This window comes from Sphaeramia orbicularis, chromosome 24 (assembly GCF_902148855.1).
Source record: "Sphaeramia orbicularis chromosome 24, fSphaOr1.1, whole genome shotgun sequence".
Lineage (NCBI taxonomy): Eukaryota > Metazoa > Chordata > Actinopteri > Kurtiformes > Apogonidae > Sphaeramia > Sphaeramia orbicularis.
In genome coordinates, this window is record NC_043979.1 from 9,822,784 (window position 1) to 9,966,962 (window position 144,179).

Here is a 144,179-nt window from a genome sequence, read left to right on the forward strand (position 1 = left end):
ACTTTTGACTGTAAACTGCAGATCATTCTATCTGCCAGGGGAGTTTACTTGAGTTTCCATCGTGCATCGTTCCTGCGTATGTGCAGTATTGAAACACACACAAACACACACACACACACACACACACACACACACATGCAAGCGCACGCACGCACACACACACACACACACACACACACACACACACACACACACACACACACAAATCAGAACTAATCAGCTTATGCAAATAAAGTCAGTATTTAGTTCAACCTCCATTTGGATTCAATAAATCCTAAACTTTCTTTGCACACCTTTAGAAAGTCCAAGAGGTTGTCATAGTCTTTATTCTTCTCTGTCCAGAGGATCCCATACAGGTTCTAAAAAATTCAAATTTTCTTCTGAAATGCTGTTTATATATTTCTATATCTTCCAGTTGTACATATATTATTACCACGATTGAGAAGTGCACTTGTGGTCATGCATTTCTGTTTCTGAAAAGACTTCTCCATCCTCAGACTAAAAGTCAAATCTATTTCAACCCTGGCATCAATATAAAAAAATAAATAAATAAATAAAAAAAAAAGATTATGAAGTGAATATGTGCTGAAAGGTCCAAAACAGGACATCATAGAGGGTTAACATGCTGCTACCATTTCAGGTTTCAACAAAGACACTACTGAATGTGTGGCTCAGTGTTTTTCTCAGATTTATTTGTTTAGTCTGATTTTATACAAGGGCCATTATCTGTGCTGTTTTTCTTTATAGGAGGTTTTGCTGAGTATCTAGTTATCATCTCTTCATCTCTTATGTGTTTCAATCACATACAATTCTCTTTGAATACGTACCTTTGAATGCTGTATAAAAGATATAATTTGCTTTGGGGTTTATTTATTTTCCAACATATATACCGACCATATCTACCAGGAGGTAGTGTAGACACCCTTACAATTTATTGTCTGCTTGTGTTTATTATGTTCAGTTTTCGTATTACATTTGTAACTCACTCCATCCTTCCCTCATAGTGGTCTGTGTTTAGGAGTTATCTTGCTGCCACCAGCTTGAATAGAAACAAGCATTGCATTGTTAATAAATTCTATTTTCTCAAGGTTTGTACACAATCATTACTGATTATCCACATCTTTCTGAAACTTTATGCTTGTTAGTCCTCATTTACGTAAATGTGACATCACTGTGTGTGAAGATTTGACTCATTCAGTACAGAGATAGATAAAATGGATGGTGTTTGTTTGTCAGTGTATGAGTATATAAACTACTCCACCTAAGACAGGCACAGATGATCAATATGCTTCAGACTAGTGATCAATCCCACCAGTACAGCCTGACCTCTAACCTGCTCATTAAATGAGAAATTAAGAGTTAATGTCTTCAGCCCTGCCGAGATGGAAAAGGTCAGTGGGTCAATTCTTACAAAGTGTACTCCTATAGTATGTTTCAAGACTGTAGAATCCTTTTTTTTTTTATAAATAAATAAATAAATAGATAAATAAATAAATAAATAAATAACAGTACTAAATCACACCTGCTGAGGATGACAGTAGATGAATGCTGCATCTGTGTATTTAGGGCTGCAGATATGAAAAAAAAAAAGAAAAGAAAGCTAGAGTGGTAGCACTTGTGGTTAAGTGGGTTCTCCAACCTGCTGCTCTGATGTCTGGGATTCAGTGTTTCAGCTGAGCTGCAGCTGCATCGTGGTCAAGTCATCCATAAACACTCACACACGCACAGCAGGAAAGTACACCGGTTTCCTTCAGATTAAAGTTACATTGTTTTTTTTTTTTTTTGTTTTTTTTAATAAGTGCATTTTCTTCATAGAGTGACATGTTAGGCCCAAGATGATCTGGCGACATGTCCAGGGTGTGCCCTCTGCTTTTACCTGCTGGTAGCCAGGATTGGCCCTTCCATCCCTGTGACTAATGGATGGATGGATGGGTAGACAGACAGGCAGACAGACGGATAGTCGGACAGATGGATGAATGGAGAGATGGATGAATGGACAGATGGATGGATGGATAGACTTACTATACTGTCTGCAATGTACAGGTTACAACTGTGGCATACAATGTATTCCCTGTGACTACTGATAAACAGGAAATGCCAATTATTAAAAAACAATTTTCATCAATTCATTGATTGATTGAAGTATTAGAATCTAAAACAGAAAGGTTAGTGTCCCAACATAGCATATCCTGTATTTTGCATGAGTGGATGAAATTATGAGTGGCAGTTTTTGACCAGTGTCAGTTATTGTGAAATTTGTGTTTGATAGGTTGATGCTATGGGGTTGTTTTTCCGTACACTCCAACCTGTGATAAAACCCGCTGAGGGTGTTTTATTTTGAAAGGTGCGTCCGGAAGGCGCCGGGGCTGCATATATAACAGCCGGAGAGAAACTGCCGGAGCCGCGCTGAGGCTGTTGCTCCTCACCGGTAGAGGACGAATACGAGTCTCCGGACAACTTCACACAGACACACGGGAACATTACACCACAGTACATATATATGTATATATATGTAGAATTTTTTTTAAAAAGACATTCCGCTCTTTTAAAAGCATTCAGTGAGTGATTTCCTCCAGGTTTAAGGACTCTTTTCTGCCGATGGAATTTGTGGGAATTAAACAGTTTGAGGAATGGCAGCAGACTGATGATTAAAAGGTAAGCAAGACCAACAGACACTTTACATTTCACCTACAACTTCTACATTTAATCATTTATTTCTTATTCTTAAAACAAGAAAGGACATATTAAATATTCCCCTTCCCCACAGCTTTGACTGTATTCCTTACTTTTCAGATTAAAACATTCTAACAAACATAGCCCTTAAGATAAATAATCATGTATTGTTAGGTTAATTAAAAAAAAAAAAAAAAAAAAATATATATATAGATATATAATATAGATATTATATATATATATATATATATATATATAATTATATATATATATATAATGGAAAACAACTTTCGTAGGCTATACATTACAGTGAGTGTCAAACGTAAGAAACAAACGGTTTCATGGTTGGTTTGGCACAAAAATGTACCAAAAAATGTCATAAATTGTCATATATTTGCATTTTTGCTAACTCTTCCATCATCCAAACAATGGTGAATGAAATGCCTATCTATTCAATATTTTACATCATTTTGTTCTCATTGCATCTTTTACATCGTTTTTGCCTTATGTCTTTTAAAAAATTTCCATTTGTGATTATATTTTTTTCACCTTGTTACCTCCGCCAAGGAGGTTATGTTTTTGCCAGGGTTTGTTTGTCTGTCTGTTTGTTTGTCTATCCGTTAGTGTGCAACATAACTCAAAAAGTTATGAACAGATTTTGATGAAATTTTCAGGGTTTGTTGGAAATGGGATAAGGAAGAAATGATTAACTTTTGGGGGTGATCCGGAAGAAATCCTGGATTCTGGATCACTTTGAAATTTTCGTTAACATTGTGGTAAATGGGGCCAAAATTTTCGTTTCCCAATATCTCGCTTAATTATTGACCAAAACTCATGAAATTTAACTCAGGAATTGACAATGGGGTCCTCTATCACATTTCAAAGGCTGATCCGGATCTGATCCAGAAGGCGGATTTTATTTTAAAAAATAAATGTAGGATTTGTATCACCGATTATGTGGGGGAATTTTTGCGCTTGGCGGAGGTCTGCGCTCTCCGAGTGCATTTCTAGTTTTGTTTTTTCTTTCTGTTGATTTTGCCATGTTTAGTCACTAACTTAAAAAAGAAAATATCTTCCTCATGTCATGTATGTTACAGCTATGCATTTTACTTTGCAACCCATTTTATGTCCCAGCCATGAAATTTGGAAAGCGCACTATTACATTGTATAGCTACAGGACAGGCCAAAGAAAAAAACACAGACCTATATGGAAGAGACATTTTCCGCAGTTAAATAAAATGTCGAAAAACAAAGTCATGTGATGTAAATAATTCCTTTTAGTCCGTAGCTGTGTTGTTTCCACCCGGGTTATGTATAGGCCTATGACTGCATGATATCTGCAAATGAGTGTGAAAGTTGTGAAAACATTAGCATTATCCCAAACCCTTACCTGAAATCCAACAAAGGACTTTTCTTTTTCTCTAAACCTAAAATTTTTATAGGCCATTTGTTGCCAAACAAACAGCCCAGCCATATAGTTAATTGCTGTGCAGGGCTCTCTTGGAGCCAAGTAAAAAGTGATGAGTCAAAGAAAAAACACCTAGTCTTAAATAGAAAGTACTTAAAACACTGTACAAGAATAATAAAAGCAAAATTGAAAAATATAATATAATAAATTATGAAATACTGTACTGAGGTGTGAAAACTATACAGACGGATCTAGTAACATACATTTATTGAAAAACAAAACTGTTTCACTGATGAAAATATACACGTTGTAAACATTATCAGTAGTAAGTAAAAATTACAGGGGGATATTGCACTTGTCCAGAAATATAGCGAATATTGCATTGCAAAATAAGAAAAGAAAATAAAAAAAAATAAACAAATGTGATGTCTTATTTCCTGTTACCTTAAAATATTTATTGCAATCTTAGCCCATGCAATCATGAAAGTTTTCCATTTCTAGGTCCGTATTTTCGTTAATAACCAAGCAATAGACTCTAAGGAAAATAATATTAACCATATTAATCACAATAGGAATTTCAGGAAATTAAATGTACGACGATAATATTTTTAATGTAATATTATCAAAGATTACTCTACTGTAATGCCACATTATTCAGTCCCAATAATTATTATTATTTACCCACATGTTGTCACCTGCTTCCCCTGAACTATCAGCATCTGTTATATACAGTATACTCATGTTTAATTGGGTTCTCCAAAAAAAAAAAAAAAAAAGAAAGAAAAGAAAAAGAACATTTTTACATCACCAAACCTTTTTTTTTCAGTCAAGGAACAGCATCTACACTAATATGGATTTACCAGACTGAGGGTATTGTGAAAACTAAGAATGCGTCAATAGCAATATACTATTAATAATAATAAAAATATATGACTTTGTATCAACCACAGTCAGTAACACTGGGGCAGAAAACAGAAGAGAACAAAACTCTCAGCTGAACTGAGTTTATTGCTTTGATCAGAATCTGACACTGGCAGCTTCATTGAGATATTACCCACTGCTAATGTTGCATAAATAAGAGTTAATGTCCATGCTACGACATCATGGTGACATGATTTTCTTATTTGTAGGAGTGGTTTTAGCATTGTATTAAAAGGAATTGCATTGCATTTTCTCCTGTTGTGGTGTGTCTTGAGGTGTGACAGATTTATGAGATGAGAGAGTGTTGCTGCTAAACCAGGAATGTGAAATAATGTTCCTAGACTTAAACACTGAGGTACAATTAGATTCATAATTGTTCTAAAGACCTATTTGCAGGGAACTAGTACTTCTAATGCACCTCAGGTAATTTGTTATAATTGTAAAGGTTGTGTGATTTTAATCCTATGCAAACTGGCCATGCCTATAATTTGTGAAGCAAAGACCCCATTTGTACAAACACAAAGGTTCTGTGTTAATACTAGTACCATACAGGTCAACAACTCTATATTATGGTGTGATGTGTATGGTTTTTTGTTTACTCTTTGGATTTATTCTACCCATGCTCTGGTCAAGGTCCAAAGAGTCTGTGTCGTGATGATAAATAAAAGTTTTATAGGTGTTTTTCTGGAGAAATGCAGGAGACTCATGTTGCATTACAGCGTTGACATTCTCTGAAAGAGCAAACTTAAAACCTGGATGGATAATAATTATGGCACTTACAGTAACTGGCATTCCTCTGTCTTTCTGCAGTTATTTGTAAGTAATGATCCAGGACCTAAGAACCAGTGAATTTCAGTGAAAAACTTATACTGCTTATCCACATATGTGGATGTGATGTGGGGGGGTTGATTCATTTCTGAATCACTGAAGGTCCACAGGTTATACAAGTCTTGTGTGAATGGGGCTTAAGCTGGGCTGGGTTTAGGGCTTAGGTTTTAGGGCTGTGAATCACAGACCATCACAATATCCCCATAACCATAGTATTTTCAGCTTTACATCTTAAGTCACACTTTATGTCCTTTTCCTCATCCTTATCTGGTTACATCTTTTGCATTATTTGCATTTTGTAATGCCTGTTTGTCATTTTCATTTTGTTTACATGTACACCCAAGATGTTGGTTATGAGATGTATCCCAAATCATGTTTGGATTATGGCATTTACATGACGTACTTAAATCAGGATACACATATCCCTGTATACATGATAAATTCTTTTATCCACTGTACTCATTATTGTTGCTGTTTGTGCAGGCATGTGCGATTTTATAGCAAAAATATTTGTTTAAGATGAATTCTCGTATTCTATCTAAGGGAAATTTTTGTATTATACACAAACACACACACACGCTTAACTGTAGTATGTACAGCATTTTATATATATATATATATATATATATATATATATATATATATATATATATATATATATATACAGGGCGGGGAAGCAAAATTTACACTGAACATTTAGTTGTTTTTTCTCAGCAGACACTACATCAATTGTTTTGAAACCAAACAGATATTGATGTCATAATCATACCTAACACTATTATCCATACCTTTTCAGAAATTTTTGCCCATATGAGTAATCAGGAAAGCAAACGTCAAAGAGTGTGTGATTTGCTGAATGCACTCGTCACACCAAAGGAGATTTCAAAAATAGTTGGAGTGTCCATAAAGACTGTTTATAATGTAAAGAAGAGAATGACTATGAGCAAAACTATTACGAGAAAGTCTGGAAGATACTATTAAAGAAGAATGGGAGAAGTTGTCACCCGAATATTTGAGGAACACTTGCGCAAGTTTCAGGAAGCGTGTGAAGGTAGTTATTGAGTAAGAAGGAGGACACATAGAATAAAAACATTTTCTATTATGTAAATTTTCTTGTGGGAAATAAATTGTCAAGACTTTCAATAAACTAACTGGTCATACACTGTCTTTCAATCCCTGCCTCAAAATATTGTAAATTTTGCTTCCCCACCCTGTGTGTGTGTATATATATATATATATATATATATATATATATATGTAATATACGTATGTATATATAAAAGGCATTCAGTGAGTGATTTCCTCCAGGTTTAAGGACTGATGGAAGTAACGTATATTATATATATATAATATACATATATATAATATATATATATATATATATATATATATATATATATATATATATAAAACCCTCCACATCAGTGCTTATATAGCTGGTTCAGCAGCCCAGTCACAACAATGGACAGCGCTGTTTATGTGTGTGTGTGTGTGTGTGTGTCTGTGTGTGTGTGTGCATGTGGTGTTGTGCAGTGCTAGAACCCGTCCTGTTCGGTCTCCCTTGCGTGCACAAGAGCGAGAGAGGGAGTGTGGGGCCATAAAGTGGGGGGCCATATGTCTCAAATATTAATTTTTTTCTTCTGTTACTCCAAAAATGTTGATGCGAGCAGAACAGATTCATTCTCTGAGTATTGGTTGTGCCAATGCCGCATCCTCGCTACAACAAACTGCTGCCAGTTTTGAGCGAAGCTGTGCCAGTTAAAACCTGCCTTTTCAGACACGCTAAATATAGACGCAAAATCAGCTACTGAAATCAGTATCAGGTTTGGTAATCGCATTGCACGCGCTAAATGAATATTTGCATGTACTCCTCCCAATAATTTTGCACGTTCTGGTGAACGCCCATATTGCATATTCATCAAGGCAAACATGGTAAATGGGTTGTGTGAGCTATTTTACCCATTTGAGAGGCGCAACTCTCAGTGCATCCTGTTAAACTTCAACATGTTTTTGCGTGCGTAGTCAAGTTTGTGCACGTTTTTACACACGCAAACCTTTAGTAAATCAGGCCCTTGGTGTGTCTGATGCTGCGCAACTGAGATACTGTTGCTGCTGCCATGTTGGTGTTTCTGTTATATCATTAAGCACCTGCACAGTAACCCACCACTGTCAGTAACTGGGATAAGGTATTTGCATGATAGAGATGTGGACATTACTCGATTTTAAGATGCATTGTGATACAAACTGCTGTATCAATACATCAAATCAGTAATGAAGAGTTTGCAACATACCTAAAAAGTACACCGTACAAACACTCATAATTGATTTTTAAGCTTGACAATAAAGTTGTAAAGTTACATTGTTACTTTGCCTTTTTGCACTGAATTGTGGGGTTAGCTTGTTTTATTATGAGTGAAGTGAAACATTCTTACATTTTACTATTGAAGTATTTAGAATTTTTCACCAGCACAGCAACAGACAGACACAGTGTCTTTGTTACCACGGGGATGATGATAAATGGATTATATTGTGTCAGTGTTGTCTTGTCACTTCACAGTGTTTGGGAAGTATTTTTCTCCATGTGAGCTGGATGTTAAGCTGCAGCAAAAATCCAAGTGGAATCAAAGTAACAATTGTCACATACTCCACAAAAACAGAGAAATTGGTTTTCTTTAGGTGACAAGAACAAGAACAATGCTAGGTTTAGCCTGGACATTTCCTCCGCTTTTCTGCATTAACCACGCCCAGTTCAAGTTTCTGACTAATTACACAATTGTTGTTGGATACTAGGGCTGCAACAATTGGTCAGCTAAGTTGATGGCAAAATTAGTTGACGACTAATTTAGTAGTTGACAGGTCATTAGTGACATCATCGTCGTCATCGTATGTAACCCACAGCATGTAATCCAATGTCAAACAATGTTACTGTTTGTCAGTTACTGACTGTCTGTAACGTGTGTGTAGGGCTATGAAGGATAGGTGAGTGGATGAGAAAAGTATGTAGGTGGAGCCAGTGAGCCGGTGTGTGTGAGAGAGGTGAGAGCAAAAATAAAGAGAGAGCAGATGAGTGAGACAGAGCCAGCAAATAAGTTTCCCATTACTATTTCTCCTTCTGTTATATCGGCGAGGTTACAGCCGACAGTAACCAATACTGGCAATACTGTTCTTCTAATAAAGCGACCAGCGTGGAATAAACCCTCGTCTGTCCTTCAGATGCTTCAGTATTTTATTATTGCTATGAATATAATAACAGCCATTATTTATTTATTAATATTTGGGCAGTTCGTAATCTGAATAATAATCTATTGGTCGACTAGTTGTCACAGTAGTCGATGACTAGTCGACTATTGAAATAGTCATTAGTTGCAGCCCTATTGGACAACAGATGAGACGTTATTCTTTTGTCACAGCCTTGGGAGAGACAACAAATTCCTCTGTTTTTTGGAGTATGCAATAACTTTGAAAACAGATCAGTTTCTGTCACTGTAATAAACACACAGACCACCCATTGGCTTCATAACTTATTGCTATTAACATTTAGACTCATACCACTAGTTGAGTTAATTTCTACAAATAGCTGTGGCTCCCCTGGTTTCAGAGGCTGCTGGTTCTGGGGTCGGTTTGGGTTTGTGCTTTAAAACAATCACTGTAATGCTAGTCATTACAGTGATTATTTTCCAAAATGGTTCCTAAACATTTGTCAAGGTTTCATTAAATGACACAGCCCCAAAAATACACTAATGTACAGATAAATAAATGTTATTCTGATAACTAATGTAGTTCTGTAGTGGCATTAAGCAGAATAAACATTCTGCAAACATCAAACACAGCAACACAGACACAATGAGAAACTGAACTGATGATATTGTCATTGGCACCCTAATGAAGCTGTAGTGTTCAACTGTGTTCACTTTGACCATATTTGCATCACATATCAGCTCCATACTTACTGTAGTGAGAGGGTATCTGAAATATGCTACTGATATCTATCAATGTGTCAAGTACATTTTAATCCTGGCCTTGTGAGGCTTTAACAGTTCTGTTCATGGCTCAAAGATCAGTTTAATGTATGTGATATATATGATATAAGTCATCAAATTTCCCTTCAAGTGATGGGTCAATCAATATTCAATTAGCAGTCAATACTTTAATGAACTTTAATATGCATTCTTGTTCTTCATTTTCTGGTTGAACTATTTTAGGACTGAAAATTTTCTTAATGAAATTTTTCCTTGACTGCTCAACAGTTGATACTTTCTGACAAAATACTCCTCATCTTTGTCTAATCTATCATGAATTATATCAAATTATCATCATCCCCAGAGAAAAATTCTCTCTGCTGACATAGATTTACAGAATTTCCTCTTTATCAAGGTGTTAAGAGACTTGTCATCCACATTTGTCTGGACCTCTGAGGTCATTCTTCCACTGTGAAGTGAGATTGTTCTGATTAGAAAGCACAGGCATTTGTCCAACAGGACATATAGGAACTTCACACTAAAAAAATAAATGCAGTTCAATGTGTTGTGTGTCTCCAGTCACATGGGTCTAGAATAAGTCCCAGCATTCCTCAGTAAAAGGTGAAAAATTTTAGATTCAATAAGCACTAAAACTGTATGCCCAAAGCTTCCTAAGGCTGAATAATTAGTGTGGGCTAGTACAGAGAAAAATGTCACTGCAGTGTTGTCTCTTATCCTGGCTTCATGTGCTATGACAGTTATGGTAAATACTAGTTACAAACTCAGAAATTGCACATGAATGCCCCCTCTCATATTTCCACTGGACAACTGAGAAAAAATGTTGATACATGAGCTGTTGAGATGAAAATGTCCTTTGAACTGTTCAACATGGCAGAGAGCAATGAAGGATTCATCGCAGCAGATGAATTAACACATCTAAAACTGTTTTAGCGATGTAGCAGGTCATGATAAATTGTGTGTCCGCCATTTTTCATTTCACTATAACAAGAAAAGCACTTGAACACAGCACACCCGTAATTTTGAAGTCACAAGTAGAAAGGATCACCTTCCTGATTGTGCTATCAGGAAGGTGCAGGGAGCACTGAACCCAGATCCAAGGGCAGTTGCATAGCATTGCCATTTAATGTAACACTTGCAGCAATATACACATGATATACATACACATTCGCAAAACACAACACAATCCAAACAAGAAGCTCTTAAATAGGCAAATATTGAAAACATTCTAACAATCTGATACCAGTGTGTCATGAATACCTTCATAAAACAAAAGACCAATGCGACAAACTCTGCAGTGCTAAGCTAACACTAAGCAGATTCAATGGTACAAGTATTATTTCTCTGCCATTAAAATTCACTGAATGAGCCAAAAATGAAGGTCATTTTGTGAAGTGATCATTACAAATTTTGTTCTACCTTTTCTGTTTTCTGATCGTCACTTGGTTTTATGTGAATGAAGCTTTTGCTGTCAGCTAATACATTGTTTTATGTTACATTTAAATTAAATCAGTTACAAATAAATGGTCCGGGACTTAACAGATCAAGAATGATACACTTTCTCACAGTGCATTCAAATGTCTCTAATGTGGTCTTTAACTATTGTCATTTAGCAATTTATTAGTGTGATCATTGAACCAGTAAATACACACAAGTAAGTAACTGTCAAATAACTGAAATTTTTAATGACTTTAGCTTTCATTTAGCAACAATGTAATATGGAGGATAGCTTATGTCACTCCTTATCCACTGTAAACCAGGAGTGTCAAAGTCATTTTAGTTCAGGGGGCACATACAGCCCAATACAATCTGAGAGAGAGAGAGAGAGAGAGAGAGAGGAGAGAGAGAGAGAGAGAGAGAGAGAGAGAGAGAGAGAGAGAGAGAGAGAGAGAGAGAGAGAGAGAGAGAGAGGAGAGAGAGAGAGAGAGAGAGAGGAGAGAGAGAGAGAGAGAGAGAGAGAGGAGAGAGTAGAGAGAGAGAGAGAGAGGAGAGAGAGAGAGAGAGAGGAGAGAGAGGAGAGAGAGAGAGAGAGAGAGAGAGAGAGTGATATGTATACAGTCATGAAAAAAATTATGAGACCACCCCGTGTTTTCTTCAATTTCTTGGTCATTTTAATACCTGGTACAACTAAAGGTACATTTGTTTGGACAAATATAATAAGAACAAAAATAGCTCATAAGAGTTTAATTTAAGAGCTAATATCTAGCCATTTTCTATGTTTTCTTGATAATAACCAAAATTACTTAAGATCTTACATCAGCGTTTTTCAACCTTGGGGTCAGGACCCCACGTGGGGTTGCCTGGAATTCAAATGGGGTCGCCTGAAATTTCTAGTAATTGATAACAAAAGACAAAAAAAAAACATTGCCTGAAATTTCTAGTAATTGATAAAAAAAAGACAAAAAAACCCAACAAAAACTTACTAAAGTGGCAAGGTTTCACTGTAAAAGGATCATTATTACAATGCAAGCTTTGGTGCTGCTGGTGGATATACATCCCAGGTGAGCCTCTAGATAAGACCCTCTTTCCTCCTCATTTCAGTTTAACCCCTTGAACACTGGTTTCAGATGTTTGTGGTGCAAGATTATATCAGTTTAAGAAAGAACAGACTGTACCACACAATTTAAAAAGGGGATTAGGAGCAGTTAATGCAGTGTTTTTTAACCTTAGGGTTGGGACCCCACAGAGGGTTGCCTGGAATTCAAATGGGATTGCCTGAAATTTCTAGTAATTGATAAAAAAAATAAATAAATAAATAAAACTTACTAATAAAAATGTACATTATATAGCCTAAATGTCATGTAAAATTAATGTTTATTTGCAACATATTATAGTAAACTATAACATGATCAAAAACAAATTAATTTTAGCAAAAAAAAAAAAAAAGTCTCTGTTTTGAATGTCTGGGTTCGCCAGAAATTTGTGATGTTAAAATGGGGTCACGAGCCTAAAAAGGTTGGGAACCACTGTCTTACATCAATAGTGGATGTAAGATCCTTCCCTCTTCCTGGGGAGGACCCCTGGAAGAGTCGCTGATGTCCTGCATCAGCTAATCGGGATCCTAATAAATAAAAAAATAAATAGCTATGGCATTGTACTGCCAAAAACATTGCTTTTAGGTATTTCATGTTTTCTTTTCTGTCTGTTTTAGTCACATGATACACACAGGAGTTAGTACTTGATTGCATAAACATTGTTTCTGATTACTTTTGATGGTCTAATAATTTTTTCCACAATTGTAGACACCTAACTGGGAACTGATGGAGAGCCTTACTCGTAACTGGATCTGAGGTCCAAGGGGCTGTTCCCAGCTGTGAGCCCCCCTAATGCAATTGTAGGGGAAACACTTTAAACTGCATTCTTATCAGTTCTTTTTTTAAGGCTAGGGTTAATTTTACAGTTAAAATTGTGAGCAGAATTATTTATTTTCTCATTTGTAGCTTAGGCGTACATAATGAATATATAATTAATATTCTTTATTAGGAATGTTCAAAAGCATTATTTTAACCAAGTGATCGTCATAGACTGTTCTTTTATGCTAGTGGTAATAATAATAATGGATTGAATTTCTATAGCACTTTTCAAGGCACCCAATGCTTTACATTATTGATCTCATACACTCACGCATTGGTGGTGGTAAATTAAATGTGTAGCCACTGCTCCCCTGGGGCAGGCTGACGGAAGTTGCTGCCAGTCCTTCATACACTTCATACGCTTTCATACACCAGTGTGAGTGACACTAGTAGTATGGGAAATATAAGTATTTACTGCATAAGAAAACAGTCTTTCATCCATCATTTTTAGATAGAAAACTGAATACAGGACTGTCTTCTCTGATCATTCCATATTAAATTAATGATCGGACCTATAGTGAAACAAACATAGTCACCACTGGTTTATTTATTTTTTCGAGGTGGCTATTGACACAGTACTGTGGTACAAAATATCAGTTTGCCTGTTACCACAGAGCCAATCAGCTCACTTGTTATATAAAAAGTACCAAGGCAGTCATATAGCAAATAGGTGAACCTATGTCACAGCAGACATTTAGCCCACTCGGTAACTTATCGGACTGTAATGCAGAAGTCTTAGGTTCAATACCCAGTTGGAGTAGCATTCTGTTTTTTTTTTTTTTCTAAAGATTTTCAAATGAGGCAGGGGGTAAATCCGACATTGATATAAATCAGCCACTGGCAGAATTCCACAGGACCATAGCACTCAATACACTGATATGACACTGAACTGAAATCACACAGCACACTGGTGCATCTAACATGTAGCTCCACCCACCTTCTCCAGCCTCCAGAGCAAAGAACACCATAAAACAACATATAGAGTATTTAGAACAATAATTCCTATTCTATACTATATACTATCACTAATTTGCCATTTCTTCCATCAATTGCCACAGTACTATGGTAGCAAAATGTGCAAAAGAATGCACTGAAGTAAACGTCATATATGATCACTATGCTGTGGCAACAAGAGGCTAATAAGTTCATGTAATAGTATCCCTAATTGGCTCTAGTACAAAGTGTAACATTTGATTGATCTGTGGCAATAGACAAACTAATATTTTGTGCCACAGTACTGTGGCAGTAGCTTAGAACCCGGCCCACTCTACAGGCCTGGTTCAGATCAAACAGAGTGTGTTTACTGCATCAATTCACAAGTTAAACCTCGTAAAGCTTGTATGACTGTCACAATGTGAACAATGAACAGTTTTAAAGTTTACTCCACCATACACAATCCATGTGTTTACAAACAGAGCTGGTAGGTCACTCGGGCATTTTTGGAAATTTTTCACAACGTGCACTGTGGGAAGCGGAGCTCCACGCACCTGCTTTTGCTTAGTCGACATGTCTGTTGTTGCTTCTACTGTGGGTGCATGGATCTCCACTTCTCACAGTGCATGTCATGACAAATTTCCGAAAATGCCTGAGTTAGTTCTGTAGTATGACTTTTGTCACCAATTTTTCATCAAATCTGTAAAGGCCGAGTCATAGCCTAAGTATCACAAATCCGTAAGTCTTTCCATGATTACGCACCTGAATCTCTTCCCTCATGGTGAACAATTTTGAAGTACTCAGGAAATATTGATACTGACGCAAGGAACAAATGATGGGTGGGGGGTGGGGGGGGGGGGGGGGGGGGGGCTGATCTGCCTTGGTGTAGGTCTGTGCTCTTCAAGTGCTTTTCTAGTTTTTTCCTCTTTTTTTTTCCTTACTCAGTTTAGTATCCCTATCCACTATTAATACTTGTACTTGCAGTAGTAGTATTAACAGTTATGGACATTTGTTCTGGTTAATGGTAATTATAATAACACCAGCTGATCTACTTTTTGACAGTTCAAGTTCATTTTGCTGTGCATCACTTGCATCCATGTGCCCCCCCCCCCCCCGCCCCTTCTCCCCCAGTCTCTCTCTTTCACTCTTTTTCTCTTCCTTTACCCTCTCTCTTTAACCCCAACTGGTCAAGGCAGATGGCTATCCTCCAGGAGTTGGGGTCTGTTTGAGGTTTCTGCCTGTTAAAAGGAAATTTTTCCTCGCCACTCTCACCAGTCACAAGTGTTTGCTCCTGGAGGATTCTGTTGGGTTTCTGTAAATTGGCTTATGAGTCTGGTTTTGACCGGCTCTGTATAGAAAGTGTCATGAGATAACTTATGTTATGATTTGGTGCTATATAAATAAGATTTGATTGATTGATTGATTGATTGAAGGAAATTCGGTCTCTGCATTACTCATTCTTATGTACAATTTGTACCTAGCATGAGCAATTAGCACAACTAATAGCATACATCAGGCCACTGAGGGCACTTGGAGACCAGCTCCAGATCTTCATCAGAGCCGTGGTTGGTCAGCAGCACAGACAGGAGAATGAACCCATATGGCCATGTTTTTAATGGCAGCGGAAACTGGAGGGCCGGGAGGACACCTGTGCAGTTTGCACATGTTGAACATATATACTTTCAGTTTGTATGTAGAAATTTAGTATGTGGATTACTTTTATATATAAGAATCAAAGCTAATATGTAATACTCCATACTCAAGCAATGCATATGTCTCATGAATTTACTTTGATTTGTTTTTTATGGTCATTATTTTTCTGCTCCTCTATGTCCTGTATATTAATGATAAATGTAGTCTCTCTGTTGAGTTGTCTGCTGTTATGGTGGGTGAAGCTCTAAGCGCAAACCTCCCAGACAGTTAACATATCAAATGCAGTACATATGGTAAACTCTTTGATGTAGGGGCTTTTTGCATTCCAAGTCACATCTGTATATGAAATGCTTCGCCTTTAGATGTTTGATGGAATGGTTATGGCAGCGCTGTATGTGTGTATGTGTTTGGCCTGTTCTATGTTGTGCATTAGACTGACATTAAAAACTGATGGTTTTCACATCATCATAAATTAAACAAAACATTGTGAGCTTTCCTTATCTTATGTTTAGCTCTTTCAGCTGGCAAATAGTGAATTTACTGTGTGGTTAGGTTAATTGAATGCCACACTACTCCTCTATATCCATTGATTTTTTTCTGTACACTGGAGGCTTATGTGGAAATACCCTGTGAATAACAGTCAGAGTTATGATAAATTAGTTTAGTTGCATTCAGTCCATGTGATGGCATTGTTGTGCTTGTATATATTGTTTTTCAAGTAAAGATATAGCAGATTGATTATTTAATGGCTGAATTTATGATGCACCAGAAACTTTGATGAATGAACATTTCAGAGTAGAAACATTTCAGAGTAGGAATTAGTTTGGATAATTCAAGACCCTTTGATACAGCCCTAACCACGACTCTTTTCAAAGCAGTAGCTCTACTGTAGAGTCCATAAACATGTCAGAGTCTGTAAAGGCAGTTATTGTTGTCTGGAATCTCTATTTACGTGTTCTCAGAAAATTGCATCTTTTCTTAGAGTACTTTGTCCCACAGTATACGTTTGGAAAATTATTTCTTCTGTCATGGTGACAAATGGGTGCTTTGCTACAAGCCATTCCCCAGTGAATCATGTACTTTTAACAAAAGTCAAAAGCGACATGCTGTTCAACGTGACTGCTGAAATATGGTCAAGGCATCTTCAGGTTTATGATTAATCTATTCTGACATGCAGCAGAGCCTGTAAACTATGCACTGCTGCAGGAAATGGTAAAAAAAAATCTACACCACTGCATAATGCAAATTATCACTTGACTCTAGTCAAGTTTGAATCTATTTTCAGTCATCATTATAATCCGGAACTTTATTGCTTTGGCTTTTATGATTGCTGTTAGAAACAGCATTCTCAGTGTCAGTTACTAGCCAGTGGACATACAGTAGAGAAGTGCCTGCCAGCTAAAGACATGGATTTTTTCTCAAAGAGGAGAAAAAAAAAACACCCAAAACTTAAGTTTCAAATGGTGATCTATCTATCTATCTATCTATCTATCTTAGATGTGTGTAAATGTGTGTAAATCTATTATACATACATGCATACATATATTTATATATATATATATATATGTATATATATATATATATATATATATATATATATATATATATATTTTTTTTTTTTTTTATTCATTCATTTTCTGAACTCGTCAGTTCATCGCAGGGCTGACACATAGAGACAAACAATCACTCTCACATTCACGTCTATGGACAATTTAGATTAACCAATTAACCTATCATGTCTGGATGGTGGGAGGAATTGGGATATATATATATATATATATATATATATATATATATATATATATATATATATATATATATATATATATATATATATATATATTAGGCCTGTAATACACAAATTTTCGGTTTCAGTACGTTTTCGGTTTTCAAAGCCACAGTTCGGTTTTTTCGGTTCGGTACGGAAAGAAAGAAAACCCCTCAAAATGTCTATTAATGCATTTATGAATTTTTCAACATTTTTCCCCCAATTTTTTGAGACAATAGAATATAGAAAAACAGGAATAATATAATTCTGCTGCTACAAATCAAATAGAAAATAAAATAAATTATTAATATTACTAAATGTATTTTAAACATTAGCATTGCACTTTTCCCTGAAAGGTAGTTTCGAACAAACAAGAAAAATCTAATCACAGTTCTGTCAGTTCACATTCTGCATAAAAATAACAAAAAAATTCCACATGAAGTGCAAAATTAACCAGAGGGTAAACTGGTATTCTGTTTAAACAAACTGAAGAGAAACTTTGACAACACAATGAACCAAATTATTTATTTTAGGACAGAGAACAAACTGTTTAGGACACTGTGTATTTTTGTGTGCCTGTGTGCATGGGGGATTTTTTTTTTTTTTTTTTTGTCGGAGCCGGGGGGTGCGGGTGGGGTGGGGGGGCGTGCAGTTATATACCTGGGGGTGCGGTCCATAACTAATGTAATGAATGCTGTCGTGAAACGAAAGTGAAACTTTACATACTTTCAACGTTCTATTTATTCCTCTATTATACAGCGTGCGTGATAGACAAACAGAAAAACAGACAGACAGACAGACAGACAGAGCTAGTGTCAGTGTTTTAGAAATACCGTAGCTCATAGAGGCCAAACAACGTCCGTCTCATCTCCGTCTCTTTCCTCGTTGTTGTCTTTCACCTGAACCTGAACTAATCCAAACTGGACTGTAATGATGGTGGAGGGTCTTCAGTCTCTTCCTTCCAGGTTCACATCATGTTTGTTTTTTTTTTAACCTCATATCAACTTCTATTTCATATTTCGGGTCAATGTGTGCTCCTTTATTAAGTCCGTGTGAAACTTGCGCGGATTTAAAGTTCCGCATCGAACGACGTGTTTCATTCCTTTTTTTTTTTCTCATCATACTGTGCTGTTTCAGTACAGCTGTGTACCGAACCGAACAGGTGTGTACCGAAACGCTTCGGTTCGGTACGTGTACCGTTACAGGCCTAATATATATATATATATATATATATATATATATATATATATATATATATATATATATATAGTGGCAAGGGAAAATGAGAAAACCAGCCAGTTGCTAGCGAGCCAACCTTATTCTCTTCCACCACCAGAACAAAATGGAAAACCCCATACAACACTCCCTGTGAGGGCTAAGACCCGCCCCACAAGCCACAACTTCCTCTGGGTGAGAGAACCTCTATATCCTGTACACCACACAGCCCCCCCCCCCCGAACACCCAGAAGGGAACACAACCTGCAAATCAGTCTCTCAACGGGGGCCTAAGTGGTCTCCCATAGCGACTGCGCCGAACCACCGTCGAGTCAGTGTGAGGAACCTGCAAATCAAGGTGCTCATTAGAACAGTGGGCAGGATCATCATTGTCCAGTACAGGAGGAGGAAAAGCTGGAGGCCTGGAAAGCAGACGGCCGCAACGAGGAACCTGGCCCAGCAACACAGGTTCGCCCACCACAGCATAGGCCGGCTTCAGGCAATCAACAGACACAAACTCCCTGCACCCACCCATATCCAAAACAAAACCCTTGGTATCCCGTTCAAGCACACGGAACGGACCATCGTAAGGAGGCTGGAGGGGCGAGTGGTGGGCGTCGTGACGTACAAAAACAAAACGAGTAGATAGGAGAGCTGTAGGCATGAAAGACCCTGGGAAACAGTGGTGCACAGGGCCTGGGGCTAAAGCGCCACCGGACGAAAAGGGGTCTACCGAAAAACGGGGACTCGGTGCGGCCAACTCCAGCAAAAACTCACCCGGGACACGGAGCGACTGACCAAACACCAGTTCCGCGGGGATCCTCCTTGGGAGCCGAGCGCAACCCAAGCAGGACCCACGGCAAACGATCCACCCAACTGTCACCCACGAGCGTAGCGCACAAAGCTGCTTTGAGCGAATGATGGAAACGTTCACACAACCCGTTAGCCTGAGGATGGTAAGCTGTAGTACGATGCACCTGTACCCCCAAGGAACGTGCCATCCCAGACCAGAGCTCTGAAATAAACTGAGGGCCCCTGTCAGAAGTAACGTCTGACGGAACACCAAAACGGGCCACCCAAGCAGAGAAAAAGGCACCAACCACATCGGTGGACGCAGTGGATGACAGGGGAACCACCTTGGGCCACCTGGTGGTCCGATCCACCATAGTGAGCAGATGAGTGAAACCCTTCGAAGGCGGCAGGGCCCCAACCAGATCCACGTCCACATGGTCAAAACGCCTGGCAGGAATCGGAAAAGGTTCAAGAGGGGCTTTGGTATGCTGGTGCACCTTGGCACGCTGGCAAGCAACACAAGCTGCTGCCCCCCCCTTAACATCCTTACGAAAACCGGGCCACACAAAACGGGAACCAACCAGCTTAACCGACACGCACACACCCGGATGTGAAAGTGAGTGAATTGAGTCAAAAACGCATCGCCGCCAACCTGCCGGAACCACGGGGCGAGGCTGTCCTGTGGACATGTCACACAGGAGTGAGCGACCTCCCTCTTGCAACACAACCTTCTCCAACTTTAAACCTGTACCGCCGGAGCGAAGAGCAAGGATATTCAGATCAGCAGGCTGCTTGGCGGCCATAGCTGAAAAATCCGTCCCGAGGAGCACGGGGCAAACCAGCACGCGTGAAAGACAATCCGCAACAGAATTGGACTTGCCGGTGACATGACGTATGTCAATAGTGAACTCAGAAATGGCCGCCAGGTGACGCTGCTGACGTGCTGACCAGGGTTCAGATACTTTAGACATGGCAAACGTCAGCGGCTTATGGTCCACATAAGCCGTAAAAGAACAACCCTCCAGCAAAAAACGGAAAATGCCATGTAGCCAAAAACAGGGCCAACAACTCCACCGGTCAAAAACGCTGTATTTACGTTCACAGTCCGCAACTTGCGGCTAAAAAATGCGAGAGGCTGCCATGCGTCTGCCACCCGCTGCTCCACAACAGCCCCCACAGCTAAATCAGAAGCATGGGTCGTGAGGGTGATAGGAGCATCAGGGTCAGGATGAGCCAGGAGAGCTGCATTAGCTAAGGCAGACTTAGCTCCTTCAAAAGCAACAGTCCGGTCTGGAGTCCAGACAACAGTGTCAGCAGCCTTCTTGGAACGCAAGGCATCATAAAGCGGCTGCAGGAGATGGGCGGCATGGGGAATGAACCTATTGTTAGAAGTTCACCATGCCCAAAAACTCCTGCAATGACTTGACCACAACCGGGCGGGGGAAAATCCGCCACAGCCTGAACCTTAGCAGGCAACGGAACAGCGCCACATGCCGAAATGCGATGACCTAAAAAATCGATCACCGGCAACCCAAACTGGCATTTGACTGGGTTGACAATCAGGCCATGAGCATCCAAGCGCCGGAAAACCTCCCTGAGGTGCGCGAGGTGCTCTTCGGGGGACGAGCTGGCCACCAAAATGTCGTCAAGATAGATGAACACGAACTCAAGGCCGCGCAACACCGAGTCCATAAGTCTCTGAAAAGTCTGGGCTGCCCCCTTGAGGCCAAAGGGCATACGGAACTCAAAAAGCCCGAAAGGGATGATCACCGCCGTCTTAGGCACATCCTCTGCCCGCACTGGAACCTGATGATACCCACGCACCAGGTCCACATTAGAGAAGACAGAGGCCGCGGACAACCGAACGGAGAAATCCTGAATGTGAGGAATAGGATAACAGTCTGGTGTCGTCACGTCGTTTAGACGGCGGAAGTCACCGCACGGGCGCCAAGACCCGTCTGCTTTAGGCACCATGTGGAGGGGCGATGCCCAGGGGCTGTTAGAGCGCCTCACGATCCCCACCCTCTCCATGGTAGCAAACTCTTCCTTAGCGCAAGCTAGTTTTCCCACATCAAGACGATGCACTCGCGCAAAAACTGGCGGACCACTAGTGGGGATAAAATGTTCCATCCCATGTTTAGTGACTGTGGAGGAAAAGGCAGGAGTAGTCAAGGACGGGATTTCAGCCAGCAGACATTGAAAAATATCTCCAGACGCCGAAAAATTCCCGTGCGTCACTGGCCCAACACCCCCAGCCTCACATGGTACAGTGACGAAAGTTACAGCATCAATAAGCCTGCGGTTAGCAACATCAATGAACAAACTGTGAGCACACAAAAAATCAGCACCAATGATCGGAACAGTCACAGAGGAAATGACAAAGTCCCACTCAAACTCACGTCGGTGGAAACAAACAGTTGTCCATTTTGTGCCAAAAGTCTCAATAGGTGAACCATTAGCCGCACTTAGCAGTGGGCCACCCCCACGGTCCGACATCCCTGGACCGGTGGGGTGCACCAAACTCTTCTGAGAGCCAGAGTCAACCAAAAACGCTTGTCCCGACAGGGAGTCTTTAATAAAGAGCAGCTCACCTCGTCCGTCCGGCGCCCACTGGCAGCCACTGCATTTCCAGACACCTCAAACGTGCATGGGGGGACACAGCGCTTAGCTTTGTTGCCAAATCTCCGGTGGTAGAAACACAGGGGGCTCCCACGACGACGAGTTCCCGCGCCGACTGGAGACACCACCGCCGGGTCCTCCGCCGTCCTCTGCTGGGGCTCCGCCGCAGTACTCAGCACCATGAAACGTCTGGTAGCCAACAGGATCGGTCAGCTTCTTCCGACAAGCACGGTAATTGCCAGCCATCAGACAAGGAGAGTTAGCCAAAGCCGCTCGAACTTACGGCCGGGAGCTGACGCAGAGAAAATGTGCGGAAAAGGAACCGCCGTCATACTGAACCAAAGAGAGATAGCATATCGTTCCATAAGGTCCACGGCCGTACCGTCCCCCAAACCAGGCAGGCTGAGGATTTATCCGCTCTCTCGGCGGAGGACAGCTGAACCTCCCGCCAGCAGAAGCTGCTTCAGAGTGGCGTACATCCCGCTCTGAGGGGGGGTTACACAGCAGCGGCATAACCCTGCGGGTGGACTGCTGGTCCAGGGCCGCGACCACCAATAGTACGGGAGACATCCGCGTCTACATCCCGTAGATGGAAAAGGGCTTCGATGTGTTTGGAACCACGACGCCGGGTTGCTGTACCAGAATTCTGGAAGCTTGATGGCAAGTCGGGCGGCGGCGGAGAATGAAGCCGGCTATGGGAGCTGGATGAGGAAGAGGAGGCCTGAATCCGCGGCCGAAGTCGAAGAGGAAACACTCTCTTCTGCTGGATCAGACATGCCCGAATCGGGGTCACCAATGTGGCGAGGGAAAATGAGAAACCAGCACGTTGCTAGCGAGCCAACTTTATTCATCTCCGCCACCAGAACAAATGGAAAACCCATACAACACTCCCTGTGAGGGCTAAGACCTGCCCCACAAGCCACAACTTCCTCTGGGTGAGAGAACCTTCTATATCCTGTACACCACAATGTGTATATTATATATAATATATATATACATATATATATATATATATATTATATGTGTGTGTGTGTGGTGTGTGTGTACACACACACACAGGGTGGGAAGCAAAATTTACAATATTTTGAGGCAGGGATTGAAGACAGGGTATGACCAATTAGTTTATTGAAAGTCATGAGAATTTATTTGCCACAAGAAAATTGACATAATAGAAATGTTTTTATTCTATGTGTCCTCCTCTTTCTCAATAACTGCCTTCACACGCTTCCTGAAACTTGCGCAAGTGTTCCTCAAATATTCGGGTGACAACTTCTCCCATTCTTCTTTAATAGTATCTTCCAGACTTTCTCGTAATAGTTTTGCTCATAGTCATTCTCTTCTTTACATTATAAACAGTTTTTTATGGACACTCCAACTATTTTTGAAATCTCCTTTGGTGTGACGAGTGCATTCAGCAAATCACACACTCTTTGACGTTTGCTTTCCTGATTACTCATATGGGCAAAAGTTTCTGAAAAGGTATGGATAATAGTGTTAGGTATGATTATGACATCAATATATGTTTGGTTTCAAAACATACAAACTGCTGAGAAAAAGCAACTAATGTTCATTGTAAATTTTGCTTCCCCACCCTGTATATATATATATATATATATATATATATATATATATATATATATATTATATATATATATATATATATATATATATATATGTATATATATACATGCACATACATACATACATACATATGGTGTCCCAGAAAAATGTATACACACTTTAAATAATTGTAAAGTAGTTGTTTATTAAAATTCATTTAATTTTCAAAATGTAATAGAATTTACAAACATCATTTTATTGTTTTGTCACTGTCTGTTCTCAAACTGACATCCGTTCTGGTCCAGACACTGCTGACAACACAAAGCAATGGAATCGCACACATGTAGGTAACTAAGACAGCTGTTAGCTTAGAAATAGATTTGGAAAAGAAAAAAAAGGCTGATTAACAACATGACATCTGATCTTGTTTCTCAGGTTTTTACCCCTCAGCCAAGGGGTATTGTAATCATTTTGTTATCTGTCCATCTATCCATTCAACGACATAATCACATTAATTGAAGAATTCATTGAGATATGTGCACCAAATTTATACTGTGGATGCATCTTGGCATGGTGCAGAAGCATATTAAAAATAGGTCACCTTGACCTACTTTTTCAAGGTCAAATGGCCTTGTGCACTATCTGAGTACTTTCACATCTAAATATGTAAGTAATAAGTTTTACACATAGACAATCTAATCTATAATAAAGGGCAGTAACTTTCAACAGAATCTTACACTATATTTGGCTGAGGGGTATTAAAAGTGCACAGCACGTTATGTTTAAAACTAGAGAGCAGCCAGAAATCATGTTGAGAAAGGTAAATTTACCTTGTTATATTGTTGCACAGGGTGAATTGTGTACAGGAATATCATTTTTACCATAACTAATGCCTTCAACATCTGTGTTTTCATGTGTGAAATGCTTTATTAATTCAATCATATTTCACCCCCAGCCATGTTTACCAAGAGTCCCTTTATGCAAAGAAACAGCCTAACATACGTCTTGCCATTAAACTCAATAATGGCATGTATTCCATCATACTTTTGTTAAAAGCCTAAACTAGGCTGGAAGGTAAATCTGAACTAGTTAAAAGAGTAAAAAACTGCAAAACTTGAGAGCTTCATGTAAGTATGTCGGTGAATAAATGTTTAAAAACTAATGAATGCTGTATGGCAGAAATGTGGGGTCTCAGTAGGTTCTGGATGCATAGAGGTTTCATAGCTTATGTTTTAATCTTGATCAGTAAACCCCAAATGTTACGAAGAAAGACTGGGTGGAGACGTTCCTATCCTCTGATTAACTTCCATGTTTGTACAGAAACAAGTAATCAAGAAAAGGCTGTCTTTATTGATTAAATCAACCCATGAAGACCCAAACATCCCCCGCCAACCAAAAGCATCTACTGATCTAAAATATTTAATAAGTCCTGACTCACTAATCCTGTCAATACATGTAAATAATTGGTGTAAAATACAGTTTGTCATGTTTTCATGGTCATCAGACATGACCCTTTTGGAAACACTGTCATCTTCTACAACATTGATTCATCAGTAACAACCCTTGTAGGTTGACAATTGACAGTGGTTGTTGACAATTGTTTTTATGTGAAGTTAATGATATTTTTTTTTGAAAAAGCCATTTTTTCCTCATTTGTTTCTGATTTGATCTAATGTACTATGAATTTGTACTATGAACACTTCTATGAATATACTCTGAGATTTTAGATAGATATACTGTATTGATCCCAATCTAGGGAATTGTAGTGAACATCTTATGGACATCTCCATGATCAGTAAATTAAATAAAGGAAAATATGCTATTTTTACTGAAAAATGGTGATAAATCACTTGGGGAAAACAAACAAAATCATTTGGAAGTCGACAAATAATGTTGTGGGTCTTTAAGGGTCAAAGACTTGCAGATCAAGAAGTGCCAGCCTGTGCATCTACTACAAAATGCAGAGCATATCTTCAGTCAAGCATCGCCTCACTTTAAAGTGTAAATGTTGACTGTAAAGTCTTCTGACATAATTTTGCTATTTCCAGACAGAGGCAATTTTCTTTCTAAGATGAAAAAAAACATTTGTTCTCTATTACTAAAACACTGCCATGCAACACGTGTCAAAAATGATAAAATACAATACTTACAAAACACAATTATTTTACGCAGTACATTTACTGATAACAAAACAATGTTACAAATACAAACATTTCCTGTTTTGACCTAGAACACAGAGTGATTTAGCTTAACAGAGCTGAGGACTAGAAAATCATCTTCTGTTGCCAAATGATAATTTTCTCCTGTTAGTTTTGTCAACACTATTCAAACAGGGTTTTGGAAAAACAAAGTTTTGTAAGCATCTGTGCACATACATTCATAAATATAATGTAGTTCAAAGTGGCTTAGAATAAACCAGACATGTGACAACATCAATAGTTCCACTGAGAGAAATCTGTGGGAAGTAAATGAGCTGGACTAAGAAACCAAGAAAAAACGTAAAATGCAGCCAATAGTACTAACGTCACATCTTTGAAGTAGATAGATGTCATTATTGATGTTTCCTTTGTAATGTTAAAAATAGAAGATGTTCAAAGTCATGCCTTGCAGCGTTAGTTAAATCATCCATTCAACCTTTGTATGCATACTAAAGGGGTGGGCAGATGAATACTGAATACTAAGCTGCAAGGCTGTAATGTTCTGGTTGGGCATTTGTCTCAATCCTATTAAAGTTGTCTTCATTCTGCATCACTGAGCCTGCTTGCATCATGACCGCCTGTCGCCTGTCAATACTCTTTCATTTTAGGGCAGCCAGTTCACTTATACTTGTAATACTGCTAATACCATTTTTTTTTTCTGTTTTTCCAATTGTATGGCTTACAGTGAAAAACTATGTGGTTTTACATAGATTTGCTGTATTTCTTCAAATAAATAAAGGGGGATTTAGTTAAAAGCTAATTGAGTACCCTTAGATTTGTGGTATTAGTGATACGTTTTAATGCTTACATTGAATTAGCATTTTTTCAATGCCATGTGATCTACCTGCACTACTTTCAACCCTTTTCTAAATGCATTGGCCATACTATCAGTGGAAAAGACACTTGTCAGGGACATGTGTGACTTTAATAATAGTTATAGAAAAATGTGCATGTTTGAAGCAAAGACGGATGAAATTTACATATAAAAAATACATGACTGAAAACACATGCTATGTCTTTTTATTTGAATTTAAATTTATATTTTAAAATAGTGATGCAAGTACTTTGGTGAATCCTAGTGGTGATTTGGGGTTACAGTCAGGGTGCGATTTGTTAAAAAAAAACAAAAAACAAAAAACTACTAAAATACTTTCAACGTCCAACTCCCAGGTTCTGTTCCTCTATTATACAGTGGATCTTAGATGAAATTTTCCCAACTTCTAACCTGTATCCACTAGGGATGCACCGATGCCACTTTTTTCCAGACCGAGTACAAGTACAAGTACTTACATTTGAGTACTTGCCGATACCGAGTACCGATACAAGTACTTAATAATCCCATTCCACTTCTTAGTTCCTTTTGTAAATGTGCTCCATTGTTGTTGTCATTAGTCTGACTGTAACAAAGTGCTGCTACTGACATTTAATGTGTTGGAATGAGCATGTCTCAATTAATCCACCAGGGGGCACCACTCTTCATTAACCATACTGGACAAATACCACAAAGAAAAGTAAAGAATTTTGAGAAGAAGAAAGTCAGTAATAACAAACATGGAGACAACAGAGGTAACACTAATGTGGATACTAATGTTGCAGTGTTTTTGCTGGTAAGGTTTAAAAGCAAAGCTTCAGGAGGTAGGGAAAAGTTAAATGAGTGATAGGTTTCATTTTCACTTCGGCTGGCAGTGGTCTGCATGGCTCCTTACCCCCATAGTATTATAAGTAGGACGGAAACCGACCCAGCCCTGGGTAGTTGTCATAAATATGTCAGTAGTTCTTCACTAACTCACACAGTTGCTCTTTGAACAGATCCTCTATCTCCACGGTTCCCGGTGTTATTCTCCATCTGGATACGCATCGGCGAGCACCTGGAAAACAAATGGAATGTACACAGAGGGTGGACAGAATGCTCCATCTCTATGGGGGGGTATTTCAGGAAAATTTTCAAATTCAACTTTAGCCCTGATTTTCTGGTGCAACAAGATGTTCTAAGCACTCCTGTGTAATTTTTTTGGAGATTTTCATCCAACCCCCCCCACCCCGAAATTACTTTTTCAACCCTGAAACATGGGTTTTGGCAACTTTCAAACCTTCTTCACTTTGATAAAGTACAATGTGTCAATCGCTCATGTTGGGCCCTTAAATGTTTTTTTGTGAGACATGTCATGTCTTAAGAGTGTTTTGCACTACAAAAAGTGTCGTGTCAAGGTCAAATTATAGGTCAAAGGTCACCCAAATGGTCAAAAAATGCATATTTGATGGAATGAAGCATGTTATGTGGGTTCTTCCAAATGTTGGGCACAGGTTCTCTCCTCATAACACATCTATTGACCACAAACAACTTCCATTCAGTAAGACACATTCAACACAATTATTTACTCAATGTATTATCCATATAGACATGTCAAAAATATCAACGGTAGTTTTCACATGACTTTGCAATTTACATGTATATGTCCTGTTATGGGTGACACAGTGGTGCAGTGGATTGCACTGGTGCCTCACAGACAGAAGGTCCTGGGTTCCATTCCAACACCAGTCCATGGGGGTGGGACCTGTCTGTGTGGAGTTTGCATGTTCTCCCCGTGTCTGCGTGGGTTCTCCCTGGTACTCTGGCTCCTCCCACCATCCAACACATGCACTGATAGGTTAATGGGTTAATCTAAATTGCCCATTGGTGTGAATGTGAGAGTGATTGTTTGTCTGTATATGTTCAGCCCTGCGATGAACTGGCGAAATGTCCAGGGTGAACCCAGCCTTCACCCATAAGTAGCTGTGATAGGCTCCGCCCCTGTGACCCTAGTGAGGATAAAGCGGGGTCAGAAAATGAATGAATGACTGAATGAAGTGTTAGTGATTACCGCCAAAATGTGTGCTAGTGTTTCCCGCCACACTAATGGTGACAAATTCAAATGGAATGTACATGTTGCAATATTTAGTCTCTAATGTGGCTTTGAAAGGACCAAAGGCCTTGAGGGATCCCACCAGGAAACCAGAGGGAAGAGAACTGAGGACAGATTTGATAAAATGTCAGAATGGTATGAATTTTTGAAATAACTAGGCATTTTGGTGACCTTTAACCTCCAACATGACCTTGACATTAGATTTTTCATAGTACAAAGTATTCTTACGATACAATATAGCACTTACAAGATCATTAAATAGCCCATCATGAACATATTTATACATTACACTGGACAAAAGAGTGGAGAAGCTGTGAAAGTTGCGATTTTCAGAGTTAAAAAAGTCATTTTCGGGGTGTGGGGGGGGCGTTTTGGATGAAAATTTCAAAAAAATTACACAGGAGTGCTTAGAACATCTTGTTGCATCAGAAAATCAGGGCTAATGTGGTATTTGATATTAAGCCCCCCCCCTAATCTGTATCCATCTGTGTCTTTAACGTTACTTGCAGTCAGCTTTACGTTTATCACCATCATTTATTTTGAAAAATCTCCACACTCTTCACACATTATTCCACCGCCGTATACCTGCTGCACTTAACTGTCAATGTCACACGGCTGTAAGTGGCATCGGTGCGGTTGTATCGGATTAGTTTTACGAGTATGAGTACAAGTACACACACTTCACTTGAGTATCGGAGCCAATGCCCAATACTGGTATTGGAATTGGTGCATCCCTAGTATCCACTGGACTCCCTCCATTGCTCTATGGCCCCCCTGCAAATGCTGGACCCAGTGAATTTATCATGTTTACCCCCCCCCCAGTGCACTGGGAGCTGACGGAGAGCCTTTCTTGGGACTGGATCCAAGGTGCCTTTAAGTCAAATGAGCTGTTGTGCGCACAGCCGGATCCTTAGCATGGCATGGTTTTGAGTTCTGTAAACGAATCTGGTTCCATTTATGGATCTTGGAACTGGTTTCGAGAACAGAACCAACTTCACTCTGCCGGATAATAATAAGTAGTGTTATTTAAAGCTATATCATATGATGTGGCATTTTTATACTTTTCTTTTGTCATCTTAAAATGCCCCTAATAAGCATGTGTCAAACTAAAATGTAAAAGAAATCCACCAGGTTTTGAAACTCAAAAATGTTTAATTCTCATATTGGCCATATTTCTGATAAAATTCTGACCAATCATTTTATTCGGTCCGAATGAAATAGTTGTCCGAACCTGACTGAGCCTCCTGTCAATCATCCATTACGGCCGTCCAGCATCCAATCCATTATCGCCGTCTTCGCATCCGATATTTGTCCCTCTGAATCTGACGCTTCACTCACGCTGCTTCTCCTGTTACTGACCACAGTCTCCTGTCCAGGGATGTGGTTGGATAGAACTCAAATGCGCATGTGGAAGGGAGAAAACGGATTTATTAACAGACACAACAACTAAGGAGAACAAACAGGAGTCCAATGAATGAAGAATGGAGTTAAAAGTCTGGAAGTCTGTTGTACTGGACTAAACAGACAGGTCTGCACAAAGGTCAGCTTTTATAGCCGTGGGACTCATACACGTACATGTACTTGGTGTCACACAATGTAGGATGATGTAGAATGATAAATGTAGAATAGAATAGAATAGAATAGAATAGCCTTTATTGTCATTGCACAAAAGTTACAATGAAATTGCTGTGGGGCTACTCTGCACCACATGATAATAAAAAAGATACAGGACAATAATAGTATATATATATATTTATTTATATATAATATATATATATATATATATATATATATATATATATGTATATATATATATATATATATATATATATATATATATATATATAAATAAATAACAGTGTGATTAAAAACGGTAGAGACTAAAAAATTAAAAAATACAGTGTGCAAAGTTAAGTGCAGTGTGCAGGATTGTACAGGTGCTGAAGTTGTCTTAGACTGTGTGTGAAGGTGTATGTATGAGTCCGTAGGTGTTGGTGGTGTGAATAGTCCAGGGGAAGAAGCTGTTTGTCAGCCTGCTGGTGTGGGACTTCATCGATCTATAGCGTCTCCCAGAGGGCAACAGGTGGAACAGTGGGTATGCGGGGTGTGTGGGGTCTCCTGTGATGGCCTTTATTTTCCTCAAACAGCAGTATGTGGACAGGTGTTCCAGGGTGGGCAGAGGGCAGCCGATGATCTTTTGAGCAGTTGTAATATCCCTCTGCACCACCTTCTTGTCCTCTGCTGTGGAGCCTGCATACCACACACCCAAGCAGTATGTAAGTACACTCTCCACCGACGAGCGATAGAAGGCCAGCAGCAGCTTCTGGTCCAGGTTGTTTTTCCTGAGGACGTGCAGGAAGTGAAGCCGCTGCTGAGCCTTCTTCACCAGGGCCTTGGTGTTGGGGGTCCAGGAGTAGTCGGCTGAGACGTGTACGCCCAAGAACTTGAAGGCGGAGACAGTTTCCACCTGTATTCCATTAATGAGGAGGGGGGTGTGGGCCTGTCTGTGCTTCCTGAAGTCCAGTATGAGTTCTTTAGTCTTTTGGACATTCAGGCTCAGGTTATTGTCCGCGCACCAAGATGACAGCCTTTCCACCTCATCCCTGTACGCCATCTCGTCCCCATTGCGGATGAGTCCCACCACGGTGGTATTATCTGCATATTTAATAATGCTGTTTGTGGGGTGGGTTGGAGAGCAGTCATGAGTGTACAGGGCATACAGTAGGGGGCTCAGGACACAGCCTTGGGGTGAACCTGTGCTAAGTGTGAGTGTGGAGGAGTGGGAGGGGCCCAGTTTGACAGATTGTGGGCGATTTGACAGGAAGTGTTTAAAATCCTGGAGCAGGTGGGCGGGGGGATCTGTAGTTGGAGCAATTTATTGTATAGAATGTCTAGAATGATTGTATTGAACACTGAACTGTAGTCCACGAAGAGCATCCTCACATAGCTCTCCTTGTTCTCCAGGTGGTTCAGCGCGGTATGAAGTGTGAGGGAGATGGCATCCTCCGTGGACCGGTTTGCCCTGGTGGGGGTCGAAAGAGGGGGGAGGCAGTCTCTGATGTGCTGTGAGACTGAAAGCTCCAGGCACTTCATGATTACAGACGTCAGGGTAATGGGTCTGTAATCGCTGGGGCCGTGTATGATGGGTTTTTTGGGGATGGGGATGATGGTGGGGGCCTTCAGGCAGGTAGGGACAGTGGCGTGTGTCAGGGACAGGTTGAAGAGTTTTGTGAGGATACCTGACAGTTGGGCTGCACAAGCTTTGACCACTGCTCCTGGGATGCTGTCTGGTCCAGCAGCTTTTCTGGATTTCACCGCCCTAAGGTTCTTCCTCACCTCATGCTCCTGGAGGGAAAGAGGTGGGGTGCTGGAATCAGGGGGAGGCGGTGACTGTGGGTGTATGTGTGCCGGTGGTCTCAAACCTGGCAAAGAAGCTGTTTAGCTCCTCTGCCAGATTGCTGCTGTCGCTGGAGGAAGAGGAATAGGGGGAAGGGGCTCGGCCACTGTAGTTGATGAGGGCCTGGATGCTCCTCCACATCTGTCGTGGGTTGTTGTCCTGTAGATAACCCTCCACCTTCCTCTTGTAAGTGTCCTTGGCCTGTCTAATACCCCTCCTGAGGTCAGCTCTGGCAGTGTTATAGAGAGCTCTGTCCCCCATCCTAAAGGCTGAGTTTCGAGCTCTGATCAGACTCTGGATTGCACTTGTCATCCAGGGCTTGCTGTTTGGAAAGACCCGGATGTGTTTTTCCTCCCTCCTTCTGCACAGCACTTGATGTAGAGGAGGACAGGCTCTGATGATCCTCAAAAATGCTCCATTCAGTGCAGGAAAAGCAGTCCTGCAACTGGGCGAGAGCACTTCAGGCCAAGCTTTGATGGTATGGCAGGCTGCTTTAGTTTGCCTCCGCAGGGGGGTGTAGGCTGGGAAGAGGAACAGGGGGAGGTGATCTGATTGTCCGAGATGGGGGAGAGGGGACGCTCTGAAGGCATGCTTGATGTTTGTGTAGATGTGGTCAACTGTGTTTTCCCCCCTTGTTGCACATTTGACGTGCTGGTGGAATTTAGGGAGAACAGACTTGAGGCATGCTTTGTTAAAGTACCCGGCGATGATGTGAACCCCGTCCGGATGAGCTTTCTGCTGTTTTGCTATCATCAGCTGGAGCTGGCCAAGTGCCGCGCTAACGTTAGCATTCGGATGGATGTAAACAGCGGTCACGATAGCTACCATTAGCTCCCGTGGCAGGTAAAAGGGTCGGCATCGGACGGACATAGCTTCTAGGTCCAGTGAGCAATAGGTGTCGATTACACTACTGTTTGAGCACCAGTCATTCAGCACATAAACATAGAGTCCCCCACCCCTGGTCTTACCGAGGCTTCGGTCTGGTCATGGCGGTGAATGTGTGGCCAGCTAGCTCCACTGTAGCATTCGGGATTAGCGGGTGTAGCCAGGATTCGCTAACAATCAGCAGACAACACTCACGTATTAGGCGGTTGTATGCGATCTGTGACTGCAGCTCATCCATCTTATTATGAGGGATCTGGCGTTGACGAGGAGGATAGATGGTAACGGAGGTCTGTGTGCTTGTTTCCATAGCCGGGCTAGCAGGCCCGCACAGCATCCACGTTTCTGCTTCCTCTCCCTTTGCCGCCCCCGCCGCCTCCAGTACCCGCCAACAATCCATATGGCACCCGGTGGTCTCGTTATCTCTGGAGGGATGTTTTGTGTCTGTGAGAAGGCACTTGTAATGTCCACTTTGGCTTTATGTCAAATGTGTAACAGTTCTTGGCAGGTGTAATTGTCACAGGGTTGTGTCAAAAAGAGACATAGGAGACAAGAAAAACACAAAAAGGTGCAAAGTAGCAGAGAGCCTCAAGCCACTGCGTCCATACGCGCCGCCATCTTGAGACTACAAAAAAAAAAAAAAAAGAACTATGAACTATGAAACCTCAAATGTCCACAGAAAATTCGCAGAGGCCGCGCGTTCACAGTGCGCGCACCCATCACCTGAGCACTTCATCAGCTGAAGACACTGACCCAGTGCAGCACAGACCAGACCCTTAAATACTGGGCCTACTGATGAAACAGGAGCCACGGCAGGTGGATGATGTATCTGATTACTGAGGGAGGGGTCCGCGGACACGCCGAAGTGGACCGGACCTCCACCTCCACCTCTGCTTACACCACGTGCATCAGGTAAGAGGAGGGAGCGTCAGAGCTCAACGACGCTAAGGGATTTACATGCAGTTCTATCAGGCCGCCCTCCGGGTTGGATTTCGACGTGGAAGGGGTACTCCCTGCGTCAAATACTGCAGCTGCGGGGCTCTGACCATGCGTCGATTTCTGACGACTTGGGAAGTGGGCGGGGCTTTGGAGGGAGGCGGGTTGTTCATGTTCAAACTTTTACGAAGTGCTGTGAGAAATACCACATCGGTAGGTATAGCTTTAAAGTGAAATAGAGACATTATGGTGATTCTTTGCATTCATTCCATTGCAGTGAATGAGGTGATGTCTGTCCATCACCACCAATATTGCCTCCTGTCTGGACCAGGTCTGGACATGTCTCTCATCTAACCACGCCCCCACATCAAAAAGAGGCCAGAATGTTTTGTAACCACAGAAACATTTTGTAAACGCAGAAAGCGTTTTGTAACAGCAAAAAAACGGGTTTGTAGGAGCAAAGTCAGTTTTGTAGGTGCATTTTTAAAAAGAAATATATATTTTTGGTATACAAGACTTCATGTGCAGTTACAGTACTTCACATACGTGTACAATGTTATCTGGCCTCATCTTGATGCTATAAGCATGTCTTAAGGGAGTGATATTTTGCTTTTTTTCAAATGGAATTATGCATTATACCCTGTGATCTACATAAACTGTAAATGCTATGCTTGGGTCTGAATTCTTTATTAATTAAACTCCACAGGTCCATCTTCAACCCTATTTCTGAGTAATGACACCAGAAAAGTCATTGAGAGCAATGGCACCACATGAGCCACTTCACATCCCACCCCCTCCGGGTCATTGGCTGTGCTGCTCTGTCCCATTCAACCAACAACTGAACATTTTAGATAATTGCCTAGAAGTTTGGACATATTATGAGTATGGACTACAACCACTGCTGCTGACAAACAATTATGGTGTACTTGGAGAAATGTTCATTGGAAGTCATGACCTTATATGTCCAAATGTCATGACGTAACTAGTTATAGACATAACAAACTAGGCAGGAATTGAAATGGGTTGTAGAAATCCACTCAATTTTTGCCAAAATGAATATAAAGATAGCTTTGCATCACCTGGAGGGTTCAAATTCAAACTTTTTGAACTATTAGGGTCCCCAAATACACAAATAGATGTACCAAAGACAAATAAAAGTGGATTTAGCAAAAGATGACCCCTTTGAATTTGATACACTGCTTTATGGGGACTCAAGAATGAACTGTAGAAATTGTAGTTTGTTTCAACCTCATGTCGGTGTATTCATATCAATGCAATATCTTAGGAATGCCTTAAGAGCATTTCAACAAATTTGATTTAGAGTTTTACAAGAACTCAAGGATTAATTGATTAGAATTTGGTGGCCAAAGCTCAAGTTTGTTGTCATGTTGTCACAAACACAGTTTTGGCTATAATTTTACACAACTAGAATCTTACTTCCATTGACTAACATTCAGGGGAGTGGGGCCACTGATCTGTACTGCATCTAGACACCAGGAGCTGGCACTTTAGGTGATTTTACATCCATCTTAATGGACAGTTTATAGTGGTAACTTACAACCTCTAATAAAAGAAAGTTGCTACAGTATGGAAAATGCAAATTTAGAGAAAGCACAATTGTGTTTTGTTGTAGACAGCATGAACAGAATGTATTTCATATTTTATGTGATTGAGATTCATTTCATTTGTAAATATACATTCTTTTACAAAAACTAGAACTTCTGTTACTTGCATAACTACCAATAACTAGTACAACTACCCATAATGGCTAAGACTACTACTCCAAGTACTAACAGTAGATATAGTGTTACTGCAGCTGTTAACAGATGTTGGTAAATGATTGGAAGTCTCTGCATGAAACTAGACCAAGGGGATGTAGTATAGATTGATGACACATTTGGTATGAAAAGAGGTTATAAAAATGCGCAAAACAAAGAGAAGTCTATCTATGTGCATGTCTTTACTTCAGCAGCTGGGCTGCAGCATCAGCTGATAGTGGACCACCATTTTTATTATGCACTAGGAGTTTCAACAATATTTCGTCATCTCATATATTGTCATGTGTGTAGAGATAACACTGAACGCAGTGTCATGTCTTTGCTCGCTTCATTTTGTTCTCTCTGGGAGATGTTAGATTGCTTTGAGATGATATTCTGATTGTACTGTAATCTTTTACCAAGGTAAGGTTTTATTTGACGTAACAGTAAATCTGAGGGACTTTGTTTTTGGCAGTTTTACATGTTCTTTTGTTGTTCAGAGAAATATCAGAGAAGTTGCATTGTAGGGTTTTTATGGTAAATGATACAACTTAAATGTAGCTTTGAAACAAAACACATTCTATAAAAAACCCAATTGTATTCATTCATTATTCTTCTGTTCATCCCAGTGAATATTTGTCTGTCTGTTTTTATAATGTCAATGACTGGTGATGCTATTGTGGTGAAAGAGTCATTATGAAACCATCAGTTAGGCACAGCACATGAACAAGATCCATATCCCAGGCTTTATACCTAAGCAGCTATCCACTGGTGCATGAAGCTTGAAAGTGCTGAGTGAAAAACAACATAGAAAATGCATGATTCTTTAGGTGTTTGATCTTGCTTAAGTTCAAAGGGTAATGTGAATGCCAATATTGATATGGCATATTGTGAGTCATTTTGGTTGTTTACTTGTCATTTAGACTCAATAATAAATGTTGTGGTGGTCCATCTTTACATTTTTAATCTGTTAAAAGTATTTTAGGGCCAATAGAAGTCTTCAATGTCTGTTATGTCTGGCTTCAACTGACAGGTTACACTGATAATGTACTGAGCTGCAATGACATATTTTCTTACAGATTGTGAGTAATCATATTTTACCATATGATCTATTTTTCAGAGGTAACATACTGATCATGTCATTAAACAAAAGCGCTGTCCAAACTCTTCACTCACCCTTAATTTTGAAATGCACTGGTACAGTGAAACACTAACTGTAAATCTGCACTGAAATGACACCTCACACCTTCAACACATTCATCATGTACTTATGTGCACTGAACACATGAACTGACCACAGAGAAATACAACACATAAGACGTTTGTTTTTATGATTTGATCTTTTTTTTTTTTTTTTTTACCTTGCTGATGCAGTCTTAGAGAATGATTCACAAAGTGCTGCCTCAGTGGGTGTAAAAGCTATGGTGTATTAGTGTTTAGGATCTTAAAGGGGTCATTTGCTAAACCCACTTTTATTAGTCTGTGGTACATTTATTTGTGTATTTGGACCCTAATAGTTAAAAAAGTTTGAATTTGAACCCTCCAGGGGCTGCAAAGCTGTCTTTACATACATTTTGGCAAAAATCTAGCGGATTTCTACAACCCGTTTTTAATTCCTTCTTAATTTGTTGTGACTTGACGAACATTTCTCCAAGTACGCCATAATTGTTTGTCAGCAGCAGCGGTTGTAGTCCATACTGAAAATATGTCCAAACTTCGAGCCGATTACCTAAAATGTTCAGTTGCTGGTTGTATCAATGAACACAAGTGGCTGAACGGGACAGAGAAGCATGGTGAATAACCTAGAGGGGGTGGGGTGTGAAGTGGCTCATTTGCATTTAAAGGGCCAGTGCTCATAACGATCTTTCTCATGTCATTTCTCAGAAATAGGATGGAACATGGGCCTGTGGAGTTGAATTAATGAAGAATTCAGACCCAAGCATAGCATTTACAGTTTATTTAGACCACAGGGAAAGGTTTTAAAATGTTTTAAAAAAGAGGCTTTAAAAAATGTACAGAAAGTTATGTGAACTCTATTTATTACTGTAAAGTTACTACTTTCTTAAAGCCCAATGAAAGAAAAAGCCACACACTCCAGTATTTTATTGCATGACATGACATGCATTCACTGTGGCATCATTTTGATGTCCTTATGCTATTTTACAACAAATGTTGCAGCATTATTTCCATCCACTTTCATTCATTTTTCTGGTATTAACCTATAAAGACCCCAACATCCACTGGCAACCCAAACTACCGAGCCATGTAAAATGTTTAATACCTGTTGATCCATTAATTCTATCAATACAAGTAAATAATTGGTGTAAAATGCAGTTTGTTTTCTCTTCATGGTCACCACCACTGTTCGGACCTGGTCATCTGTATTATAAAAGCCAAGTGACCTCTGTGTCTGTTTTTGTGTGTGTATATGTGTCCAGGGATTCACACAAAATCTGGAAAAGAGCTGACTACTGCAGTTTGGCATACTTATATATTTATTTTTGGGAGACGTTAGTAATTTTGGAATACAATAGCCTTACAACCACGTTGCTATACCCAGAACGCTTTGGCGTTGACTGCTGGACAAATGCGGTGCAGCACTCACAAATACACAACAGCATAAAAACTACCACATCTAGAACCTGTGGATCCCCATGGGTCAGCGTGCTTTGAGTTCATTATACTCAGGTTCATCTGATCTCATTTTATGTACACATAACATTGCTAAATGTAGACCTGACCAACTGAACTAAGCCCAGATTATAACACTGCCCCCATAAGCTTGGACTTTAGGCACAAGGCATGATGGGTAATCACTTCATCCACCTTATTCAATTTCAATTCAATTCAATTCAACTTTATTTGTATAGCCCAATATCACAACAAGGTTATCTCAAAGGGCTTTACAGAGTCAGTTAGAGTAAACAACAGTCAAATGAACAGCAAGAAAATGAGTAGTGTCCAGGGCATCCCCCGTCCTTAGACCCTCCTTCTCGGCAAGGAAAAACTCAAAACCCAGTGGGAAAAGGGAGAAACCTCGGGGAGAACCACAGTGAAGGAGAGATCCACTCCCATGGACGGACAGGCTATAGATGCACCAGGACTGATGGACGTCCATTTGCAGATGTAGTTCTAGTCTACAAGGATGCAGTAGGGTGGACACATGGGGGGTCCATCCCGCTGGATGAGACAGGCAGGGGCGAGGAGGCCCATCCACAGTGGTGAGGCCGAGGACGTCCATCCAGACAGGTGGGGAGGGGGTCAGGACACAGGACAGGGCAGGACACAGATGGGTCAGCGCAGATCCTGCCATCATTGGCTCCCAAGTGGTTACAACTGAAAAAGTAGCCACTCCCCCGGAGGGGAGTGGGGAAGGGGACATCGGGTGAATAGCACTGCACAAACTAAGTTGGCTAAATATTAAAAATATAAGTGCAGACCAGAATGGTACGTAGAACCAGAAACAGGAGATAGGACTCAGTGCCTGTACTTCCCCCAGCATTCTTGCTCCTAGGGCAGCTTAGACTGAACTGTGGGTTTAGTCTGGTTTGAACTAGCCTGACCATAAGCTTTTTCAAATAGGAATGTTTTTAGCCTGACCTTAAATGTAGAGACTGTGTCGGCCTCTTTAATGTTAACTGGAAGCTGATTCCATAAAACAGGAGCTTGGTAACTAAAGGCTCTAGCTCCTACTGTACTTTTACAGACCCTGGGAACTACCAGTAGACCTGCATTCTGAGAACGAAGGGTTCTGTTGGGATGGTACGGCACCAGAGCGTCTCTGAGATAAGAGGGGCCCATACCATTAATGGTCTTGTATGTGAGGAGGAGGATTTTGAATCTAATTCTAAACTCAATTGGAAGCCAGTGAAGGGCTTGGAGCACAGGGGTGATGTGTTCTCTTCTATTTGTTCCTGTTAGTAGTCTCGCTGCCGCGTTCTGAACCAGTTGATAACTTTTTAGAGAGCTTTTAGGACATGCTACGAGAAGGGAGTTGCAGTGATCTAATCTAGATGTAACAAACGCATGAACTAATTTTTCTGCATCATTTTTAGAAAGAATATTTCTAATTTTGGCTATGTTGCGCAGGTGGAAGAAGGCGGTTCTGCAGGCTTGGTTAATATGTGGTTTAAATGATAGATCTGGGTCAAATAGAACTCCTAGGTTTCTAACTGTGGTGCTAGAGGCTACACTCACATTGTCCAGAGTGACTATCTGGTCAGATAGGGAGTCTCTTGCATTTTTAGGGCCTATTATAATGACCTCTGTTTTTTCAGGGTTAAGTAAAAGATAATTATCACATCCTGATGCACCCATCATTCTGGAACAGGGTCACTTTGGACTCATCAGACCACATGACATTTTTCTAACACAGTCCAATCTTAATGCTCTCTATCAAACTGATAGTTGTTTAAGAAATGCAAAATAATTATCCAGTGGAAGCATTTGAACTATTTGCTTTGTTAAATCTAGGTAGTGACTTTATTTGGCCAAGCAGTTTATACTAAAAAGTGGGAGGCTTACGCATGCTGGTGAAGGCCAATGTAATTTGAAGCCAAAGTACAATAGAAATAGTATTGCATATATACACTAATTGCAGCTTTATATGAGTTTTCTTGACCTTACGTGATTTTCTTTTTGAATAATCTCCCACGTTTTTGCCATTAACTCAAAATCTGGAGTCTCATGAGCTTTTGTCTTGTTATTTCTGGGCAACCGTGTCCTCACGCTGACCTCATCTCAAGTCAGCAAAAGCAAAAAAATGTGCAATTGATTTCCCGTCTCCGGCATAGTGACATGAGCAAATCTCTCAACCAACACCTTTGACATGAGTTTCTGATTATCAGCTTGAGAAACATCATAATATATGCTCCTTATATGTGTAATGTGTGAAATCTGTGGATTTGGCTTTGTGAATTATTCTACGCTTGCATGTGTTGACATTTCATACACACATTAGATCTAAAGAGGTACATTTCTTCAGCTATATGTCCTATTAACTGATAAATATTTGCGTGTGAGCGAGAGCTATTTTCGCTTTTAGGAAGCAGCCTCATTGTCTCACCCTTTTCCTCCACTTCTCAGGACAATCCCGCTGACAGCAGTGATGGAAAACGAGACGTGGCTGCATTCCGCATATGTACCCCATTACCTCCTCCACGGTGACCCTTTCGCCTCAAAACTCTCCAAAGAGGCTGATTTTGTTGCGGCCTTTTACGTCTTTATAATAGGTGAGTTTTGTTTTTTTTTTTAATCCTGAGAAATGCTTTTCTCTTTGTGTGTTCAGATAAAGTAATAAAATGGGCAAATATTACAAAAATATTCAGTCCTATACCCTGGCCATGCTATTTCTAAATTTCTCCATACACTTGAGAGCGCTAACAAGACAAATGTTGAGACAGACTATTGTTTGTGGTGGACATTAAACTGCAGATGCTTTGGACTATCATGAAACACTGTACACATCTAAACATCCTCTGTGTTCCATGCACACAAGAATTAAATGTTGCATGAATGTGGATGAGAATTTAGCTAAATATTTAAAATATATACATATATTAGTGTGGAGAGAAGATTAATTTAGTGTAGAAGGAAATGTTATGTTTGGTAGCGGTGGAAAAGTTATTGTACAAATAAAAGGAGACTCCTAAGATGTACAGCGGAAAGTGAGTAATGCTGTGTGTATAGACCATTGAGAAGAATGCAATGTTTACTCACTGAATAGAAATAATGTCAAGAAATGCTTTTTGAGACAGAAAATAGCAATGAAACAATGCTAAACTAGAAGCACTCGGAGAGCGCAGACCTCCGCCAAGGCTGATCAGTGGCCCCCCCCGTGGGCCCCCCCACACCAAGGAGGTTATGTTTTTGCCAGGGTTTGTTTGTCTGTCTGTCTGTCCGTCCGTTAGTGTGCAACATAACTCAAAAAGTTATGGACAGATTTTGATGAAATTTTGTGGTCTGCGCCCCCCCCGTGGGCCCCCCCCACCCCCGATCACCACCAAAATTTAATCATTTCTTCCTTATCCCATTTCCAACAAACCCTGAAAATTTCATCAAAATCTGTCCATAACTTTTTGAGTTATGTCGCACACTAACGGACAGACAAACAGACAAACAAACCCTGGCAAAAACATAACCTCCTTGGCGGAGGTAACAAACACTTTTCAACTGAAATGAAGAAATGTTGAAGGAAGGCTCGGAACAAATGTACAATATGTTATGGAGACCATTGGTTCAGCGCTTTTCATGGTCATCAGTTATGGCCCATTGAGACATTAAGAGGCTTCATAGTGAATGTGGAAACACTGTCATCTTTTATAACATTGATTCACCAGTAAAACCCATGTAGTTTGATCAGTGACAGTGGATGGAAACACTTGGTTCAGTTAATGATATATTTTATTGAAAACGTCACTTTTTCCCTCAGTTTTCTCTGTTTTTGATACAATAACCCTTAATTTTAATCTAAGTTTTTAACAACATCTATATGATCAGTATATTAAATATCGGAAAATGCTTGATTTTTACTGAAAAGATGCAAAAGACAGAGGATTTTTTTTATAATAAATGGTGTAAATTTTCTTAGGAAATGTTAAATATAGGGTAAAAAAGTCGCACTGGGTCTAAATGGGTTAAACACAAAAATATATTTTAAAACAACTGAGACCCATACTATTAGCTTACATTTGTCTAGGATGCAGATTTTGAATTATTTTCTCAGTATGGATAAATATGGTTAAATTTAGCACATGCAAAATCTACTGTCTTGAGATATATATATATAGGTAATGGCGATATATGTATCTTCACAACTAAATATGTGATATTCACAGGTGCTTGTGTGCTTATATTAAGTTTATGTTGGTGTTTTATGCTGGGAGACATTTGCTGATGTTAGCTACTTCCATTTCTATGCTAATGAGAAAGTCTTATGAAAGTAAATTAGAACTAGAATCAAGCCCTTTGGTGGCCATTTTTTTTTAAAGCAATGACATATCTAACATAAATATTAATTAAAATATAAAAAATAAAGCACAAATAATAAATATAAGTATGAATTAAATTAAAATGTCAAAATAAAATGCATAAATAATAAATAATTAACTCATGAATCAATAAAAATAAAGAAATATGAATAAAAAATAAATGTCATAATTTGAATGTATTCATTGAATGCAGTGAGATGGTCACCACTCCAAAGACTTTTTTTCCCCCACACATTTCGCATTTTTATAACATAATGAAGTTAGAAAAGAATAAAATTGACTGCAATTCTAAAGGAACTGGGCTAATTTTCAGGTGTTTAAAAAGGTTGCTGGTGTTGCTGCAGTATTGTACATTTTTACAACACAGACTGCACTTTGCCGTAGTTCTATCCATAGGTGAAAAGTACACCCACACCACACTCCTCTTTCTCTCAGCCATGCTCTCCTTTCAGACAAGTGCACCTGTAGACTGAACTGTTGCCAGCAGGCTAAAAACAGCTAACTGGAATCACTGCACATCTAGTCACATGACATGAATGGACTAGTTCAATTTTATGCTGCCGGGGGGTGATGTCAGTACAAAACCTTGAAGTAAGTTAACCTATGAGATTCAGACGTGACACAGGGGCTTTTATTTCACATTTATAATTAATATCGATACTTTATTAGTGTAATCGATCCTCAAATGAGTATTGTGTGAGTATCAATATATTGATACTGCAGAACCAATATGCCCACCACTAGTAATCACTTGAGAAGGCTGTATGTATGACAAATGTAGGGTAAAAATTTTTCAGGATTCTGTTATTTCTGCATCGTGCAGCCCAAGCCCACACACATGCAAACTGAAGAACCCTTTGTTAACAAGAACTGATTATTCCCATGGAACAGGTGCAAGCAACAGAGGTGCATCACAGTTTTGGGTTTTTCTCTACTTTCATAGTCACCAACATAGTCACCAGTTTCAGAGGTCACCAACCCTGGTCCTTGATATCTACTATCCTGCATGTTTTACATGTATCCCTCTTCCAACACACCTGATTCAAATGATAAGCCTTTCATCAAGCTCTGCAGAAGCCTGATAACGGTTGTCAGGTGTGCAGGAAGAGAGAAACATCTAAAACATGCAGGATAGTAGCTCTCGAGGACCAGAGTTGGTGGCCCCTGGTCTATACACTTCACTACTGTCAAACAACTTACATTGAGTGAAAAGTGAAGTGAAAGCTGACATCAGGTGTAGCAGCAGAGCTTCATCTCCACCACAGAGAATTTCACCTCTGCTTTGTGCACACCAGGGGCTTCATGTATAAAGTATGTGCACGCGCAAAAACCTGGCGTACGCCCTTTTCCACGCTCACGTTCAGATGTATAAAGAGAGAAATGACCATGGAAATGTGCGGTGCTCCATGCCAAGTCCACAGCTGGCATACGCACATTTCTTGTGCTTTTGAACCATTGGTGACACTTAGAGGTGACACTGGGAAACTGTTAATAATGTGAAAAAGGTCATTCCTCCAATTAATATGCACATTGGAGACACACAGATGAACAATGAACACACCGGTACGTCATCCTACTGCCACAGCAGCACATCCACCACCAGAACCAGACCAACCCTGGACCCATCAATGCCAATCCTGCCTGGGAGGACATTAAGCAACAACCATATAAAGAGACAAGGACACAAAATTAATTTGCTGATAAATCCATTTAATGTAGTGTTAACGTCTGTGAGAACATTTATAAGTCGGTCCAGGTGCTCATTGTTGCCGCCGATTGTCCTCTCGATGTCCTGTGGTGACTCAGGTCAGCATGGACTCATGCTGGTTGGACAGGCATCATCAGCTGGCTGTTGGACCAGAGGATTGGCTAACGCTGGGGATGCAACAGGAAGCCTCTGTGACAGGAGGCTGATACTGTGTCTCACCGTCTTCTGCCTCATTGTTGGAAAATAATAATTTGAGTAATTAAAAATGAGTCAAAGTCTTTGATTTCCTCTTTGATATCCTGACATGATGACACATGAATCTTCATCTTGTTTGGCTGTGATTAGACTGTTGTATGACCTGTAGAATGAACTAATGTGTGAGTTACACAAATACTAAATATATATTTACCTTGGGGGTGATCTGAGTCAGCCCTGTTAGACCAGTGTCACTCACAATAGCGGAGACTCTCTGCTCAAACGGGCTGAGTTCGTCTCTTTTCTCCTTCCGCCAGTTTTGGCCTCCGCTTCGCATCCACCTTGATGTCATCATCTGATCATGCAGAGAGGGGAATCCAGAGGGAATCCCACCTGCAGGCCCTGTTTATGCAAATTTGCATACTTAAATGTGGGTGTGTAGAGGGAGGAGTCAGGTGCTCCAACATATGCGTTCAATTCCATGCTGGTTGGGATGCATAAAGGAAATGTACTTGGAATCGGGTGTATGCTCAGTTTTATTCATCTGGATTTTTTGTGCGTACGGACTTTTCTGGATTTAAGCTTACACCAGGTTTCTGTATGAAATCCACGCAAGTCTTTATACATGAGGCCCCAGGCCTGCTGCACATACAGACTAACATTTCACCTGCTGACCCATCCCTGTATTCCTTTTGGACCAGTGGGTGCTCCGACAGTATTACGTTTTAACCTCACCTCTAGTCTATGTAATGAATATAAAACCTCCATATTAGAAACCAAGTCCTAACCCCCACCCTTTTTTTTTTTTTTTTATATCTTTGCTGTTGTTTTATAAATGTGTCTTTGATCAGTGTCATCCGCAGAGAAAATACTTTTTGAGTCATAATGGATTTTTTTGTTCCAATACAATGCGTGTCCACTGAGGGGATTAGAGGACCACCACCAGTGTGAGAATGTGAGAGCAAATGAATAATGAATCAACAATGTAAAGCGCTTTGGGTCCCTTGAAAAGCTATAAAAAAAATATTATTATTATTATTATTATTATTATTATTATTATTATTATTATTATTATTATTATTATCATTATTATTATCAATCATCATCATCATCATCATCATCATTATACAGTAAGTGTGTCCACTGGGGGGATTAGAGTTTCTGTATTCAGCTTCAAATTTTTCAGTGTCTAATCATGCCTAAAACCAGCTTCTGTTTGTTTAGAAATGTAGTAAGCTTGCATCTTTATCTATTGTACTGTTAACCCTTTAATGACTACCATTATAACAGGCTGCCTAGATTTCTTTATGTTGTTTTTGCAATAAAAGTATTAGGAAATGTCTTTTTTGCCAATTCTTTTGCACCTTTTTTTTAGGAACAACTTCATTTTCAGTATCTGGCCATTAATTCTCATTATCATATGTAATAAATGGTCAAACGGTGTGTCATAGCAAAAAAAAAAAAACACATAACGTGCTGCGTACTTTAAATCCCCCTCCCAAATATAGTGTTAAATTCTATTCAAAGTTACTGCACTGTAAATTACTTTGGATTGTCTTTGTGTAAATTTGGTGCGGATCTCAAAGCATTCTTCAGATAATGCGATTACGTCATTGAAAGGGCATGTCACCATTTGACCTTGAAAAAGTTGGTCAAGGTCACATATTTTCAATAGGCTTCTGCTCCGTACTAAGATGCATCCACAGTAAAAAATTTGGTGCAGATGTCTCAATGCATTCTTCAGATAATATGATTACGTTGTTGAATGGGCAGACAGACGGACAGACAGACGACAATGATTACAATAATTACAAATTACAAATCTTACATATTGAGCATTTAAAACCATTGCAGCATATTTATACATACACCAACCTTTGTGTATTCAGGTAAATGTTTTGTTTTTACATCAAATCTGCTTGTAATCCAGTAGCCTCACTTTGATAAGTCTGTGGTTAGTTCTGCATTTTTTTCCTCTAACACATTCTATTTGATCATTATCTGATCTTATACAAAGAGGAGAAGAAATAAGATCCTTGAAGAAGAAGTGCTGACTTTGACAAAGCACTTTTGTGTTGCCCTCTTAACTCATGAGCATTGATTTCACAAATGCAGAAGTGTTTCGTAGTTCATGGTTTCAAGCATCAAAAGAATCAGAAATAAAATGTTGTTTATACCTTTACTAAGAAAAACTGATGTGGATTTTTCCGATGTCATGCTGGATAGATATTTTCAGATGCAGGAAGTTGGCTATAAGGGTTGAGTTTACTTTCACCAACTGTAACAAAAGAGCAAAAACAAAATAGGAAATTCCACATCAGTCAAGTTGACGTAGAATAATAATGGATTAGATTTATATAGCGCTCTTCTATGAACACATACTCAAAGCACGTACAGTGGATCTATTATTCATTTGCTCTCACATTCTCACTCTGGTGGTGGTAAACTACATCTGTAGACACAGCTGCCCTGGGGGAGACTGACGGAAGTGTGGCTGCCAATTAGAGCCCGACCGATTAATCGGCCGGCCAACCACCACCAAACATTCATATGCATTCATACACCAGTGTGAGTAGTAGCGCTGGAGGCAAGGAGGGTGAAGTGTCTTGCCCAACAGAATGTGTTAGGATGAAAGGCAGTAATGTAAGCTATGGGCAGACATGGGGGACATAGGTGTTATAACAGAGTAAACAAGTAAACACAATGTAGAAATAAAGTCAACAGAGAATTTTAAAGGTTAACATTTTAAAGGTTAAAGGTATTATACCCAAAGGGAAATTCAGTCTCTGCATTTTTCCCCATCCTGATACACGCACTGTACCTACCTAGAATTAGCATTAACGCATTAGCTTTAGCACTTGGCACATTAAAAGCAGTGAGTGGCCATTGAAGACGGTTGGGGACAAACTCCACATCTTCATTGGCATCGTGGTCAGGGGCACTGATATTTTATTGATATTTTAGAACAGCTGATCAGAGTATCTTCATAATCTCGGTGCAGAATATTTGGTAATAAAATTAAAAGAAAGTCATGCCATGGACAACTTTCAACTTTTTTTTACTTAAAAATGCAAAATACTGAGCATAATATTAGAATAAATGGGGATAAATTACTTAAAAATGGTTAAAAATTGAGAAAAATTCATTTGGGAACTGCCACAAAAGTAGCACTGGGTCTTTATGGGTTAAAAGGAAAACATACATCTACCTCCTTTAGAAGTTTAATCACCTCAGTTGCCATCACACTTTCTGCCACATATCTGACCTGATCACACTGTGTACACCGGGGGTGTCCAATCCTGGTCCTCAAGGGCTGGTATCCTGCATGTTTTAGATGTATCCCTCTTCCAACACACCTGATTCAAGTTGTAACATAGAAGTCTCAATAACATGAACAAAAATAAAATGTTGGGCGCCAGACAGGAGAAGGGTTAAATTACCTTCCACCTGTCAAATTTATTACATATTAAACTTAAATGTGAAAGAAACAACAACAACAACAACAACAAAAAAAAAAGAAACCCAGCTGCTCACTTCATTGTTACAAAAGACATCGGTTAACACATAAAATTAAGGTTTCTTAATTTTCTCTATTGTAAATCAGCATTTCAAAATCATCTGCATCATCATCAAAACATTTCTTATTATTCATCAACTAAAAAAAACAAAAAAACATCTTATATCAGGAATTAAACAGTAAATTAAACAGACATTAAATTAAACTTAATGTAGTCCATTTTAGAACACAATAGTTTTTTCATGTAGGTAGAGAGAGGATGAGTGTGTAGGAGTGTATGTATGTAGATCTTCAGGGTCCTTCAGTTCAGTTCAGTTTAGGGGTGTGTGTGTGTGTGAGAAGGGGTAAAGATGAAGGGGTCCAGTTCAGGGCAGGTTGGAGGTTAGGGGCATATATGTGTAGAATAGGGGAGAGAGAGAGAACACAGGGGTATCCTCAGGCCAGACAGGAGAAGCCAGGAGAGTTTGGGGAAAAAAGGGGACTTATCTGGTTGTGGGTGTCCTCCGAGAGAGAGTAACTCCTGAGTCCGAGCAGAACCGGTCCGCCTGCTCCAGGGACTCAGCTTCTCTTCTAAAGTCTCCTGGGTCCACACCGGTCCATTTCCAGATTCTTCCATTAAAGTCACATTAAGGTTTTCTTTTTTGTTTTGTTTTTTTCCTCCTTTCCTTGTCACTCTCACTTCTCCTTTCTCTCTGACCTCCTTCCAGTCTCTCCTTTGTTTGAGTTTCCCTCCACCACAGCTCTCAGGTGTGTGTCATTTATAATTTTCCCTTCCCCCTCCTTACCAGTGATGTCATTGTTATTTTCTACTTCCTGCTACAAAGTGATAAGCCTATCTTCAAGCTCTGCAGTAGCATGATAACAACCGTCAGGTGTGTTGGAAGAGGGATACATCTAAAACATGCAGGATACTGGACCTCGAGGACCTGGACTGGACACGCCTGGTGTACACACTCGGCCTTGGTTTTAGTCTTGAGTCCACAAAATCTTGGTATTGTATTGACCATAATATACTTTGGTCGTGGTCATGACTTTGTCTCAGTGTCTTGACTACAACACTTAAAAAATAGACAATACATAAAAAGGTATGCGTGTATGTAAGGTACGTGTATGAAATTATATAATGTGTGCCTGCCTTAACTACATTTCTGACCTTTCTAAGATCTGATGCCCTTTTGCGTGATTGTGAGTATGATATTAAAGAACACTTTGTTAATGTACAGTTGACTGACTATGATTATTGGTATTCAACAGCAAATCTAATCACTGACCTTTTCTGTTAATAAAGTTCATCCCCTATGGTTTCAGGCAGGAAAAAAACACAAAAGGCATCACTGTTTACATCAATGGGATTGCATGTGACCTGTCAACCCCACAGCCCTTAATCAGCCAATTGAGACAAATATTCAGGGTTTAGGAATGAGGGGGAAATGGAACTACATACTCTTTTTTTCATTCCAGGGCCTTATGGAACATTGATTTTAAACTTGTAAGCAGCAAAATGGAAGGAAAGCATACCTTTTTCTCTGGTACAGAAGAATTTTGCAAAATTTCTTTCTTTCTCCTCTGATGGCCTCTTGAAATCAAAGTACTTAAGAGGCATCAGCAGTATGTATTCAGAGGCAGATCCGTGCATTTTCCAGAAGCTGATTTATTCATAGATTGACCCACTGAAACCTTAGAGTTGGTGACTCAGAGTCAACGTATATACAATAACAATTATGTTATATAATATGAGTTCTAGCTGGCAAACTGAAAGGCATCATGTTTCCTCAAAATATGTCATTATTACCCTGTGCAAAGGTGAAGGTATTATCTTCACGTGCGTGGTGAGAATAATAACTCTCCTACAGATACATGAGTCTTCATGAAACTTGATAAAGACCTATGTGACTTTTTGGTACAGTTATTTTTTCTTGCATCTACTTCTCGTTTAATGAAATGGATGTGAAGAAGCCACAGAAAAAATGCACTTGCCTTGTGAATACAAATAATTCAAACAACATCCTGTCCATCTTGGACAGGATGCTGCATCTCTTTCTGGCTCAGCCTCAGCCATAGCAGGCCCATTTTATTATCCAAGGCATGGACATTTGATAAAAATAGAACCAATGGCCCTGTAGCTTACCATCCAAATTAAAAGCTTTGGGAAATGTATCCAGATGCCATTTATTATCACCCAGTTATGTGTGTTTATTATATTACAGAAATAGCCCATGTTTTGGTCATATTCCAATCAGATCAGTAAAAAAATTCAAATTCCAACTTGATATCATTGATACTTACTGAGTTATTGTATCAATCTACTTCCTATCTGTTATAATGGGAAAAATTTTCAAAGTCACACCAAATCCAGAATCAGATCTGGATGGAGAAAATTTCAATACATTGTGTTGACATCATCATAAAGAAGCTGTATACCAAGTTTGAAGTCAGTCAGAAGTGTAGTTTTGGAGAAGAAGACAATTGACATTTTTTCCCCATAAGAGCCCATGTTAGATTTTCTGTAAGTTCCCGGATTCAAAAGAAGATCCTGATCAGCATGTGGCCATTATGTTTTGGTCATCTCCCCATCAGGGCTGGACTGTAGAAATTTACACTTGATATCATTTATATTTACTGAGTTATTGCATCGGTCCACTTCCTATCTGTTATAATGGGGAAATTTTTCAAATTGGCACCAAATCCAGAATCAGATCCGGATCCAAATAATTTCACTAACTTTTGTTGACATCATCATCAAGAAGCTGTATGCCAAGTTTGAAGTCAATCAGAATTGTAGTTTCAGAGAAGAAGACGATTGAAAGTTTTGTAACGGATGACAACGGATGCCGCATGACGACAATAGCTTACGGCCTGTCGGCTGGTAAGCTAATAAAAAGAGCATTGGATAGCTGGTCTGCTAGCGTTAGCTTGTAGCCTGCCTAGCATACTGGCTCTTTCTCCCTCTTCTGCTTACCGAAAACACATCCTCTTTGCTCCAACCCACCTTTGACTTTCTCTCCCCACTGTTGTTCTTCAAATCTGCAACCTCCCAAGCTTTGCTTTGAGTCCTGATGGAAGCTGAACACGGAGACCGGTATTTAGCTCCATTGGTTCACCCAAACTGTACTTTGTCGCTGCTCTGTTGGCAGTGGTAGTACAAACTTAAACGCTGAAAGTTAGAGAAGCCACAGCATTGCTACTTGCCACCATCTTGACGCACACATTTTCCCATAAAACATTGCTTTTAATGACCAGTGTAATTATTGTGTTTCACAGGGTGTTGTGTTTTGTTGCTAGGCTAGTGAGTTTAAGTCCACTTATAGTGAATAATGAGTGTCTATCATGATTAAAATGTTCAGATGAAATGTAGGTTAACCTTGTACAGTTTGTGTAATGTGTTGTTTTGCAGCTGAAATAATGAATACTGGCTTCTGAACACAGATGCTGTGAGTTTGATTTTCACAGAAACTTTAATCTTCAGAACTCCAAGGGAATTTTGTTGATTTCTGCATACTTTCCTAAATTCACCTTTTTAAGGTACTTTCAAATAACACAGAACTCAAATGTTTATACTGAAACATTCAAGGACAATCTCAGCTTTATGTAAACCAAGGCCACTTTTTGTCCTAGAGCACTGTAAAAAATGAAAGTGAAAGTAGACCCTTACTCATGCAAATGAGGTGTTTTTTTGCTTGAAATATGTTTACCAAAGTCTTAGCTTCACAAAACTAGAGAAATATATGAATAAACTAATAGGCAAGTGTAGAAAACATGTATAAAATGAAATTTTATAATACTAATACAATATAATATTATAATATATACTTTACTATTATACAATAATACTTAATACTAAGCACTATACTAAGTATACTAAGTGTAATAATTAGCATAAATGTTGAACTGTCATTCTGTTGTCTCAAATGTGAGATAAATTTTGAGACTGTGGTAGAGAGGAGGAGACAAAAAAAAACTGATATCCATCATGGACAATGATGAGCACCCTCTCCACAACACACTGGAGAGACAGTGGAGCACCTTCTCAAAAAGACTGCTGTAGCTCCGCTGTTGAACAGACAGATACAGGAAATCTTTCCTAACACATTCCATCTCACTCTATAATGACTCACCTATGTCTGATGTCTCTGGTCATAAATCCATTTGCACTTAAATGTCATTTTGCACCTTCTCATTTGGAATATTTCAACTTGTTTGCACCTTACAGTTCTATTTCAGCACATTACAGTTATTATCCAGATTCTACCCAGATATTTTTATACTTCTAATTTATTATATATTGAATATAGGCTTTGCTCTTGTGCTACACTTCTTTTTTATACTCATGTTTGCTGTGGTTCTCTATTGTTATTGTATGTGTGTCCTGCTGCTGCTACACTGTAAATTCCCAGTTTGTGCTAAATAAAGTACATCTATCTATCTATCTATCTATCTATCTATCTATCTATCTATCTATCTATCTATCTATCTATCTATCTATCTATCTATCTATCTATCTATCTATCTATCTATCTTAGATGTGTGTAAAAGAGAAAAGAGCATTATATTATATGTATTTACTAATCACACAATATTTACAATATTTGCATACTGTATATTAATTTGTTTTTTACTTGTTTGTTTTATTCATACCGTGCAGTCAGTCAAGCTGTCCAGCTGCGAACAGAGGGTGACATTGTATTTTTTGACAGATTTACAGTATTTCTCTCCTGTCTCTCTCTCCATACCTCTCCACGTAAAACTGTAACAGGGAGGGCCTTAGTGATTCCAGAGTGCCTATTGGTTGATAAAAGTTGACAGAGGAGGGATTCAACTGATTTTGTCTGCACAAGTTGAGGGACAAAGGACTGATACAATTCTGTACAGTAAGAGGTGAAGATATGTGTGTATTGCTCTATGATTGGCCCTCTAACTCCGGCTTTCAGTCACATGGGACACCAGTGGAGTGTTACAGAAAGATGAAATTCTCAGTTCACGGGTGTATTTGAACTGCTTTCTGTGGTGTAAAATGATTAAAATATTAGTAAAACATTGCAAAAGCATCACAAAAATATGCTGGTGCGTTAGAGGGTTTTTAAAACCCTGTCTCGTGTTTTGAAGATGGAAAAAAATGCATATTGTAAAACCTGAAAATGTGACCTATAAACACAACCCCTCAGGATGTCCATATAATGAGTATTCCCACAGAATTTTACCAATGGTGTACCTGCAGCATTCATGACTGGCAAGGGTTAAACAATTTTTGGTTCATTGTGAAACATCAGCAAGATAAATTATGCTACCATTGTTTTATTCTTTAATAGGAAGCACTACAGAATTACAGATGTAGCAGTTTCAAAAATGTGGAATGGTGAAGCTGAATAGCTATGGTCAAAATGTTGTAGTAATAGGGTCCAAAGTGATGAAAAAATACAGTGTTTCTAGTCAGGTAACAACAACAAAACACATCCTAAGTCCCCAGAAATGAGATAAAATTTGTTTTAACATATAAGCTGTAACACTTTGGTTGGAACTTTGTTACATGTAACATTCAGATCGTGGGTCATGATTTGTATGGTGTTTGGACAGATTAGCCAGTCATTAAAGGTCACTGACCTGGAGACGATTACAATTAGATCTGTCCATTTGATAAATGTTGTGTCTGTGTGTGAGACCAGCAGATTATTATGATTATTATATTGACTGAGCAAAATATCAAGGGATAATTAACACTGTGGTGCATTTAGTTTAAGAATTAACCAAAGGGCATGCTTAAAACCAGTTTCACTTATGATAAGAGATGGGTACTCTGTAAGTGTGCAAGATTTACATCCCTCTTGGAATGTTTTTTTTTTTTCTTTTTCATTTTTTAACTCAACCCTTTGAACCCTAAAACCTAAAATGGTCCGTCTGGACTTTAAAGCTATACTGTATGATGTGACATTTTTACACTTTTCTTTCGTCATCTTAATATGCTCCTAATAAGCATGTGTCAAACTAAAATGTTAAAGAAATCCACCAGGTTTTGAAACTCAAAAATGTTTAATTCTCATATATTGTTCATATTTCTGATAGAATTCTGACCAATCATTTTAATTCGGTCCAAATGAAATAATTGGCTGAACCTGACTGAGCCTCCTGTCAATCATCCATTATGGCCGTCCAGCATCCAATCCATTATCGCTGTCTCCACATCCAATATTTGTCCCTCTGAATCTGACACTTCACTCGCGCTGCTCTCCTGTCACTGACCACAGTCTCCTGTCTAGGGATGTGGTTGGATAGAACTCAAATGCGTATGTGGAAGGGAAAACACGGATTTATTAACAGACACAACAACTAAGGAGAACAAACAGGAGTCCGATGAATGAAGAATGGAGATAAAAGTCCGGAAGTCTGGTGTACTGGACTAAACAGACAGGTCTGCACAAAGGTCAGCTTTTATAGCCGTGGGACTCATACACGTACATGTACTTGGTGTCACACACTGTAGGATGATGTAGGATGATAAATGTATGGACTATGAAACCTCAAATGTCCATGGAAAATTTGCGGAGGCAGCGCGTTCACAGTGCGCGCGCCCATCGCCTGGGCACCTCATCAGCTGAAGACACTGACCCAGCGCTGCACAGACCAGACCCTTAAATAATGGGCCTACTGATGAAACAGGAGCCACGGCAGATGGATGATGTATCTGATTACTGAGGGAGGGGTCCGTGGACACGCCGAAGTGGACCGGACCTCCGCCTCCACCCCTGCTTCCACCACGCGTATCAGGTAAGAGGAGGGAGCGTCAGAGCTCAGCGACACTGAGGGATTTACATGCAGTTCTATCAGGCCGCCCTCCGCGTCAGATTTCGACGCAATTTCTGACAGCTTAGGAAGCGCTTTGGAGGGAGGCGGGTTGTTCATGTTCAAACTTTTACGAAGTGCTGTGAGAAATCCCACATCGGTAGGTATAGCTTTAAAAAAAAGTTAGAAAATATGCTGTGAGTGAGTCCATTTGCCCATTTTTCCATAGCACTTTTTGTCCCCCAGATCTTTCAAAATCAAGCAAACCTTTACAATTTACTGCATGTTATAATACTGCTAAAAAGGCTTATTGTCTAGCTTCTAGTATAGGCATGAGTGAATTTAATCATAATGACCCAATAAAGCCTATAAAGCACAACGTCTCAGGTTTCAGAAACAGTTGGAATTTTTTAAATTGCACAAACAATGAAAGAGATACAAGTTGTATCATACAACCATTGAAATCTGCAAATGCATAGGGTGTGTCAGTGTTGACACGTCAGGCTTTAAAGAGTTAAACTTAAAATGTAGTTTTCTTTACATATTCTCATTTAGAGGAGTTTCTCATCTACATCCTAGTGCATACATACATTGACTCTCACATGAGGTGCCTGTAAGGAATAGCTAATCCTGAGGAGGCGTCATTAACTCGCCATTTCTATGCACTGGTATGTGTCCACACAGTTCCTACTCAAACACATTTTCACAGGAACTCTTTCATCTTCCAGTGGGCTGAGTGGATGACTATTGACATCCTCATCGCAGCAGTGGGTTGTAAAGGCATTGTGCATTTGCAATTGTAAGCTTACACCCTCCCTTCTTGCATTTTTTGTTCATCTTCTCTTTTGTCCTGGTTGTCACAACTGGTTTTTTATCACCCCTATTTAGCAATACCAGCCACTGGGAACAGCAGTGATGAGAACACTACACAGATACTAAACATTAAGCAACCATTCAGTGGCTGCATTATAGAATTAAGTGTGTTGAATCTCTGCGGTGGCTTCTTGGCGGTGGGCAATCGAGATGAAGATACCACTGAATTTATGTGGGATTAGAGTGAGTGGGTGAGTTGGGGGCAGGGCCGGTTTATCTTGGCAGAAAGCTAATTTAATAAATCAAATGTTATTAATACCATTGTGTACTTAATGCTCAATCCCCTGCTTACTGCAGTTCCTCACATCTTCACTCTGCTTTTCACCATCTTATGGCCATTGTTTGGACTTTTCAAAATTTTAGCCCTCCGAAAGGCTGGACAGGCAGCACACAATGTTATGACTCGTGTTTATCCTTTTCTTGTTTTTTATTTATTTTACCACATGATTTTATCACAGGATTTTACCACAGGTCATAAACCAATGGGCTGTGTGCTTCTGTTGATCATGAACAGATCAATGAACAGATTGATTTAGAGGGGTCATGGCCGCCATATATAACCTCAGGCAACCCCGCCTGCTCATAAATATAATTTGTCAGACTTATTTAAACATAATATAAACATTACTGTTATTAATAAAATTAGACAAAAATATGTAAACATATAAATAAATTTAAAGAAACCAAACAGGTACCATTTTCAGCTGTGAAGTTATTTAAACCCATTTATTCAGTCTTAATAGTTTTGTCATGTCACCCAAAAGTCTTAACATACCATTGTATGTGCCTTTCACTGCTTTTCAAAAGCATTTATTATGATCCCCATTGTATCCACAACCAGAGAACATCTTCAACATAGTGGAGTGTTCAGCAGGCAAAGAGGCAGATGTCTTTGTTTTAAAGAGGGACTGAATGATTTTTTTCATAAGTTCTTGGCACAACAATTAGCAGGAAAAACTGATATTTTAAAATAAAGATAAAGTCAAATGTTGAGAATATTACTTAATCTTATAATATTAGCACTGCATTCATGTTATGTTATGGCTATGTTCTCATAATATATTTATTTTTCTTGACACAATTCTTGAAATAATTTGTTTTATGTGGCTTTAACCTTCATTGATTCAGAGCCAATATTAAAACAAAAAAGTTCAATACAAGCAGCAGCAACAGTCATTTTGATTACCTTTTTCTCCCAATAGTTTTACTTTATTTTTTTACTATTGAGAATTTTTCATGAACTGACAAAAACAAATTTTTTTCAATGACTTTATTCCTGACAGCTAAAGAACAGAATGACGTACCACTTTGAGTCAAGATTACAGACACAACATTAAGCTTGGTACATCTTAAGGGATGCTGAAATTCACCATTGTAGCAAGTCAAAGTTTTTACACATCATCACTTGGGCAGTTACATGGTATTAAAACATTATCTATTTATCACATACAATTACTGGATATTGGATGCTACGACCGGCCAGGAAGAATACCAATTTTTAGAGTAAACATGCAAGACTTCGACCACATTCACACTGTTTTATGTAATGACATGAATTTGAGCACACACACTACACAAAGGTGTTGTAAGCATACAGGTTAATTTACAGTGAGCCAAAACACAGAGACCAGCACCTACCATCCATATATGCAGTACATCCAGTCAGTAAAGAGAAGGACTAACTTTTGTAACGTCACTCACATTTTTACCGTACAATATGACAGTGCTATACAGTTTCACTTTACCTGCATGAGGATAAAGATATTGATACAGATCCAGTGCCTCCATTTCACATAGTTAACAAAGCAAAGCAATAGTACGAGCTCACATAATGTCATGCTATTTTTGTTCCATGGCTTTCCCTTAGTTGAGTGTTCATCCTTAAATCTTTATGGAATCTTTTTGGAATCATTTCAATCTTTACCATAATACTGGAAGGTCTCATAATATCTGTCTTTTTCTCTGTGTGTATCTGCACAGTTCTGAGGAATTGAGACATTTTTAAATGGCCAATTTGGTACTATAGTTAAGGAATAGTTCCATCTTGACCTTAAAAATCTTTTTTATTTAAAATTCCCTTTTTTAAAGTCAGGAGGGACTAATTTAATTCACGTTGCTAAGCAGTTGCCAGGGAGAGGGACAGGAAGCAGCCTTGCATGTCAGGAGACAATGGGTGTGATCAGTGTTGTCACAGGCGGTCATTCAGTGCTGTCCCCTGGTGTTAATTTGATATCACAGTTACTCAGTTGTATAGAGTTGAAGTTGTTTTGTCCCACTCAGCCTGAAGAGGCCACAGCGGGGGCGTCAGACACTCCCCGACACTCTCCGTCTGACTATGACCTCAGATCAGACAAGACACATATTACTAACTGGAGAAAAAGAAACTAATCAGAATTCCCTTAGCAGCGGCAAGCAAAGAGGGAAAAGCCCAGTGCCAAATCCCCATCCAATGAGCAGATATGGGAAATGTGTGTCTGTCTATGTCCTTCTGATCAAGGCTCAGCCCATGGATGGTGTAACATCTTGGTGTATTCAAGTTCCCATAGGGAAATGTTCCCACAGCAAGAGGAGTGGATTTATCCACAGGGATTTAAGATAGTATAACACATAACAATGGATTAGCTAATAGCAGAAGCTTCATATAAGCCACAAAAACAGCAACACTAAGACAATATTTATTGTCATCACTTCATTATGCAACCTTTATTGTCACTCTTCTTTGACTCATTTAGTGAGTTTTAGCAGTATAAAAACAGACCTTATGTTCGATCTGCTTAGTTTGTGCCTAGCAGTGCAAAGTTTGTTGCATTGTCTGTTTTATGAAATTATCCATGACATACGCGGGTCTCAGACTGTTAGCTTGCTTAGATATTTGCCCATTTAAGGACTTGTTGTTTTGACTTGTGTTCAGCTGTGTGAAAATTGGTTTCATTGAGCTTATACTGTAGCTGATGTTCTTCTGGTTACATGGATGTAGAGCATTTGTATATTGCTACAAGGGCTGCATAGCATTACCATGGCAACACAAGGACTTAAGAGGTTAATCTTTTGTTGAGATCATGTATTGCTAATGGAGGTCAGACCACTCTGTAAAGTCTTCTCTATCACATCCCTAAGATTCTCAATGGGATTCGGGTCTGTACTCTGGTGGCAAATCCATGTGTGAAAATTATGTTTCATGCTCTTTCACAAGCCAGATGAACCCAATGAATCCTGACTTTGTCCAATCTATATGCTCTCTAAAAAAACTGATGTTTTTTTAAGAAATGAGAAGTAACTCACAGCATCAGTTTAGGTTATAGAACTTGCTGCAACTGAAACATATTAATCATTGCAGTGATTATCCAATGGAACAATCTCAACTATTTGCTTAGTTAAACACAGTCAATCAACAATGTACAATCAAAGTACAATTATCCAATGAATCATACTTAAATGGACTTTCTTTTGCCAGGCTGTGTATGACAACTTACTCATATTAGGTTTATCATGTTGCCATGTTGCTTAGTATTGATGCAAAATTAGTTGAATTTATTGCCATCAGGTTGCTGAATAAATCAAACTGGTTAAACTGCTACACTAAACAAGACTGGCAGAACCAAAAACTGACCTGACTACCAATGAAATCAATTCTCTTAATGTTAAGCTGATGTGACGCACAAATACATTGTCTACAGTGGATTATCCAGAAGGAGCAGGTGAGTGATGCATTAGAAGGCTCCGCTGATTCTGTTATAATCCCCTTTTGAATGACAAGCAGTGCCCTCAAAATATATCTGATCACAAAATATCCAGCAGCTAGGGAAGAAGTGAGGGAAACAGTATGATGTCCTTTAAAAGAAAAATGTATTTTGAGAAATTTCACATTTCATCCATGAGCACCCACTTTGCCATGTATGAGAATGCTCTAAGCCACCCAGCCTTGGCCAAGAGACTTTATTTTCTTTTTAGGTAGGCCATAAGCTGTTGTGTGTCCGTCATCATCTTTGTCATCGTCGTCTTGTCATCGTCCTCTTTGTCATCATTGTCTTTGACATCGTTGTCTGTCATCGTCATCTTTGTCATCGTCGTCTTTGTCCTCGTCGTCTTTGTCATCGTCGTCTTTGTCATCGTCGTCTTTGTTTGCAATTTCTTCAAACATCTTCTTTGACCGATCTTCATTTCAAATTTTATAAGTAGCTTCCTTAGGACAAAGTTTGTGCGCATTTTTGATAAATTTTGATTTTTGATGAATTTTTGAATTTCTACAACTTTACTTTTAGTTATAATTATCATATTTTGATGGCTTGTAAAATGGAAATGGTAAGAGGTGTCAATATAGTTACTATTGAGCACTGATAGGAAGTCATATAAGGACTTTCATTTAATTTGTTGAGTTATCCTCCAGTGAACGTACCACCCACGTCAACTCGGAGATTGATGTCCTGCATCAAGACCATAGGACTCTAACATAGCGGCAGAACCTGAAACCTCACAAATTCAACTTCGTACTGATTCTTGATACAACATGCCAGTGAGCTACAGGGCCATTGGTCCTATGTTTCTGTTTCAGTGCAGTGCATCATATGAGTTGAAGGAACTGAAAGGGCATAAAGTGGCTCATTGTGTTATTTAGGAATTTATTTTTCACCACAAGTAGACTACAGTGGAATGAATTAGACTCATTCAGCTGTGAGAAAGATGTTTTTGTAGACTCCAATGGCAGAAGGAGAAGCAGCTGACAAGGAAGCAGGTTCATGACTAAAAGGTCACTGGTTGTTTGTACAGGGCTGAAAAGTTATTGATTTAAAATCTGTGTAGGGAAAAAAATATAGTGGTTCTGTTGTAGTAGCGATAGTGAGTTTTCTTAAGAAATTAAATGAAAACATCTGCAATAATTTATGTGGAGGTGTGAGAAAAAGGGCATGTGTGGCAGTCACGAAAACAGTCATTCAGGTTTAATAAAGAATGTGTGTTGGAAGGAAGAAAGAGGCTGGTTTGCATGAACAAGGATTCATTTTGAAGCGCTTATCATCTCTCTATCCTTTACCATTTTAGGGTTAGGGTTAAATTTGAGCCACATGTCAACTGATATAATTTATGTTGTGATTTAGACACTGTAATTCATGCATTTTTGCCATCTACCATTTACACTCTCTCTGCTATTATCCTAACCTTCCCCCTAAGTGGCTGTGGGGCGGCTGTGGCTCAGTTGGTAGAGTGGGTCGTCCAGTGACCAAAGGTTCAGCGGTTTGAATCCTGGCTCCAACTGTCCACATGCCAAAGTGTCCTTGGGCAAGACACTGAACCCTACCGGGAGCAATTTAGCCAGCTGCCTGCTGGTGTGTGAATGTGAGGAATTGTAAAGCACCTTGGGCATTTTTTTTTTTATTTTTGTAGAAAATGCACTATATAAGTTCAGTCCATTTACCATTTAAGCACACCATAGGGCAGGAGTAGGCAACTCTGGTCCTCGATCCATCCTGTATGTTTTAGATATTGGACATTGGAATCCATTACATCATTATCAGGCTCCTGCAGAAGTTGATGATGAACTGATCATTAATTGAACCAGGTGTGCTGAAAGAGGGAAATATCTAAAACATGCAAGATATCAGCCCTCGAGGACTTGAGTTGCCTACCCCTGCCCTAAGGTTTTGGCTCCATGAAAAGGTGGTAGTGAAATCCAGCTAAATCATGGCAAATTAATTTCTTCTAGGGATCAGTATGATTGATCTTCAGTTGGGCAAAATTACAAAACGGATTCTACCCAGAAAACTGTTCTGGAGCTAAACAGGAATACTGGGCTGACTGTCAAACATGGCAGCTTCAGAGCTAATGCCCCAACTGTTGCTTGTTGATTTCATGCCACTGGATGTTTCCAGAGGGTGGTTGGTGACTTGTTTGGCCTGCACTGTTTGCTAGATTTTCTGTAGTGTGTCTGGGGAATGGCAACTCTGATGAATGAGTAATTACAGTTTTTGTCATGGCGGAAAATCCTTAGGTCAGATGGACCACCAGGTCTGCTCAGTGCTTTTTTTTTTTTTGCACAAATTGAAGTGTGTAATTTTTCTTTTGAAAAAGCCTCTGGAAATTTAAATGTGGTAGGATGTACATAATAGTAAACCTACTAATTAAACTAACCTAAATAATTCTTGAATGATCAAATTATAAAGCTTAACATAACAACTCACAGCTTCTTTTTAATAGTGAAAGTGAGTCCACATACATAATGTGAACTGAACTCAAAGGATTTGGATTGAAGAGCTGTGTAGCCTAAAGAAAACCACTAATCAGCGAGGGTAACTGTAAAAAGGCTTTATTTTACTAGTGAGTAAAAGGATTGGACAGTGTTTCAATGGAAAAAGGTGATGTGGTCTGATGAGTCCAGATGGACCCTGTTCCAGAGGTAGATGAAGTGATTACCCATCATGCCTAGTGCTTGCAGTACAAGCCTGTGGGGGCATTGTTATGATCTGGGGTTGGTTCAGTTGGTCAGGTCTAGGTTCAGTAATGTTGTGTGCACATAAAACAAGGTCAACTGAACCTGAATATACAGAACGATTAGGTCAGCTTTTTTCTTTGCTGATGACCCAGACATATTCCAAGCAGACAACACCAGGATTCATCAGGATCAGAATGTGAAAGAGTAGATCAGGGATGTAATGAGCACAACAGTATGTTGTTATACACTTCCTGGCCAAAGTCTCTACCAGCGTTTAAGCAAATAGTAGTCCATTGGATAATCACTGCAAAGATTAATATACTGTATTTCAGCTGCAACAAGTTCTTTCATTCTAACCTGATGCAGTGAGCATCTTCTCATTTCTTAAACAACCATCAGTTAGTTAAAGGGCAAAAAGATTGGACAATGCCAGGATTCATCAGGCTCTGATTGTGAAAGAGTGGTTCAGGAGCATGAAATGTCATTTCCACTCATGGATTGGCACCACAGAGTCCAGACCTAAAGTTCATCCCATGAGAACCTTTGGGATGTGATGAAGAAGACTTTACACAGCAGTCTGACCTCCATTGCAGACGAAAATTAGCAATGCTGCTACAATCCGGCATATTTATAGCTGCAATTGTTGTTGATGTTCATTAATATGCACTGTTCCTAATAAATAAATAAATAATCAATACATGATCTCAACAAAAGATTAACCTCTTAAGCCCTTGAGTTGCCATGGTAATGCTATGCAACCCTTGGAGCAATATACAAATGCTTTACACCCACAACCAGAAGAACCAGAACAACATCAGCGATAAACACAGTGGAACAAATTTTCAAACAGAACAGAACTGAAACAACAAGCACTTAAATGGGCAAATAAAACAAGCCAACAGTCAGAGACCAGTGCATGTCATGAATAATTTCATAAAACAGACCAATGTGACAAACTTTGCATTCTCCATTGTCAATGCAAAATCTGGGACAAAAGTTAATACATGAGCTTATTGAAACAATGTCATGGGGAATGTGTCCCATACATGAAATTCAAGGTGGTTCAAATGATTATGAGAGTGTGTGACTTCTTGGCTGTGCTGTGTATGAGTCTCCTCTGTACTCCATCATTTTTGTGCTATCACTCTGAGTTAGACTGTAGCATATTATTTTTTAGAATTTTGGAGACATTCATCTTTATTGTCACATATACTTGTTTACTTTTTTTTTAAGCCAAATTTATAGACGCTTTATAAAATACAGAATACAAAGCAGCTGACACTTAACAATTTCCTCCCTGATTTTTTAAATTTTCTGTCGGCCTGGCTCCTGACCATTTTCATTTATTTATGAGCTTAAGTAAGAAAGATTAACTTCAGACTACACTTATTTATATATCAATAAACTGTACTGCACTGAAAGTTTAGTTTCTAATTGTGCAACAGAACGCTGCTGAATGTTAAATCCAGATTTCCTCATTTTAAACCTAATCCTGTTAATGACTGATTAGAATCAGAATTAGTTAGTCTTAGATGAATTTAATCTTCATTGATGTAATTTGCACACTCAGAATATTGGTATTCACTGTACAGTACACAAACACACTGTATGCCCATCATACATAACTAATCACTCAGAGGAGGAGATTATACCAGCTTTTTATGGTTTTACCAATTATATAAATGAAACGAGTTACCAATGGAATTACTATCTTGAGAGGTGAGGAAGATATTATTAGTGATGTATAGGTTTGACTCTGGACCTCTAAAGGAACCTGCTGAACTTATTCCTTGCACCCGAGTTCAATAAGATGTAATTTCTCTTCATGAGTGTTTCAAATTAGATTTACTTACAATTCATGTGACATCAGCATACACCAATGCATGGGCACTCATGGAGATCTGTTCCAGGTGCGGTGCCAGGGGGTGATAATCATTTCGAGTCTGAGGGAGGGGTCAGTGGCAATGCAAGAGTGCACCATGACAGGAAATACTAGGCATGTCTGGGTTATATATTGTAAATTTTTTTCAGAGCCTTCTGTGTTTTCATTCAATATTTCTTCAATTCAATTCAAAAACTCTTTCCCCAGCCCTTGATGTTTAGCATTGTTTGATTGCTATGTTCTGTCTCAAAAGGTATTTCTTTGTTTTATTCATATTCAGTGGGGAAACACTGCATTGTTCTGAATGGTCTATACACACAGCATTACTCACTTTCCACAGTATGTCTTAGGATTCCCCTTTTATTTGTACAATAACCTTTTCACCTTTACCAAACATTTCTTTTTACATTATATTAAAGTTTTTTGCATTTGGGTGCTTCTGTGAAACTGGGTACATTTTGGTATCTGGTACTTTGACAGCTTTTTAGTCCTAATGATAAAAGGTAAATTTAGACATATTTCCCCCCCATGGTGTACCTAAAGATGACCTCAGATAAATGCAAAAAAAATTATACTCTTGCTCTGAGCCGTTCCAAAATTCATGAATTTTTAATAAAATATTTGGGCCAAAAATATGGCCAAAACTGGGACATGAAAAGCTACCTAGGTGTCAGTGCATTTGATCGTGAAAACATGGCTGTAAATGGTCTCATGTAGTGCTATAAATAAAGACACTGTGTTAAATTTGTCAATTCCAGTGGTTTTTCTAATCTAGACATGTAGGTTTTTCATGAAAAAAACCTTCGCGTCCACTCGCATTACACGCAGAACTTGCCCATTTAAATGCATATAAGTCATGAATGATTTTGCAACAGTGGTCATTTTTGTGAAACACTCTGCTTTGCATTATTAGTTCAAATCTCAAAATGTACCGATGAGAGAATAAAGAGATATTCCAAAAAGTAGTAGCGCGTCATTTTCGTGTCCTTTTGATTGTGTTACATGCAGATTTTTTTTAAACTAAAAATAATGTAAAATTATGTAAAAATGTGTTTTTATTTAAAAAATAGTTTCTCTTTTATCTCAGTAAGTATTTATTTTTAAAATAGACCCAAAGTGCTTCCAAACTTGCTTCATAACATAAGTTTACATCTGGTTTGAATTTTTAGCCCCCATGTCCTGTTTTTAGGGACCAGTTTCATAAAAGCACCCATTTCTTTTGTTGCAGTCGTCACACACATGGATGTACAGCTTTATAGAACCCAATTGTACAAGGAATCTGAAGTACCCCTCTTTATTCAACAACAGTCAATTCTTTTCATTCATTTAATTTCATTTATCATTCTAGCTCTTAAAGAAAGTAAACTAATCAGCTGAAACTGGCTCGATCTACACCCCGAAGTGACAGAAACATTGCTCTTACATCTGTTAATGCTGGAAAATGTTCACGGTTGTGGTAATTCTGGACGAGATGCTGCTCTATGAAACATGTAATGGCTGTGCATGTGGAAAACGCTTCTTTTATGAAAAAGCAAACAATGATACATGCTATTTATCTCTGGAGCTCAAACAACTGTAATTACTGTCCTGCAATTGAATGTGAACCAGTCAAGTTCATCATGTGGATGTCTCACAGAAAGTACTTTCCAGTATTTTAAAAACACAAACACACATAAAACAAGTATTTTGATACAAAATATGAAGCCATTTTCACCACTCCAATCAAATACAAATTACAAAATAATATGTTGTCTTTCAAATACGTATTTTAAATCCGGGTATCAGAAATACTGCCCATCTCTGCTTGTTGGTACAACATCTTAACCATCACTACAGTAAGTAATTTTTGGAGCAAGCATCCTGTGGTATTAGATACACTTTAATGTCTTGGTGTTTTTACAGAACATTATGACCTATGTGCTTTTGGAGCAAAACAACACATCACACACTAACATATGACTGTGTGTTATTTGCATCATGATCATGGATGCTGTCTGTCCATACGTGATGTCTGTCTGCATCCCTGTCCGTCTGCATCCCTGAATGTGATTATGTACTGATGTATTGTATGTTTGATTATATGTTCTGTCTCTGTATGATTGTACTGATGTTTTACTGTTCTCTCTTATCTTTATTGATTTATCTTGTCTCTTAGCTGCCTTAACTCTCTCTTTTTAATTAATGTGCTGTAATATATTGAGGTTTTTTTTTAGGGTGCCTATTGTCATCAGGCCAGGGACTACAGCAGGGTACTAGCACTGTTGGCTAAAGCCGCCCTTTTTACTGTTATTGATACAGTTAATTAATTGGGATTGTTGACGACATAATAAACTAATAAACTAAACATTTAAGTATTATATCCTATTACACATTTGTGTGAACTTTAGAAAACCAGTTCAGTCTAGGTGGACATTTGTGTTCTTGTTAATCCAACAGAGGCACCAATGAAACATCCTTATATCTCTGTTACATAGGCTCTGGCTCCTAATTACATCCTTGAAGTGACATGGCAGCCTGTCTATGGTTATAGTATGACACTAAACTCAATTTATTCAACTATTACCAGTGTGTATTAATATCTAGTCGGCTTTCCACGATTAACTGGGGCATAGGATGTTTTTTTCAATATAACACCTTATATTAAAGCCATCATCTGAACTTTAATTTACTTTGGACATGTAAAAAACAAGCCCTTCTAGCATCTAAGATTCAAGGTGGATGACTTAAAATATCAGTGATAGGAAAAATAAACTGAAGCTTTAAACCAGCAGAAAAGTATGAACAATTATTGTTGATGTTCTGTGCACTGGCATGTAGATACCCATCTGTAATTGGAGGTTATATGACCCCGTCTCTTTGAATGTACTGGCAGGATGGCAGCGGCGTTCTGCATGAGCCAGGTACTTCTCCTGCTTAGATCACAAGTGTGTTGCACTAATAAGGCCTGGAGGAGATCAAACCACCAAATAACCCACTCCAGGATGGATAAATCAAAGACACGGCTTTATCCCAGAATCCACAGTAGTTGAATAATACATGATTGTACCACTTTTATGGAATGCAATAATATGTCGGACAAGAAAAACTCAAAGTGGAAGCAGCACATTTCACACACCTGGATAGCTGCACACACAATGTGTGTGGGCCTTGGGATCTGTAGCTTACATTTCTCACAGTATTATGTTAGTTTGAGGTTCTAGTGATAATGAATACAGTATAGGTTTAGATTTCATGCTTGTCTTACACTTTAGAGGCTAGCTACTCTTCCTACTAAAGATTTGGAAGTAACTACTGTTTTTAGCTAAAGCCTAGTTATACTGCTTAAATATGATGTGCAGTGAAAACAGCTTATAGTGAATACAGTTATGTATATGGATCCAGAAACCTATATAAATGGTAGTTATTGGGATCTAGTAGTCCACTCATAGTGTTCATCAGGGTCTGGCTGTACCTCTATTTGGTGCAGTGTGCACTTTGAAAACATTTCCTACTCATGGAAAACAACAGAGTAACAGTAATACTACCCCTGGTCATTAAATGGATCAATAGAACTACTGTTGCAGAGAAAGAAAAGAAAAACAAAACAGAAAAATCGACTGCAAGTTAAACAGAAAACAGTGCTTAAATTTCAGTTGGCTTTTTAGGTTAACTGAAAGTGTACAGGGTAATGGAGGAAACAGTCAAGCTAATATTGAGTTCATGGCATACAAACAGCTGAGTGGGAAAAAAAACACATTTGTACTTCACAGTCAGAAATGATATGTAATTCCACACTGGTACAAAACACTTGTGTTATGTAACAGTGTTGCATTATGTTGTCCCACCTGTTTTGAAGTTGCTGACAGATTGAAAGGTGTCAACTTACTGTGCAATGTTTGTTTTTGAAGTTATATATAAACAGGTATTTTATATGCATGCTGATTATGGAGGATGTCTACACATTACACAAAAGCCTTTTTAAATGTTTAATGGGTTTAAAGAAACACAAAACTCAAATGCCAATTTAAAAAAAGTCCCAGAAGCAAAAAATTATAGTGTAATTATTGTCTTGCCAGTATTTTCGTCTATTCTCCCACTTGATAAATCCAATAACTGCTTCATTCACAACATACTGTATGTGAATACTGCACTTCAGTTGGCCGCTCATGTCAGTCAACCAAACATTATATTCATTTATGCAAAGTATAAATACAATATTCCACAGCCAAGTAAAACTATAATTGCCAATCAAGAGAATAAATATGAAGTCACACTTTCTTATGTTAATTTGAATTAATACATCCACAATGCATTTAAATTTATGTATAAAAATGGTGACTGGTGTCTCAAGTGTAAATGTTTCATCAACTTTCTCTCCGTTTCTTTCGCAGGAATCATGTCTGCAACAGGGAACGGCTATGTCATTTATATGAGCATCAAACGCAAGACCAAGCTAAAGCCCCCTGAACTCATGACTGTTAATTTAGCCGTCTTCGACTTTGGTATATCAGGTACAGTTTGTTTTTTGTTGTATTCTGTTTTTTGCATCTTCATCAAGTTATATATTTACACTATGGTGTTCATTCCTAGCTTGTGTTCACTGCTGACTGAAAACATCATTACCATTGTACCTCATCACATTTTGAAAGAAAAAGAAAACATGAAAACAAAAAGAAGTAAAAGCATGTTAGGTTGGCAGGATCAGCTTTCGAAAATAAGTGCAGTCCAAGGTCATGGAAAACATAAGTATTTTTAATTTTATTTTAACAGTAGTATTTTTGGTAAACTAACAATCTTCAGTTGTTTATTATTTTCTTTTTTCGACAAAGAACCCATTTTATTTAACATTCATCAGATTACACTCATTTTCTTTGCTAAACAAGTACCCAAATCCTAAAACTGACACACCACAGTGAGTTTCAGTTGAATTTTTATCAGTTCATTTATTTTCCGTCAATGTGTATAACAACACTTGGGGTGGAAATTATTTTTCCATAGTTGAAGAAGAGGCAGTCTATCAATTGACCACCACTTCATTATTCTTTCCATCTATTGTCTGGAACTGCAGATTAAATTTTTTTTTCACGCTACTGCTACAACTCGGCAAACTACCTGATGAACTTCTGGCAGATAAAATCAAAGCGTTTGAAGTCATGGTGGTGTCTGTTTTATGCTCAGATCCACATCCACATTTCTGCACAGATTTTGGCTTTTAAAGGCTGTGGTCTTAAACTTTTGATTGGCTGATGAACAGCCTATTTCAGTTTAATTGTTGTTTTCAATAAATTGTTTACTTATTTTTTTTGTCTCACTCCCATTTCTTCTTTTTGCATTTTGAAACTCTACTTTGAACCTTCTAAAGATCCAACAGTGCAAAATTTTGATCAGATTTAAATAAATAAGATTAAATATATATATATATATATATATATATATATATATATATATATATATATATATATATTATATATATATATATATATATATATATATTTAATTATTGATGGGTCGAGTTGCAGCAAGAAAGCCATTGCTGAGACTTCAGAATAAGAAAAAGAGGCTTGCCACCAGTGGAGTACTGAAGACTGGAAGAAGGTGTTATGGACTGACCAAACGTGCAACTCAAAGTCTTCTCTTCACAGTTGAAACTGAGACTTGCTTACTATGACCACTGTTGAGCTGTGCTTGAAGCTGTTATCCTGAGAGTCGCCTATCACGCAAGTTGTTGACTCTCAGAAACTTGTCTTCTGACTCTGCTGTGGCTTTGGGTCTGCCAGACCTCTTCCTGTCAGCATTTCCTCCAGTTTCTGAGTGCCTTTTGATGAAGAAGGAAACTGGACTTACTGACACCTTGACTTTCTTGGCAATTTCTCTGTAGGAAAGACCTACATTTTTAAGTTTTATGATGGTCTGTCTCTCTTCTATCGTTAATTACCTTTTCCTCGCCATTTTTGTAGTAACACACTACTTTCTGCAGTACAATACTGTTCAAATAATGCTCACAACGGTATGGTAACCAAAGTGTGTTCCAACACTACTTTCATGCAGACAGAGGGGGTTGGGAGTAATTAAGAAACATTGGGACACCTGTAGGAATTGGTAGCACCAACTTTCGAGGCTTGATCAACCTCCATTGCTGCAGAACTGCTTTAAGTTGTTAACCCATTTCTTGTTTGCCTTTTTGTATAATTCTGAAATGTACATTATTTTTAGTTTTGTTTAACCTTACCGTCTTTTTTTCTTTTTTTTTCTTTTTTTTTTTTTTTTTTTACCTCTGGCAGTTCACCGCTTACCTTTGTACCATTTCAAGCTGTTCATTGGACTTCAACTGCTTGAATGTAAGAGTAGTATTAAAATGTGCAAATGCAACAGTGTAAACAAACATATGCCAGACATGAGACACATGTTCTGTAACTGGTTATTGTACATTACAGTGAGGTATGGTGTGTGTTTACAGTCTGCACGTCCAGGGGAAGAAGCTATTCATAAGTCTGGTGGTGTGGGAATTGATTGACATAAAACACCGCCCCGAGGGCAGCAGGTCAAACAGGTGATTGGTAGGGTGGGAGGAATCTGTGATCACCTTAACTTTGCTGAGGCAGTGGGAAAGAGATAACTGAACCAGGGATGGTAGAAGGCAGCCGATGATTTTTTGGGCTGTGTTTATGAACCTCTGTACAGCCTTCCTGTCCTCAGCTGTGGAGCCGGCATACCACACCCCCAGGCAGGAGGTCAAGATGCTCGCTACAGAGGAGTGATAGAAGGCCAACAACAGCTTCTGATCTACATGTAGTCTGTTCTTCCTAAGGACACGCAGGAAGTGCAGCCACTGATGAGCCTCCTTCACTAGGGCTTTGGTGTTTGGTGTCCAGGAAAGATCTGCAGAGATGTGATTACCCAATCTAGAAACAAAACAGGTTAATGTCTACTAATGTTTAACATAATACAGACTCCAACACAAACTTCATGTAAGCAATAGCCTGCACACAGATTTATAGGAAGAAGTGAGTTTTGGTGCAACAACCCTTCTGCTCACTCCTTGTCTGCTCCTCTGCAGTGATGGCTGTGTGTTACACTAACAAGTATTAACTTAGAAATTGGGTTAACTTTGGAGATGGACTAAACTAGCACAAAGAACATCTGTCTGCACATAGTCAAACACACACTTCATGTAAGCATACACAACTTTAGTAAATTAACTTGACTCATTAGTTTTAACTTTTGTAGCTGTTACCATAAGCAAAACAGGAAAATATTATGTGTAGGTTGCAAAGTAATCTAAAACTATTTTGTTTTTGCATGTATTTGACTTGCCAACACAACTCATTAACCCTGTTGCATCTGCGTCTGTGTAGCTTTTAGCAATATACACATTATGCATCCATGTAATCAGAACATTGGCTAAAAGTTCAATAAAAGCAATTTTCAGAAAACAGAACACAACTCAAACAACCAGCACAAAATGGGAAAATACTAAAACAACCTAACAGTCTGAGACATGAATATCGTGAATGATGTCATAAAACAAATGACCAGTGCGACAAACTTGGCACTTCTAAGCTAACATTAAACAGATCCAACAGTGCAAGTTAATACTTGCACTGTTGGATTCTGCATGCATGCATTCTCTGCTGCTAAAACTCACTGAACAAGGCAAAGAGGAGCAAAAACAATGGTTGCATTATGAAGTGATGATTATAAACGTTTTCTTTTCTTATCTTTGCTGTTTTCTGATCATAACTTGGCTTTATATGAATGTTTTTTTTCTTGGTAGTTCTTCTCAGTTCAGCTGGACTGGTGTAGCTTTATATGAATGAAAAATCTGGGATTGGCAATTCCATTGTTTTGTGTTACATTGAAATGATTCTGTAAACAAACAAATGGCCCATAGTTTAACAGGTTAAACTGATAACAGTGGGTATTGTAGCAAGACTTTCCATTACTGACAGGTCTTACTTGACCACAGTAACTTGATATGATCACCACCTTTCTCTTATAACTTGCAGAGGTTTACAGTATACTGACTCATGAACCGGTACAGATAACTGAAACAACCAATAGTAGTAGTTACTGTTGATATGGCAGAATGCCTTGAACAGCATAATAACATCAGGCTTTTACAATGATCCTCAACTCAGCCTGCTAGAGATGTGCATTTATTACAGTTTGGGTTTGGCTTATTCTGCCATGTTGACGTTAACATTAATTTCCCAATTACAACATCTGTAAAAATAACGACCGGAAGTCTGTTTTTATGAGTCATACAGTAGTTTGTTTTGTTTTGTTTTTTTTCCGACATGTGTGAACAGCTACAGAAATCACAAGTTTTCTAGCACTCTGGACACAATTAATTACCCTATACCCTTTTAACAATCAGTTTTGTCTTTCACTCACTGCGTCATCGTCTGAGGGAACGTTCCCTCAGACGAGTTAACTCCACTGCCGCCCCCACAGTCATGAATTGTTGAGGCCTCCTGTGAGATATTTAGGCATCCTGGGACATCCCCAGAAAACAGCTGTGGAGCGAAAGGTTCTCAATTTCACAGAAAGTTCCCAAATCTCAGTGGGACCTCCAACAATGTCATGGAAGTTTTGTAGCACTCTGGGTACAAGTTGAAGCAAAAACACAAATGTCACTGAATTGAGGTTAAAGCAAGTATATTTTTTACCTATGCAAAGATATAGTGAGACAACAGACCGCACTTCATAGTCCTGGTTGCTGCCACCTCCTTGGTACAGAAATGCCAGGGGTTTTAAACACTACATCATCACCATGAAAGGTCAACTGTCAGTGGCTGGTTTTTCATTCCACTTATGCATGCATTCGCCTTTTCCAGTGAGGTTTTATTTTTACAGTGAGGATGTATTGATCACAACAGGTAGTATGTTAAATGAGAATCTTAACATGCATCGTTGCAATTTCCTTGTCACTTTCAAGGATAGATTTTATCTGGTCATATTATTTTGTGCATTTAAATTGTTTTCTATATCAAAAATAATGAGTGTGATGAGTATGTGGGCTGATTATTATATTACTAAAGAATTTCACTCACCCGAAAGTATGTAGGAGCCAATGTAAACCAGTATAGTTTTGGCATGCTGTCTCCTTTTTTTCAAGCTCCACTAGAGCTGTGATCATGGTAGCAGCAGATGGCGTCTCATGAGGACCATCACAATGCATCTTAATAAGCTACAAATGCTCACTTCAAGGACTCCTTCCACATAACATAGATAATGCTGGTGTTCTGTAAATACTTTCTACTGGAAGTTGCTCAGGATTAGCATTGTTGACTTACCTTTCACAAAACTTTTATGAGTAGTGACACCACAGAGGAAGAGTTTCTTGCAAGTTTGTCATTAAATCGCCTCTGCATCTTTTGGGGCAGATTACTGCAACTGTTTTACTGCCATTTACTGCTCCTTGTAGCATTTCCATGATTTCCTTTGATTAGTTGGGTGCACGTTTATATATAATTTGCTAATGGTCTCCTCCATCTGTTACTTTGAAGAGCTGTTTTGCCTCAAAACATGTACCCATGATGATGATTATTACACAATTTTCACATCCCCTGTTTTTTTAAACTGACTTTGATGATTTTACATAATCACGATAATTGTAAGCATTGATCTCTAAAAACAGTTGATGAACCTGACGGGGTGGCCATGGCTCAGATGGTAGAGTGGGTCGTCCAATAACCGGAGGGTTGGCAGTTTGAATCCCGCTCAGTCCCAGTCACGTGCTGTTGTGTCCTTAGGCAAGACACTTCACCCTCCAGTGCTGCTTCTCATACTGGTGTATGAATGTGTATGAATGTTCGGTGGTGGTTGGAGGGGCCGCAGGTGTGGATTGGCAGCCATGCTTCCGTCAGTCTGCCCCAGAGCAGCTGCAGCTACATATGTAGTTTACCACCTCCAGAGTGTGAATGTGTGAGTGAATGAATAATGGATTCACTGTTACACACTTTGGGTATGCAGTCATAGAAAAGCGCTATATAAATCTAATCCATTATAATTATTAACCTAAAAGAAACAAAGGCCCAAACAAATATCATTAGCCAAATAGCATAATTGCCTAAATCATATTTTTTAATGACATAGCCAATGAAGCAAAAAGAAGCAGCAGTGTGTGGAAAGTAATGTTATGCAGATATCGCAATCGGCCAAAAATAAGACTTAAGCAATTATGCTATGAGCTAACGCTAAGCGATTTTTCCACTGCCGGTATCTACGTAACACACCTCAAATCTTTACTGCTTTTTCACATGTGAGCAGGTATAATACAATCAGACACCAATTTATTTATACCATGTTTTCTAAGGTTTCAATCAGGTAAAGTGATGCTAAATTTGTTATGGTCATTCCAGAATCATCGCTGTGTCAGTACATGTGGATGTAATTATGATGTGATGTAGAATACTGAGTCAAGCTAATGGGAAACCTTGACGCTATGTTGATAAATCAGTGACAGATTTGAAGCACAAACTATATTCATACCTGGAAAAATATTGATATTTTTATTTCATTTTTGATTTTATAACTTTAGAGTTTTAGATTTCATTGTCCTCTGTTGTTGTATCACTTGTCGCTGCAGTGAGACTGAACACAACATCTCAATAATTTACGCTGTGTTGCTATGACAACTAGCCACTATTCGTGAGTAGCCTACTATTCATGCTGGGAAAATGCTGCACATTAGGACCAAACCAAACCATGCTGAGTTGACTGACACAAGTAATGATAAAAGTGGCAATACTGGACAATTTAACACACTGAACAGCCACTAATTGCTTCTTCCTTTATATTCTTCTAAGTGCAGAAACATGGCTGGCAATACAACTGATAGCATGGACTGATGAGAATATCAAATGATACTCTAGTTTCCACCATGAAAAACACCTCACAGCCATTTGAAAACAGCAATGTACACCTGTTTCTCTTCAACTCTCTACTTCAACCATGTGTTGTGGGGCTTATACTACTGTATTTTATGAGCATTATGTAGCCCAGTCCTTTCACTCCATCTGGCCTGCAGGTTGTGGTTTTGATATCTTTATCTTAACATCATAAGATGTGGATCACAGAAGTTCTCTTAAAGTTGCAATTTACTGTAGTTCTGTGTTACAAAATATCAGCAGCATTTGATTGTCTTTAACCTAAATCTTTCTGGCTTTAGCATTCAACAGATCCTACGTATATCTCACTTTGTTTAGATATATCTAGAAGTAACAAAGACCATGTGTGCCCTCGGAGTGAACAAAGTCTTCTTAGACCATATCTTTCCTCTGTAGGTTTTTGCACAGTAGACCTGGGATCAAAAGAGTTTTATGTCAGCTCACAGGATATGTCTTGCAGACATTAAGTCTGTTCTCATACCTTGTGATGTGAATATTGTGTGAACATCAGCATGTGGATGGCACGGCTGGCTTAATCTCACCATCTTAGTTTGATCAGTCTTAATTTGTTTAATGATCTACCGTTCTGAGGGATTGCATTGATTCAGTGTTGCCAAAATGTTTCTACTCAGCTAATATTCATTTTAAATGGTCAGTTTATCAGGGTATTAAACAGTGCCTTATTGATTCATAGTGTTAATCACACCAGCACAGGTCACTAGGCTACTAAGTTTATTTCACATTTATAGAGATACTTCAGTGTCTTCACTAAAGTGTATTTTTTCCACATTAACTTGTGACACATTGTTTTGCTTCTTGCTGAAGCAATGATGAATACTTTCATCTGTCAGTTGCGGGTCCAATGTCTGATCTCTGATGTGTAGTGATTGTGAATTACAGTGAGGTGTTGGATTTACATTAGTGTGAAAATATTTTGGAACCATAATGAAACTCCAACAGGACTAATATCTGTCACAGTCCAGGTAGTTAATGGAAACACTGCCGGGAAAATGTAGCACTGCGGGGAAAATGTGTACGTCATCTCGATTTTATCAATTTTGTATTAATGTCATTCCAAATAATTGCAAAAAAAAAAATTTGATCACAGTCACACACCCTCTAAGGCTCCAGAGTCCAGAGCAATCTAGCGGAAAACTGAGGGGACAAAACTGTGATTTAAATCATGGATCATAATTCTGCTGAGAATCAATTGATCCGTTGGCCTGACCACCCAGACTTAATGGATGAGCCACCAACTGACTACTGGTAAAAAGTTTAATAATCGACATTTGCACTGATTAAATGGACAACATAGGAGTGTTATCATCAAATCTTACATTCATCCCTTTTGTTGTGTTTGAATATTAGTGAAATATTAATTTTCCTGAGCTGTGTAAACAGTTTAGTAGAATCTGGTTTGGATGCCTCCTGGACGCCTCCCTGGTGAGGTATGAGATTAGTGGCATATCCAACTGGGAGAGGACCTGGGACACGTTGGATTATATAAACACAAAACTACAATAAAAACAACACAAAATAAAACCAAATAGAACTGTTTTTAACATGACACACAGCGTGTCAACATTATAGTGTGTGAATGAGAAGTTAGCATTTCTCCAACATCGATAGAACTGTCAGGATATTCTCTGTCAGTATCAGTGTCTTTGTGGCCATGATACTAGATTAGAGCAATATTATACATAATAGCTCTTATGACAGGGAGTGGCATGCAAGGGGACAGAAAATCACTAGGGATTCTTGTAGCAATGACTGACATGCTAGTGGTCCTAACTGTTCAAATCTGTCTAATTACTTCAACTCCTGCATGAGAAGAACAGTTCTAGAGCTAACATGACATGCTGCAGCACTTAAAAGAAGAAACAAAGAATGTGTGAAAGTCATTTTACTCTCAGATGTAATGAGAGTTAATGAGCTCACAACAGTGATTCTGAGCATTTCTCCAAGTCAGCCCCTGGAAAGCCTGAGCATGTGGCCTTTCAATCTTCCCAGCATGGAATGATAAGGATCAGATCTCTCAAGGCTGGATTCCATGACACAGAAGGGGCCACATCTTTTCTTAGAATGAAAAGACACTTCAAAACCACCAGGGCATGTGCTGTAGACACATCCACGCATGGAGACTCACATGTTTGCTTAAAAGAATTTATGTATTACACAGTCACAGAAAAACAGCAAAGAAATGTTCAGTTTTCCATTTAGACTAAGGTTTGCTTTTCCCTTTGGGGTTGTTTAGCATAATAACAGCAGCTAGTCAGTTAAAGGTGGGGTGCGAGATCTTAGAAAAACGGTTCAAGCAAGCTATGTTTTGAAAATACTTAATTCAAAAGTCCAAACCCCTTTCTTCAGACATGCCTCCGAAGCCACGCCTCCAGAGTACCGGCGCATGCAATGCTTGTTCCTGAGGGTTCATGAGCACTGCACAGCAACAATTTGCCAGCTGAGGCTCTGGCTCTGTCCCCGTACGGCCCTGGCTCCGGCTCCGGCTCCGGCTCCGGCTCCGGCTCCAGCTCCGGCTCCGACGCTACGGCTCGGCCCTAGCTCCAGCCCCGACCCTGACCCCAGCCCGGCCACGGCCACGGCTCCGGCTCTAACCCCGGCTGAGGCTCCGGCTACGGTCCTGACCCCAGCTCCGGCTACGGTCCCGGCCTAGGCTCCAGCCCCGTACAGCCCCGCCTCAGACTCCGAGCCCGAATACGGACCCAGCTCCGGCTCCAACCCAGCCTGAGACTCCGGCCCCGGCTCCAACACCGACTTTGGCCCCCACTCTTACAGAACAGCCCCAGTTCATACCCATCTGGCTAACATTACATTTCCAAGTGATTTATGTTAGTGACAAAACAGTTTGCCAGTGAACTTTCCTAATATAATTAATATAGCCAAGTTCTGGCTCTGGCTTCGCTTCCTGTACAAGCGCTTCAAGCCTCTGAGAATGCCCCATTCATGCTCGAAGCGGGGTATGTGCAGAGAGGGGAGGGACAAATGGCAGTTGAGTTTGATAGACATATCACTGTTCAGTCATTTCGAGTGGGTGCTCAAAATGATTGGATGGTGTTTTTTTCAGTCCTGTCAGTTCCACAGGTGACTAAATTTTTTTTATTTTTGTGTTAGAGCATTTAATTAATTAGTTGTAATCGGGGTGTGATGGGAATTTTAAGCAATATAGTAAAAAATGCTCCAGGAAAACATCTTGGACCCCACCTTTAATTATCCTTCAGTTCATACGATGACTTAAATGCATTGCAGATTAAAGAGGCCTCTACCTTATCCCTCTGTAGGAAACTGCTCGAATGACCGTATGCTGATATTTTCCTCCCAAAAAAAGACTCACAGGTATGGGTAATGTACAGATGGATGCCAGGTGGAAGTGAGGTTTCTGAACATGTTTTTGTAAGAAACTTCAGCAGTTCAACAGCTGATAAAAATGCACTCACCATAAAAGCTGGGGCTCTGTAGCCTTATTTTATTAATTAATTAATTATTATTATTATTTTTTTTTTACAACTGTCAACTTTCAAATTTGCTATGACTAAATTAATGCAGTAAAAAAATCATAAAACTATACTTTATGTATCTTCAAAAATCATAACTTAGAGTGGCCTATCTAATGAATAATTAAGTAAAAGGGAAGTGACTGACTTAGTAACTGTAAGAACAATAAGCCATGATAGACGCAAACAGACAATAAGGTTGTGTTAGCCTTATGGTGCCACATTGCCACATTGAACAGGCAGCTGCTAAAGGGGTTTTATTCCATACACATCAAAAACAGGATGCATTTCAAAAGGTTCCAACAAACACTCCAGAAATTAGTACGAGTAATGCAAGGGGAAATGTCGCTATCTTTGTTACCACAGCTACAGGAAACATCCTCTAGGGACAAAGAATATTAACACCAATTGTAACCTGTCCAGCATTTGTCAAGATGACTTGTTCAAAGTGTTGGATGGACAGATGGATTAAATGTTCTAGCTCCATGTCTTAATCATCTTAGAGTACTGCAGAGCACAAACTAATTTCACAAATGGACAGTGGTGTTCATAATCTTAATGCGTTTGGCTTAATATTTTGATCTGGACTGTGAATATTCTGTGCCGTCATGGTAACTGTTGTAAAAATGTTATCTTGTTCATAATAAAGCAGGAAATCTACACTGTCATTTGGCTTATTGGCAGAAAAGGTCAATCTGAGAAGAATTAGTGAATGAAAGGTAGTCATATGTTTATGATTTATAACCTTTGTCATAAAGTGCTGTGGAGTCTATGGCTTAAAATGTTTAGATAGTTATTATATTCTTTTTTCTGTCCAAAAGCAATTCATTGTTAACATAATTAATTGTTATTCTGTCTGTTGTCATTTTTTCCCCAAGGGAAGATAAGTTGCATCCACATAAACATGGAAAATCCATGACATTTTTTTTTTATTAAACCAATTTGCCATGCTTGACATGTGATTTGCTGTGGGAAGAAATAAATTGCTATGAGGCACTAACTTACAGAGTATGACCCAATTCACTTCTCTTCCTCTGGCAGTGTTTTTACCATGATACTAATCTGTACTGACAAACACTTTCAGCAGTGTTTGTCAATTATCACTAACTGAATGATTGCTATAACTTGAAAAGACAAAACCAGGTGGATAATTAATTTTTTTATTATCAACATTTGTTTTTGTTTTTTTTTAGTCAAGAGCTAATGACCAGTTGCACCAGGGAATAAAAATCAAATGGGATAGCAAAATGACTTATGTATTAAACATCACACTTTTAACACAAGCATTGATGTCAATGTATTTGGAACCCAACACCTTTTACGATGACTGTCTGGGTCACCACTGGGGACACCTTGGGGATCAGGCAGGACGCTGTAACTTGTGGATAGGGGCAGGGATTGAACTGCTATGTGTCCAGTTTGTTTGTTGTACATCCTGAGCAATAAGAGGTATTACTAGTTGCATAAAGTCCGTGTTCAAGCGACTTCACACTGCAACAGAACTAAGATTACGTGGGTTGAGAAGGAGAATCAGTTCATTGTCTGATTGGGAATTGGATTCCCTACTTTTACACACATTAAGTACACTGTGAAAAAGGGTTTTGGGGGTTGGTAAATACAAACTATGGAAATCAGTTACATTTTAATCAACAGTAATAGTTAGCCAGTGAAATCTGTTCTGACTGGTTAAAGTCTACCTATTTGTTAACAGTAACAATTGCTACTTAAAATAATATAATAAAATGTACCCCATAATATTGTGATGTGAGGAGCAGCTGGGGGAAGATTCCCAGCATGCATTGGGACAAAGTAGCTGGGACAGTTTTTATGTGTTTTACAGTGTTCTGAGTTGATAAAAAGTGCTGTCCTTTTTATATATAGCACAGTTATGGTGTGTTATGGTTGACTGTTTTTTATTAGTTTTTTTGTTGAATGAATATTTCTGTTGAGTTGCACATTCTTGCACCATGAGCTAAGTTGCTTCTTTGTTTCATTATTCTCTGTAATGGTGTTCCATACAAGGGTGGGTAAAAATAGAGAGAGAGAGAGAGAGAGAGAGAGAGAGAGAGAGAGAGAGAGAGAGAGAGAGAGAGAGAGAGAGAGAGAGAGAGAGAGAGAGAGAGAGAGAGAGAGAGAGAGAGAGAGAGAGAGAGAGAGAGAGAGAGAGAGAGAGAGAGAGATACCTTAGTATCGATACTGTCAATATTTAGATTGATACTCCCTGCCCTAAATTAAGTACATATGAATATTATGAACATATTCCTATTAAGAATTGAGAGTTAGTATTACTCACTTTTTATGAGTAATTTGTTGTGCAATATTGGGATATGTTAGATGGATTTTACCTAATTTCTTTTAGTGTGTTATGGCTGTTAAATTTAGTCACGTTTTACTCAAAATATGGGGTAAAATCTACTCAACCAAAATGAGTGAAAATTGTTATCTCACTTTTATTGAGTAGATTCTAAAGGTTTGTTTTTACAGTGTACCTCAGCTCTACTCTGAGCCTCTCCCAGATAGCCAAACTCCTCACCCTATCTCTAAGGGAGAATCCAGCCACCCTGTGGAGGAAATACTTCTCCATCGCTTGTATGTGCGATCTTATTCTTTGGGTCACTGCCCACAGCTTGTGACCATAGGTGAGAGTAGGAATGTAGATCAACTAGAAAATTGAAAGCTTTGCCTTTTAGCTCAGCTCCTTCTTCACCATTGGCTAACTCCAATTCTAAGCTAACAGGCAGGTAGCTAATGTTCCTACTGTAGAGGAGCAGATGCAGCAAAGAACTCAGGAGTGAGTACAAGGGAAAGGCAAGACCTGAGTGCTAAATGTGTTATCGTGTATGATATCCTTAGTTGTTAGAAATTGAGTTAACTAACATAAAAAAATCTATATATTGAGGTAGACCAGGCATCGCAGATCAAAATTGTCTAAGATTTAAGACTGGCAAAGACTTTTCTAATTGGCCTTCGAATAATTTACCAGAAGAAGTCAGCATTCAAGGCAACATAATTTTATTGTCGACAACAGAGAGCTTTTCACAGCATCACCAAGTTACACCAGAACTCCTCTGACCAATAGGTCAGGTTTCACCTAACATACTGTCGAAAACGCTGCCTCAGCAGACACCAAGTTTGTTTTGGTGGGTTGCAGAGTTTTGCTGATGCACGTTGTGCTGCCTTGGTGTATATCAGCTTTTCCTTTGATGCATACAGCATATAGCCATAACCTTCATCAGATTTTCCTGAGAATGCTGGATGGTTTTGTGTAGTATAAATGCTTGATAGCTTTACAGCACATAAATGTTCAGTGGTGTAACCTTTCAGCACAGCTGTATTTAGGCCCCTCCACAGACATGTCCTTTCATAGCCTTTTTCTTCTTTCACACTATCTTACTGTATGTCACATCATCATATCTTACAGTTTTTAAAAAATCCAAATTATCCTAGGTTGCTTTCGTATTTCATTTTTAAAATTATATTACACACATGATTTCATACATGATAGATATTGCATGTAGTGATCATTTTACATAGTGATTTTAACACACCTTTTAAATCCTCATCATTCTCCCTTCAACTCTTCCCTGTTTTGTTTGCAAAACACTCAATGAGTTATTAATAATATTGTTTTCTAACTTATATGTACCAATATAATTTCATACATGTCTTCATTACTATTTATTTGTGTAGCAGCAAAATAAAACATCAACTTTTTGCACATCACCTTTCTGAAAACTTATACTGCACTGTTTGTCTGTCTGAACGAAGTTGTTTTTTCACTTGTTTGCTTGATTTAATTTCAGTTGTTGTGTTTAATGTGGGATAACACTTGTATGAGTTTGATTTAAAGTTTTTTCAGCCACTGCTACTGATTAAATGTATTGTAGGAGGTATAAAAACACGTAACTTACCCCAGTGTCTTCATTTGCTTTCTTCCCATTGTTCCCCTTCCTCTCTGTTCTCGGTCTTCTGTCCTTCAACTCACTATTTCCTTGGGCCTCCTTCATCTTCCTCCACCTCATCTACTGTATCTCATCTATCTCCTACCTTGATTTCCTTCTCTCTGCCTGTCCCTGCAGTGACAGGAAAGCCCTTTTTCGTTGTGTCTAGTTTCTCCCACCGTTGGCTGTTTGGCTGGGAGGGCTGCTCATTCTATGGCTGGGCTGGCTTCTTCTTTGGTTGTGGGAGCCTCATCACAATGACCATGGTCAGCCTGGACCGGTACCTCAAGATCTGCCATCTTAGCTACGGTATGTGCAGATCTGTCTCCCTGAAGTTCAATACCTTGTCCATTTACCAAGTAATAGTGTGTTATGTTATTGATTTCCTCAGTGAAATTAGTTAGAATTTCAAATTACATCTAAATAAATTCAGGACCTCCGTTATGGACCTGGGGGATCTTCACCCTTTCAGGGGTTGTGGACATGAATTACGTATAGACGCATGGATTACAAACATATGTTAATACAGCTCAACTGTGTCTATGTTGCCCTCACTATAAAAAAATCACATTACCTTGTTTTCCTTGTTTGTGTGTTTGGAGATTTCTGCCTAATGGACTTGTCTTTTAGAACATCTGTTAATGTAAAGCCTAAACTAAATCCTAGACTCTGACAATCTCAAAAGGCACAGTTTAATTAGAATCAAGTGCTAATGTAATAATGAAAATGGGAACAAAAAACAATGCATGAAATACTAACTCACGTCATTTCCATGCATATCTGCACATACATAGCAGCTAGGAGCTCTCTTAAGCAGCTTACTATTATTATCTTGCTATGCCAGCTTGAAGGATGCCCTATCTCATTGTTTTTTATACAATGACTATAAGCTATATTGATATATTGAAATACATCAGAATTATTGCAAGGAACAGCTAATTAATGTGGGCATTTGCACCACTGTTCCTAAAAGTCGCCATGTTTTTTCTGTCCATTATAAAATGCCAACACATTGCTATACCAAAACGTTGTCAGCAGCTTCTCTAAAAGTAATGTGGACGCTAGGTCTAATCCACATGAAAGTTGTGTGCGTAAAACAAAAATCTATCTGAGTGAACATAGTCTTAGTTTGGAACCTCTGTTAATTTCCAGTTTCTAATGGGAATTATCAATGGATGAAAAAACCTCTAGACCATAGGCCTAGCTTCTGATCAGGTAAGATGGCAACTGTTTGACCTCAGGCTTCAAAGACTAGACAACTTAATTCCAGAGTCTCAAAATGTAGCAACTGCAGTGACTAAACTGTTTCTAAAAACAAATGATTTGCAAAGGGCCACTATGTCATTACTAGTTCAAGTGTCACACTGGCCTTATAATGCAGGTTTAGTTCTCTGAGGTACCTGTCAGACTAAGAAAAACACATAAACTGTATATATGTTGCACAATGATTTTATTTGAAATTATTTGCTCTAAACATTTGTATTGTCCCAATTTATTACTTTCTATTCATAGAAACACTGCCTCATCTTGCGTAGATTGTACTTTTGATTTTCTATTTTGTTATTCATAAACATTTTTATTGTAGTTTTCTTGTATTTTTGTATTAATGTAATAAAGAGTTTTAATTGGGTTTTTGTTGTTTTATGAAAATATAAATGAGCCACCTGGAAAGTTTTGCTCTTGTTCCCACAGACCACTCTGGCTGGAATTATAGACCTCAGATAGTAACTTATTTAGTACAAAATGTCCATTGAGATGCACTACAGATGTTACACAATTCCAGATATGAGCTTAAAGCCAAAATATAGTGAATGTCTTCTGCTTTGTAGCCCCTTACACCTGATACTGCTCTTCCATCTGTGTTGTAATGGTAATGCTACACAACACTTGTAGCAATATGTACATGCAGCTGGTATTGGGTTCTCCATTGTTTTAAGAAACAAATGGCCCAGGGTTTAATAGGTTAACCCTTAATAGGGCATTCATAGAAATTCTCTGAAATTCTAAATTCCAGTCTTAATGTGTTATTGGAGGACCTAAAAAAACTTTATTACTTTTGTGAAATTTTTCAAAAATGTTTATAATGTAGAAAATCAAGGTCAATAAAGTTAACCATATTTGGTTCCTTACCTGTAAGGAAGCAAAAAAAAAAAAAAATTAAATTTTATTTTTTAGAACATTAGAACGTCACTTTTAGGGCATTACAACAACATAAGTGCTGATACAGACACCTGTCAACATGCACATTATCCCTTTGGACATTACTTACATTTGTACCATTACCTCATGGTACCTAACAAAGAACTTATGTTCACTGTTCAAGCAGAGGCGGACCTTACAGACCCTGCAAATCACATTTGAGCTGAGATTGTTGACTCACTATCCTCGCTGTAACTGTTGCTGTTGCTGTCCTGTCATATATTTGGAAATGACCAAAAATACTCACTTGCCCAATAAAGGGTTAAGAGTTTAAAGGAGTATTAGAATGAGATACATGTGCCTGCCTTATTGAAGCAGATACAGCATGTGACAGTGGTGATTTATGACACACAGCTTAAAGAAAATGACATAATATGCTACTGTTTGATGAAATGATATGGCGCCTGACATTTAATTAACAGCATCTTATTGAATTTCAGGTCATTTTTATTATAGTATGTGAATAGTTTTTGGTGTGCATGCTATCTTCTGCTGCTGGGCCATCAGTCTTCTTGTCTTCCTTTTTCTTCCTTTAAGGCACATGGCTGAAACGGCATCACACCTTCCTGTGCTTGGCCTTCGTGTGGGCATATGCAGCCTTTTGGGCCACCATGCCCCTGCTCGGCTGGGGCAGCTACGCTCCCGAGCCTTTCGGGACTTCATGCACGCTGGACTGGTGGCTGGCACAGGCCTCTGTGTCCGGTCAGAGTTTTGTCATGTCCATCTTGTTTTTTTGTCTCATCCTTCCCACCGGCATTATTGTCTTCTCCTATACCAAGATCATTTTTAAGGTCAAGTCTTCTGCAAAAGAGATCTCGCACTTTGATGCTCGCGTCAACAACAACCAGAACCTGGAGATGAAGCTCACAAAGGTGGGTACAGAGGTAGAAAATGAAATGACTGTGATATAAAAAAAAAATAGAACTATGGAGGAAGAGAAACATCAGTATTTTCAAACAGGAAATCCAAATGGCTTTTGGATTGTTGGACAGAACAAACTCTGTGGTAAACACAGGTTTGTGATACTTTTTGTTCAATACATTTTGTTCAGTAAAATGGTGTTTAATGTCTCTTTAGTCTCCTATGGACATTTGAAAGCCTTTTGACAATCACATGAACGCCATTGTCAAAAGTAAAACACTAACACTAAGTTATAAATAAACTATACCACACAAACATGACCTAAACTTACAGCTTTTATTTGGATTTTATTCTCTACATTACACTATGACACCCTGTCTCTTTGCATAGTTTGATCCCGCCAGTGAGTAGAACAGTGTGCAACAGAGTATCACAACTAGGTTGTATTTGTTGACTACTGAGTAGAAGGGTTTTTGTGTTTAGCCTGATGATATGTCCAGGATGACCTCTGTAGTCTCATTTAGCCACTTGTCAGATAATGAATGTAGAAAACCTCTTGAAACCACCGGTATTAACTACGCAGCCTTAAGATTTCTTAAGCACTCTAAAGAAACATATTGCGTGAATATATTACTTTGTGTCACTTTCAGGTGGCGATGCTGATCTGTGCAGGCTTCTTAATAGCCTGGATTCCTTATGCAGTGGTGTCAGTGGTGTCAGCGTTTGGTGAACCAGACTCTGTGCCGATCCCTGTCTCTGTCATTCCCACCTTGTTGGCCAAATCGTCTGCGATGTACAACCCCATCATCTACCAGGTTATAGATCTGAAAAAGTCCTGCGCAAAATCATCCTGTTTTAAGGCCATGACGAAACGAAGACATTTTAGAAAGTCAAGGTAATTCATTGTGTGTCTTCTAACATGTAATGCTGTTACATCTTAGATTACGGTTACAAAAGCAAAAACATGGACACAGTGCTCTCAAACCTGACTATTCTGCTGCTAAAGGGAACACTGTTCAGAGCTCCAAATTGAAAGCTGAAATTCAAGGCTATCTCATAATGTTGGTCTTCACAGCAGTTTAAGTGAAAATCTGCAGAAGTGATGCTGCTTTGAACTTTGACATATTCCCGCTGAAAGTTCAAAGGCATCCAGCTTTATGATTACACTTTGAAGGCCAAGGTTCATTAAACCGAACAGAAAAATGTGTGGGCACATCGCTTCACTACTGTTGGTAAACCCACCGATCTCAACCATTTCAATTTGCTGAAATGAATGAGTGACAAGACACAAGTAGGGCAGGTTTAGAAGTTGTCCAAATCCTAAATAATGGGCTTGGGCTTTCTACAAACTGACCCCTGAGGTGTAATGTAATAAGGCATACATGTTCATCATGTTTCATCTTTCTATTGATATAGCCCTCTTTAGGTCATTTCTTAGCACAGACACTTATGTTGTCTGTTAGCAGTAGTGGCTAAGCTGAGCTTGAACCAATGTCGAAAAAAAGCACCTTTGCAATGTGGTGCTCGAATGCACAACCCTGAAATTAAAGGTCTAATACTCTACAGACTGAGCTAGTGAGGGTTTTGTTTTAAGTGAGTTTTGGTTGTTGAGACGTGCTCTTTGCAGCCAGAAGTTCCTGTATTCAAAAGGCAAAAGGGTGGAGGCAAGTTGTAAATTAGTGCGTTCCCCAGAGCAAAGCATGAGACATCTTTTTTTGATTTATTTGTTTTTGGTTTGACTTTCTAGAAAATAACAAACTCAACAATACTTGCCGTATAGCACAAGACATATAATCAAAATACATTTAGGTTTAGGATTTCCCTGGATCATCACAGGCTTTCCCTGGATCATCTCTGGACCTACTGCTGTGGTCTTGCTTCTCTCCTGCTTCCACCATCATTATTCATTTATCCATATATAGTGTTTATTATATGGTTACTGGGATAGTAGAGGTATCTGTTTTTGGTTCCTAACAACTGCAGTAGTAGTATATCCACTGATAGTACTTGTATTTGGAGTAGTACTATGAACAGTTATGAGTATTTGTACTAGTTATTGGGAGTAACAGCAGTTCTAGTGTTTAAAAGTTAGCTGTGCATCTATGTGTCTCCCCCTATTACCTCCCTCCTCCCCCCACTCTCTCTCTCTCTCTCCCGCTTTCTCTTTCTCTTCCTCAACCACTCTCTCTTTAACCCCAACTAGTCATGGCAGATGGCCATCTTCCTGATTCGGGGTCTGCTCCAGGTTTCTGCCTGTTAAGATTTTTTTCCTCACCACTGTCACCAAGTGTTCGCACCTGGAGGATTCTGTTGGGTTTATCTAAATTGGATTACGAGTCTGGTCTTGACCAGCTCTCCTATGTAAAGTGTCATGAGAAAACTTTTTCTACGATGTGGCACTATATAAATACAATTTGATTGACTGACTGACTGACTGACTGATTGATTGCATTTCATGGGGTCAGCAAATACACAGAGATGTTGCGCTCTTCATTGTGAAGTAGCATGGTTGCATGATTTACAAAATAAATTATAGTCTCTACTTCGCTGATGACTTTGTTTTCTCTTGTTTCCATCTTCCGGCAGATTCTACACCATCTCTGGCTCCTTAAAAGACACACCACCAGCCAAAGAAGCTCACATTGAGATGTGAGACAGACACTTTAATGCTGTGTGACCCTCTTACCTCCTCTCTTTGGACAGTTTGCCTTGTTTCCTGCCCTCTGTGCCCTACCTGATCACATGCTGCCTGTCATCTGCTATGACATCAGTAATGCTCTCTTTTCTCATCGGTGGCTCATCTTCTCTACACCCACACCAGAACTCCCCGTTCTTCCTGCTGCTCCTCACCTTCTCCTCCTCGGGAACACACGTCCTCTCTGATCGGTGGAGTTACGGTGTCTTTACTGAAGAACAACATACAACTAATGTGTTTTGTGAGCTTCTAGACTCTATTTCTCAGTTTTACAGGTAAATCACTCTGCAACAAAGTTAGATAACAATAGGTGTTAAAAATTTACTGCAGTGGCTCAGGCTTGTAAACTTCACAACAAGAAATTACTTTAAAATGTTTACATTTATGTTAAATTAATATTTAAACCAAAACTGCAAATTAAAAACCAGAACTTCACACAAACCATATCAAATAAGCTTTGGGTGGGAACACCAAACTCAAGAGTTATATTCTCACTGTTTGTACAGTCTGTTGTCTTGTGTATTCCTACACCTGTGGCTTTATACAGTATGTATTTTCCTAGGCACTGAATCATATCAGATATATGCTTTTGTTAGCTGTGAAACTTCAATCCTTGATCCTGAGACTTTGCCATTTTTTATACTGTATTTAACAGGTTGTCGTCAATTTGCTGCAAAGCTATTTTCTCTTAAATGTGTTTTTGCAAAACTGTTTTGCTGAATTTATCTGTCCAAGGCTTTTAAAGAAAACATACAAGAAGAGCACACTATACATGCAAATGCATTCAGTATGCACTCACAACAGATTTTGTGTAACACATGCAGTGTAGAAAAGGCGGAGAAGTAGAAGGACGTGCATGTTTCTGTAATGGCATAACTGACAGACTAGGGGTTCAGGAACAGTTACCTTATATTCAACATCTGTCTGAAACTCATTATTTTACTCTTTTTGCTTTAGACACACCAACCCAGCACACCGACAGAACATATTTTCACTCATCTACAACAGCTTTAATCAGCAACCTTTCACATATCTGCAGATAAGCAGTACATGAAGTGATACATAACACTCAAGATAAAGCTGGCATGGCATAAATAAGTGGAAAGTAACTGTCCAGAATTCTTAGATGTAGCTATTAGCACCTTGAAAGCTCACTAATTACTGTATTGTAAATCGTTCTGAATCAGTACACAAACATAAAAGTAAAAAAATGCATGTATACACCTGCATACCTACCACATGTAATGATATCAACATTAATTTTGGGCCTCTTAACTGTATTTTCTTAGTGTGTTAAGCAGCCAACATGCAACATTTTAATTGTATGTTGGAAGCTGCTACTTTGAACTTTGGATTGCTCCATTTTCCATTAAGTCATTATTTGCTAAGCAAACTCATTCCAGGCATTAAGATGATTCACAGACACACACTGACTTTGTCTGAAAAATTCACACAAAAATGTAAATTTTATGGGTTTGTATACATGCTCACACTGCCCTGCAGTGGATTGTTTGTGCTGGGAAAACAACTTTGGAATGGAGCTTGATTTCAGCGGATTTTGACAGATAAATTTAATATAAATTCTAAACCAAACCTTCTCCTTCTTAAGGTGTGGGGTGAGCATCCCCTTGACTTGTTCCAAAATGTGGTAACACTTTATAATAGGTACACACTATGAAGCATTAGTTAAGCATTAACAAATACTGAATTCATTATTTATAAAGCATATTCTGACTTGAATACTCATTAATATATGGTTTATAAGCAAAGTTATAAATGTTTTACTAACCATTCATAATCATAATCATTCATCATTCAGTCATGCAGTTTGTTTGATAATCCCATGTGCTATGTCTTTCCTTTGTTAGAATAACTGAGACTTGTGTGAGTTTTTAGGCATTGCCAACCTTCAAATCTCATTTGTGAATGCTTTATATGTCATAGATAGTCCACACTTTAGATGAGCTCACACCGTATACTTAATTAATGAGTAGTAAGTGCTTTGTAACTACCTGAAATAATGAACTCCTGTATTAATAACTGTTTATAGGACATCTATTGGAAAATAAATGAATGAGTTAGTAAAAAATACCCACTAACATATTCACTAACCATTAGTACATGTCTGAATAGTGTATGTGCAAGCACAACTGCACATCATAACTGGTTTGTAAGTGATGTAATACTAAATTTTTAAATGCTGAATCCACAATTTATAAAGTATGAAAATACTGTGGCGAGGAAAAAGGAGAAAACCAGCCAGTTGCTAGTGAGCCAACTTTATTCTCTCCAGCCACCAGAACAACGTGGAACTGTCTGCCAACACTTCCCGTGTAAGCTAAGACCCGCCCCACAAGCCACAACATCCTCTGGGTGAGAGAACCTCTATATCCTGTACACCACACAGCCCCCCCCCGAACACCCAGAAGGGAACACAACCTGCAAATCAGTCTCTCAATGGGGGCCTAAGTCGCCTCCCATAGCGACTGTGCCGAACCACCATCGAGTAAGTGTGAGGAACCTGCAAAACAAGGTGCTCATTTGAACAGTGGGCAGGAACATCATTGTCCAGTACAGGATGAGGAACACAATCAGTACTAGGAGGCAAAACTGGAGGCCTGGAAGGCGGAAAAGGTTCAAGAGGGGCTTTGGTATGCCGGCGCACCTTGGCATGCTGTCAAGCAACACAAGCAACTGCCCACCTCTTAACATCTTTACGAAAACCGGGCCACACAAAACGGGAACCAACCAGCTTAACTGACGCGCGCACACCCGGATGTGAAAATGAGTGAACTGAGTCAAAAACGCGTTGCCGCCAACCTGCCGGCACCACGGGGCAAGGCCGTCCTGTGGACACATCACACAGGAGTGAGGGACCTCCCTCTTGCAACACAACCTTCTCCAACTTCAAACCTGTACCACCGGAGCGAAGAGCAAGGATATCCAGATCAGCAGGCTGCTCGGCGGCCATAGCTGAAAAATCCGTCCCGAGGAGCACGGGGCAAACCAGCACGCGTGAAAGACAACCGAATTGGACTTCCCGGCGACATGACGTATGTCTGTAGTAAACTCAGAAATAGCCGCCAGGTGACGGTGCTGACGTGCCGACCAAGGTTCTGATACTTTAGACATGGCAAATGTCAGCGGCTTATGGTCCACATAAGCCGTAAAAGAACGACCCTCCAGCAAAAACTGAAAATGCCGTATAGCCAAAAACAGGGCCAACAATTCACGGCCAAAAACGCTGTATTTATGTTCACAGTCCCGCAACTTGCGGCTAAAAAATGCGAGAGGCTGCCATGCGTCTGCCACCTGCTGCTCCACAACAGCCCCCACAGCTAAATCAGAAGCATCGGTCATAAGGGCGATAGGAGCATCAGGGTCAGGATGAGCCAGGAGAGCTGCATTAGCTAAGGCAGACTTAGCTCCTTCAAAAGCAACAATCCGGTCTGGAGTCCAGACAACAGTGTCAGCAGCCTTCTTGGAACGCAAGGCGTCATAAAGCGGCTGCAGGAGATGGGCGGCATGGGGAATGAACCTATTGTAGAAGTTCACCATGCCCAAAAACTCCTGCAACGACTTGACCACAACCGGGCGGGGGAAATCCGCCACAGCCTGAACCTTAGCAGGCAACAGAACTGCGCCACATGCCGAAATGCAATGACCGAAAAAATCGATCACCAGCAACCCAAACTGGCATTTGACTGGGTTGACAATCAGGCCATGAGCATCCAAACGCCGGAAAACCTCCCTGAGGTGCACAAGGTGCTCTTTGGGGGACGAGCTGGCCACCAAAATGTCATCAAGATAGACGAACACGAACTCAAGGCCGTGCAACACCGAGTCCATAAGTCTCTGAAAAGTCTGGGCTGCCCCCTTGAGGCCAAAGGGCATACGGAGGAACTCAAAAAGCCCAAAAGGGGTGATCATCGCCGTCTTAGGCACATCCTCTGCCCACGCTGGAACCTGATGATACCCACACACCAGGTCCACCTTAGAGAAGACAGAAGCCGCGGACAACCGAACAGAGAAATCCTGAATGTGAGGAATAGGATAACGGTCTGGTGTCGTCACGTTGTTTAGACGGCGGAAGTCACCGCACGGGCGCCAAGACTCATCTGCTTTAGGCACCATGTGGAGGGGCAATGCCCAGGGGCTGTTAGAGCGCCTCACAATCCCCAGCCTCTCCATGGTAGCAAACTCCTCCTTAGCGCAAGCTAGTTTTCCCGCATCAAGACGCCGCGTGCGCGCAAAAACTGGTGGACCACTAGTGGGGATAAAATGTTCCACCCCATGTTTAGTGACTGTGGAGGAAAAGGCAGGAGTAGTCAAGGACGGGAATTCAGCCAGCAGACACTGAAAAATATCTCCAGACGCCGAAAAATTCCCATGCGTCACCGGCCCAACATTCCCAGCCTCACATGGAACAGTGGCGAAAGTTACAGCATCAATAAGCCTGCGGTTAGCAACATCAACTAACAAACTGTGAGCACACAAAAAATCAGCACCAATGATCGGAACAGTCACAGAGGAAATGACAAAGTCCCACTCAAACTCACGTCCGTGGAAACAAACAGTTGTCCGTTTTGTGCCAAAAGTCTCAATAGGTGAACCGTTAGCAGTGGGCCACCCCCATGGTCCGACATCCCTGGACTGGTGGGGTGCACCAAACTCTTCTGAGAGCCAGAGTCAACCAAAAAACGCTGTCCCGACAGGGAGTCTTTAATAAAGAGCAGCTCACCTCGTCCGTCGGCGCCCACGGCAGCCACTGCATTTCCAGACACCTCAAACGTGCATGGGGGGACACAGCGCTTAGCTTTGTTGCCAAATCTCCGGTGGTAGAAACACAGGGGGCCCCCACGACAACGAGTTCCTGCACCGACTGCAGACACCACCGTCGGGTCCCCCGCCAACCTCTGCTGGGGTTCCACCGCTGTACTCTGCACCATGAAACGTCTGGTAGCCAAAAGGATCCGGTCAGCTTCTTCCGCCAAGCCACTGTAATCGCCAGCCATCAGACGAGGAGAGTTAGCCAAAACCGCTCAAACTTACGGCGGGAGCTGACGCAGGAAAATGTGCGGGAAAAGGAAACCGCCGTCATCTGAACCAAGGAGAGATAGCATATCGTCCATAAGGTCCACGGCCGTACCGTCCCCCAAACCAGGCAGGCTGAGGATTTTATCCACTCTCTCGGCGGAGGACAGGCTGAACCTCTGCAGCAGAAGCTGCTTCAGAGCGGCGTACATCCCGCTCTGAGGGGGATAAGCTCTGAGCGGCATAACCCTGCGGGTGGACTGCTGGTCCAGGGCTGTGACCACCAGATAGTACCGGGAGACATCCGCGTCTACACCCCGTAGATGGAAAAGGGCTTCGACATGTTGGAACCACGACGCCGGGTCGTTGTGCCAGAATTCTGGAAGCTTGATGGCGGTCGGGGCGGCGGAGAACGCAGCCGGCTATGGGAGCTGGAGAGAAGAGGAGGCCGAGTCCACGGCCGAAGTCGAAGAGGAAACCCTCTCTTCTGCTGGATCAGACATGCTCGAATCAGGGTCACCAATGTGGTGAGGAAAAAGGAGAAAACCAGCCAGTTGCTAGCGAGCCAACTTTATTCTCTCCAGCCGCCAGAACAACGTGGAACTGTCTGCCAACACTTCCCGTGTAAGCTAAGACCCGCCCCACAAGCCACAACATCCTCTGGGTGAGAGAACCTCTATATCCTGTACACCACAATACAATCATTAAGCACAATGTAGATGAGCTTATGAATGATGAGTAAAACCATTATAACTTTGCTTATAAACCATATATTAATGAATATTCATGTCAGAAATATGCTTCATAAATGATGAGTTCAGTATTTGTTAATCCATAACTAATGTTCTTATTAATGATGAGTAAAACATTCATAACTTTGCTTATAAACCATATACTAATGAGTATTCATGTCAGAAATATGCTTTATAAATGATGAATTAAGTATTTTTCAATGCTTAACTAATGCTTCATAGTGTGTACTTATCATTAAGTGTTACCCAAAATGCTGCTTAAATCAACTAAAATGGAACACGGTGAAGAAGACAATACAAACTGGACCGAGTGTGCATAGTTGTCTTGCAGATTTTCCATTTTGCTGCCCCAAATTTTGACATCATGTTAGTGGAAAAACTGCTTCATACTCAATATTTTCATATACTTCTGAACAAACACTGAATCAGAACCTCCTTTTCCTTCTAACTATATATTTTCATCTATATAAGGATGTGATTTGAATGCTGTGTATGCACATTTCAAAAATAAGCAATATTCTTTGCAGCTGATCAGGCTTCACTTCTGGTACATTATGTTTATCCATATTGAAGAGCACTTTTCAGTGTCACGTAGTGGATGGAAGAAAGAGGCTGGTTGTTGAAGGAATGGATTGTCTTAGTACATTGACAGGTTAATGAACACTCAGAAAGTACACACACACACACACACACACACACACACTATATGATGTCAGTTCTTTCCATGTGGCAAGCTTCTATCACACCTCCTCTTTGTAAATGTTATCTACACAAATAACTGTCGTGGAAATTTACCGTTCAACTGTTAACTCACACAAAGAAAAAGGGAGAAAGTTAGAGTTAAAATAATAAATGCATTTATTGAGAAATCAATCACAGACAAAGCTCTGTAAATGAAGTCTGCCTAAACAAGAGAAAACTAAAGATTATATAGAACCAAATCCAACCCCCTCAAACTATGCTGTCATTCCTTACGTACATCGTACCACCCCATACTACTCCTTCTCTGCTCCGTGAAGAGGTCATGAGGACCTCTTCACTCTAACCTTGCTTGAATACAGGCGCCATCCTCTATCTACACATTCAGACATTTAGGTGTTTGGGTTTCAACTCAAGGTAAGAACTTCGTCCCCAAGTCGGGGTTGCTACAGAGTGGTAAACATCACACATAACAATGACTCAGCATGTACTTAACAGTATAACATATTAAAAGAGTATAAAATATAAAAAGTAAATTTTTCCACCACATTTCCTCCCTTTTGATTATTTATCCAAATCAATCATGTAAAAACATAAAATTTACGAACGAGTATCAATAATAGATTATAAATGATCATCAAACCATAAGGATTACAGGATTACACATTGCTTTCTTCGTCATCCTCAAAATCATCTAAGTCATCAAAATCACAATCGTTATTATCATCATCAATCACTTCATGCAGTACCATACTAAAAGTACCAATCACATTGCTGATCATTGACCGTATTATTGGAATGATGCAACAGGATAATACAAGGAGTAATACAAACACACCAAAAATCATAGCAACAATTTTCATCAACATTGTCTTCCATCCCCCAGACATCAGCCAGCCCCAAAAATCCCAACCTGTTGTAGTGTATGCAGTGTTTTCCTCATGTAGGACCCGTCTAAGGTGATCAAGCTGATTGTGGACATCTGACATGTTAGCAGTAACATCAGGTACATAGGTACAGCACTGATCGCCAATAAGATGACAGACACCTCCCTTTTCGGCCAATAGGAGATCCAAAGCTGCCCTATTCTGTAATGTGACAGTGCGGAGAGCCTTCATCTCACTGGTAAGAGCATCAAATCCTCTTTCAACTGACGCCGTGAGATTTTCTAGCTCCACTGAAAGTTCCTCTATGTACCAAGATAAACGAGCAGGGCCGTACATGGGAATAATACTGATTGCAAACTTATGGCCACCTGAAATCCGGTCCCGTTTTACACGGGTGTGAGGCGGTGACATAACTGGACTGATGGTCAATTTGGAGATAGCTGGAACCAAATAAGAGAGGTGACATGTGCCTGCCCATTTTGCTGGGAGATACAGATAAGAGTGTTGACCACACGTCCACACCATATCTGTTGGACAGACATACCCATAATCAGAAGGAGTTAAAGCTAGTACGTCATTATATGTAGTCGTAACATTAGTCTTAGAATCATAACGTATCAGTGGGGACTTACCTAATAATGCAGTGAGATTATAAACGACGATAAATGGAGAAGGAGAGAGTGTCCCTGTTGTTGGAAAAGTGTATTTATCAGTCCTGTTTTCACAATTTGCTAACCCACATGCTACCTTGAGAGTAATGTTACACCCAGATGTGTGCCCCAAATTATAACGTGTGTGTTCTGTGACTGGGGAATGGAAACACAACTGTGGAATGAAAAAAGGATTAGACATGTCTCTCAGCCGAAAAACAACATTTTTCTGTACCATAGTAGTATTAGTATCTCTAGAGAAATTTCTGGGGTTTCTGAAGGTCATGTTGGGTTTCCACCTCAGCCAGGGATACTCTTCGACAGACGGCCAATCACCCACTGTCCACTTTATCATTGTCAACAGTGTGTGATTGATCGAGAGAGGATAAGGAGCGAACAGAGTATCTTCATGTGAGCTGTGTGGCATCAAACTGCACACATAGCAAGACTGATTAGTGACACGTCGTGTCAGATCACGTGTCACTCGCCACCATGTGTTATCGCTATAGTCGTGGTGATCAATGAGGTGGAGGTCACGGCCGTGACGTCTCCGAAGCTCCTCTGACCCTAGCTGTCCTCCGACAGACCAGGGCGCAACAGGAATGTGATGTGTTGGTGAAGGATCAGATACCTGATAGAATGTGTCCATGTACCACATGTACAGGCACAGGAGGGTGATGCAGATGACAGCTGACCCTTTGATCACCTCCATCGTCATCGAATCAGTGTATGTGTGGGGCAGGGGGTCTTCAGTCACTCGCCAGCGACCAGGCAAAGGATAAGTGTATATGAGACGTCACTGGGGTCGTTACCACCGCTAGGTTTCAACCAGTGGGTCTTGTGTGTGTGGGTGCGTGATACAGCTGTGTCCAGCTCCGGTGTCCAGTCGTCCAGTCTACGCTGCCGATCGATGCTCCGGCCCGTCCTCGGCTGCAGCAGTTGGCGGTTCTCCCAGAAACCGCTTACAGTGGGTTGCGTGGATCCACGTGGCACGTTCAGCAACCTTGACCGCTGTGTGCGTCGTCAGGAGCACCTGGAAAGGTCCTCGCCACCTGCGCTGCTTCCAGTGCTTTCGCCTGAAGTCCCGGACCAGGATCCAATCCCCTGGCTGCAGCGGATGGAGCGGCCCCTCTGCAGGAACCGGTAATGCTGATTTCACCAACACCTGTACTTGAGATAATTCAGAGGAGAGTTTCCTACAATAAGACAACATGTCATGCTCCAACAATGATGTCATCCCGGTGCTTAATTGGGGGGCCTGGAGACCTGTATATGGGGGTCTCCCAAACATAATCTCAAACGGACTCAGCCCACTTCGAGTCCTACGTCTCATTCTCATTTGCATGAGAACCAGAGGTAGGGCCTTGACCCAGTTAAGGCCTGTTTCCTCACAGCATTTAGCTAGTTTTGATTTTAGGGTGCTATTTTCCCTTTCAACAGCCCCCCCGATTGTGGATGGTATGCACAGTGTGTTTTGAGATCAAAACCTAGCATTTTCCCTAACTCAGTTAGTGCTGTGTTCACAAAGTGAGTACCGTTGTCTGATGAGATCCTTTTTGGGATCCCCCAACGAGGCAAAATTTCAGTTAACAAAGCCTTAGCCACTGTGGAGCTGTCTGCATGTTTTGCAGGAAAACATTCAACCCATTTGGACCACATGTCTACCATCACCAGACAATACTTTTTACCCTCAGCTGGAGACAGCTCCACAAAATCCATCATAAGGTGGTCAAAGGGGAGGTGTGGTTGCTCGTGACCTGCTGAGCGACATGGGAAAGACTTTGTAGTGTTATGAGCAGCACAGATAAGACATTTCTTGCAAAATTTCTCTGCAACTACTGTAAACCCCTTCGTGAACCAATACTGTGCTATAGCATCTAACATTCCTCCCTTAGACACATGATCTACGCCATGTGTCAACTTAGCAAACCAGGGGAAGAAATGTTTGGGTAGACAAGGTCGCCCATCAGCAGCACGCCACACAGAAGAAGAATCCAGTGCACAACCACACGAGGCCCAAACACGCCTTTCATCAGGAGTGGCAAAGGACTGTGTGTCAGACACTGACGCGGGAGGGGCCCCCTCTGACTGCTGAGACAAGAAGGAGGAGGCGGCCTCCAAGGACGCAGCAGCCCTGGCAGCTGCATCTGCTCGGGAGTTCCCCTGCGTGACGTCAGTGTCTTCCTTCTGATGCGCCTGACACTTCACAACTGCAATAGCAGAAGGGAGAAGAACAGCATCCAACAGATGTGCCACAAGAGATGCATTCAGAATCGGCTTACCATCGGACTTCAAAAATCTACGGTGCTTCCACAGGGCCCCAAAGTCATGCACCACACCAAAGGCATACCTGGAATCAGTAAAGATAGTGACAGAATGGCCCTCAGCCAACTTACAGGCCTCCGTCAAAGCGACGAGCTCAGCCGCCTGTGCTGAATAGTGTGAGGGCAAGGGGCCTGAGGAGACCGTGTCGACGGACGTGCACACCGCAAAACCAACCCTGTTTGTGCCAGACGCGTCCCTAAAAGAAGAACCATCTGTGAAGAAAACAAAGTCAGGGTTTGACAAGGGCACATCAGAGATGTCCGGGCGAGGGGAACATGTCTGCTCCAACGCGGCCTCACAACAATGAGGTTCTCCATCCTCAGCAGTCGGAAGTAGTGTGGCGGGGTTAAGCGTCGTACAGCGCTTCACAGTGACATTTGGCATGTCCAGCAGAACGGTGGTATATCTGCGCCACCGGGCTGCGGACAGATGTGAGGTCTTCTGCTCTAAAAGAATGACAGAGACAGAATGTGGAACCAACACAGTCAAAGGGTTATACCCAACAATGTCACGTGATGCAGCCACAGCCTTTTCACATGCAGCGACGGCACGGAGGCAAGAAGGAAGACCCGCAGCCACAGAGTCAAGTTTAGTGGAGAAATACGCCACCGGGCGTAATCTGTCACCGTGAGCCTGCAACAAAACAGAAGACATAAACCCACGTTTCTCATCCACAGTCTGTGTGAATGGTTTGGCCGGGTCAGGGAGGGCCAAAGCAGGGGCAGAACCCAAGGCCATTTTGAGAGACGTGAACGCCTGTTCAGCCTCAGATGTCCACACAACTCTATCATGTGCATTCAGGCCCTTACCATGAATACATGATGTCAGAGGGTGCTCGAGCTCAGAATAATCAGGAATGAACGCCCTGCAATAACCAGTCATACCTAAAAATGACATCATCTGCTTTTTCGTGACCGGCCTAGCAATGTTCTGAATGGCTCGAATCCGTTTAGGATTGATGAGCCTTTGGTTCTGAGAGATCAGGTGCCCCAGAAACACAACCTGCTGTTTACAAAACTGGAGCTTTTTGGCGCTGACCTTATGACCCTCCTCCCCCAGGTGAAGCAACAACGACCTTGTGGCCTCGACACAAGCCTGTGAAGAAGGACAACAAAGGAGAAGGTCATCAACATACTGCAAAAGAGCAATACCTGGTGGGAGGTCAAGGTGGGACAGCGACTCAGCCAAAATGGAATTGTAAATGGTTGGGGCCTCACAATACCCCTGAGGCATGCGTGTCCATGTGTACATTTTGTTTTTGAACTGAAACGCAAACCAATATTGGCTATCTGCATGCACAGGCACAGATGTGAACGCGTTCGACAGGTCAATAACAGAAAAGTGAGACGCAGATGGCGGAATTTGTGACAAAATTGTGTGTGGATTTGGAACCGTGGGCACGCGTGGAACCACGGCTTTGTTTACTGCCTGCAGGTCTTGAATAAACCGCCATGTGTCTGGGTCAGGGGGGGTCCGTGCCTTTTTCAAAGGAAAAATCGGGGTCCTGACCGGTGAATCAGGACATGGGACTATAATTCCCGCATTCAAATAAGCTTCGAACACGGGAGTTATGCCATCGATTGCTTCCTGCTTCAGAGGATACTGTTTCTGACATGGCCTGTAGTCAGATCGCGGGGGTGACGATGACCGGTGGGCAATTTCGGACGAGACCCACATCATGAGGACCCGCAGCCCAGACACCAGACGGGATATCAGCCAGTTCGGGTGGCACAGAGGCGGGAGGGGGATCTGTGGGAGATGTAGACACACATATGAGCGTTTCATCATCTACTAACTGTACAGTTTTCTGACAGTGAAACACTGATGTCATGCTCTGCCTGAATCCCCCCAGCCGGGGGGAGAACATGACGGTGGGGTCAGCAGTGGCACGCCAATCAGACACCCACAAGGCCTTTTTCATCCATGAGCCCACGTGTTTCCAATCCATACCACGTGGCTTGGAAAGTGCAATGTGCGGTGTGTCATCAAGCCTGTAGAAAAGACGTTGGTTATCAGTCAGAGACACAGACAAAGCACAACACTCTGAATCCCAAAACATACACCCAGCTGTGAGCTTATCAGAAGTTGTGTGGAAAAACTTTTCCTCGTATGTGGAATCAGGGCCACCAGGACTAAAATGAGAGGCGCAATATAAGTCGTCAGGGGGTGAAACATGGGCGCCAGGCTGAACTCTGTTGGCGCACAGTTCGACCCATTTTTGCGTAATTTGGGGAGAACAGACCCTCCACTGGTATGCATAGTCTGGAGCCCCAGCCGCATACCTAAGCATTGTGTGTGCATACACAGAATGCGAGTGGAGGCCTGTGCCCGCGACAGTGTTTCCCTGAGTTATCATTAACCCCTCTGGACCCGATTCAAGTTTTACCCCCAATTTACACATCAAATCCCGGCCGCACAAATTAATGGGACAGATGGGTGAGAGTAAAAACGAATGTTGGAATGAACATTCCTGTGAAACACATGTCAACGGAACAGTAAAGCACTCTCTGTCCTGTTTACCCCCAGCCGACACAGAAACAATAGTTTTTCCACTCAACTGTGGTGTAGGTGTTAGATCTGCATGCCTGATAACAGAATATGTAGCCCCACTATCTACTAAAAATGACAAATTGACACCATTAACAGTAAACTCAAGCACTGGGAGTTTCTTAAAGGAGTCAGTAGTTAGCTGAGCGTATGTGTGTGTGTGTGTGTCTGCTATCATTGCATGTGTGTGTGTGTCACCTCCTCCTCCCTGAGGCAGAGCTGCAGACCCAGCAGTGGGCGTGGAATCCGAGTCTGGAGGTCCGCCCCTCAAGGCCGCGAGTCAATCCCCGCCCCTGTTCCCTCTTCGTGGCTGTCTCCTCCTCTTCCTCTGTGGGCAGTCCCGCTTCCAATGTCCTTGCCGGCCACAGAGGTGACACGCCCCCTCACGTGACGGTGGACCACCCCTTCCTCCGGCAACAGGCAGCCCACGGCTGGTTTCCGGTCCCTTCCCCCCTCCACGCCGCTCTCCATTGTTACGCGGCATGGCAAGCAGAGTCAAAGCAGAGGAAAGAGATTTAGCTTGTTTGTCATCTCTGTCTTTCTGTCTCTGCCTGACGACATCCTGGGCATGATGTGCGTGTCGCACCAGCTCTTCCAGACGACAAACTTGCGCCATGCCCACGTAGTGGGAGCGAATGACAGTCCCAATGTCTTTCAGAAAGCCGTCCATCATGGTCTGGCAAAGCAGTTTCTCCCATGGGCCTGCGCTGTCTCCCAAGGGGGAAGGGCGGGCCAAGCCGGAGTTTTTGGTGAACTCCTCTTCGGCCCTGCACACAAAGTCTTCCACTGCCTCATCAGGCCGCTGTTTCAGGGCTCTCAAGGCCGTCAGTGAGCCCCGGGAGGGAAAAACCTCTGTCAGTGCGGTACACAGCTTTTCTACCGCCTCCCTATAGACAGCGTTCTCGGCATGTGCCCACTCAGTCTGTTGAACCCTCAGGTCGTCCCTGGGGATCTTGTCCCGGATCTTTGCCAAGTCACTAGGGCCCATCTTACCCCCTAGAAGACGCCTGAGCTCGACCCCGGTGGGCCTGTGTTCTTGGCAGAATGTCCGCAGCTCAGTGGCGAACTTCGCACCGTCATCTACTGGATTAGGCAGAAAAGCAGCGTTCTCCTTTAGGTCAGCAAATGTCCATGGTCTGAACACCAAGATGGGCCCGTCCGGCCCGCTGACTTCCACCATGGGCATCTGTGAGGTCGAAGGCCCCGCCGGGCCTCCCTCATGGTGGTATGCTCTTCCGCTTCTTGTCTTAGACGTCAGACTTTCATCAGCAGCCCCACCCATCAGGGCGGGGTCAGTCGAGTCGGGCATGCGCAGTGGAGAAGATGGGAGGACCCCGGCCCTGGGGGCTCGTGGTGTCGGTACCGGATGGGAGGTATCGACCGAGAAAACCTGGAGGGGATGTGGGTTGATGGGGCGGCGCGGCGGGCAGACGTCCAGATCCGGGTCCACCTTTGCAGCCTGCACAGAGACACAAGGGGGAGGGGAAAGCAGTGTATTGTAAAGCGGCGGCGGAGCCGAGGCATTGTCTGTTCTACCTATCACGGCCCCGCCTTCATCTCCCGCTCCTGCCAATTGTTTACCATTCTTTCTCCTATCTCTACACTCAGCCTCCTCCAACCACATTCCAACACATTTGCTACAAGACTCCCATTGTTTATAATCCTTAACCTTGATTCGCTTATCTTTTTTCTTAGCCTCCCACTGTTTCTCTAATTTTTCCTTCATCTCATTCAACTTCTGTATGCTTAAAGTCCCCGTTTTAGGAAAAATGCCCATGCTTACCCAATAATCAGCACAGTCAAGCACAATTTCCCCATATTTTTTACTCATCATTTTTGGAATTGGGGCCTCCCTGTCCACACCCCCGCCACTTTTCACCAGCTGGTTTCCCATGTTTACACTTAGAACGTCTCCTAAGCGGTTTTTGTTCCTCGGCGAACAAAATACTAAAAAACCCTTTTGATTTTTCTTTTCAGTTGTCAGCGAAAAAATCACCTAAAACGCTTACAAGTTTGTTATAAACTTTACCCTACTGTATTTACATACAGTAGCAACCTTATACGATTTTTCTTTTTTGGTTGAAGGCAGGCGAAAAAATCTCCCAAAAACGCCTGTACTCTATTGCATTTGCCTACAATAGCAACCTTATACGATTTTCTTTTTTGGTTGAAGGCGAAAAAATCTCACAAAAACGCCTGTACCCTATTGTATTTGCATACAATAGCAACCCGACTCAGGTCTATATATATTTTTCCCTCTTCTTTTTTTTTTTTTTTTTTTTTTTTTTTTTTTTTTTTTTTAATATATATAAACCCGAATCGCACACCACTATTATTTCAGTGACGTGCCCAGTGACGTGAGTTTGGACCACAGGGAGTACCCCACAACCCCCAACTGTAACTTTCTCACCGTGTGTTGTGTCGTTGAACTCAGTCTAGATTCCAGTGGTGAGACGGGCGGGGCTCGGAGCCGGTCCCCCGTCCGCGGTGTCGTTTTACCACGGGGCTACAGCCGCTTTTTGGCCCGTAGGATGATCAGTCCACCAATCTCCGTTCCCCGTCCGAACACACTCACGGAATCCTGCCGACAACGCCAATTTGTCGTGGAAATTTACCGTTCAACTGTTAACTCACACAAAGAAAAAGGGAGAAAGTTAGAGTTAAAATAATAAATGCATTTATTGAGAAATCAATCACAGACAAAGCTCTGTAAATGAAGTCTGCCTAAACAAGAGAAAACTAAAGATTATATAGAACCAAATCCAACCCCCTCAAACTATGCTGTCATTCCTTACGTACATCGTACCACCCCATACTACTCCTTCTCTGCTCCGTGAAGAGGTCATGAGGACCTCTTCACTCTAACCTTGCTTGAATACAGGCGCCATCCTCTATCTACACATTCAGACATTTAGGTGTTTGGGTTTCAACTCAAGGTAAGAACTTCGTCCCCAAGTCGGGGTTGCTACAGAGTGGTAAACATCACACATAACAATGACTCAGCATGTACTTAACAGTATAACATATTAAAAGAGTATAAAATATAAAAAGTAAATTTTTCCACCACATAACGAAAAGTGATCATCTTTACTGAGACAGTGAAGCATGTATAAGCCATTACATTGAATATACATCTTGAGAGGCAGAATTGTCAATGTGATACTGGATGGAGGACTTGTTTGCTTACTGTTAATGAATTATCTTCTTAGATAATATGATGAATATTTCTCAAGTGAAACAGTAGAAGTTTAATTAACAGTAAAAGCTGCAAATCAACATGAGAGTTGAATGGCAATATGTTTATTTTATTATTATCAACGTTATTATGAACTTACCAAGATTAGAAAACACTTAACTATAATAGGTAATCTATCTAAAAAGTTGCCATATTTTGAGAACTTACTTTATTCTGTCTTAAATGCCAATACGTATCTTAAAGTGTAATACGAATGACAGTCACTAGGTGCTGACTCACAAAGACTTTGATTGAATTGCTGTCTAGAACTACAATGTTGAGGTCACTAGTGAGCCCATTTTACATGCACTAAAAATCAGCGCATCAAAATCAATTATCCGATTTCTGGAATAATCAGATTATACAAGCAACCATGTAAACAGTATAATGTGATATGATTTCTCAGATAACAAAAGTAATCTGATTATGAGAAATCTGATTAATACACGTAGATTTTACCCCAATACTCTGTGTCTTTGTGCATGTATGCCTGTGATTATTTCATACTTAGTCCACGCATGTGTGAAACTGTGTTTCCGCCGATCCCATGAGAATGCGCTGTATGAAACACAAGCATTCATTCATTAATTCATTCATTATCTGAACCCGCTTTATCCTCACGAGGGTCACGGGGGATGCTTGGAACCTATCCCAGCTACTTAAGGGCGAAGGCGGGGTACACCCTGGACATGAAACACGAGCACGTAGGGCAAATGTTAATTTAACATTTGCCGTACATGCTACATTGGTGAAGTCCCTTGGTAACGGTAGTCTTGTGTGAACAGGGCTGCAGACACAATTTTCCTCAAGTCTTATACTTTGCTGTCAAAGGTACACGAAACCTCAGTTTCAACAGGCCAGCCAAGGTCAATTATGCCAGTATAGAAGCAGTAAAAGTGGAAAGACAGTGATTTCAGTAAAATGAAAAAAAAAAAAAAATCACAAAAATAATAGGATTTGCTAATTATTCAAGGCACATGAACCTACCTCAAATACCAAATACTACATTTGTGTTCAAATTCACATCCTATGTGACAGGGGTATGTTTTCCAGTGAGGAGATGGTCCCTTTGCTGCTTAAAGCTGTAAGTCATTGTCTCACTGATCCTTTTGTAAGCATGCCAGGTTGAGCCTCCTTTGTTTCCATCACTGTCAGCACTGTGCACATACTGAGTGTTTGGACATGTCCATGTGTCTTAAACACCTGACTCTGAACATTGATTTCTTACCCATTAGTGACACTCGTCCTCTGTGTCTAAATTTATCACTTGGTAGTTAGTGTTAGTCTTTTGCCATCAGCTTGGTGTGTTGTTTAGTTTATAATGTTACAAGTTGTTCTGTGTTAGCATCATCTCACATAAAATAAAATAGTATTACATTCAGGAAAAAGGAGCAAAACCCATATGGAACCAAGTCAGTGGAAGAAATCGAATCCCATGTGAGTCAAAAATAGTGGTAAGACCATTTTAATCCATCCTCATTTCCATCTTCACAGACTGTTTCTCTAAATATGCAAAACCTATTTTTGTGATCTGCTCCTTGTATTTTTTCTTAGCAGGAAGTAGTCCAGTTCAGCCCATGTATTAACATCTGGATACACATCCAGTCTCAAGAGGCTGCACCTGGCATTAGAATCCATCTCCAAATGCATCTTGAGTGATCTTTTGGGATTGTATCTGACTTCCCCGCTTCATATGCAAATAAACAGACTCACCTAGAGCCAAAAACGTAACATAAGCTTTCATTTCAAGTTGATGATATTGGCTTTGTAATGTTTGTTTGCAAATTCAATTCACTGTCCTGTTTGACGGTTTGCTTCTAATGTGGAGCGTTGTCCAATCTATTACCCAAATACACTGTAAATGTTCTGTTTACCTTATTACTTATCTTGTATGAAATGCACTTTCACCTTTTACAGGTCACTCATAGAAATACTCTGAAATTCTAAATTTCAATTATAATGTGTTATTGAAGGACAGAAAAAGACTACTATTTTCGTGAAATTGTTCAAAATATCTTATTGTCATGTAGAAAATCATGGTCAATGAAGTTACCATATTTGGTTCCTTGCCCGTAAGTGGCAAAAAAAAAAAAAAAAGAAAAAAAAAAGAAAAAATTCCAAGAAGTATATACAGCTATGGAAAAAAGTGAGACCACTGCAAAATTATCACTTTCTTTTATAGGTATGTGTTTGAGTAAAATGAACATTTTTATTTTATTCTGGAAATGAAATGAAAATTCTGGAAATCCATATGTTTGGACCGTGTGTTTTTAATGGCACAAAGTATATTTTAGAACATTAGAACATCTCTTTTAGAACATTACAACAACATAAGTGTTGATATAGATACCTATCAACATACAGGTTATCACTTTGAACATCATTACTTACATTAGTACCATTACTTCATGGTACCTAAAAAAGCAGTTACACTCACCGTTCATGCAGAGGTGGACCTTGCAGACCCTGTAGACCACATTTGACCTGAAATTGTTGACTCACTGTCCTCACTGTAATCATTGCTGTCACTGTTTTGTAATGTGTGCAGAAATGACCAAAAATAGTCACTTGAGTCACTAGATTATATAGAAATTCATGTACATATTTTAAGAAAAAAAAAGTTCCTCCAACACACAAAACTCACCTAATAAATTTTCATGGGGGTTTTTGTGACATCTTGAAAACACTTCAATAGTCATTGTTGGTGCGCTCAATTTCAGTTACATAGGCAATGTTATCTGTGTATTCAGGCTTTCAGTCCATCCCAGGAGGCATTTCTGTCTTGACTGCTACATACATCTCAAACCACCTCCGAATGACTCCTGAGTGTCTTCTGACAGTTTACACATCTTGTATTAGAGCTGTTCACATGAATTCCATTTGTTGGGACAGATGTTCATGCTGGGGCTGAACAGGTTCACAGTTGGGGTTAAACAACCAGCTTTGTTTCCCACAGAACAGTTGATTTTTCATGTGATCTACTTTTCAGAGGAAACATACAGATCATGTCATTAAATAATTAAAAGTGTTGTCTGAACCATTATATTTCTCAAGTTTTTGCGTAAAATTGCCTGAGTACCACTGTGGTTACAATATATTACAGGGAGCGTCACATTACTGGTTGTTAGCATTGACACTGCTACGCTAGCAAGTTTATTCAAGTTTAAAAGTTCAGGTTCAAAACGTTCAAAGTGTTTGTTCAGTGTCTGTCCACACTAAGATTTTTGGTTAATCTGTAGAGGAACCTCTGGAGTTTATTTAATGTGTTGATTTACTGCTGGTGAAGAAACAATGACTAAAGACAGTGAAGAAGGATTGTATTTATTAATGTGAGCTGCTGGTCCAGCTTCTGAACATTGTTTACTTTTACTGAAGTGGTGGTGAAAAATACAACGTTATTGTCCTTGCTTATTTCACTATGAACCAAACTTCAACAGTTTGTCTCCAAATTTGGCTCATGTGTGGGAATTACAGTTAAAGCCAGAAAATTAAAAATTATGTCAATTAGAAGATTAACTGAGGAAACACTCAAGAAGAGGATGAAAGTAAGACTTGCAAAGTAGGAGGGGAAGAATTTATATTTTGGAATTCATCAAACAAACATTCAGCATTTCAGATCTAGTCATTTGCTGACATTAGCTAATTCTATTTCTAAGCTAACTCTCAACAGCCTCTGATTGTCATGTTCGTCTCATTTTTATTTGAACAGGTTTGTAACAACTGATTTCTGTTGAATAAAATATTTCTTTCCTCACAAGTCAGTTGTAAATAGGAATTTCACTAACAAGGCTGTCAAATGACAGTTATTCACAAATGTTTAATGAAGTTTACTGTTTTGCCAGTTTTAGCTCACCTATCACCATTCATAGTTACCAGCTCTGCCTTTTTGTCCAAATATGGTTAGTTGTGGCACTAAAACAAAAAGACGCTAAAATGTTAGCTTGAGATGTCCAAAGTGAAGTCCCACAAGGCTATGACCTAGTGGGTCTGTGTTTTTTTTCTCTACAGTGCGCAGGTCCCCACTTCCTCAACTGCAATACTCTACGAAGTTCAGCTACCATTAGCTTAGAGATGGAGAGAAATATTGCGCAGGGAAGCTGGCTTTTCATTAATGTTAGATAACGCAGTTTCTAAGCTGACTGTCTTTTCTGCTTACTCTGTAGAGGTTTGTGCTCCTTTTCAGTAGTATAATTTTACAACACTAGCTACTACTGGCTTAGAGATAGAATTAGCTTCAACAAATGACCAGATCTCAGCATACCACAGACTCAAACATAAACCCCACATGAACACATACATTTCAGATGGGGCAGACAATAAAGGTCCATGATAGGGAAGACTCTTCTACTACATTTGACTTCTCCATCTTCTCAACTGAATGCCAGTTTGATGAAAAAGAATAACATTTATGAGACAATTAGTATAGTTGAGCACTTTTGAACGGGCAGGTACATGGAATAGACGTAATACATCAGTTTCACTTCAAATTTAACACTTAGAAGTGGAGTTTTTATTTTGTTCTGTACTAGTAACAGTAATAACTGTACTTTATTTCTGGACCATCTGAAATCACTTTTTCCATTTCATTGTTGTCACTGAAGTATGTGCTGATCGATATATTGTTCATAAAAATATTGTTCTGTCTGTTTTGGGGGGGGGGGGGGGGGCATGTTTGTACAAAGCTGATGTCAGTGTGGAGAAGAAAGGAAACTGGCTGACTTTTCTAGAAAGCACAGTGGCAAGTCAGTGAGAACTAACACAGCTTGTTTATGCACACAGAGAACTATTAAAACACAGGTTTGGTGTTGGTCATGTCTCAGTTCATATGTCAGATCTCTGAGCTGAGCACTATTCGACCTGCCCTGTAGTTAGATAAAGGATGTTGTTGCTAGACATACGGACTCTCAGGTATTGATTGTTAGTGTTTGGTCTCTACATGGTTTGTTGGTCTATGAATGTTATGTTTGCCAAAAATGTGTTGCACAAAACTTATATATTTTTTTAATATATATTTGTTAATAAATGTTCTGTAATTTTTGTTGTACACAGTTCTGACTTTGTACATCACTTCTGTTCCAGTCGTCTGTATTGCATATTCATGTACACACATATAGTTATTATATAATGCTATTACTCATTTTGACTGTTTTAACTGTTCAAATGAAAAAGCATACTGTTACTCTGCCATACAAACACAGAATAAACTGTTCACTTCATTTATGTGTGCTGTTGGTGTTCATGCAAACCTGAAAGTAGACACAGTATGTTCACAAATTGGAATGAAAGCTGGAGTAGATAGAATTAACCCATAAAGACCCAGTGATACTTTTGTGGCAGTTCCCAAATTAAATTTTCTCTGTATTTAACCTTTCTTAAGAGATTTATCACCATGGATTGTAGTATTATCATCCTTATTTTGTGTTTTTTCAGTGTAAATCATGTATTTTTCTATGTTTAATTTACTGATCATGTAGATGTTAATAGAAGCTCTGATTAAAGTTGAGGGTTATATCAGAAACAGAAAACCAAGTACAGTGACTTTTTCAGCAAAGATATCAATAACTGAACATAAGGATAAGTGTCTCCATGCACTGTCATTATTCCAGCTCGATGTGTTTTTACTGGTGAATCAATGTTGTAGAAGATGACGGTGTTACCATGGTAACTTTTTTTTTTTCTTTGTGGGGTTTGTTGTGTGTATGCTCAGTGTTGTTTTGCTTTTGGAACCTCAATTTCCCGAGGGCTCTGCCCAAAGGATCAATAAAGTTCTGTCTAGTCTAATCTCTAGTCTAATCTAACTATGAAGCCTCTGAATGTCCAAATGTGTCATATCTGATGATCATGAAAAGGTGACAAACTGCATTTTACACCAATTATTTACATGTATTGATAGGATTAGTGGATCAACAGGTATTAAACATTTTAGATCAGTAGATGATTTTGGTCATCTGTGACTGTTAGGGTCTTTATGGGTTAAAGAAAACATAGGAGTATGTATTCAAGGATTCAAGGATTTTTATTGTCATTTTCACTGTGCACTTACATACGCAAGAGAATAAGATTTAGTTCCTCAGTCTGCGACTATAGTGCAGTAGCATTGTCAAATAAATAAATAAATAAATATCATATCATATAAAATAGATTAAAAGCATCATAAGAAAAATAAAAAACAGATCAAACCAGTCCATTCCACCATAGTGCATTCAGGCTCTTAATTTGACAGGTGACTAACTGTCAAGGGTGAGTGTGGATGTGGATGTGCAGATGGGGGACAGTCCATTACTAAGTCTTACAGCCTGTGGAAAGAAGCTGTTCAGCCTCCTGGTAGTTTTGCAGCTGATGCTGATCTAACTAAGGTCTCCCTTAAACCCTCTTTTAATGCAATGAGACATTAGTAGGCATGCATATCAAAGGGCCAGTAGGGTGTCTGTGGATCTGACAGCCCCTGCTATTCGACATCTGAGGTGGTGGAAGGGCAGAGGGGGGCTCTCTGACCGACCCCCCCAATCTCTCTCTCACTGTGGTTCTCCCCGAGGGTTCTCTTTTCCCACTGGGTTTTGGAGTTTTTCCTTGCCGAGAAGGAGGATCTAAGGGTGGGGGATGCCCAGGACATTAATCCATTTCCTTCATCTACTGTTTATTTGACTGTTGTTTGTTTTCGTATCCAACTAATTCTATAAAACCCTGTGAGGCAACCTTGTTGTGATAAAGGGCGCTACAAATAAAATTGAATTGGAGCTTATCCTTCACTTCGAAGTTCTCCTCCTCCCCTCTCCCCTCTCCAGTGAGCCCCACCTACACCCAAACCCAAACCCAAACCATACTCCCTAGAACTCTATCTGTCATATTTTTGGACCATATAATCTCAAGGTACCTGACAAATTTAGGTCAAGGTCTTAAAAGGGTTATTAGTTGGAGATCTGCCTTGAACAGTCAGGGTGATGGTAAAGAGGAGAAAGAAAAGCAGGGTGCAAGCACAGGTCTCGAAAGTCTTAAAAAGTATGGAATTTTGAAAAGCTGTTTTCCAGACCTTGAAAAGTCTGGAATTATATTTGAAAGTCTTATAGTATAGAAACAAGTTTCTGTCATAGTTGACACATAACAGGTACAATCTCAACCAAAAAAGAAGGTATGCAAGTAAAAAAGTGAAAGGGGGGAAAAAATAGCAGTTTTGAAAAAGTCTGGAAAAAGTCCAGAATTTTATTTGGATAAAGAGCAAACACCCTGGTAAAAAAAAAAAAAAAAAAAAAAAAGCATAGAAGAAGAGCAACAAATACTACATACGCTGGATGGCACAGGAAAGCACTGGGCAGGTTCAGGTTGGAATCCAGAAACAAAGCAGAATGGGGAAGAAAAGAGAAAAGGAGAAAGTATAAGAAAAGAGAGACAAAGTTAGTTGTGCATAATGGTGATAACTGCAAATGCATTTAAAACAAAGGGAAAGAATGGAGGATTGGAAGTTGTAATATAATGAAAAGTGAAATCTATTAAATGCCAGTTGGTTTGTGTTAAATGAAATTCAGAATAGACTGGAGGAAAGTTGTTATCTATGGAATGAAAGTGGGAATATAATGATGGCCTGTCCACACAACCTTCATTTTATAAAATATCAATGTCCAGAAAACAAAAATGACTCCAAACTGGACTAAATGCTAAGACTAAATCAGGCATGTCCAAAGTCCGGCCCGGGGGCCAATCACGGCCCGCGGTCAGATTTTATACGGCCCACAGCTTGGGTTTTATAATGTATTATTTATGGCCCGCTTGGACTGTTGAACAGAGTACATGAATCATAAAAGGTTCAAAATGCACTTTCTCCTTTCACCTCATGGTGGCAGCACCACTCTAACTCTATCTGGCTCTGTGACCTTGCCGTGAACCATTTTCGCTAATTTCTAACCATGGCGCCTGTAAATTACAAAAAGGAAAGTTGACAGTGAGGGCCGCCGCTTCCAGGAGAGATGGGAATTACAATTTTTTTTCACTGAAAATCGAGGCGATTGTGTTTGCCTAATTTCTCAAGAGATTGTTGCCTTGTTTAAGGAATTCAATGTAAAGACACACTAGCAGACAAAACATGCTAACGCATATGACAAACTACAAGGGAGTGAGCGCTCCGAAAAAGTGAAGCAAATTCAAGCTGCTTTAAACTCACAACAGTGACTCTTCATGTGAACCTGGGAGTTCAATGAATTCACCACCAAGGCAGGCTACCAAGTTGCCAGGTTAGTTGCCTATAATTGCTGATGTTATGTACTTGTAGATGGGACACAAATATTACTTTCTGAATGATTTTGTGAAAGACAAGAGTAAGAGTCATATATTTTCATCTTAAACGTTAACAGACTTTACATTACTGAGTAATATATGAGTAATGATTACTCATATGTCATGTTTAAAATTAATGTGGGGTTAAGATTTTTATCAACTTCTTGGAAGTTTAAGATACTCCACACAGTTTGTTCTATGTTATCTGACTCCAGATGTGAAAGGAAGACAGAATTGTTTTTTTTTTTTTTTTAATTTTTTTCACACCTGAGTGGCGTAGATTTGGTTACATTGCCATTTTAAAAAATTATATTGTGACAATGAAAATAAAATTATTGTAGAACAGCACATTTATATGTAATTTTTACTGTTTAAAAAACGTCCGAAGGGACCACTGGCCCCTGGCAATCTCCACATTATCAGATCTGGCCCTCTTTAAAAAAAGTTTGGACACCCCTGGACTAAATGGACTAAATGTTAATGTTGTGCAAATTGTGGACACGCTGGATAATAGTGGACGTGCCAGACAGAGGTGTTAATCCATCACGAAGGTGTCATGAAGGCTATAAACTTAAACTGTTGAGACCCAGGATAGTCCAAGGTTGCATTTGTTGCATGAAAACAAATAGTCTTGAACGAGCATGACCAAACATTTTAGTCAAATACATTTGAATTTTTTTTTAACTAATATCCTCTGCAGTGGGCAGTTTTCTTTTGCTTTTTTAAATAAAGCTGTCAAAATCTTGTCCCTGAAAGTGGACAAAAAAAACTTACCAAGTTTTGGTTGGGGTCATTACCCCGCCCTCCGAAGGGGAGGCAAGGGGTATTGTTTTGGTTCGGTTTGTTTCTTTGTTTGTTGTTTACACTTTAGCAGCAAAACTTTTGTTTGACTTCATACCAAATTGGGTTTATAAATCGCCAGTGACCCAGAATAGATGCAATTACATTTTGGGAAAAGTAGGTCAAAGTTCAAATTTTTAATGAATTTTTAAAATCTTTTATTTTTCCCCATTTGCTTATAATGGATAACATTTGTCTATGCTGTCCATGTCTATGTTGATATCAGCACAAGCATAGACATGATGACATCAGCTGGATCAATGACAAAATAAGTTACAATACATGCGAGGGGCGGGGTTTGTTGTGCCTGGCACCACTTGTTGAAGTGTCTTCTGTAAATAGTGTGGATTTGTCTATAACACTGGTTCGGCCATTCTCCCAACATTATCCATGCTGACCTTGATCCACTCCAGGTCATACACTTTGGCTTGTGACCCCATTTTAACATTACAAATTTCTGGTGACCCCAGACATTCAAAATGGGGACATTTTTTCGTTTTTGATCATGTAATAGTTTGCTATACTATGTTGCAAATAAATGTTAATTTTAGACAACATTTAGTCTACATAATGTATATTATTTTGGACGAAGGCAGAAAAGGCAGGCTGAGATTACTGCACAAAATGAGAATTTTATTTTCCTTGGTCAGGATATGTACAGTCAGTCCAGCTTATATTTACAAGGCTGTCAATTAATACTGAACAAACAATCACTCAAACTATGAATTATAAAAGAGCTGCAGCATCTTAAACCTGCCACAATAAACATTTGAAAGATATACGTACTTTTTTATCAATTACTTGAAATTTCAGGCAACCCCATGCGGGGTTTCAACCCCAAGGTTGAAAAACATTGCCGTAGTCTGACAAATACACTGGTAGAGTCAAGGAGCCGGTGAGGAGCGAGCAGCAGGCGAGTCAGGGACAGGCAAGGAGTTTGTGGCTGGATGAGCTGACTGATGACAGGAGCACTGAGGCTGGAGACGTGGTCAGGGACGTGGTCAATATACAGAATGAAAACCAGAATCTATGGACTGGAGTTTTAACATGTGCAGTGAAAGTTATGGAATTCATACACTAATACAGTGTTTTTCAACCTTAGGGTTGGGACCCCATGTGGGGTCTCCTGTAATTCAAATGGAGTCACCTGAAATTTCTAGTAACTGATTATATATATATGTATATATATATATATATAAATTTATATTTATATATTTATATATATACACACACACACATATACACTGAACAAAAATATAAATGCCCCACTTTTGTTTTTGCTCCCATTTTTCATGAGCTGAACTCAAAGATCTAAAACTTTTTCTATGTACACAAAAGGCCTATTTCTCTCAAATATTGTTCATAAATTTGTCTAAATCTGTGTTAGTGAGCACTTCTCCTTTGTCCTTTGCTGAGATAATCCATCCACCTCACAGGTGTGGCATATCAAGATGCTGATTAGACAGCAGGATTATTGCACAGGTGTGACTTAGGCTGGCCGCAATAAAAGGCCACTCTAAAATGTGCACTTTTACTGTATTGAGTGGTCCAGGGGGGTCAGAAAACCAGTCAGTATTTGGTGTGACCACCATTTTCCTCGCACAGTCTTCTTCATGAATTCTCTGAAACAGCTTTGGAGATGGCTTATGGTAGAGAAATGAACATTCAATTCACAGGCAAAAGCTCTGGTGGAGATTCCTGAAGTCAGCATGCCAATTGCATATTCCCTCAAAACTTGTGACATCTGTGGTATTGTGCTGTGTGATAAAACTGCACATTTTAGAGTGGCCTTTTATTGTGGCCAGCCTAAGGCACACCTGTGCAAAAATCATGCTGTCTAATCAGCATCTTGATATGCCACACCTGTGAGGTGGATGGATTATCTCAGCAAAGAAGAAGTGTTCACTAACACAAATTTAGACAGATTTGTGAACAATATTTGAGAGAAATAAACCTTGTGTGTACACAGAAAAAGTTTTAGATCTTTGAGTTCAGCTCATGAAAAATGGGAGCAAAAACAAAAGTGGGGCATTTATATTTTTGTTCAGTGTATATATGTGGTGACTCTCAAACTCCGAAGCTGAAACTGAAGCACTGTGGTTATCTTTCAAATGTTCGTTGTGGCTGGTTTAAGATGCTGCAGCTCTTTCATAATTCATAGTTTGAGTTATTGTTTATTCAGTATTAATTGGCAGTCTTGTAAATTCAAGCTGGACTGACTGTACATATCCTGACCAAGGAAAATAAAATTCTCACTTTGTGCAGTAATCTCAGCCTGCCTTTTCTGCCTCCGTCCAAATAATATACATTATACAGCCTAAATGCTGTCTGAAATTAATGTTTATTTGCAACATAGTAAAGCAAATTATTACATGATCAAAAACAAATTAATTTTAGCAAAAAATTGGCTCCATTTTGAATACCTTTGGTCACCAGAAATTTGTAATGTTAAAATGGGGTCATGAGCCAGAAAAGGTTGGAAACCACTGCACTAACACTTGAATCACTCTGACCATCAATGGTAGCGATTAGTCCTACCTATAGTCCATGGGCAAAAACCAGATATTTGGGATATTGGTACCACCAAGGGGGCAAGTTCTAGTGATGCATTTTGAAATGGCCTGTATCTATAGATAATATTTTGCTATGATAGCCATTCCAGAGTAGTAGCTTAGTCCTAGCTATCAGCCATTGAATAAACCCACTGTGAGGGACAAAATCAGAGGTCATAAAACGTCATTTGAATGTATGGAATGTTAATACCAACACAGATTCGCCACATTCATGGCCAGTTCTTTGTTATTATGTGTCTTTGTTATTAAGATCTGAGTTACATATAAACCAAAATAAACAGTTTAGACAGTAGATATGTGCATACTGCAGCATTACACATATAGTAGTCTCGATGAATAGTCTCTCCTCTAAGCTAAGTTTAATTAAGGTTAAGTGAAATAAGGTGGTAAAGTGAATGTGAAAGAAAGTCCTTAAGGTAAGAAGAAAATGTAAAATGTATATAATAGTTTAGCAGTTTCATTATGAGCATAATTAACCCATAAAGACCCAAATATACGCATGTGACCAAAAGCATCTACTGATCTAAACTGTTTAATACTGATTGATCCATTAATTCTATCAATACATGTAAATAATTGGTGTAAAATACAGTTCTTCATTTTTTCATGGTCATCAGATATGACCATATTTGGACGTTCAGAGGCTCCGTAGTTACCATGGAAACACCTTCATCTTCTACAACATTGATTCTCCAGTAAAGCCCATGGAGCTGGATCAATGACAGTGGATGGACACACTGGGTTTATGTTTAGTTAATGACAGATTTGACAGAAAAAGAAACTATTTCTCAAGTTCCATGATGACTAAAGTACATGATTCATAAAATAGGGAGATAAATATTTATTATTAATAACATTTTCTGGAGAGGGGGTGGGATTAAATAAGTTGCACTTCTTCCCACCCCTTTTTGGAGATGTAAATGAAACTATTGTGCTGTTCTTCTGTCTAAGATTGTTATAATTGTTGATATTTGTATTATTATTTATGTTTTGCTTGTTGCATATATGTTAAATTTCATTGCATGTTCGTAATAAAACACTAAATCAAATCAAAATGAATGAAGACTCTGGGGCGAAAAGTACCGAGGTCACATTTTTGGACAATTCAAGTTGAGCATATAAACATGATGTATTTGTTTAGCTAAGTCCACCCTCTAAATATTTTTTAACAGACTTTTTTTTTGTGATATCAGTACTTTTAGCACCAGGGTCTTCAAATACAGGAAAATACCTGATTTTCACAGAAAAAAAATGCAAATCACAGAGGATAAAATCCTAATAAATGGTGATAAAACACTTAAGAAAGGTTAAATAGAGAGAGAATTTTATTCGGGAACTGAGACAAAAGTAGTATCAGGAATTTAAGGCGTGCCTGCTTGGGTGCTGTGCCACTCATCCCTGAGTCCATTTTCAGTTCGGCCATCCAGACCTGCAAAGACACCAAAATACCTCATGTGTTCTTTTCTTGTCTGTTTGCACCAGGATTGGCTCTATAACATGTGCTTTTATGTATGAAAGGAAATGGTATATTCGTTTTCTGCTCTGTAGTTGTGTCATTATTAAACTGCTGTCTTTGTTGTGATCACTCCAGAACTCCAGAACTTGCATTTGCTTTCATTTGCTCTGTATGAAAACAGAATTTATCATCATTTCACTTATTTCAATCTTAACTATGTCTTGACTAAGTCTCAAATAAACATTGATATTTACTTGCCTCGGATGCGGTGCTCGAATGGAATGAAAACACGTGTACTATTTTCTGAAAGAAACAATCAATTGTAACATCTTCCTATAAAATCTGAAAAGTAGAAGCATAATGTAATGTCACAACCTTATCTTGGACCAATTCCACTAGCATTTTTACAGGAAAAGGTGGAATAATTCAGAAATACCACCATACGCCATTAAACGTAATGATACATTTTTTGGAAAAAAAGAGGTACCATATAATCATGACTAAGCTACTCATTTGGAAAGGCTCTCATGGTTTAATACACATATATATGTCCTACTAACAAAATGGCGCCACAAAGGTTTTACCCCCTTTGGTGGTACCACTACCTGGCCTGGCCCATGGACTAATACTTAATCTTCCAGACCTGACTCAAGAACCAAATAGGAACTGATCCAGAGCAAAAAACGAATCTCCATTCCCGACCCAGATCCTCCTGTCGGAGCTTTATGTCATAAAAGTACAGGGCCTAGCAGCTGTAGGTTACATGACTCCGCTACATACTTCGACCCATTACTCATGTATCGAGCTCAACAAATGGACGGAATCAAATGTAGTGATGGGAACTCATACTGATTGTACATGTCTCTTGTGTTCTTTATCACTGCTCTTGCTGATTCTTGATCAGTTTTAAGTGTGGAAAAAAGTGTAGAAAACACAAAAATGAATCCCCTGAACATTATAAGTAGCCCATTTTTGTCATGACATGTGTTTTATGTCTATGCTTTGTAATGAGTGAGTGTGACAAATCTTGGCATTGACAAAAGTGTGTCAAAAGCTTGGAGGCACCTAAATTCACAGCCCTCCTCATTTAATTGATAACATTATTTAAAAATGTGATGGTGGCACCTGCAGCTACACAACTACAGCATGCTGCTAACCCTCACAGACTATTATATCTTTATTTTCTTGACTTTTTAAACACAAAAATTATGATACCTGGGTCATGATTTAGTACATTTAGTTTTGTCAGTTGAAGATACATTGTAAGCGTACACATTTAATTAGCTTTTGTTTTGACTATTCAATATTAAATTTTCTTCAATCCAACATTATCAAACTTTATGTTAACTTAATTTATGTTATGTCCATTGTTGGTTCCACATAACTGGTGCTAAGGGTTCCATTTTGCCACTATCCCTGGGTGTTAGAAAAAGGCAGGCCTAACTATGCATTTGCCAATACAGGAGGAACCACTAATGAGGCTGTATAAAAACCACCAGAGGACAGAGGGATTCAGGGATATGTAGTTTAGATTTACTTCTGTTGTTTTATACTGCTTAATCCTTTAACCCTTGATGTGTCGATGGTGAGCGTTCTGAATTTATGATTTATAATAAATATTCATAAAAATTCAACCGTTCGCTCAATAGGAAAAATTTCAAAATGTGCTGATAGAATAGGCTGTGTGTTTTTGCGTGGACATCTGAGCATGCTCAGTTCACCACCCACTGCCTGTGAAATGGGGGGCAAAACACAGAGCAGTGAGCGAGGCCGACTCACTATAAAAATAGATGGTTTGGGCTTTTTTTTTTGTTTTTACACCATTTTCTTTGTGTTTTTTTGTTTCTACTGTTGTTTGCAGTGTTGTGATTTTCATTTACTTCTTTTTACTGTATTTTTAGAGTTTGACTAGAGTTGTAGCTGCTTTTTGGAGTTGAACCAGGTGCCAAAAAGCAGCTGGACTGATTTATAAAAAAGAGCCCCAAAACAAAAAGTACTCATCCAAAATTCAAATACTTGTTGTTCTTCAGTGTGTTCCAGTTCGTGAGGAACCCATTTGCTGATTTTTATGTCAATATCTGTGTCACTAGGAGGGATCCCAGACAAAGAAAAAAAAGGATGAAGAGTGTATAATATTTGTGGAGTAATAATAGGACAGGGGTCAGGACTGAATAAAAAAGATTAAGTGATGGCCAGAGAGGAGGGACTGTGGTTTTCATTCATTCATTCATCTTCTGAATATTATTCTCAAGAGGGTCAAAGGGACAGTGGATCTAAGATTTAACTTTTTAAAGTTTTATACAGTTTGCACGTTCTTTAATATTAAATGGATTAAAAAACATGACTGCAATAACTTACAATATTATTAATTTCTTAATTGCTATACAGCTATAATGGTGTTAAGAGGCTGAATAATTCACAATTAATTTCATACCCTACAGTCAAAAAGGAGAAAAATTAATCAGTCAGAATGAAATGTTATGAATACTAAACATAAATAAACCAGACTTTGCTATAATTTTTATTTTTGCAAGTGAGACTTTCAATTCATCAGGTTTCCAGTATTGAATTGGAAGTTTGGCCATAAGCAAAACTGTGGTTGAGACATGTGCAGCATTAACTTCTGTACTACAAGAGGAGCACCATTTATACGTTAAAGGTGCAGACAGATACGGACAGAGCATTCTGTTCATCTGTTTTGTAGGAGCTTGCAGATGCATACCCAGATGAATGAAACAGAGCAGTACCACCGGGACCAATGGAGGCAGTGTTGAGATTTCAACAGAATAATTTACATAAATAGCGGCTTTCAAAGAGTGACTATGTGAGTTAGTGAAAAACTACCAACATATTTATGACAACTACCCTTCAGAATATTAATATTAGTATCCACATTAGTAAAACCTCATCCATCATCGCAATGTTTGTCATTATTTACTTTCTTCTTCTCAAGAAACTTTACTCTTTCTTGTGGTATTCAGCCAGTATGGTAATTAAGAGCAGTGCCCTCTGGTTGAATGATTGAGAAACGCTCATTCAAACATACAGGATGCATGGAAGTATGACGGCAGTGACACATGACAATATTAGAAACGGACATGCCTATTTGCGTACATAAGTGAGCCTTAAAAGTAATTTTTTTTTTGAAAAGGGTCGTACAGGATGAAATCATGTCAAATTCAAACTGAAAACTGCACAGTGTGTGCAATGTCCCATCGTCATTGGGCCTTAAGTGGCCACATCTCAAACAGTAGCCACTCCCCCTGAGGGGAGTGGGGAAAAGGGACACAGGGTGAATAGTGGTGAACAGACTAAGTAAACTAAATATTGTAGATTATTAGTAGTGAAACAGGTGATGCACTTGCACGGCTACTACTTCTACTACTACTACTATTACTACTACTACTTCCTACTTCTGAGAGCGAAGTGTTCTGTTAGGATGATACGGCATGAGAGGTTCTTTGATAGGGCTGCACGATTAATCGATTTTAAATTGAAATCGGATTTTTGAATTAGGACAATTTTTAAAAAAGGGAAATTGTCAAATCGATTTAAACTCTCTCATGCCTCCCGGCTGCGCGCACCTCTGGGCCACGCGCCTGCGGGCTCCCATAGGCTCTTCTTCCTATCTGTGACAGCGGGCTTTCACAGAAGTCTGTGTAATGACCACAGACGTTAAATCTCTTAATAATCCTGCAGTACTTATAGCAATAAAAGCCGCGGCTTCACGCATGGATCCTGCAATATAGATTTATGGGGATCACTTATCTTACGTTGTCCTGGATCCACACTGTACTGTCGTCTTTTGATCTGGGTCCAGGTTGCGGGGTCAGCAGCCTCAGCAGAGGAGCCCAGATAGCCCTCTGCCCAGACACATCCGCCAGCTCCGGGGATATAATCCCTCCAGCATGTCCTGGGTCGGTCTCTTCCACACACGGACCCCCCAGTTTAAATAGAACCCATGGGGACACTCATATTACGTGGTCCACACACGTCCACCGGAAAAAAGATATATTATCAACCTTTTGATTATTTTTGCCAAATTTCACAGTCATTGTTCCAAATTTGCACATCAATGTCCAAACATCAAAGTCCTTTTTTCTAATTATGTGGACAATTTGAGGAACAGCATAAATTCTAAAGCAAATAAAACAAAAAAAAAACAAAAACATGTCAAGTGTATAATCTTATTTAATATGTATAATTTCTATTCATACCTCAAGCAATTTTTATTTTTATGATATATATTTTTATTTTTTTCCTAATGTTTTTACTTACATGTATTTCTATATATTTGTAATGTAAAATTTTCTGTGAATTCTGAAACTTTCTACCCTTGTTTGATGTATACTATTATGTATATATACTGTTCAATGTTCATTGTTCAAAAAAACAAAACAAAACAAAACAAAAAAACTTACTGTAGTATCACTTCTGTGGGCCCAGATACCCCAAAAAGGAAAAAACAAGAAAAAAAAAACATTTTTTTTTTTTAAATTAATAATTAATTTAGGTCTCTTACTTGCCAAATTTTTCATTCACAAATGTAAGTTCTGTAACACAAAACCAAACATTATTTATTTTTTGAAAGATGTTTAACTTTATTCAAAGCTGTTAGATAAATCTGGAAACAAAAAGGCTATAAACCATCAGTATTTGCTCTGATTTGGACATTATATTGTAGTGTATTCCCCCTGGCAAACTTATGCTATTTTCTTGTTGTATACATTGTTTGTATACTCTACTTCATTCAATAAAGATTTAATGAAGAAGAAAAAAAAACCCAAAAAACTTATGTGGGCCCTTCATGTGATATCATCACAGATTTGAGGTAGGGAGCAGTGGCTTGCATTGTGGGCTGCTCACGAAAACGACATGCTGACTTCTGTTGTCTTTTGTAGTTTTACCCAAAAATCAAAATCAAAAATCAAGATTTTAGAGGAAAAAATCTGGATTTTATTTTTTGCCAAAATCATGCAGCCCTACTTTGAGATAAGAAGGGCCCATACCACTAATGGTCTTGTATGTAAAGAAGGAGGATTTTAAACTTAATTCTAAACTCAGAAGCCAGTGAAGGGCTTGTAGCTCAGGGGTGATGTGCTCTCTTCTATTAGTTTCTATTAATAGTCTTGCCGCTGAGTTTTGAACCAGTTGAAAGCTTTTTAGAGAACTTTTAGGATACACTGCAAGTAGGGAGTTACAATAATCTAGTTTAGATGTAATAAATACATGGATCAATTCTTCAGCATCATTTTTGGACAGAATGTTTCTAATTTTGGCTATATTTTATGCAGGTGGAAGAAAGCAAATGCCATGCAGCATTTAACTTGGATTCTGGAAATGCACAAGTGCCAGCTAATCAAGGCTTCCATCAGAAGTGTTACAGTGCTATTCACAAATAAGGCCCATATAGCAAGAGCAGTAAAATAACAGACAGTCCAACACATTGAAGGTTTGTCTCAAATGCATATTTTTCATTCTAATTTTCAGAGAGAAATCTGACAAATGTTTGTACAGGTGGGCTTTCTGTGTAACACACTTATGCCGCGTTTCAAGCCAGTACGACATAGTGGAAATGCGGCATTAGGAGTAACCTAAAACTTTATGGGTTTAGACCCTTCACTCACATGCTGCCAATCATAAAATGTTGGGGGCCAGCAGCCTGGTGAGCACAGCAAGCTATCTAATCTGTGAAATAATCTAGAAGTCAGATTGAGGCAACTACTGTCGCTGAGTATTGTAATAAGGTAACTATGACAAGGTACAAGTGCCTAGAATAGGGCAGGTACACACAACATTGCAATATTTTTTGAACTTTATTCAGATACACTGTACTATAGCAGAGCAATGTATAAGAGCAATATTTGACAAACTGTCTTGAAAGACATCTACACCATGAGAATGGAAATCTGTCTGTGTAATTAAACATTAAGGAGTTAATCTGCATCTCAACAAAAACCAGGGGTGATTGCAAAAAAAAAAATCTCAAGCCTGAAAATTTTTCTTCAGGTTAGGTCATGAGGAATGGGTCATTGGTGGGCCTGCATCCAGCAATTCACAGGTCTGAATAGGACCAAATTAAGCAATCATAGGCCCCTGAGCAATAAGGTCTTGTGGCCTCTCAACCACACAACTGACACTGAATACACATAATGCAAAGGGGTGTTCAGGGGGCCCTCCCCTGAGAAAATTTTGAAAATTATAGCCCCTAAAGTGCCTTTTCATGCAATTTCAGATGGAAACTACTTGTTTGAGTAATGCGCAAATACAGTGCAGTTCTGCTAATTAATCCACCACTGGATCTGCATTAGGAAGTATAAACTGAGCTTTCAACGGTGATGTGATAACGCTTGGTTTGGGCTTTCACTTCCTCATAAATAATAGGTCGGGGCCAAAACAGCATAATCTTATTTTTTCATGTAAATCTGGCATGGTATCAGAATCCTAGGACCCCTGAAAAACACAGTGTGTGAACTTTCTCACAGTGATCTTTAATGAAGACATTCCATGCCTCCGTGCCTCATACCTGTATTACTATTACATTATGTAAGGGACTACCAACTGCCAAATGAGCCCCATCCCATCCAAAAAGGAGTAGAGAAAATCTTTCGAAATGTGAAACACTAACAGCAGGTAACCTTATCAAAGCGGTACAGGGCCGTAAAGATGAAAGACTTCTCATTCATTTACGTAGAGAGGCCATGTATAATCAGAGCTGCTACAAACGATACACAAATTACCTGTACAAGAAGATCAGTGCTTCCCCAGAGGCAAACCCTCTTGAGACATTTGTTTCATAAGAAGTCTGAGTGTTTACTCTTTTCTAGGCAAAGACTGCAAAGCTTGCTGTAGAGAGTAGCACATTTCATGGCTATTGTTGTCATCATCGTTAATGCATTTAAGGGAAAGCATGGGCAAGCATGGCAGTCTTTGTAGCCTATAGAAATAACTACAACAATATGCACTTGTTCAAGGTATATGAGGTAATTACAAAGCAAACCATACTGGAACATTGTCTCAGGAATATGAATGCCTCTGCTGACTGTTTATGTTCTGGCTCTGGGATGATGCTCTTTCAACGAACGATGCAATTGTCCAAAACAATTACATGAGATAACAGCATGAATTCTGATTGGATCTCATCCCGACACACTTTTGTATTCTGCTCATAAAGAATTGCATATTATTATTCTTTACAGAGCAAACAGTTGGCTGGGAAGACTTTTCAATTTATTTTAGCAATTTGTTTTTATAAAATCCACTTCAAAGCGAAGCAGTATCAATCAAGTCTTGAATGGAACAAGATAGACTGACTTGGCCCATCACGTACATAGATAATAAAGTGAGTTAACCTTTAACTGTGCTGTAATTTTTTTGGTGGTTATTCAGTGTGTTTCTGTTATCTGGTTATGTGTTTGACTGGACCACTCATTCTGTAACATCTCTGTCTTTTTGTTCTGCTGTTTCTCTTTCTTTCTCTTTTTTCCCCTCACTCTCAGCCACACCTCCTCATTGCTCTTTCTGTCACACCTCCTCATCAGTTCATTCCCCTCACCTGTGAGCACACCTGGGCTCATTAGGTAGAGGGTTTATATTCACCTCTCCCTCCTTTGTTCTTTGCAAGATTGTCTTCTACCTGTGAGAAACTTTCCAGCATTACACCTACCTGATTCTTCGTGTCTGATCTCGTTTGTCCCTGACCCGCTCTGCTACCTGTCGTCTGATCCCTGCCTGTCTCGTCAGCCTGGTTCTGCCTTTTCGTCCGTTTCCCTGGTGCTCGACCTGCCCTTTGTCCCTGACCACGTCTCTCTGCCTGCCGTCTGGTTTCGACCTGTTTCTGCCTCGGACCCTGTCTTCTGTCTCAGCCCCTCTGGACTCTACGGACTCCCCGGTTACTGGACTATCTGCCTGTCCCCGACGCCCCCCTTTGCCTTACCCCTGTCGGATTACTGAGACTGAGTTTGTAACTGTGTCTAAAACTGTAACTGTTATATTGAACTCCTGTTGCTTCAACAAAGCCTCAGTAAAGGTTTTCAAACTCATACCTTTGTGTCGGTCTGCTTCTGGGTTCCGGTTGTATTTGTTACACATTCAGTATATATTGTCCCCTGTGTCTCTGCTAAATTAGTTGAATTTGATTGTTTCTCTTTGTGTTTGATCAATTGATTTCCAATGTTACTTTGTATTGGCCTGCGTTTAGTTCATTAAAAGGATAAAAGGTGAAAGGTTAACTCATGAGTTAACTCCATGACCTCCTTTACGGGATTAGAACCTGATTTAAAAGGAACCGGATTTTGTTTTTTTTTTAATGTGGGCTTAGATCGTTGAGTGACCTCTTGTACTCTGCAAGTAAATGCATAAAAAACTGATACATTCAAAGAGTTTGCTAATAATTTAGCCCTAACCATGATTTTTTTTTTAACCCTAACTATGTTGATGGATTCATAAACTTAAAACCAAACATTAGCTATGATTTCTCACTAAAGCCACTTAAGCTTTTATATGTATTACTGGTGATGTTTACTGTATTCATGCTACTAGTGGTATTTTGTGTCTGAAAATGTTGTGCACGTACATTGTTTTTGAGAGGTTTTGGTGTTTAATATGCTTTTGTTCAGGTATGAGGATGTGTTGGATTTATTTAAAGAAAAAAAGAAAAATTGAAAAAAAAAAAAAAAAATAATATCATAGAGCTATTAGGATGCCTGTACTAAGTCATGACCTCTGATGCTAGGACAAAGCCAAACAACAGAATGATCAAACAAGATTAGATTAATTTCTTTGGGATAAAAAACAATATATGGCACATTTCACACAAACGTCAATGGAAGAGGGTTTTCTTTGTTTGGTTTCCCTGCTGTATGACCCAAAAAACTTTTTTTCAACAAATGCTTCATTCAGACTGATAGGTGTGGTTAAAAAAATGAAACACATGATTTGGTAAACACTACGCAAGCAAGACTGCTCAACCCTGAAGCAGAGACGTCATCGCAATACAAAAGGTCAACAGTTCTTCAAAACATTTACCACAGCCATGGTTTATTGCTGGTGGAATCAATTCACCGAACATTAAATTTGTTGTTTTGGGCTTTTGGAGCTTAAATGGATACTGAGATTCATCTGAGTATCACATGATGGTAAACAGCCAAAAAAAATGTTAACAGTTGAACATAACCAGAAACTAGGGTTGGGTTCAGGTCAGAGCAAATGGAGCATGAGGCCTTAACATGTACTAGCTTCTGTTTAACACAAGGCTGGAACAGAAGGTACAGTACATCAGTGACAATATGGATCAAATGCTCAAACTGACCTCAAATGATCATCAATGATCCAGAAGATGCTATTTTATTGAAAATATCATGTATGATTCATGAATCACAATTATCTTTTGACAGGCTGTCACTATAATAACATGTTGTTTATATCAGTGACTCATGTTCATGGGTATACCATCCTAAGAGCACTCGTAAACACATGGCAAATAACAATTTACATATACATTGTCTCCCAAAAATCCCTGGCAGTTAAATGAAAATGAAGTGATTATATCCATTTTCATTCCCTATCCGTGAGTTCTGCTCAATTTTGCATTAAAGTGCAAATGTAGGTTGAATAAAGCACATATATTTAGATGAACAGGTTATTTTCTTTGCTCCATGATATGTGAATATCTATTTACACCTCTGCTTTATGTGGAGGATGTCACAGTGAAAAAAAATATAGACTCCAAACTCCACTGCTTCATGTTGTCAAATAGCATTACTCCACATGTATTTTTCTCAGAGACTTTGTTTTTAACCCTATCCCTCATTTTGGGTTCCATGGTGGTTGTTTAAACGGTTAAAATTTACAGATGTTGGGATGTAAAATCTGTGGTGGATTTTCATGATGAGGTTTGTTAAACATCATCATCATCATCGTCATAGAACTGTCAGGACAATGGTGTATTTGTATGCTGATAAGAATTTGGCTGGTCTTCACAGGCATAACTATAACCTTACTGAGACTGAGGTCTTTTCACCCAACAGCAATGGATTTTATAATTGTCCTGCGGCTAAACAGGCCAGCCAGAATTATGTGAAGACCAGCTGAATACCACCAGAATAATAAGTTGTATTATTTAGTCATGTTGCAAAAAAAAAAAAAAAAAAACACTGTTGAAATGACAACAGTCTCTGTTTACAGATGATTGCTCCCTTAAATCACATGTATCAGGTTATGAATACACTAAAAAAAAACCGATTTGTCCCTTAAAACATCATCTGAAGATGTACATTCATGTTGCTATCAGTTACGGAGTAGACATGATTTCAACGTCAGCACTGTCAGTTTGATTATCAGACTGAGCACAAACAGGTCTTATCTGAAAAAAGCAATGAACAATAAGTGTAAAGAATAAATTTTACATTTCTTTTTTCAAAAGTGAGGTCCAGACCACCCTTCAAATGTGGCATATTTAGAAAGAGAATAAAATTATACTATCAGTTCTGGATCGTCTTCTGGATTAGGATTAATTCATCTATGTTGACAGATGTCACACAGCATGTGTTTGTGCATATGTGTCATGTCTGCTCCCAGACTGTGTCTGTCTTTTCTGTTTTGTCTGTCATTTCCTGTTTTATTTTGTTAAGTTTCCCTCTTGTGTGATGTCTGGTGTCTTTACTTCCCCTCCTTGATTGTTTCACCTGCTCCTGATTACCTGACTCCTCCCTGATTGTCTCCACCTGTGTCCAATTGTCTTCCCGCCCTCTTGTGTATTTAAACCCTGTGTTTTCCCCTGTTCCTTTGCCAGTTTGTGTTCTACCTTTGTGTGCTCACTTACCAGTGTTTTTGGATACCTGTCAGTCTGTCTGCCCGTTTTGCCTTCCGACCACCGATTCTGCCTGTTCCTCGTCTGCCTGCTCGTCTGGTTCTGACCTGGTTCGTACATCAACTTCTGATTCTGCCTGTTCCCTGATTACCTCAGCCTCCAACGTGTTACCTTGTGTTTCGACCCTCGCCTGGACCTTGACCGTGAGTAGCCTATCCCTCATGTCCCGTTGCCTCCTGAATTGCCCTCCTGTGTATGACCTGGCTTGTTTTTTGACTATCTTCTGTTTTGCCCTAGTCGGGGTGTTGATGGGAATTCTCCGGCTCGGCCGTGCTGACCATCCGTATTCCCCGCTCACAGTCCGGACGAAGAGTCCTGAATCACACGCCTTCATAGACGTGTCAATTATTCTGTGCTGTGTTTTTCCTACTGTGATTGTGTTTAATAAACACTCTCAATTGGTCATCTGCGTTCTGGTCTTGCATTTGGGTTCAGCCTTTGTACTAGTCCCATCACAACATGTGTGATTTTTCAAAGCAATAACTGCCTTTATTTCCAAGAAAATTGCATCATATCAATCAACAATCAAGTCAAAAGGGCATCCTGTGGTATCTCTGGTGAAGAAATCCAGATTCTGATCTACATTCAGTTCATCTCCCTACAGCCATCAGACTATACAACAGTTTGCAGTAAACCCCACCCCCTTTCATACCGTGTGCAGCCACAAATTTGAATTCTAATTGTATATTTATATAAATACCAAATTTCTTATTTTTCTTTTTGTATTTCATTTTTCAATCGTTTGTGGTTTTTCTACCTGTCTCTTTCTCTACACTTGCTTGTTGTATGTTGCTGCTGTGAACCCTGATATCTCATCTTATAAGATGACTGATAATGTAGAAGTTTCAAGGGAAAATGTAATGCAGTTTTTGAGTCACAGGTGTGGAGAGACAGAGATGGAGCAGGGTGAGGTTAAAAGGTAACTAAACAGAGCTGAAATCAGACCAATATAAAGAAACAAACTGATGAAACAGAGACATAACCAAACTCAACTTGATTTGCAAAGGACGCAGGGGGCGACATATACATATATTGCTTTATCAGTCCAGTCAAACATAAAAGCAGATTACAGAAACACACTTAACTGCCACAGTGGTGGTCCCTCCACGATTTCACAGACTTTTTTTTTTTTTTTTTAATTGTTGTGGCCTAAAATGCCAGATTTTGTGGCAGCTTTTCCAAAAAATTGCAGTGAAAGTTGCAATGATTTGAGACTTCTTTTAGTAAAGTCCCAGGAACACAGGCATTTGCAAATTACCTACAACAGTCTTTTTTGAGTTTTTAGCCTTAAAAAGCACCAGGAAGCAATGACTTTAAACAAAACAGGCTTTTTGTTCATTCATTCATTCATTTATTTGTTTTGAGCAGAAGAAAAAATTAAACATTTATTGTGTACAAGGAATTAAAATCAGAGCAAATACATTCATAAATAAAGGTGATCAAGACAAAATATCACTTGTCAAGTACACTGGTAATAACAAAATAAATTCAATATATACTGCTCAAAAAGGAGTGGGAAGAAGAAAACTTATTAAATCGAACCCCTATCTCACATTTATGCAACCGAACACATGACTATTGCTTCCTTAATGATACAGTAGTAAATTTAGGGTTAGGGTTAGATGCATTACATGGTTAGATGGGTTAAATGCACGCACAGAGACTGACATGCACATAGAGACACACATGCACACACAGAGACAGGCACACAGAGCAGCCATACTTGGGTTGCTTTCTAACACAGAGTAAACATTAATATCAACACCAAGCTGAACAACTGTTTTTGTTTGTGAGCTCCTTTTTTAACAACGTACACAGACTTGCGCTCGCACTCTCTCACGCGCGCGCACACACAGACACATACACACACAATACACAAAAAGGAAACATCGCCTCCACAGGTTTTTTATTCTTCGCTTATATTGCCTTAAAGAGTATATCTGCGCTAACCTTGACCCTTTCAGCTCCTGCTAGTGTTATGGATGCAACAGCCTCTGTCATTGGGACTTGTCTCGTTTGTCCTCTTCCAGTTTCAGCTGTTCTCCTTGCATGTTTTGCGGTTGGAAAGTGTCTGTGGAGTGGCAACTTTCGTTTGTGTTCCACCACAGAACACCTTACCTCCACTTTCATGTAACACATCTAGAAACTGACTAACACGAACTTTGGCAGTGATATTTGTCGGTAAATGTGGGCGTTATGCATCGCACATGTCTTCATCTTCTCAGTCGTTAACAAGGAAGTGAATGTGATGACGTACATGTCATGTGGAGGGAGTGGGCGAAAGGGGGCTAAGGTGATTGGTCAAATTTGCAGAAAAATTGCGGCGATTGGACGAAATTGCAGCACCTTGCAGAATTCGTGGTGATTGGTTGAATTTGTGTTAATGGTTGCAATCACAACATCGCAAATTCCTGGAGGGACTTTTATATATATATTTATATGTGTGTGTGTGTGTGTGTGTGTGTGTGTGTAACCCACGTGAAAAATCAGGTTACTAACCCTATATATGCCATTTCAACACCCTCAGTGCACCTCCTGTAGGGGGCAGTGTTCCCCCATGAGTGTTTGTGTTCCCCGTGAGCCTAATTCAGATATCGCGTGAAGTCTGCGCCTGTGTGCAACGCCACTTCCTGTCAGACACGAGGCAGGCAGTCACAGACATGAGGAGATGGTAGCTAAACCAAGCATACCGTAGCCGACTGGAGGTGGATAAGTGGAGAAATACATCCAGTCAGACCCTGGTTGCCACAGACGTATCCTGGTTTCATTCCAATGAGGTGTTAACTGAGGAGGATATACTCCCCTTATGAGAATTTATCCTTGCTGAACCTCCAGTGAGTTAGCAGATCGTTAGCCGGCTTTTCGCTTGGTGGTCTGAAGGGGAAAAAAAATACTTATAGAGGGTATGCACATGACGTCATCACTAGCAGAAGTCACCACGGTTACACCCACTGAGTGGCAGAAAGAGGGAGATGAGTGGCAGCATTGGCTTCAATACTGTCTAAACTCAAGAACAATATTCAATTAAAAATGAGGAAGAGCTGTTGTGCGATGGTTTGTATGAACAGGTTTGAAAAGAGATTGGAGCTATTGTTTTACAGGCACCAAAAGCCAAAGAAAAGAGAAGTAGATGGATTCACAAATCCAGGCAACCAAAACTAGATTTATGGTTCCTGTTTCGTGTCAGGTAACATTAATTTATGCAGTATTTTTGGGCAAAAGCATACTTTAAATAACGTATTGTTTTGGCTAACATTACTTTTTAGTAAAGCTCTTGGTTTCATGATCAGATCTTTCATGGGTTTTGTCTTCATTTTGTGATTATGAACCTTGTGCTCCTACATGATTTGTAAACTAACTTAAGCTGAGGCTAACCTAGTTTTTCAAATACGGGGGTACTGGAGAATAAAGCTACAACGGCGTATTAGGGCCACATAAGATAATAAAACGCTTGTCACTACGAGTATAAACTCATAGAATATTGATATAAACCTGTAATTTTATGATAATAAAGTCGAATACAAAAAAATCACAATGTTACGAGAATAAAGTCATAGTTCTAAAAAACTCATCATTTAACAAAAATGTCATTCGTTTATGAGATTAAAGTTGTCATATTCCAACAATAAAGCCATAATATTGCAAGAATAATGTCATAATTTAAAGACAGATGGGAAAAATATCATAATTTACAAGACTAAAGTCGTACCCTGCTCATCCACAGCAGTAGTATTTGTGTTGTATAAAGTACTTGATATTAACTACACGTAAATATCCTCAGTACCACTATATCATGCATATTATTCACTGGGGTCAGTACATGGTCTTTGGATCAGTTGGTTCTCTGTCTAGTTTTGGACACTGGTTGTCAGTGATGAAACCATGTATATTTGTTTCAGGTAAAAATAGCGATGATGTCCTACTCCATGGATGTCAGGATACGTGATTTCTGTCCACATGTCAATGTTCATGGACCACTTGTTCTTTGGTAGCTCGTACGGATCCATGTCGAATCCAACTGTCCTTAATTTAATTGCATATTTCACATTTTCCCGGTCTGGCTGTGTTTACTGCTTCACTGCTATACTCCGTCATGTTGAGCAGGTTGATTTTTGCCACTCAGTCTGACTTAGAGGGGCGTGGCCCGGGGGGTAAGTGATGTATGTGCATACCCTCTGTTGTGCTATTGACTTGGTATAAGTTGGTCTACCTTTCTCAATGGATGTCGTAAGATGTTTTCCAATGTTTTTTCATGACTTTTGTGCACTTAATTTTGTAATTTAAAGTTTAAAAAAATTGCTAGTTTGTATGCTAATGACCACGATATGCTAATTGCTAGCACGAGTTGCTAATAGTTGTATTGTTTCTTATCCTTAGCTCGTGCTAATTGCTAAGCTAAAGTGAACTTTATATGCATTTTGTTCTGAGAGGCATTTCATTTATTTTTAATGCCATTTGAATGGTTAATTTCATGTTATTAACCCACTGCAATAGGTAACAGTGCCATTAAGGTGTGGTATTTCATTTTTGATTAAGAAAATTGCACTGTTGTTTATTAAAAATTGTAATTCATTTCATGTTCAACAATTAAATATTAACCCATAAGGACCCAGTGTGACTTTTGTGTCAGTTCTCAAATAATTTTTTCTCTATTTTTAACCGTCCTTAAGTGATTCATCACCATTTATTGTAATATTATCTTATATTTTGTGGGTTTTTTTCAGTGAAAATTGACTATTTCCCCATATTTACTGTACTGACCATGTAGGTGTCCATAAAAGCTTAGATTATAGTTGAGGGTTATTCCATCAGAAACAAAGAAAACTGAAGCTAAAGTGACTTTTTCAGTCAAATCTATCATTAACTGAACATAAACCCAGTGTCTCCATCTATTGTCATTGATCCAACTCCATGAGTTTTACTGGTGAATCAGCATTGTAGAAGATGACGTTTTTTCCACGGTAACTACGGAGCCTCTGAACGTCCAAATGGGTCATATCTGATGACCATGAAAAAATGACAAATTGCATTTGACACCAATTATTTACATGGATTGGTGGATCAACAGGGATTAAACAGTTTAGATCAGTAGATAATTTTGGTAGATGGTGGATGTTTGGGTCCTTATGGGTTAAAAAAGGTGGATTAAAATAGCTAAAATTAATGATCTCAAATAGAGGTTAAAAAGGATGCATAAACTACTGTATGTGTCTGTTAAAATAGTACTGTTGTATATGGTAATTCATGAGTAATTGATTACATTTGTGGTTAAAACTAATTGTTATAATTCATAATAATTCACTTTAATGTGTGTATGTATTTCCTTGATGCTTGGTGATATTTTTCATGCATAGAATTGAGAAAAATACTGAGATCTCATGAGAAACAGAAAGGATCAGATGAAGAATCTCGCAACTCTGCACCTTCTGTGTAGGTTGGTTTTTTTGCGGGTCGTCCAATGACCAAAGGGTCGGCAGTTCGAATCCTGGCTCCGACTGTCCACATGTCGAAGTGTCCTTGGGCAAGACACTGAACCCTAAATTGCTCCCAGTAGTGTAGGTTGACCACGTGTCCCGCTTTGTGTGGGACTGCACAGCATTATGACCATTTTTTCCACGTCCCGCAAATTGAGATGATGTCCCGCATTTGATTGGCTCTGGCTCTCCAAAGTGCAGGGCAGTCACCTTCCTCCAAACATGACTTTCATTTTATAGCGGTGACAGCGCTTTTACCATTGGCTGTGTCCGCTGTTAATCAAGCAATATACACATGGGGTCAGGAGTCCCTCAACCTGTCACCGGCGTTCTCCTGACCTCCGAACACTGGCACACAGAAAACAAAGGCAAAAGCCTCAGACATAGGCATACTAATATTGGCGGAAATCATGGAAACTCCACCCAAAAAAAGAAGATGCAACAACAGAAAAGAATGGGAAAATGTTTATACATGGGTGAAAGCGCGGGGGGGGGGGGGGGGGGGGGGATTCACAGAGGGTACTCTGTGAACTATGTCAAACTTATTTCTCCATCGCGCATGGAGGCGAATATGACTTGAAGCGACACACTGTGTGTATGTGATGTATGGTTAGATTCAATCCTTATTCCCTTATATCTATTTCTAAGTTTGGAGTTTTAACTGAGAGACTTGAGGTGACAAAATATGCTTTTGTTAAGTATGTAGATATTTGCTTTTTGACAAAATTCCACAAGATATTTACCTTATCTTACTCTATTTTTATTACTGTGTTAGAATGCAAAATGTTTGACTGTTCTGTGTATGGATGTACAAAGGTTTTTGGTCCGAGTAATTTTAGGTTGGCTGGAAGTGGAAACAGCTGTTACAATGTTGTCAGTTATGCCTTTTTGTTTAATTGCACATAGACTAGTTTACCTTTGAGGGTTGAGAACATGTACTCAAATAAAAAAAGCTGATTTTCTAAAAGTATTTAATTACAATATTTGAAATTTGAGGTTTCTTTTTTGAGTTTTCACAAGTAATTTTTTTGTTTTGCTTTTACAAGCAAAAAAAGTTGTTGAAACCTGTGCAAAAAAAGCAAAAAATAAATGCCAAATGCAAAAATATGCATATTGTATGCAACCAAAACAAACTGTTGTTATTCATATTTATAAGCTCGACAATAAGATGCACATTGTTTAAAAATCTAGACTTTGTTTCAGCATTACAGTTACGTGTCCCACATTGTCCCACACAAACACACTCCTTGTTTCACATGTGGCTTGTAAGCACCTGGTCACCCTACAGTAGCGCCAGGCAGTGCCTTGCACGGCAGCAACCGCCCACTGGTGTATGATTGTGTATGTGAATGGGTGAATGTGAGGAATTGTAAAGCGCTTTGGGCACCATGAAGGTGTAGAGAATGTGTTACATAAGTTCAGTTCATTTACCATTTTGTTCCCCTGGTTAGCCTGATCAACTGTCAGAGGACTAGGAAGAGATGACTTAGATGGCGAGCCGAGCCCAGCGATTGTGTGAGAGAGAGAGAGAGTTGGAGATGTGGTGTGGCCAGCCACAGAACCTTCTATAAAGACTTAAGATCATCAGAATCACTCATTCTGAAGACAGATAAGATACACACACTCCTCACCTACCCGGGCAGTAGAAATTGAGGATGGAATAACTCAGTGGACATAAGCACAGACACAAACATGAATGCACACACACTGGGAATCCCTTTTCACAACTTAACTTCCCAGAGCCTTCAGTTGGAGAGCTTGACTTCAATGGACTCTTATTTATCTTATTACCTCCGCCAAGGAGGTTATGTTTTTGCCAGTGTTGGTTTGTCTCTGTCTGTCTGTCTGTGTGCAAGATAACTCAAAAAGTTATTGACGGATTTGGATGAAAATATCACGAAATGTTGATACTGGCACAAGGAACAAACAATTAAATTCTGGTGGTGATTGGGGATGGGGTGGGGTGATGGGGGCACTGATCTGCCTTGGCAGAGATCTGCGCTCTCCGAGTGCTTTTCTAGTTTCATTTTATTTTAGGCGCCTTATTTTGGTAATTAAATATAAATCCAAACTATAAATGTTTACTATTGTTATGTACTGACATTAAAGTGTCACCTGTTCATAATCCAACACCCACTGCTTTTTGTGAGTCACTTCCTGGTGCAACTCCTACTGGACCTGCAGTGATGCGAGTATCTCTTAAACCTAAAAGTTAGGATCAAAGGTGCTACATATATATAAACCTGTAAACAAACTTATGTAAACCATAGCAGATTTGTCAATAATAGAGATTGACCGATTATCGGCCGGGCCGATTATCGGCACCGATATTTGGAAATTTGATGTATATCGGTATCGGCCTTTTTTAAATCCGACGGGCCGATATTAAGAAATCAATTTAAAACTGGGTTATTTCGGCTCAGATGCAGCCGCGCCTCTCTCTCTCTCTCTCTCTCTCTCTCCCTCTCTCCTGCACTATCCACTCTGCGCCCTCTGATTGGTTGACGTGGAAGCTGTCCTCACACACAGACTGGGACTGACTTGGGATGAGACTGTGTTCTATACATTTTCTCCATTACTAATACATAGAGCGTTTAGAACCAGATTGATGAACTAATGTTCTGGTAAACGCTCATCAGACTCCACCTTAGCGTGCTTCCCTAAAACAAGTGAACGGAGTTTTTTCAGCGCTCTCTCTTAATCCCACACACATGCTTTTCTATCACAGACTGTTTCCATCTCCATATTGTCAGCAGTCTTCTTTTAACTAATTCTCAGACATGTAATATGGAGGTAATATGAGTTAGCAGAGCTGCCGCTAATGTTTACTGTGCTCTGACGTTCTTCTGAAACATTAGTAGTAGTTGTGAGATGTAGAGCACAGGGATGTTTAGTACAGTTTCAGAAGAGTTTTCTGCGTTTACCTTTGACACACGTTTTTTCTCTCCAGAGCTTCTCACCCGAGAAAACTTCGCCTCTCCGTGGTGTGTACCCTTTCCACGTCAAAATCCGACGCGGAAGGAGTACCCCCTGCGTCAAATAGTGCTGCTATGGGGCTCTGACCGCATGCGTCGATTTCTGACTATTTGGGATGAGACTGTGTTGGTATGTAATGTAATAGTGTGTGTTTGCGTTAAAGTCACATGAAGAACTCTACAACTCACAACTACTAATGTTGCTGTGAGCTTTCTAGTCCTATGATCTGAAAATTAAAATGAAGATGAGAGAGTAAAATTCAGAAGTGATTTATCTGAACATGGTGGAACATTTTAAATCCTGTGTGCTCATTAAAGCCCCAAAGGCTGTTTGTGTTCTGTCAGGAGTTTAACTGCACTCATAGCAACTATCATACTTTTTTTATGTAGCTTTTGTCATATTAATCATTAATAATGTAGCAACATAATTTTGAATGACAGGGTCCCTGCTATCGCATGGTAAAATATAAAATTTAATGATGAAATCAACTTAAGGCTTCCCAAATGCTGTAATAAATTAAGCATGATGAGTTGAGCAGATGTCAGCATGTGGCCCAAGAGTTTACAAGAGTCTCCCTGTATTTTTGTTGTTTGAACTTAAAACAAAGATAAGTCATTACAGTAATATTTAAATTTCACTTTATTTACTGTAGAAAATTTTAAGGGAGCTATTTATTTAAGCTTTTATTCAACTTTATAAGAGATGCTTCTGAGTCTAGGAAATCCATGCACTTCTGGAGCTGTTATTTTCTGTTTGTTTGATTAAATAAACATGCTTTAGGCATTTAAACGAAGTTCAGTGTTTGCATTATTCAAAATTTTTCACGCCAGTTTTTACACTTTTACTGCAAATGAATATCGGCTCCAAATATCGGTTATCGGCCTCCTCTAACTACTAATAATCGGTATCGGCCCTGAAAAACCCATATCGGTCGATCTCTAGTCAATAATATTGATATTTTCATAATTACCAAACCAATTGCTCTGTCACATTCATTCTTGGCTTTCAGCCAATCATGGTAGGGACATTTTCCCCTAACCCAAATAAGAACACACAACAGCTGACTCTTTTGCCAGGCAAACAGAACCTTTTAATAGCCTGGGGTACATTTTGTTGTAGTTGGCGTCTCTCTCCTGTCAGTTTACTCACTTTAAATCCCTGTAGGAAAATTCAGTCTCCAAATTTTACCCATTCTAATAGGCCTGTAACGGTACACAAACCGAACCGAACTGTTTCGGTACACATCTGTTCGGTTCGGTACACAGCTGTACCAAAATGGCACAGTATGTTGAGAAAAGAAAATGGAACAAAAGGCGTCGGTCGATGCAGAACTTTAAACCCACGCAAGTTCCACACGGACATATTGAAGGAGCGCACATTGACCAGAAATATGAAATAGCAGCTGCCATAAGGTAAATAAAAAACAGCAAATATGATGTCAACCTGGAAGGAAGAGACTGAAGACCCTCCGCCATCATTACAGTCCCGTTTGGCATCAGTTGGGGTTCAGGTGAAAGACAACAACGAGGAAAGACACGATAGGACAAACATTGTTTGCTGTCTATGAACTACGGTAGTTCTCAAATACTTACACTTGCTCTCTCTGTCTGTCTCTCTCTCTCTCTCTCTCGCTCTCTCTCTCTCACACACACACACACACACTGTAATAGAGGAATAGAACCAGGGAGTTTGACGTTGAAAGTATATCAAGTTTCACTTTCGTTTCAAGCCAGTGTTAGTTATGGACCATACCCACACGTATATAACTGTGTAACTCTGTTTTCTGAAAGGGCCCGAGATGCGACATGGATGATGTGCAGGGCATGGGAGAACACAATCAAGCACACACAGAATTGTAGTCTTCCCACATTGTAAAGCAGACTCGAAGCCTCTGTAAATCTGGGGTATGGGGGTACAGAAAACTCAGCAAGGGTTGTCAAGATGGCCTTGAAGGAGTTTTTAACAGCTGACACATTATGCCACCTGCAGGCCCATCGTGTGTCACTCAAGGCAGATAGGTCTGCTTTCATTCCCAGCTGTTTCTGCATCTGTAGAAAGGCATGGTGAGTTCCCGGCTGGCTGAAAAACATGTACAGGCTTTCCATGGCACAGGAAAAACAGAGGCCACTCGGTTGACTTTGCACACTTCAATTAGCACCAGATTGAGCTTGTGTGCCATACAGTGGATATAGATTGCGTTGGGGTGATCTCGGCACATCTGCTGCTGCACTCTGTTAACTTTCCCAGCCATAACAGCAACGCCGTCATAACATTGCGCAACCACAGGAACTTTAGAAATTCCATGTTCATCCAGGAACCGTTTAATTTGGCCATGTATTGCTTCTGCATCAGTCCCTTCAGAGCAGTCCACAAAGGAAACGCTCTTGTATTTCCATATTATGAATGTAGTGAATGCAAACGGTCATCTGTTCGGATTTGACGCTTCGAGCTTCATCAACCATGAGAGTGAAAAAACCATTACCCTCAATCTCTTTGATGATTTGTTTAATCATCATTCCAGAAGTTATTTCTATGAACTTGTTTTGGGTGTCATGACTTGTGAGAGATGCCGGTTTCTGGTGTCATACAAAATGATGCATCTCGCTTGGCAAGGAAGCTGCACATTTCCAAAGAGTTCCCATGGTTGCTTGAGCCTTCAGCCTCATCATGTCCTCTAAAAGCAAGCCCTTGGTTTCCAAGAAATAACACAATTTCAGCAATAGAGGTGGCATATTCCCAGTTCTCTTTTATGCTTTTCTTGTGAGCTGTGCTCATTTGCGCAATGACAGAGTCGCTTTGTCTGGACTCTTTATGGCCCTGCCACTTTTCCATAGTTCATTCGTGTTGAGCGGATTCTGTGTGTTTTACCATTTTTTTCTTAACATTTCTCCAGTTCCTGACCCCACTAACAGTAAAAGCTTGGTCCCTAACACTGCACAAAAACTGTCGGCTTTGGAAACAGAATATTGTGTCTACTTGCTTGCTATGCTGAAGCCATGAGAAAGCCTGGAAATATTCCAAGCTAAAGGCTCTGGTCTGTTTACCAAACTCACTTTTGGCATAGCAGCTGCCAAAAGTAAAATCGGCTGAGCAGGACCGCTATCCTTAGTCCCCAAATCTGACAGGTAGCAGGCGTGTGAAGTTCGGCCAATGTCTGGAGGGTGGAAGCCGGTGTTTGGAGGGTGGAAGCTGGTGTTTGGAGGGTGGGAGCCGTTGTCTGGAGGGCAGCAAGTGGTGAAAGCATCTTGATCGATGGGCTGGCATTTTAAGAGAGGAGAAAGTCTGAGACTGTGTTGGCTTTGTCTTTTTGACAGTCATTGTTGATTTTGACATTAAAAAAATTTCTAATGACTTTTCTTGCGACCACCTTATTAGTTGGCTGTCTTTTCATTTTGCAGTACGACGTAAGTAGCTAGGCTATAACATTAGCTTCTATTTTGCGCGCTGTATAAAGGATATAGCACCATAAGGAAATGACACAGGTAGCCTATCAAATATCTGATACATATATCAATATAATAAATAAATTAATAAATAAACAATACCTCAAAGTATGTATGTTTTGATGTCTTGATGTTCAACTTCACAAAAAAAAAAAAAAAAAAAATTATATATAGGTTATAGCCTTTTTTTTGTGTGACAATTTTGGGGAAGCTAAGTTTCCCCTAGCCTCTTAATAGCGCTGCCTGTGGGTGTCATGGTACAATAAAACTCATATCTGGATCAAAGACTAAGGGTCATCAGTGTCGGAGCCTGTAGGCTTGTTTACTATAACTTCTTTCTTTACTGGCTTACCAGTTCATGTGAAACCCCTCATAAAAGCTTCATTCTGTACCAGCGGAATCCATAAGGATTGCATACAGTGGGAACGAATAGAATAGAATAGAATAGAATAGAATAGAATAGAATAGAATAGAATGGAATAAACTTTCATTGTGTAAAGTTTGGAACAAAACTGTGGCTTTTGTGCATAACATTAGTTTATTAATGTGTTAACACTGGCTAATACTGAGTGGAAATATATGAGAGTATAAACACATTCATTATGAATTTCTGCTGATAATTCTTGTCATTTTTGTCTTTTGACTTTAGTCAAACATTACAATGACATAATACCATACTAGGAGAAAAAAAGGGTGGGTATTCAACATTACATTCAACATATCGAATTTCAGCATACTTTTACTGGAACATATTATTTACTCCACCTAATTGTGTCAAGATCAGCTATAAACCTTATATATTTTTAGCCACACTGACAGTGGCTGCAGTCGAATGTTTAATCAAACACCTCATGTATGCTGTACTATATAACTATTAAAATCGAACTGGTCTTTCATTTCACTTCCATTTTTATTCATGTTAGGTTGTGAAAATGAGAAAGAACATCAGGAGTATTTTCATACCCCAGAGCATAAGTAGATACACACACACACACGCATACACACGCATACACACACACACACACACACACACACACACACACACACACACACACACACACACAAATCATTTGCTAGCTGCTAGTTATCAGCTTTTGTGGCCAAGAAAGGAATATTAGTCAAGAGCCACCAGGAGTAAACATACAACTCATGGATGTATGCAGCTGCACACTTCTCTGCGACAAGATGAAAAAATAGTTGAGCAAGCTAAGGATGTAGGTAGGGGTTTGTGCGTAGTAATATACAGAACTTGTTGCCCTGCAGAAGCAAAGGCCTCAAAGGAATCTCCATTGCATGCACTAAGAGGCCTCCAGGTAATAATGAACTAATCTAGAAACAACAATTAGCTTGTTAGGATACTCCATCAATACCGCCGCTATCCTCTGGTGAATACATCTCATGAAGAGCACCAAGAGGCAATTTTATGCCATTATTCAATTACAACTACCCTGTGACACTAGTAAGTAAGTACTGCTGGTTAGAAAATGAAAATTCTGTTTCGTAGGAAGAAGTCTACCCTGAGAATGTCTAAATATATTTCTGACCTTTAAAGATTGTTAAAAGCATGGACAAGGGTGGCCTAAACCAGTGTTTCCCAACCTTTTGGAGCCACGGCACATATTTTACATTAGAAAAATCACAAGGCACACCACCAAAAAAAAATGTCACAAAAAGTGTATTTATTGAAATATAATGCAAATCTAGTCTCAGTTTACTTACTCAGTGTGAAACCTGGGCCTGTTTAGTTGAACACAAAGCTGATATTCTTGCAGGAATTAAAGAAAGACACACACAAGTCTTCCTCAACAGCTCTGAGTCTCTCTTTTTCAAGGGTTGAGCACAGCGGGGGAGCACGGGCGACATTGTGGCGGGGCGTTTGGAACAAGAAAGCTGAGAGGGGTGTGTCAGCGACCCCTCGGACGGACCCCTGGATTGAGGTCCGTTGTATAATAGTATGGGAGGTATATCCTCACCGCCCGAACCTGATACCTGGGGTTTGCAGGTAACTCGCTAATCTGCTCATCAATAGTGAGGGGGACTTTATCAACAAAACACACCGCATCGCGGCCGGTTCACTTGCAATTTTATTTTGCAAAGGGCAACAGGAGACTGTTGTAGTGGAGTGAATCATTGGCGTGTGCAGCACTATGTATATATATCTCACGCTGTTCGCTTAGAGTACCAATCAGGTGAAACTGGATAATTTTCCATGGCACACTTGATGATTTCTTGTGGCACATTTATATGCGGCAGCACACTGGTTGGGAAACACTGACCTAAACTATAAGCCAGGTGACAGCTTAATTAAAACATACAGCTTTAAATGTGGGGTCAAGAGATTTACAAATTCATTTAATTCAGCAAAATTAAAAAGGACATTGAATGGAACTAAATCAAAAGTTGGAACACATTCACCAGTTTAGAATCCATCCAAAACAAGTAGTGGTACAATGTCATCTATTAAATGATCATACAGAAAATAGCCCTGGCTATAATCTTTGTGTGTTTTTTACAGGAACGAGAAAAAGATTTACAAAGTGGCAAAATATTTAAAGAAGCAGGTAATGCCATTCTAAATCACGGTTCAAATACCTCATGTAGTCAAAGAGTTATCTGCCTGAAGCTGAAACAAACAAGGATATGCATTAGCATATGAGTATGACATTACAAATAGGTCTATATTAGCATTCATTGCTATGTTTCATCAGATGAGTGCAATGACAAATTAATCAAAAATAATTGTTTTTAATTTCCATATATTTTTGACACTGCTTATAAGGCACAGGGAGCTGCTAAGTAGAAGCTAAAGAGCTACAGGTATTTTGTGGTCTAAATGTTCACTATGTAACCAGATCAAAATAATACTAACAATGCTCAAAGTTTTAAATTAATAGTTTGTTACATTTTAAACTGTTGTAAAACTAGCAAGAATAGCAGATTTATGCTAAAAGGGGGTCCTCTGATAATAGGGTGCTTCCCACTGAGAGTGTAAGCTAACTAGCTAGTGTTGCTAATAAGAAAATGCAAAGCTAAATGCTACATTTACATGCTATATACTTAGCTAAATGTAACAGCAAAACACTGGGGTGTGGCTAGCAAACATCTGAAACAGTATTTACTAATTATAGTAGCTGATTTGTTAAATATTTAGATAGGCAATGTTGTTAAAAAAAAATTTGGCAAATAATTGAGTTTGTCTGTGTGTGCTCTGTTAATGGTTCACCTTTTTTGTTTTCACAGGCTTGTAGAGAGCATACATACTTATTTGCCAGTGTGTTTATTAAGTAACAAGAAAATACAGGGAATATGTGCTCAAATATGATCCACATAACACATAAAACAGATCAGAACTAAATGGCTTGTCTGTGTGTAGTTTAGCCTCTGTTCAAATGACAAAAAGTTGCCCAAACAATAAGGACTGTCCAATATGTAGAATGAAACCTGGTGAATATTAATGTGGTACATCATAGCCTTGTGGAAAAAGTAAGAAAGTAAAAGTTGTAGCTTTATTTGGCATTAAATGCTTGTTTTGGGTCAAACCAGCATGACATAACACATTTTTCATAGAATGTCATTTCGACAAGTTTATCTATCTATCTATCTATTTATTTATTTATTTATTTATTTATTTATTTATAAAGCTGTGAAACCATTATATCTCAAATTGGATAATTTTGGAGGAAGGGTCCAGAGATTGTTGGTAGGATATAATTCAAAATATGTCAAATCCTCTCTGGTGTTAGAGCACAGCTCAGATTCATGGACCTATTGACTGAATTACCAAAAATTAATATTGTATTGTATTACAGTTTGAGAGTTTGAGAACAAAAACTGAGAGGCTCAAGCCTCAAAGAAAAAGACTGTACACACACCTTTTTTATATATACAGGGTGGGGAAGCAAAATTTACAATGAACATTTAGTTGTTTATTCTCAGCAG

General features: G+C 39.6%; 1 protein-coding gene and 1 long non-coding RNA gene across 2 annotated transcripts; both read left to right on the forward strand.

Moving 5' to 3' along the window:
• The first annotated feature begins 2,447 nt into the window (after positions 1-2,447).
• Positions 2,448-89,854, forward strand: opn5 (opsin 5). Its single transcript, XM_030128734.1, has 7 exons — positions 2,448-2,655; positions 40,859-41,004; positions 68,506-68,625; positions 82,595-82,765; positions 85,193-85,527; positions 86,167-86,411; positions 88,103-89,854. Exons 1-7 carry the CDS (start codon positions 2,645-2,647, stop codon positions 88,167-88,169), a joined length of 1,095 nt encoding a protein of 364 aa, XP_029984594.1. The 5' UTR covers positions 2,448-2,644; the 3' UTR covers positions 88,170-89,854.
• Positions 89,855-106,375: 16,521 nt separating this feature from the next.
• LOC115415229 (uncharacterized) lies at positions 106,376-123,890 on the forward strand. Its single transcript, XR_003934780.1, has 3 exons — positions 106,376-106,388; positions 120,822-120,829; positions 123,440-123,890. It is a non-coding gene; the product is annotated as an uncharacterized LOC115415229 (long non-coding RNA).
• Positions 123,891-144,179: the final 20,289 nt, after the last annotated feature.

Bases quoted from the DNA above. Each gene is read 5' to 3' on its own strand.
- opn5 (XM_030128734.1), top strand. The intron at 41,005-68,505 runs GTGAGTTTTGTT...TTTCTTTCGCAG, and splicing joins CTTTTACGTCTTTATAATAG to GAATCATGTCTGCAACAGGG. The intron at 82,766-85,192 runs GTATGTGCAGAT...TCTTCCTTTAAG, and splicing joins GATCTGCCATCTTAGCTACG to GCACATGGCTGAAACGGCAT.